Genomic DNA, 144,179 nt, shown 5'->3' with positions numbered 1-144,179 from the left:
CTAGGAGCTTGACTATGGTGGAATGCACGATGCAACAATGTTCCGTGTCAGATGGGCCAAGGACGTCGTAAGAGAAAATAAGTATTTCTCTACCATGCATGTCTATACCCGACGTGAAGGGCACTCCCGTGAATGTTAACATTATCGCCAAAATGAACCATGGGTACAGGCTAAGCATGTGACACAATGCTTCTTCATAAACGACCCGGCCAATCCCAGTCGTGTTGTCGTGAGGAGATCCAAAAGAAGCATCATCTGAATGGATGGAGTCGCCAACGAGGAATACTATGACCAACACGGCAACCCAATGAGGGAAGATGAGGATGACCATGAAGCTTACGTGAAAAGAAGAATCAATACTACATTACCTAAGAAAGATTGTACTCCATGGTTCTGGAAAAGTCACAAGGAGGGGCTCAATTATTCCGCAACGAACAAGAAAGGGAAGAAGCTCAATGTGAAACGTCGTGGACGCAACTGGGAAACCATCATTTATATATATGTATCTATTTTGTGTACGCACTTAAGTAACCATTATCGGTCAACTAATATGTTACTACCACATGCATGGTTCCGGTGATATTCGCGCATTGTGGCAGATGGAGACGTCGTCGTCGGGAGAAAAACAAAAAACAAAAGGGAGAAAGCAGTAGAAAAGAAAAAGAAAAGTAAACACAAAAGAAAAGGAAAATAATAAGAAAAACAAAAAATAGTGGTGGCGCTGGATTGGGGACCAGCGCTATAGCTAACTTAGCTATAGCACTGGATCCTAACCCAGCGCTACTGCTATTTGTATTTTAGAATTAAAAAAAATAAAAATTGGAATAGTTAGCAGTAGCACTTCTTTAGGATCCAGCGCTATAGCTAGGTTAGCTATAGAGCTTGTCTACAAATCAGTGCTACCGCTATGTTGAGTAATACCCTGCCGCGCGGGCTCAATATTTCAGCAAGTCTCCCCCCCTCTGTCACCGGCCATCGCCCCTGCGCCCGCCATCGACGCCCTCGACCTCGCTGCTGCCGACCGTCGCCCTTGCGCCTGCCCTCAACCAAGCCACTACCGTCCTCGACCTCGCCGCCGCCACCCTCTCCACTACCCTCGATCTTGCCGCCGCCCTCTCCCCCGCCTCGTATGCTTCTCCCTCTCCTCTCCCCTGCCCTCCTCTCTCTCTCTAATTTGAACCCTAGCCTAGCAATTTAGAATAGGGCAATTTAGCAAATTTAGTTTAGTGCAATTTAGCAATTTAGTTTAGGGAAATTTAATTTAGGGCACTTTAGTTTAGGGTATATAAAATACCTATAAATAAAAAATATTAGCAAATTGCACTAAACTAAAAAACAGTATCAAAAATTCATAAAAAACAGTAGTTAAAATTCATAAAAAATAGCAGCTAATTTGTTTTTTAGGTATATAAATTAGCTATAAAAACAGTAGCAAAAATTTATAAAAAACAATAGCTAATTAGGGCAGTAGGTACAAGTTTTTTTTGGCAAATGAGCAAATTTAGCTAATTATGGCAGTAGCTAAAATACTTATAAATAAAAAACAGTAGCAATTTTTTGTAGAAAATTAGGGTCGTAGCTAAAATACCTATAAATTAGGGCAGTAACTACACTAGGGCCAATTTATAAAAATCAGTAGCTAATTAGGGCAGTAGCTAAAATACCTATAAATAAAAAACAGTAGCAAATTAGTAAATTAGTTTAGTGCAAACTAGTAGAAAATTCTTGGCGTGCAATGTTTCGTCATTTCACTCTATGTACTTGCTTGACTGCTATATTTCGCAAACGATATATGTCATGGATGTTATATCATTTTGCAATGTTGGTTGTATGTCGAAAAATATCCGAGTGGCCTATGTTTTGCCGGTATGTTGATTCATTTCTGTTCCAGCAAATTTGAGGCGCTCCATATGTCCAGTTTTTAGCAAAGGTCATGCCACAAAATTTCCGTGATTTTTGGCATGACTTTTGCTAGAAACTAGGACATATGGAGTACCCGGAATTTCCCGGAAGGGGAATGAATCAACATTCCGACCAAATATAGGCCCCTTTTTTCTCTTCATTATATCTTTTACTTACAATTGTTGAATAGGAAACATGTCTACCGATGCCGAAGCCGGGGGTTCTGCTCGCCTCACAGTAGACCCCATTGAGGCAGTAAATCCCTATTTAGATTACCTGGATGAACACCAGATGGGGTTGCATGGGGGCGGCAGTGGCTCCAACCCTGACACCAGTGATGTCTACTACACAACCTTCTTCTTGTAGACATTGTTGGGCCTCCAAGTGTAGAGGTTTGTAGGATAGTAGCAAATTTCCCTCAAGTGGATGACCTAAGGTTTATCAATCCGTGGGAGGAATAGGATGAAGATGGTCTCCCTCAAGCAACCCTGCAACCAAATACAAAGAGTCTCTCGTGTCCCCAACACACCCAATACAATGGAAAATTGTATAGGTGCACTAGTTCGGCGAACAAATGGTGATAAAAGTGCAATATGGATGGTAGATATAGGTTTTTCTAATCTGAAAATATGAAAACAGGAAGGTAACTAATGATAAAAGTGAGGGAAAATGGTATTGCAATGCTACGAAACAAGGACTAGGGTTCATACTTTCACTAGTGCAAGTTCTCTCAACAATAATAACCTAATTGGATCATATAACTATCCCTCAACATGCAACAAAGAGTCACTCCAAAGTCACTAATAGCGGAGAACAAACGAAGAGATTATTGTAGGGTACGAAACCACTTCAAATTTATCCTTTCTGATCGACCTGTTCAAGAGTCCGTAGTAAAATAACACGAAGCTATTCTTTCCGTTCAATCTATCCTAGAGTTCGTACTAGAATAACACCTTAAGACACAAATCAACCAAAACCCAAATTTCACCTAGATACTCCAATGTCACTTCAAGTATCCATGGGTATGATTATACAATATGCATCACACAATCTCACATTCATCTATTCAACCAACACAAAGAACTTTAAATAGTGCCCCAAAGTTAAGACGAAAACGTGTGCCAACGCCTATGCATAAGTTCACGAGGTCATGGAACTCGCAAGTTGATCACCAAAACATACATCAAGTGGATGACATGATATCCCATTGTCACCACAGATAAGCACGTGCAAGACATACATCAAGTGTTCTCAAATCCTTAAAGACTAAATCCAATAAGATAACTTCAAAGGGAAAACTCAATTCATCACAAGAGAGTAGAGGGGGAGAAATATCATAAGATCCAACTATAATAGCAAAGCTCGTGATATATCAAGATCATGCCATCTCAAGAACACGAGAGAGAGAGAGAGAGATCAAACACATAGCTAATGGTACATACCCTCAGCCTCGAGGGTGAACTACTCCCTCCTCGTCATGGAGAGTGTCGGGATGATGAAGATGGCCATCGGAGAGGGATTCCCCCCTCCGGCAGGGTACCAGAATGGATCTAGATTGGTTTTCGGTGGCTACAGAGGCTTCTAGCGACGGAACTCCTGATCTAGGTTTCTTTCTGGAAGTTTTGGGTTATATAAGAGGTGTTGGAGTCGAGAACAAGGCAGGGGGTCCCTCGGGCTATGCACGAGGTTGGGAGGCACGCCCCCACCCTCGTTGGCAGTCTAGGACTTGTCTGGCCCAACTCTTTTACTCCGTGTCCTTCTTATGGTCCAAAAATAAGTTCCGTGAAGTTTCAGGTCAAATGGACTCTGTTTGGTTTTCCTTTTCTGTGAAACTCAAAAACAAGCTAAAACAGAAACTAGCAATGGGCTCTAGGTTAATAGGTTAGTCCCAAAAATCATATAAAATAGCATATAAATGTGTATAAAACATCCTAGATGGATAATATAATAGCATGGAACAATAAAAAATTATAGATACGTTGGAGATGTATCAAGCATCCCTAAGCTTACTTCTTGCTCGTCCTCGAGTAGATAAATCATAAAACAGATTTTTTGATGTGGAATGCTACCTAACATAATCATCAATACAATCTGCTTTATTGTGGCCAAAACACATCCATAAAATTATAGATATCTGGAATGCTACCCAACATAATCATCAATATAAAAACAGATCCATAAGATTCAAGACAAAAGTTTAATATTGACATAAAAATAATAATACTTCAAGCATACTAACAAAATAATCATGTCTTCTCAAAATAACATGGCCAGAGAAAGCTATCCCAACAAAATTATATAGTCTGGCTATGCTCTATCTTCATCACACAAAATATTTAAATCATGCACAACCCCGATGACAGGCCAAGCAATTGTTTCATACTTTTGATGTTCTCAAACTTTTTCAATCTTCGCGCAATACATGAGCGTGAGCCATGGACATAGCATTATAGGTGGAATAGAATGGTGGTTGTGGAGAAGACAAAAAGAAGAAGATAGTCTCACATCAACGAGGCGTATCAACAGGCTATGGAGATGCCCATCAATAGATATCAATGTGAGTGAGTAGGGATTGCCATGCAACAGATGCACTAGAGCTATAAGTGTATGAAAGCTCAAAAAGAAACTAAGTGGGTGTGCATCCAACTTGCTTGCTCACGAAGACCTAGGGCATTTTGAGGAAGCCCATCATTGGAATATGCAAGCCAAGTTCTATTATGAAAGATTCCCACTAGTATATGAAAGTGACAACATAGGAGACTCTCTATCATGAAGATCATGGTGCTACTTTGAAGCAGAAGTGTGGTAAAAGGATAGTAGCATTGCCCATTCTCTCTTTTTCTCTCATTTTTCTTGTTTTTTGTTTTTTTTTTGTTTTGGGGCCTTCTCTTTTTTATGTCCTCTTTTTTTCTTTTTTTCTTTTTCGTCTGGAGTCTCATCCCGACTTGTGGGGGAATCATAGTCTCCATCATCCTTTCCTCACTTGGGACAATGCTCTAATAATGATGATCATCACACTTTTATTTACTTACAACTCAAGAAGTGCAACTCGATACTTAGAACAAAATATAACTCTATGTGAATGCCTCCGGCAGCGTACCGGGATGTGCAATGAATCAAGAGTGACATATATGAAAGAATTATGAATGGTGGCTCTGCCACAAATACAATGTCAACTACATGATCATTCAAAGCAATATGACAATGATGGAGTGTGTCACAATAAATGGAACGGTGGAATGTTGCATGGCAATATATCTCGGAATGGCTATGGAATGCCATAAGAGGTAGTTATGGTGGCTGTTTTGAGGAAGGTAAATGGTGGGTTTATGGTACGGCGAAAGTTGCGCGGTACTACAGAGGATAGCAATGGTGGAAGGGTGAGAGTGCGTATAATCCATGGACTCAACATTAGTCATAAAGAACTCACATACTTATTGCAAAAATCTATTAGTTATGAAAACAAAGTACTACGTGCATGCTCATAGGGGGATAGATTGGTAGGAAAAGACCATCGCTCGTCCCCGACCGCCACTCATAAGGAAGACAATCAATAAATAAATCATGCTCCGACTTCATCACATAACGGTTCACTATACGTGCATGCTACGGGAATCACAAACTTTAACACAAGTATTTCTCAAATTCACAACTACTCAACTATCATAACTCTAATATCACCATCTTCATATCTCAAAACAATTATCAAGTATCAAACTTCTCATAGAATTCAATGCACTTTTATGAAAGTTTTTATTATATCACACTTGGATGCCTATCATATTAGGACTAGTTTCATAACCCAAGCAAACTACCATGTTTTTCTAAAGACTCACAAAATAATATGAGTGAATCATGAGAGTTCATCTATTTCTTCAAAATAAAACCACCGCAAGACTCTAAAAAGATATAAGTGAAGCACTAGAGCAAATGACAAACTACTCCGAAATATATAAGTGAAGATCAATGAGTAGTCGAATAATTATGCAACTATGTGAAGACTCTCTAACATTTAACAATTTCAGATCATGGTATTTTATTCAAACAGCAAGCAAAGCAAACTAAAATAAAATGACGCTCCAAGAAAAACACATATCATGTGGTGAATAAAAATATAGCTCCAAGTAAAGTTACGGATAGACGAAGACGAAAGAGGGGATGCCATCCGGGGCATCCCAAAGCTTAGGCTCTTGGTTGTGTTGGAAATATGAGCAATTTACCAAATGATTTTATTATCAGAAATACTAGATAAAGCACGACTAGTATAGCAGTGATAAAACAAGTCATGTAATTTGATAAAGAGAAGGTAAACAACATTTTCATATATGAACTGTAACTAAACACATCTAGAGCAGATAGTATAGCAAGTTGCATATATGAAACAAAGTCTAACATATTTAGGGAAAACAGTAGAACAAGGAGCTGAAGCAGGGTCTCTAACAGAAAGAGGAAGAACACGTACGGGACAGCAGCAGCAGAAGCGCTGGACTTGGGTTCGGTGTCCTCGCCTGCCATGTCGTCGAGGAGGTCGTGGATGTCGGGGAAGAAGTCGTCGGTGACCGGATCGTCCGTGATGAAGCAGCCAGTAGTCGCGCTGAGCGCTCCCCAAAAACCTTATCACCCATCTCCCGTAAAGGACTCAAAAGGTGCGGTTTCGGAGGCCCACTGTCCCGACGTGCGGTGCACGCCGCAAGCCGGGATGGGGAAGAACGTAGCAGCAGCGCAGTGCTTGGAACTTTGTGGCGAGAGGAAGAGGAGCTTCTGTTGTGTCTCTCTGGAGAGGAACGACCTCTCTTATATAGGCACAGGAGAAGGACGCGAAGAGGCTGCGGCGGGAGGTGAAGCAACGAAGGGAGACGAAGCGAACAGGCAGCGGCCGAAGAGGCGTGCCGTTCGAATTCAGTGTCCACTACAGAAAACGTTTCAACTCCCACGTGACCTTTCGTATACCCGTCGTGCGTGGAAAAAATTTAGACATCGACTCAGCTCATTCCCGCAACCCGCGGCGCGTCGTGACGAGGCGTGGCGTGGTGAGGCGGGCGGCGGAGGAGGAGCGTGTGTGGATGTCCCTCTTGTTCTCATGTTCATACATGTGGGGAAAGAACCTCCCTTATAAAGAGGTCCAACTCCCTCTAAACTAGCAATGTGGGACTAAACTTTTGTTCCACCTCTTGCCTTGCACGAATGGGCTGCATGGGCCTCTAGGATTTATTAGGAATTTCTGAAACTGCTATTGGGCTAGGCCCAAAATAGACAAAATTCCAGCAGGTTGTCCTTGAATATTACCTTGGGGTGCCTTGGTCATCCCCAATCTTAGGATCTTGCCGCTCCTTATTCCATAGTCCATTGAATCTTTACCCAAAACTTGAAAACTTCACAACACAAAACTCAACAGAAAACTTGTAAGCTCTGTTAGTATAAGAAAATAAATCACCACTTAGGTACTGTTGTGAACTCATTCTAAATTCATATTGGTGTAATATCTACTGTATTCCAGCTTCTCTATCGTTCATACCCTCTGAGACTACTCATAGATTGATCAAAATAAGCAAACAACACATAGAAAACAGAATCTGTCAAAAATAGAACAGTTTGTAGTAATCTGTATCAAACGTATACTTATGGAACTCATACAATTCTGAAATAAATTGGTGGACTTGAGGAATTTTTCTACTAATTATCTTCAAAAAGAATCAACCTAATCGCACTCTCCGGTAAAAATGGGAGCAAAACTCGTGAGCGCTAAAGTTTCTGTTTTTTACAGCAAGATCGCAAAGACTTCACCCAAGTCTTCCCAAAGCTCCTACTTGGCAAAAAAACTAATTAAAACATAAAACCACATCTAAACAGAGCCTAGATGAATTATTTATTACTAAAGAGGAGCAAAAATTAAAGAACAAAAATGAAGTTGGGTTGCCTCCCAACAAGCGCTATCGTTTAACGCCCCTAGCTAGGCATGATGATTTCAATGATGCTCACATAAAAGATTAGAATTGAAACATAAAGAGAGCATCATGAACAATATGACTAGCACATTTAAGTCTAAACCACTTCCTATGCATAGGTATTTTGTGAGCAAAAAACTTGTGGGAACAAGAATTAACTTGCATAGGAAGGTAAAACAAGGATAACTTCAAGATTTTCAACACATAGAGAGGAAACTCGATATTATTGCAACTTCTACAAGCATATATTGCTCTCTCATAATAATTTTCAGTGGCATCATGAATAAATTCAACAATATAACCATCACATAAAGAATTATTTTCATGATCTACAAGCATAGAAAATTTACTAGTCTCCACATAAGCAAGATTCTTCTGATTCAGAATAGTGGGAGTATCATATGAAACTCGAATATTATAAATTGTTTCCACATTAAAAGAGTAATGTTCAGAAAAAGGGTAATCATAATCATGACAAGTTTTAATATAATCATCACTACTTTTTATAGCATACGTATCATCACAATAATCATCATAAATAGGAGGCATGCTATCATCATAATAAGTTTGCTCATCAAAACTTGGGAGACTAAAAATATCATCTTCATTAAACATAGTATCCCCAAGCTTGGGACAAACATTAATTGCAGCAAATACATTCTCAAACATGTCCTTCTCATCAAACATAGCATCCCCAAGCTTGGGTATTTTCATATCATAAGCATAATCACTCTCATCATTAATAGTATGGATAGCACCAATAGTATAGCAATTATCATCATCACAATGAGTAATAGGAGCAACATCATTTGGGAGAGATACCTTTTTACCTTTGGTTATCCGTCTTTTCTTTTTCTTCTTCACATCATGTGTGGGTTTAATCCTCTTTTTGGAGCTCCTTATTAATGAGATTGGGTGAATAGAAGGCTCCTCCTCGTTACCTGATTCATCATAAGAAATAACAGGAGGATAATGGGAAGTCTCTTCCCTTTCATTAATATTCTTTTCATCTTCTAATTGTTTTCTTGACTTTATGTAATTGGCAATATAAGGATTCTCAATGCAATTCACCGCACAATACACATAAATTTCCTCTAGATCAAAATCAAGAACATTATCAAGGGCAAATTCTGGAATATCCTTAATTATACGTTTCATTTCTTCATAACCCAGAAGCAAACTAAGTTCATTATGATGTGCAAGGGAAATCAAGTCATCACAATTTTTGGACACGATTCGATCATGAAACAATTTGCATTGGATATTTAAGATCACGTTCATTGCAAAGTTCACAAGGATGGCAAAGAAATTTTAAATGTTCAGCACAAGCATCTAGCCTTTCTTGCAACCATTTACTTTCTAAATACTTATGCCTCTTGCAAAATCTATCTTCCCTATTTGGTGTGTGCTTGCAAGCTCTATGTATTCCACAAAAGTTGACATGCTTATAAGAGACATTCTCATCATGACTAATGCAATCATCATTAGTACTATGGATATTCAAAGAGTTCTTACTAATAACATTGCAATCATGCTCATCATTCAAAGATTTAGTGCCAAACATTCTAATGCATTCTTCTTCTAACACTTTGGCACAATTATCGGAATCCTTATTTTCATGAAAGATATTAAAAAGATGAAGCATATGAGGCACCCTAAATTCCATAATTTTTTTGTAGTTTTCTTTTATAAACTAAACAAGTGATAAAAAAAGAAATAAAAAGATTCGATTGCAAGATCTAAAGATATACCTTCAAGCGCTAACCTCCTCGGCAACGGCGCCAGAAAAGAGCTTGATGTCTACTACACAACCTTCTTCTTGTAGACGTTGTTGGGCCTCCAAGTGCAGAGGTTTGTAGGACAGTAGCAAATTTCCCTCAAGTGGATGACCTAAGGTTTATCAATCTGTGGGAGGCGTAGGATGAAGATGGTGTCTCTCAAGCAACCCTGCAACCAAATACAAAGAGTCTCTTGTGACCCCAACGCACCCAATACAATGGTAAATTATATAGGTGCACTAGTTCGGCAAAGGGATGTTGATAAAAGTGCAATATGGATGGTAGATATAGGTTTTTCTAATCTGAAAATATAAAAACAGCAAGGTAACTAATGATAAAAGCGAGCGAAAACGGTATTGTAATTCTAGGAAACAAGGCCTAGGGTTCATACTTTCACTAGTGCAAGTTCTTCACCAATAATAACATAATTGGTTCATATAACTATCCCTCAACATCCAACAAAGAGTCACTCCAAAGTAACTAATAGTGGAGAACAAACGAAGAGATTATTGTAGGGTATGAAACCACCTCAAAGTTATCCTTTCTGATCGATCTATTCAAGAGTCCGTAGTAAAATATCACGAAGCTATTCTTTCCGTTCAATCTATCCCAGAGTTCGTACTAGAATAACACCTTAAGACACAAATCAACCAAAACCCTAGTGTCACTTAGATACACCCATGTCACCTCAAGTATCCGTGGGTATGATTATACGATATGCATCACACAATCTCAGATTCATCTATTCAACCAACACAAAGAACTTCAAAGAGTGCCCCAAAGTTTCTACCGGAGAGTCAATACGAAAATGTGTGCCAAACCCTGTGCATAAGTTCACGAGGTCACGGAACTCGCAAGTTGATCACCAAAACATACACCAAGTGGATCACATGATATCCCATTGTCACCACCGATAAGCGCGTGCAAGACATACATCAAGTGTTGTCAAATCCTTAAAGACTTAATCCAATAAGATAACTTCAAAGGGAAAACTCAATTCATCACAAGAGAGTAGAGGGGGAGAAACATCATAATATCCAACTATAATAGCAAAGCTCACGATACATCAAGATCATGCCACCTTAAGAACTTGAGAGGCAAACCAACAAATAGCTACTGGTACATACCCTCAGCCCCAAGGGTGAACTACTCCCTCCTCGTCATGGAGAGCGTCGGGATAATGAAGATGGCCACCAGAGAGGGATTCCCCCCTCCGGCAGGGTGCCGGAATGGGTCTAGATTGGTTTTCGGTGGCTACGGAGGCTTCTGGTGGCGGAACTCTCGATCTAGGTTTCTTTCTGGAAGTTTTGGGTTATATAAGAGGTGTTGGAGTCGGGAACAAGGCAGGGGGTCCCCGGGCGGTCCACGAGGTAGCGAGGCGCGCCCAAGGGGGTGGGCACGCCCCCCACCCTCGTGGGCAGCCCGGGACTCTTCTGGCCCAACTCTTTTACTTCGTGTCCTTCTTCTCGTCCAAAAATAAGTTCTGTGAAGTTTCAGGTCAATTGGACTCCGTTCGGTTTTCCTTTTCTGCGAAACACAAAACCAAGGAAAAAACAGAAACTGGCACTGGCACTGGGATCTAGGTTAATAGATTAGTCCCAAAAATCATGTAAAATAGCATATAAATGCATATAAAACATCCTAGATGGATACTATAATAACATGGACAAATAAAAAATTATAGATACGTTGGAGACGTATCAATCAGCACTGGCACTAGCACCGACACCACCCCCGAGACCGGCGACGATGCTATCGTAGCTGATAAAGCACCGAAGAAGAACATGTCATGAAGACCAAACAAGCTCGGCATCGGACAAATTGGGGTCACGGAGATGCACCCCGAGAAGTTAGAGCCAACGGTGCCGGCAGAAGCGCGCTCATTTTGGGGCAATCAACTTGGATGCGTCCCCAGGGAAACCGCCAAAATCAACGACGAGAGGTTGAAGAACAAACCACATATGGAGCACATGCTCCTAAAGAGGTTGCACAATAGGTTCCTGTTCCCCGGGCGGGATGAAGGCAAATATAAAGAGTCGTGGGACGACGTCGCCATGACAAAGATAAACGACAAGGTGATGGTGACGTTCACCAACGACTTGTCCTCCTGTAAAGTTGGAGTGAAAAAGCGATTGCGAAGAATGAACCGCGGTCCAAGATTCATTCCAACAATCCATCACTAAAGGAAGAGGACTTTGAAAAATTCAAGGAGACTTGCGCTGAAGAAGAAGTTAAGGCAAGGTCGGAGAAAATGAAGGCGCTCCTGGCCAGGAACATGCCTCCCCACCGCCTCGGAAGCCGTGGTTACAAGGGGAAGAGGCACGCATGGGCTAAGGAGGATGCCGAACATGAAAGTCACAAAATCCCAGACACCTTGGCGGAGTTCACCAACCCGCTGGAGCATGACTGGAACAGGGCCTGGTACAAGTGGGAGAAAGTCAAAAAGATCATGTACACGGACCCGAACACGAGGGAGTTCATCAGACTTGTGGTAATTGTTATATTACCACATTATCATATTAGCTTCCAATCAATTCGACTACAAGTTTTGTCACATTAGTAAACCATCCACATTCCTTTTGCAGAAAGAGCAGCACCAAAAGGCAGCCAAAAGCAATGAGTCGTCACAGTCATTGGCGAGGCCCAAGTGGGACACCCCATTCAACGAGGCCCTGAACATACAGAAAAAGGTCCCGATGGACAAGTCGTTGTCCTATGGACGTGTGCACAGCGTCGGAGATGGTGCCTCGTGGAATACGTGCTACCGTGAGGAGCCAGAGGAAAGAAGGAAGAGACGGTTGGCCATCACTCAACAGACCATCGAGTAGAAGGTCGCACTTGCGGTCAATAAGACCAAAGGCGGGAGCAAAGAAGAGTTGGTCAGGCTAGTCAATGTAGCGGTTACTGACGCGGTGGTCATCTTGATTCTGGCAATTTTCGATTGGTCGAACAACAATCCAAATGCACGACCGGAGGACTTTCCCCTTCCCAGCTTTGCTGGGAGCAATTCGGCGAACACCACAGCACCAGCACCTACTCAAGCAACCGCAAAAGGTCCCGTTCTGGTATGCCCTACCTCCGTCTCTGGTATGCTCGGTCGGCCTTTGTCATTGGATGAGCTCGATGCCCTCACGGTAATAATGCGTCATACCCTTTTCACCTCATGTCTATAGTCTTCCGTTTCGGTTTCCTTTCGGATGTTTGACATCGCATCCATGTCTTCTTTGTAGGCCGACGTTACCCAGTGCACCCGACTGTACGACATCAAGGGCCAGAAGGTGGACGTGGGAAAGGCAACAATCGTGAAGCCGAAGGACCGCATGTTCCAAAACTGAGAGATGCCCGATGGCGTCTTCAAGGTTAACGTGGCCAGTGTCTTCTCGGGCTTCGGGGGTTTGCCTCCTCCGGTACCATTCGAAGACGACGAGACCACCCAGAGTATTGGCACATGCAAGAGCTGGTTCTTGCCTTGGCTGAAGTCTCTTCTTCATCTCGAGGCGCCAGTATCACACCAATGCCACCTTCTCAAGAAGGTATGAACACCACCCCACCTACCAAATTACCAGCACCTGTCGTGGCAGGTGATAGCGAACGACGTGAGGGAGATGCTCCATTAGAGCGAGATCATGTCGCCCCCGCTGTCGAAGAAGCAAATGTTGATGATGACAAGGAGGAGGAGGATGATGACCCAGACAAGTATTTCAATACCGCCTACGATGATGGAATATTGATGGCTCAGGATGATGAACACTCAGGCTATGAGCGTGGATATGATGACTTGATGCTGCCTGATTTGCCAGAGCCGGAACGTCCTAAGGCAGAATGAAAAAGTCTCTCTTTAAGCGATCCTAGTAGGAGACGCCTCCAGATGATGCCTCTATCCAACAACCCCCCGAGGCCCATCCACTATTAGCCCGACGACACTGGGATGGTGGTTGGGGAAGGTATGGTGGGCTCACTACCGCCACCCACCAATAAGCAAAGGAGGAGACGGGATAGGAATGGCCCTAAAGGCGCCAGAGCTGCTTCAAGTAGCCATCCGCCTCTGAAGCCCTGTGTGGTAGATAGAATACTTGTCGAAGGTGCAAAGCGTTTCCATGTCGTCGGCGAGTCGATCCTACCTGCCAAAGCGCTAGAGCACATACTGAACAATGATCTAAGGAGACTCCATGAAGATGTGCTGGCTAGAGAGAAAAGCCTTCTGATCATGGAAAAACCAGGATACCCGCTTTACAAGGCTCAGGTGCTGGGTGGGAAGTTGTGCGTCGAGACCTAGCCCGTGAATCAGCTCATCCTATGATTTGACTACATCTATGACATGTTCCACATGACCAAGAAGGATTTCTAGTTCATCTACATGTATGTGTTGTATCTCAACTACTTCATCAGGATCGAGAACATAAAATATATCTGCATCATGGACCCGTACTATATGCACGAGAGCTTCTTGGCAGTTTGCAAAGAGCATCGTGACTATGCGAGCAAGTACCTCAGCGAATTAATGATAGCTAATAAGGACAAAGAAGCGATTAACCTACCTTATCATCCCACGTAAGTCATCCGCGCATATCCTTTTGTAAGTGTTAATCATTCCTTTGCAAGCTTGGAGGCTAATTTGAGGTGTCCTTAATTTGCACAGTGGGGGCGGTGCCGTGCTCACCATTCTGTACCCGGAATACTCCCGTGCTATGTATTTGGACTCATCGAAGAACCTCAAGAAAAAGGATTAGACGAACGTAAAGAGTGTTCTTGATAGTGCCCTATTAAACTTCAGCCTGTCTGGTGGATATATCAAGGTGAAAAGGCACAGGAAGAACAGGCTAGTTTTCCGCCATAAGACTGACTTCTGCTGCATCCAGCAATCGCACACCTGTAAGGCTGATGCATTCTACCTCATGCATCACCAGCTCGAGTACAGAAGGGCTAATCAACGCCTTCGCATGTAGCTACTACCAAAGATGCCTTGATTGACAGCTGGGCCACAAGCATAGGAAAGACACTGGATCATCGAATCCGAGCTAAGTTTTATCACGTACAGTGTGAACTTGCCCGTGTAATGATGAACCTGGTCCTTGAACCAACGGGAATGTTCTACCATCCGCCAATCACGCGGGCTGAAGTCCGAGCACTGCTACTTGCTCAGCATCTGGACCTGAAGCCTTTCAAGAAGCTCGGGTGCTTCCTCCCTGACTAGGAAGATTGGACCACTGACATGGAGGACTGATTGTTGATGACAATGTGTCATTACTGTCTTTCTATCACAAAACTTTGAATTTATGCATGGCGAAACTATGTGATGTAATTAAACTGTGTGTGGTCCTGAACTAGCGTATATCTCTCTAGTTAATTAGTTTGTGTATGAGGAACTTCGTCATTTATATTTACTATTGGTTGCTTGTATTTTGCTAATTATGCCTCTTTGTTTTCTTAAGTACATTATGTTGCGTATTATCATTGAATTCATCAACTAACGATGCAGGTACAGAGATTAGAGATGGCAAAGGACTGCTATGTCGTGTTCATTGGGAGGGTTCTAGGAGTCTACGACCACTGTCTAGACACTCAGGCCTAGGTGGACAGGTGCCTGGGTGCTAGCCACAGAGGGTTTGACAGCAGATCCAAAGCGGAAATGAGTTACTTGAGGTGGACACTCCGACATGAGCGGGGGCGTCGGTGCCTCAAGTACTACATAGTCGTGCTCTTGCTCATGCTAATCGCTCTCCTCTTCTACATCATGGTTTAGATAGAGATGATGAAACTTGTGTGTGTGTGCCATGACCATACGGTTGCACTTGATGATGATGGTATGACGAGATAACTATATGTCTATGATATGATGAGAATATTGTATGTTTAGTATGATCTGATGAAACTATTGTATAGAGCCTATATAAATACAACAGAAATACGTAGAGGGGGTGTAAATCTGTGAAAGCAATAATATTAGCAGTTGCACTTGAAATCATATACTAGCACCGCTGGATTAGCAGCAGCGCTGGATTCTCACAATTGCTACTGATATTTATCAGTAGCGCTGGTCAAGGTAGCGCTACTGCTAACAATACTTACCAGTAGCGCTGCCCATACCAGCGCTACTGCTACAACTTAGCTGTAGCACGGTAGCAGTAGCGCTAGACCCAGCGCTACTGCTATGTATATTTCAAGCGCTACTACAAGGGTTTTCCCTAGTAGTGAGATAGTCCTTGGACATTATCAATGATGTGTATCGACAAGTACGTGACTTGTTTGTGGGACTATGCATTGTATGATGTTGTCCCAAAAGGCCCCTAGTCGAAAGGGTTGTGTGGATGCACAACCAACTACCTAGCATATGTCACAATGGATGGCTTGGTCTCACTAGCCATGGAGCATTAGATGCTAACCGAATAATATGGACACGGAAAGATCTGGTCAGATTCGACGTAGTCGGATCCGAGTCGAGATAAGGTCCGAGTCGAATAGACCCACCTATGAGATGCAGCCATATGTCATCTGAGAGTCTCTAGTACAACTAATGTAGGGTAGGAACCCTATGGGCAGATCTTTCACGATTGGAGCGGATCCCGTGGAGAACACAAAGAACGTGAGGAGGGAAACGAGGGAAAACATGAGGGAAACACAAGAGAAACACTAAGCCAACAAGAACAAGTTACACATGTGCTAGATCCTCGAATACATAGGGTTCACACGGTACACAATCAACCAAGGACGATACAAGGGTAACGGTGTTCTTCCCTAAAGAGCGGTCTTGAATCCAAAGGGATCTTCTCCGAAGAGGCAGCAGTCTCTCACGAGGAGTAGATCCGATGTGGATGAGCGAAGCTCTATCTCTCAAAATGAGCTAAACCAACGCTAAACCTGGAAAGTTGGACGAGGTGGAGTATATATAGTCTTAGTGCAAAAGATGGGGGCGAAGGGGTACATGGGCTGCGGCCCGACACAAAACGGTGCATAGGGTCGGACGTCTGGGAGTCATTGGTCGTCCGGAGGCTCGCGAGGGTCCGGACGTCCGGTGCCTGTCGGACGTCTGTAGATTCGGCTCGGGTGGCCTTCGGTCGGACGTTCGGTCGGGGTCGGTCGTCCGAGGAGCGTCGGTCGTCCGAGTGGCATCGGATGTCTGTCTGTTTTGGCTCAGGTGTGGTAGTGTCGGTCGTCCGGAGGAGGCCGGACGTCCGAAGCATGGAGGTCGTCGGACGTCCGGGGTTCGTCGGTCGTCCGGAGCCTGGAGACTTTGAGCAGTTTTTCTTCTTCGTTTCCGTCTTCACGTCCATCTTCCTCCTCTTCTTCTCCATGATACCTGAGAATGCACAAAGTGTCCGTATGAGGTAGTACCCATGTCTCATGTGCATCAAAGTGGAAATGTGAGAGGAGAGATGTCACCTTGGTTTCAAGGGCTCTTGCACGTGCTCGGGTCATGGGTCCAAGAGGGGTCGGTCCATGCGGATGGCCTTGGGATGCTCCGCATCATCTCCCCTCCCTTGGGGAAGATCCGTCCTCGGATCAAATTCTTCATCACCATGGAAGGGAGAGACATCTTTGACGTTGAAGAAGTCGCTCACGTTGTACTTGTCGCGTGGGAGGTCGATCTTGTAAGATTTGTCGTTGTATCATGCGAGCACCTTGAAGGGTCCATCCGCTCATGGTCTAAGCTTGGATTTGCATTCTTGTGGAAAGCGATCCTTGCGAAGGTGTAGCCACACGGGATCACCAATGTTGAAGACCATAGGTTGCTCGTTGAAGTTGAGCTTGGTCGCAAGGCGTTGAACTTGGCGCTCGATGGTGTTTCTTGTATCTTCATGCACCTTCTTGAGATGTGCACACGTGCACTTGCGTCCAAATTGATGCGCTCTTGGAGTGGTTGAGGGAGAATATCCAAAGGGGACAAAGGGTTGAACCCGTAGACGACCTCGAAGGGGGACTTGCCGGTTGTTGAGTGTCTTGCTCGGTTGTAGGCGAACTCGGCGATAGGTAGGCACTCCTCCCACTCCTTGATGTTCTTCTTGATGAGTACTCGAAGTAGAGCAGAGAGTGTGCGGTTGGTAACTTCTGTTTGGCTGTCGGTTTCTGGATGGTACGCCGTGGAGAAAAGTAGCTTGATTCCGAGCTTGGCGCATAGGGTCTTCCAAAAGTAGCTAAGGAACTTGATGTCGCGGTCCGAGACGATAGTCTTTGGCACTCCATGTAGATGCAATATTTCCCTACAAAAGAGATTAGCAACGTGTGAAGCATCGTCTATCTTGTTGCAAGGAATGAAATGTGCCATTTTTGAGAAACTGTCCACAGCGACAAATACCGAATCCTTCCCATTTCTAGTCCTAGGCAAACCAAGTACAAAGTCCATGCTAATGTCTTCCCATGGTTTGTATGAAATTGGTAGAGCCATATAAAGGCCATGGGATTGAGCTCTGGACTTAGCTTTGTGACATATATGGCATCGGTTGGCGAAGTGATTGATGTCGCAAAACATCTTTGGCCAAAAGTAGTTCTTCGAGAGCGTAGCAAACGTCTTGTCTCGTCCAAAGTGTCCCATTAAGCCTCCTGCATGAGATTCCTGCAAGAGCAACAAACAAAGAGAAGACACGGGGATGCAAAGTTTGTTGGCTCTCGTAAGGTATCCATCTTTGATGTAATAGCGTTCCCAAGAGGTGTGCGACAAACACATGGCATAAGGAGTAGCAAAAGTAGGATCGTGCTCATACAAGTCTTTGATATGCTCAAAACCAATGACATCCAATTCAAGTTGAGTAACAAGCATGCATATGCGAGAAAGTGCATCTGCCACAATGTTTTCTTTACCCTTAATGTGTGTGATGACGTAAGGAAAAGACTCAATAAATTCACTCCATTTAGCATGACACTTGTTCAACTTGGTTTGGCCCTTAAGATACTTGAGCGTTTCATGATCGGTATGAATGATAAACTCATGTGGGCGAAGATAGTGTTCCCATTCATGCAAAACACAGACGAAAGCATATAACTCTTTGTCATAGATGGGGTAATTGAGTTGCGCGCCGGAGAGTTTCTCACTAAAGTAAGCTATGGGGTGCTTCTCTTGCGTTAACACACCTCCTATGCCATTACCACTAACATCGCAATAAATCTCAAAGGGTTTGTCAAAGTTGGGTAATGCAAGCACGGGAGCATGAGTAGGCAAATTCTTAAGCTCATTGAAAGTGGTGTCTTTGGTTGGTCCCCAAACAAAAGGCGCGTTCTTCTTTCTGAAAGCATGCAAAGGCGAAGCAATGGTGCTAAAATCCTTCACAAAGCAACGATAGAAACCCGCAAGGCCAAGAAAACTACGCACTTGTTGCAAATTGGTTGGTTGTGGCCAAGTCTTAATAGCATGGATCTTGGACTCATCAACATGAACACCCTTAGAAGAAACAACAAAACCCAAGAAAACGAGCTTATCAACGCCAAAAAGGCATTTCTCCATATTAGCATAGAGTTGCTCTTTTCGAAGAGTTTGCAAAATGGTTCGAACATGGGTGACATGATCTCTAAGAGATTTGCTATAAACAAGCATATCATCAAAGTAGACCACAACAAATATGCCAATATAAGGGCGAAAGACATGATTCATAAGACGCATAAAAGTACCCGATGCTTCCGAGAGACCCATAGGCATGACTAGCCACTCATACAAGCCAAACTTGGTTTTGAAAGCGGTTTTCCATTCATCACCCTCTTGTATGCGGATTTGATAGTAACCACTCTTGGGATAAATTTTAGAAAAGATAGAGGCACCACTAAGTTCATCAAGCATATCGTCAAGGCGTGGAATGGGATACCTATATCGAACGGTGATGGCATTGATAGGTCTACAGTCAGAGCACATGCGAAAGCTACCGTCTCGTTTTGGGATGGAGGATTTTCCTACGCAGATCGTAGGAGTTTGTGATGGACTAAGTGGGACACCCCTGCAGGGTTTAATCTTTCTAGAAGTCGTGCCCGCAGTTATGTGGCAGATGGGAATTTTTAATATCCGGTTGTAGAGAACTTGACACCAGATCTAAATTAAAATACACCAATCACATGCATAACCGTGACCGTCTCTTTTCGAGTGAGGTTGAGAAGATAACATGGTGGGGTTATGTTTGATTTGTAAGTATTTTAGGATCACTCATTGATCATTACTAGTTTGTGACCGTTATGCGTAGTTGCTCTTCTTACTCTTGTACTTGTAAGTTAGCCACCATACAATACTTAGTGCTGCTGCAACCTCACCACTTAACCATTCCATACCCACTAAGCTTTGCTAGTCTTCATACCCATGATAATGAAATTGCTGAGTCCTCGTGGCTCATAGATTACTACAACAATAGCTCCAGGTACAGGTAATGCTATGTCATGACATGAGAGGGATGCTTGCTTTGTTTGGTGTTCCCCTTCTACTTCTTCTTCTTCGTCGATCTTGGGATAGGTTCCTGGTCGGCAGCCTGGGCTAGCAGGGTGGATGTCATTTGAGCCTTTTGTTTGTATTTTCATATGTAGTCAGATGTTGCTCTTTTGTATGAATGTGTTGATGTATTTGTGAGGCAACTTTATGCCTGTGTATGTATCCCCATTTGAGTTTTATATGGTACGATGTAATGATATCCACCTTGCAAAAGCGTCTTCAATATGCGGCTCTATCCTTGGTGGGACCTTCGAGTTCCTCGGGGATAGGATCGCATCTTGGGTGTGACAATGAGTCAGGGTTATGAATTGAATTTAAAGGACAATGACTTTTCATTTTATTTGAATGGTATGTTCTAGGGCTATGCACCCATTATTGATGGGCTTTTATATTAAATCTAGAGACAAAACCGGTCTATAACATGAATGTCAAGAGGCATAAGCCTAATGAGATAAATCCAATATACTTCTGGCATTGCCGGCTTGGACACATTAGTCTGAAACGCATGAAGAAGCTCCATGATGATGGACTCCTAACATTGTTCGACTTTGGGTCGTTCGAGGCGAATCATGCTTGCTTGACAAGATGACTAAGTCTCCTTTCGCAAAGAGTTGCGAGAGGGCGTCCGAGCTGTTGGAGCTTATACACAGTGATGTGTGTGGTCCAATGAACACAACTGCTAGAGGTGGCTATCAGTACTTCGTGACTTTTACTGACGACTTGAGTAGATATGGATATATCTATTTGATGAGGCACAAGTCGGAAACTTTTGAAAAGTTCAAAGAGTCTTAGAATGAGGTTGAGAATCATCTCCACAAAACTATAAAGTTTCTACAATCTGATCGTGGAGGTGAGTACATGAGCCAGGAGTTTGATAATCATCTGAAAAGCCGAGGTATAGTACCTCAGCTCACACCTCCGGGTACACCGTAGAGAAATGATGTGTCGGAATGGAGGAATCCTACCGTGTTAGACATGGTTCAATGTATGATGAGAAAATCGGATTTACCCTTGTCATTCTGGGGATACACTCTAGAAACTGCAGCTTTTACACTCAACAGAGTACCATCTAAATCCATAGAAAAGACACCACAATAGATGTGGACTGCCAAGAGTCCCAAGTTGTCTTTACTAAAGATTTGGGGTTGTGAAGCATTTGTCAAGCGAATTATGTCAGAGAATCTTACACCCAAGTCAGATAAGTAAATATTCGTGGGATATCCAAGGGAAAACTTGGGATATAGCTTCTACAACCGTGAAGAGAACAAAGTATTTGTTGCTCGGAATGGGGTCTTCCTTGAGAAAGAGTTTCTCGGGTGGGAAGCCAGTGGGAGGCAGGTGCAGGTCGAAGAAATTCAAAAACCTCTTGGGGACATCTTGGATGATGATGTGATCATACCAGAGTTTGTCAGGGAACCCGTAGTGGAAGCGGCACCGAAACCACGGAGGTCAAAAAGATTGCGCAGAGTGCATGATGTTTTGTTGCTTGAGATCAACGAGCCGGCCACGTATGCGGAAGCGATGGTGAGCCCAGATTCAGAGGCATGTCTAGATGCCATGAAATCCTAGTTAAAGTCCATGGATGAGAATCAAGTATGGGACTTGGTTGATCCGCCGCCTGGCGTAAGAGTCATTGGTTGCAAATGGGTCTCTAAGAGGAAAACCGATGTGGATGGAAATGTTCAGATCCACAAATCTCAGCTTGTCACTAAAGGTTATGGACCATTTCAAGGAATTGACTATGATGACACTTACTCGCTGGTAGCGATGCTGAAGTCAATAAGGATCATACTAGCTATAGGTGGATATTTCGATTACAAGATATGGCAGATGGATGTGAAAACAGCTTTCCATCAAGGAAATTTAACCGAGGACGTGTATATGATACAACCCGAGGGTTTTGATGATCCGACTAGTGCTAGTAAGGTATGAAATCTCAAGAGATCCATTTATGGATTAAAGCAAGCATCCGAGAGGTGGAATATTCATTTTGTTGAGGTCGTAACTGGTCTCGGTTTCATCAAAAGCGAAGAGGACGCTTGTTTACACAAGCAGTTGAGTGGGAGCTTACTAGTGTTTCTGACCCTGTATGTGGATGACATATTGCTGATCAAAAATGATGTTTGGATGCTGAGCTCGGTTAAGGAATCATTGAATGGCAAGTTTTTAATGAAGGACCTCGGCGAGGCAGTGTATATCTTAGGCATTAAGATCTATAGAGATAGATCGAGGAGGCTGCTCGTCTTGAGCCAGAGCACGTACATAGATAAAGTGTTGAAGAGGTTTGACATGAGTGAGCCCAAGAAAGGGTTCTTGCTTGTCTCACATGGTATAAGGCTGAGCGAGACTCATAGTCCTTCGACATCTGATGAGGAAGTAGGATGAGTCGGATTCCATATGCCTCGACAATCGGATCCATCATGTATGTCGTGATATGTACATGGCCTGATGTTTCTTTTGCAATAAGCCTAACAAGTAGATAGCAGGCCACTTGGAGAATCTGGAAGGAGAGAAATAACAAACACTTCAGAGGGATCCAGCCTACTCTTCGCTCGTGGATGACTAGATTTAAGGACGACTTGTCTTTGCTACAATATAGAGTCAAGGAGAAGCACAAAGACTTCATCTTCTCCTTGATAAACTCGCTTCCTCACTTGTAGCAGTTACCTTTATTCTCTCTTTCATACATATACACTCTAGTTATAGTCCAGTACCTTTTCTGGGGCTTCCCTACCTCTCCCCAACCCACAAAGTGGGATGGGTTGTAAATAATGTACTTGTAACTTGTTGAGAGTAATATATACAATAGTGGGAGCCTCTCCCACTGTTCCAAGGTTTCAAAAAAAGTAGATAGCGTGTCAAACCAGGTGAGAGTCACTGGGCGGCGGTAAAGACTATTCTAAAGTACCTGAATAGGACTAAAGAAATGTTCCTAGTTTATGGAGGTGAGGAACAGCTCGTCGTAAAGGGTTACGCTGATGCTAGTTTCCAAATCAATAGGGATGATTGTCGATCACAGTCTGGATTCATGTACGTCATGAACGGAGGAGCAGTGAGCTGGACGAGTTCCAAGCAAGATACGGTGGTCGATTCTGCCACAGAAGCCGAATACATTGTGGCTTGTCAAGCTGCAAAGGAAAGTGTTTGGATCCGAAATTGTCTGGATGATGCTGGTATTTTCCTAGCCTCGGTAAAACCATTGGACCTTTATTGTGATAATTCTGGTGCCATCGCACCGTTGGACCCAGATCAGAAATATCGCCTGATATGAAAGATCGTAAAGAATGGTGATGTAGAGTTATGCAAAATTCACACAGATGCAAAAGTTGCTGATCTGCTAACTAAGCCGCTTCCACAACCCAAGCATGAGGGGCACGTTAGAGCTATGGGCATACGGTGTCTATTGGATTGACTCTAATGCAAGTGGGAGACTATTGGAGATATGCCCTAGAGGCAATCATGTATGATCATATTTCCTGTGTGTTTATGAATAAATATAGTTCTTGGACATTATCAATTATGTATATCAGCAAGTACGTGACTTGCTTGTGGCACTATGTATTGTATGATGACTGTCGTAAAAGGTCCCTAGTCAAAAGGGTTGTGTGGACGCGCGGCCAACTAGATTAGCATATGAAATGGCGGATGGCTCGGTCTTTGATAACCCACAAGTATAGGGGATCAGTTTTAGCCTCTTTCGATAAGTAAGAGTGTCGAACCCAACGAGGTGCTGTAGGTAGAACAAATATTCCCTCAAGTTCTATCGACCACCGATACAACCTTATGCACGCTTAACGTTCGCTTGACCTAGAACAAGTATGAGAAGTGCTTTGTAGGTGTGATAGGATAGGATTGCAAGATAATAAAGAGCATGTAAATAGAAACTAGGGGCTGTTTAGATAAAGAAATAACTAAGTTAGTTTTAGTAGAGAGATTTTTGTCATGCAAGGAAGTTATTTGTCCCTAGGCAATCGATAACTAGACCGATAATCATTGTTGCAAGTTTATATGAGGGAGAGGCATAAGCTAACATACTATCTCTTCTTGGATCATAAGCACTTATGATTGGAACTCTAGCAAACATCAGTAACTACTAACGATAACCCAACCATATCATTAAAGTATCAAGTCCTCTTTACTCCCATACGCAAACAACCCCCTTACTCGGGTTTAAGCTTCTGTCACTCTAGCAACCCACCATAAGCGAATCATGAACATATTGCAAACCCTACAGCAGGGATCCCTCATTCTTGCGTGACACAGAGAGCACCATAGGACAGCACCGATAATAAACACACAACTCAAACCAATCACGATCATCAATTAACCCATAGGACAAAACGGATCTACTCGAACATCATAGGATAGCCATACATCATTGTGAAATAATATATAGCATTGAGCACCATGTTTAAGTAGAGATTACAGTGGGGAGAACAGGTGTTACACCACTGCATAGAGGGGGAGAGAGTTGGTGATGACGGCGGCGAGGTTGTTGGTGTAGATCGCCATCACGATGATGGCCCGGGCGGCATTTCGGCGCCACCGGGAGAGCGGGGAGAGAGCCCCCCCTCCTTCTTCTTCCTTGACCTTCCCCCTAGATGGGAAAAACGTTTCCCCTCTGGTCCATGGCTTCCATGGTGGCGGAGGGGCGGGAGCCCCTCCGAGATTGGGTCTCTCTCTCTCTGTTTCCTTCTGTTTCTGCACTCTCAGATTTTGGACATTCACCGTTTATTAAATTCCCAGAGATTCGTAACTCCGATTGGGCTGAAATTCTAACATGATTTTTATCCAGATAATAGCTTTCTTGTGCCAGCAGAAGGGCACTAACCTCCTTATGGAGTGATTGCAAGGGCCCAGGTACGCCCTACGCCCTGGGGTGCGCCCCTCACCCTAGCGGGCCCCTCGAGCATTGTCTCACGTTGATTCCACTTCTGAAAATTCACATATATTCCCAAAAAAATCTCTGTAAGTTTTTATCCCATTTGGACTCCGTTGATACAGATTTTCTACAAAACAAAAAACATGCAACAAACAGGAACTGGCACTGGGCGCTGGATCAATATGTTAGTCCAAGAAAATCATATAAATTGTTGCCAAAAGTATGTAAAACTTGTAGAATATTGGCATGGAACAATCAAAAATTATAGATACGATGGAGAGTATCAGTCTCACTAGACATGGAGCATAAGATGCTAAGTGGATAATATGGACACAGACAAAGGATCTGGTCGGATTCGACGTAGTCGGATTCGAGTCGAGATAAGGTCCGAGTCGGACAGACCCACCCATGAGACATAGCGATATGTCATATGTGAGTCTCTAGTACAACATACGTTCTATGTCCTAAGACCTAAGCTGGCGCATGTACTTGAGATGGTGACAGACCTACTTTGGGCCGACCAAATGCTACTCCGTGAGTGGGTAGTTACAAAGGTAGGTTTCAGGCTTGTCCAGACCCATGTTGCGGGACATGGTCGAGCAACATGGGATTTGTCCCTCCGATCAGGAGAGATATACTCTGGGCCCCTTGTGTGATCCGACCAAGATAAGCATGGCCATGCGACAAGGATTATGAGATAATCCGATTTGTGGTCGACACCACTGGAATGAGAAAGAGGCCAGGCTAGCACAAGAATGACAGACTCGCCTTGAGCCCGGGAACATATATCATGTGGCAAAGGGAATAGAAGTGTGACATGTTGTACAGGTTCGCCAAACCAGCTTCATTGGACGCTTGGAGTCGGCACACTTTGCTAGAGGCCTCTACCGTCTAGATGAGCCGGGTGTGATATGACTCACGACCAAGTGAACAAGAACCTAAGGGGTCACGCGCTGAAGGGAAAGAACCTGTGAGGCCCAATCTGACCCCACGAGTCAGGTGTAATCCTACACGGACTTGGATCTAGGCCAAACAGACTTTGGGCTTTAGGGTCCGTGCGAGGCCCAAGTGTTGAGCTTGCGATGGATGCCTATATATAGTGGGGGTGCGGCACACTCATTTGGTTGATCACTTCGGCTCTGTCACTTTGGTTTGCATGTGTTGCGAATAGGCACCTCCACTGGCCGCCGACTATGTGATCGGACCTAGCAGTCCGCTGCATGGTGTTCCCCCTGCACACGTAGATACTGTTAGAGGCGATGCACTTGCGCCGCTCTGGCGAAACCGTACGTGGGATCCAACGACCAGCTATCCAAGGGATATCAGACGAGTAGGAGATAATCCACGCGGATGCGTTGCCCCAACTCTTCTTCCGCTGCACAGAATTGCGCGTCTAGTGGTAACAATCTGTGATCCATCTCCCATAGCATGTTCTTGGTTGTTCTTCGCGTAATTTTAATTTGCAGTCGACGTGCCCTACCATAGATCCCAACACAATGATCCAAGATGATCAGTGATGGTAATTTGATATGGAATTTGGTATGCTACTACAGCTCTTCTTAAAAGCTATTTGTTTTTCTCTTTGCTTAAAATCTTTTTTATATGGCCACTATGCGAAATGCTCAAATCAAGATAGTAATTATGTATATGTGGGAACAATTTGATAACACAAGAGATGATACGATGATATATGCATGCAATGGAAGGTGCGGATCAATTATCACTAAAGTACACAAGTAACATTTCCTAGCAATACTCAAATGGCCAGTCTCGATAGGAAAGTAATGCAGAGATGGCTCGGGGTTAACAATGCAATGGCAAGGGAGAATGTACAACTATGTCATCGAGGTTACTGTCGGTGGGTTGTTGTTTGTAAGCACGGATGGATGTTTAAGTGGTCATTGCCGATGTCAAATCTGTGGCGATGATGAGTGGTGGTGTTCTTCATGCTGAGCCATTCATAATTAGCCGAAACATCTTAGGAAACAGAAAACCGTGAACTCAAAATCTCAATGTCAAATGTCAAATGGTGGTAGTGGAAAAGCGGTGGTGGTTTCGGAGTTGGCAATGCAGAATTGAATGTAGCCCATTATGCTTGTCGTAGTTGAAGTCATCGTCCCTAACTAGTCAAAACACCTTACGGAACATAACCCACAACTCAGACAAGCTCAAACAAAATTGCGTTAAGGTGATGGAAATGTATGGTGGGCAAGGTTATGCAAAAGTTATGGTGGTGCTTGATGAAGAAGTAACCGACCCTAAGTAACCGAAACACCTTAGGAGACTCTAATCACAACTCAATCAACCACAAATGTATATGAATCAAAATGGGTTAGGTTGCGGAAAGCTATGGTGGTAATACAGATGATATGGTGGAGGTCCTGGGCGAACATTCCAAAATGTCAAAATTTTGATTGAGTCAAATGGTGTTGGATACTATCTAGATGGATGAGGGTGTCAATAGCTATCCAACGAGCTAAAGAACGACAAAATCGGACTTCGGATGTGAAAGTTATGATCAAATTAGTGAAACACGGGAGGTTGACCCTATAGGGGTCGGATGTCTAGGAGGAAGCTCGGATATCCGGGGCTGTCAGTCCAGAAACCTGCGTGTTTTTGTGCTCCAGGAGCCGGTGTACGTTCGGGGACCCAGACGTCCGACCCATGAAGGCGGGTCTTGAGTCCCTCAAGATCTTCTCACATGCTCACATGGAGGTCTTGAACTCCATGGGAGTGGCCTCTCTCTCTCAAGAGGTGTAGAGGTAGGAGAAAATCTCAACTAAGATGAGCTATCATAATGCTAACCCTAGAATGGAGGTGGAGGGGAGTATATATAGGCAAGTCCACGAAGGTGTATGTGAGAGGGGGGATACAGGGGTCTCGGCACACGTCCATGCACGTAGGCAGGCGTCAAATGTCCGGCATGATGCCAGATGTCCGGCTATTTGCGGGAAGTCTGGGGCATGGGCTAGATGTCCGGCCTGGCAGTGGCCTTCACTGATGTACTTGTGGTGTTTGATTTCTGGGGGAGTGCCAGATATCCGGGCATTGTTGAGGCGCCAGATGTCCGGAGTTGCGTTGGATGTCCGGCCACTAAGGCCCTCAGTAGTTTGTTGGTGTGGCTCCTGGGCGGCTGCCCAGGCGCCGAATGTCTGGCCTCTGGCCCGGATTTCCGGCCACTGTTGCTTTAGCAGCTCCGTCTTCTTCCGTCGTCACTTCCATGGTTCCCTCATGGATGGTGTAGTTGTTCACTTGCGCTAGCACTCCTCCTTGTCGTCTTTTATGTTTCAACAATACCTATGTATACATACGAGTGGAGCGTCAAGTAGTATACCATCCTCAAAGGGTCAAGTGAACACGCATAAAGGAGATGATCCACCTTTGTGTATGTGAAGTAGATGCCGCACATGTCACTTGCCGAATGGACTCTTGATATGTTGGTATCCATAGGATACTCCGCATCAAAACTCCTATGACTAAGTGAAAGTTATAAAGCCGTTATAGTCAAATTGCCTAGTTCCTATTAGCATAGACCGCCTCCGGGTATCAAGACATTGATAAGGGTCAAAACTGCCTCAAGGAACACCCTTTGTATATTCTACATTGGGGTAGAAGATGTCAACTGGCCACTTTCAATTCAAAATGGTCAACCAAGAGGAATATTAAATAACAAACAACAATACCATATGAGGGAATTTTAAAGCCATACTCACTAAAACAAAATATATTTTTTATACATCGCACATACTTCGGCATTCCGAAGTGCTATCTAAAAAGACAAAGTGTCCTTTGGACACGTGGCCTTGGTAACCCGGGTGCCCTCTTCCACTTCAGCAAAGAACTGCTCCATGGTATGCACCTTCTCTTCGGGGTGCACAACAACGATCTCCATGTCGACCTTACAGAAATGCGTCTTCACACAAGCATACGCCCGTCGTGTTCCCTCCAGGCATGGAGATCACTCCCAGCATTCCACCTGCGGGGCGGCCACTTGTAGCCAAGCTAGGAGGCCGAAGTAGCTGATCGGCAGTGCTCCTGCGAGCCACAATTTGATGCAAATATCCTGGAGTGCCGGCTGTAGGATCTAGAGGTAGATGTGTCTAGAGGGGGGTGATTAGACACATAATGCTCAAGTTGCAATTTTTAAGCTTTTTCGGTTTAAGTGGAGTTTAGGCACAATTTCAACATACACAATACATATCAAGCAAGCATGCAAAGAGTATATGAGCAGCGGAATGTAAAGCATGCAACTTGCGAGAATGTAAAGAGAAGGGTTTGGAGAATTCAAAAGCAATTGGAGACACATATGTTTTTCCCGTGGTTCGGATAGGTGGTGCTATCCTACATCCACGTTGATGGAGACTTCAACCCACGAAGGGTAATGGTTGCGCAAGTCCACACAGGGCTCCACCCAAGGGTAACGGTTGCGCGAGTCCACACAGGGCTCCACCCACGAAGGGTCCACGAAGAAGCAACCACCCACAAAGGGTCCACGAAGAAGCAACCTTGTCTATCCCACCATGGCCATCGCCCACACAGGACTTGCCTCATTAGCGGTAGATCTTCACGAAGTAGGCGATCTCCTTGCCCTTACAAACTCCTTGGTTCAACTCCACAATCTTGTCGGAGGCTTCCAAGTGACACCTAGCCAATCTAGGAGACACCACTCTCCAAGAAGTAACAAATGGTGTGTAGGTAATGAACTCCTTGCTCTTGTGCTTCAAATGATAGTCTCCCCAACACTCAACTCTCTCTCATAGGATTTGGATTTGGTTGAAAGAGGATTTGAGTGGAAAGCAACTTGGGAAGGCTAGAGATCAAGATTCATATGGTAGGAATGGAATGTCTTGGTCTCAACACATGAGTAGGTGGTTCTCTCTCAGAACATATGAGTTGGAATGGTGTGTGTGCTCTGATGGCTCTCTCCTCGAATGAGAAGAAGGTGGAGGGGTATATATAGCCTCCACACAAAATCCAACCGTTACACAGTTTTCCAATCTCGGTGGGACCGAATCAATAAACTCGGTCGGACCGAAAATGTAAACCTAGTGACCGTTAGAGATTTCGGTGGGACCGATTGGATCAACTCGGTGGGACCGATGTGCTGGGGTTAGGGTAAATCCAAAACTCGGTTTGACCGATTACTCAAACTCGGTGGGACCGATTTGGGTAATAAGTGAAACTGAGATTTGGCCAAGCAAACTCGGTGGAACCGATTGCATATCTCGGTGGGACCGAGAATATTGCAATGGGTAACAGAGAGTTTGCAAGCCCATCTCGGTGAGACCGAGATCCCATCGGTGAGACCGAAATGATTAGGGTTTGGCAGTGGCTTATGACAATTGGAACTCGGTGGCGCTGGATAGGAAAAATCGGTAGGACCGAGTTTGGCTTAGGGTTTAGATCATATGTGGAAGTGGGAAAGTAGCTGAGGGTTTTGGAGCATATCACTAAGCACATGAAGCAAGAGGCTCATTAAGCAACACCTCATCCCTCCTTAATAGTATTGGCTTTTCCTAAAGACTCAATGTGATCTTGGATCACTAAAATATAAAATGAAGAGTCTTGACCTTTTGAGCTTGAGCCAATCCTTTGTCCTTAGCATTTTGAGGGTTCCACTTTCACATCCATGCCATGCCACTCCATTGTTGAACTTATCTGAAACATGCTAGATTGAAATGTTAGTCCAACAAGAGATATGTTGTCATCAATTATCAAAACCACCTAGGGAGCACTTGTGCTTTCAATCTCCCCCTTTTTGGTAATTGATGGCAACATACATCAAAGCTTTAGATAAAGATATAAAGAACAGCAAGTAAAGCTTTGGAAGGACATGTAACCTACATGTATGCACTCATGTAAATATGAAATAGAGAGGCATGTGAGAGCATAATCATGACAGAGTAGGCAAAGTGTTACATGTATCTTGGCCATATGCATCAGAGCAAAAGATTATCAAGGAAAATACCTTCATGCTCATGAGTCCTTCTTGCAAACAGTATGTACATAAGCAAGAACTCCTCATACTCATGATTTTGATGCATATACTTACCTTGTGGTCTTGAGTTGGCTTAGGATGGAATGAACCTGCACAAACAAGGTTAGATAACACAGGTACGTCCACTAGCTAGAGCAAACAAAAGAAACCATAAGAATACCAAGATTGGGATGACATGTAGAGAGTGAGTACAAGGTACCATATTGAATTCAACATGTCCCCAAGAATAAAGATATGCAATGAATTTGACTGATTTCTTTCCCTTAGGTGTCTTGCTCCCCCTGAATCTTACATGGGATATTGGGAGAAGATAGGAAACAGAAAATCAGAGCTGAAGGATATGAATAGAACTAAATTCAAATGAGTTCATATGAACATGTCTTTCCCCAAAAAAGACATGTGGCATCTCTCCTCTTGAACATCAAGCATCTGGGATCCTTGAGTATTCTCTCCCCCTTGGAGATTTCTTTCTCCCCCTTACTATATGGGATCCTTGAGTATTCTCTCCCCCTTAGGTGATAAGCTTTTGATGTGATCTCTCTCTCCCTGATGATAAGCTTTGATGTGATCTCTCTCTCCCCCTTTGACATCAATTTCCAAGAAGGTTGTAGAAGACAAGATTCAGTACAAAGCAGGGAATAAAACTGTGATGCTTGTAGAAGACAAGATTCATTGAGTGGAGCTAGATTAGAAGAAATACAGAATATGTGGCAAACTGTTTTTCCTGTTGCGAAATCGGTGGCACCGAGTGGCATGTTTCGGTAGTACCGAAGGGATTCGGTTGGATCGAAAATGGCTATTCGGTGAAACCGAGTTCATCAAAGAGAAAAACACTTGTCACCTCAGCTCACTAGTCAAGTAAGATCTCACAAAGATTTGTAATGAATTAGCTGAAAGATTTGCGAGGAATTTGATCCAGAAATATGCAGAACAAAAATCAAAAAGAAAAGGGTAAAAGGTTTCTAGATGAAGTTTTTTTTAATTGAAAAAGAAAGAAACAAATATGCAAGGGACAAATGCAATAACTCAGAAAGGAATACAAGAGAACTTCATCTAGAATTCGGCGGTGACATAGTCACCTATGTTAGAGTATATTGACTTAGCAGTCAAGTTAGAACACTTGATCATAGGTCATACTCATCGTTTAAGCTCAAAATGGGGTTACCATTTTTCGTTTAAGCATCTTGATGTATTCACATCTTGTTGAGTTGCTTTGACTCATGTCTTGGAGTAAAGCTTCTCTAAGATGGAATAACATACCTTGGGTGGTGATGTGGTTGTTGCTCATGTAGTTGAACTTGTGTGGGTGCTCAAGGTTGACGTAGTTCATCAAGAGTTGGGAGCACCACTTGGAGTTTGAGTTCATCTACCTACATGGGTTAGTTCTTGCAAGGAAGAGCACTTGTGTATCCAAAAATGACAATCATGAAGCTTAATCATAGAGTTTGTCAAAGGATATGTTTCATGGTTTTGTGCTTCCTTGTCTTCAACCACTATTGTGTAGAGTCTTGGTGATGTAGGGATGCACTCAGGATATGAGTGAGTCGCAATCTCATGGAATTAGATTCAACCAAGCACCTACATGGGTTAGACAACATGCAAGGTGCAAATATATCCAAGACATAAGATAGTTATCATAAGAGATATATCATGGATTAGTCATAAGCTCATGTCTTGCATGCATCCAATGGAGTTTCTACTCCAAGTTCGAAGCATCAATGATGTTCAATTCTCGTCTCAACCTGCAAAACACTTTCTCATCAAGTGGTTTAGTAAATATATCCGCTAATTGCTTGTCGGTGCGAACATGCTTAAGATTGATGTCACCCTTAGCAACATGATCTCGTATGAAAGGATGACGAACTTCAATATGCTTAGTCCGAGAATGTTGTACAGGATTATGACCAATTTTGATAGCACTTTCATTGTCACAAAGCAGTGGAACATGTTTCACATAAATCCCATAATCTTTAAGAGTTTGGGTCATCCAAAGTAATTGAGCGCAACATGAACCAGCGGCAATGTATTCCGCTTCGGCGGTGGATAGGGATACCGAGTTTTGTTTCTTGGAAGACCAAGATACAAGAGATCTCCCAAGAAATTGACAAATACCCGAAGTAGACTTTCTATCAACCTTGTCTCCGGCATAATCCGAGTCGGAATAGCCAAAAAGATCAACAGAAGACCTCTTAGGATACCAAATGCCAAAATTTGGTGTATGGATTAAATATCTCACTATCCTTTTCACAGCCTTAAGATGACAATCTTTAGGAGAAGCTTGATATCGTGCACACATGCACACACTTAGCATAATATCGGGACGTGAAGCACATAGGTATAACAATGAACCAATCATAGAGCGATAAACCTTTTGATCAAAAGGTTCACCATCTTTGGTCAAATCATTATGTCCAGTAGTAGGCATGGGTGTAGACATACCTTTGCATTCTTGCATATTGAACTTCTTGAATAAGTCCTTGGTGTACTTTGTTTGAGAGACAAATGTACCTTCCTTAGTTTGCTTGATTTGCAACCCAAGAAAGAATTTGAGTTCACTCATCATAGACATCTCAAACTTCTCTGACATTAGCTTTCCAAACTTTTCACTAAAGAGAGGGTTAGTTGAACCAAATATGATATCATCAACATAAATTTGGCATACAAATAGTTCTCCATTAACTCTTTTAGTAAAAAGAGTAGATCAATTTTACCAATTTCAAAAACACTTGTAGTAAGGAACTTGGTCAAGCATTTATACCATGCTCTAGGAGCTTGTTTAAGACCATAAAGAGCTTTGTGAAGTTTGTAAACATGATTTGGATTCTTAGGATTGACAAAGCCGGGAGGTTGTTTGACATAAAATTCCTCCTCTATTTCACCATTTAGAAAAGCACTTTTAATGTCCATTTGGTACAAGGTGATATTATGGTGATTAGCATAGGCAAGTAAGATGCGAATGGACTCAAGTCTAGCAATGGGAGCATACGTCTCACCATAGTCCATACCTTCGACTTGTGTGTACCCTTGGGCGACGAGACGTGCTTTGTTGAGAACCACTTGTCCATCTTCATCTTGCTTGTTGCGAAACACCCATTTGGTACCAATGATGTTGTGGTTGTCGTCGGGCTTCTCAACCAATGTCCAAACTTGGTTTCTCTCAAAATTATGTAGCTCTTCATGCATAGCGTTTATCCAAACCGGATCTTCCAATGCTTCTTCAACCTTCATTGGTTCAATGCTAGAGATGAATGAATAATTTTCACAAAAGTTAGCTAAACGAGTTTTTGAGCGAGTGATTCTCCCGGTTTGTATATCATTGAGGATTTGCTCGACGGGATGATCTTTGGCAATTCTTTCTCGAACTCGTGAGAGCTTTTGCTTGGGTATTTGTTGAACATCTTCATCATCTTGTTCTTCTTCTTGGCCTTCTTCATTGTTGACATCGTCGTTCTCTTGTCGTGGTGGAGAAAGAGGTTGTTGATGTTCGTCTTGACGTATTTCCTCGTTTTCTTCATCTTGATGTGTCCCACTTGTGGATGCTTTCGTGTCGATTCTTGGTTCACCTTGTCATGAAGTAGAAGCTTCCACTTGGACGGATGAAGTACTCTCCTTCACCTCCGTTGGACGAATTTTGCCAATGGACAAGTCTTGAATTGCTTCTGAAGAGTCTTTGTCTCCTACATCAATTGGCAATTGCTCTACTTGCGAGCCATTAGATTCATCAAACTTCACATCTACCGTCTCTTCAACCTTTCAGGTGAAATTGTTGTAGACACGGTAAGTGTGAGAGTTTGAGCCATAACCAAGTCGAAAACCTTCATGAGATTTAGGAGCAAACTTTGAATGACGATGCTTATCAAGAATGTAGCACTTTGAGCCGAATACTCGAAAGTATCCAACTTGAGGCTTGTTACCGGTGAGGAGCTCGTATGCCGTCTTGCCGAGTAGCTTGTGAAGATATAAGCGATTTGTTGCATGACAAGCTGTCTCAACCGCTTCTGCCCAAAAGTGCTTTGGCGTCTTGTATTCATCAAGCATCGTTCTTGCCATTTCGATGAGCGTCCGGTTCTTCCTTTCAACAACTCCATTTTGTTGAGGTGTGTACGTAGCCGAGAACTCGTGTGAAATCCCTTCTTCGTCAAGAAAGGTGTCCACATTTGCGTTCTTGAATTCCGTTCCGTTGTCACTCCGAACCTTCTTGATCTTCACATCAAACTGATTTTGGGCTTTCCTAGCGAAGTTTCTGAAGATTTTCTGGACCTGTGACTTGTCATTAAGAAAGAACACCCACGTGAATCTTGAAAAGTCATCAACTATAACTAGACCAAAAGAATTTCCACCGAGACTCTTGTAGGCGTTGGGACCAAAAAGATCCATGTGAAGTAGCTCGAGTGGCCTCCTTGTGGTCATGATGTTCTTCACGGGATGTCTTCCTCCAACCTGTTTACCTGCTTGACAAGCACTGCAAAGTCTATCCTTATCAAATATGACATCGTTAACTCCAAGGATATGATTTCCTTTAATAATCTTGTCAAGGTTTCTCATGCCAACGTGACCTAGTCGTCTATGCCACAACCAACCTTTTGAGGATTTAGCAACAAAGCAAGTTTTAGGTTGTGCCTTTTTAGAAAAATCGACAATGTAAAGATCACCTCTACGCATACCCGTAAAGACCATTTTATGATTATCTCGACGAAATACTTGGCAATCTACCTCAGTAAATAGGATATTCAAACCGAAATCAGCAAGTCTAGATACTGAAAGTAAGTTGTAGCCAAGAGATTCAACGAGCATGACATTTTGAATGGAACTATCATGTGAGATGGCCACCTTACCAAGGCCAACCACTTTACCCTTTGAATTATCACCAAAGGTGACATATTTTCGAGGGCCGTCATTTTCAGCAAGCTCACGAAACATCTCTTCATCTCCGGTCATATGATCAGTACATCCACTATCAAGAACCCATTCCTTTCCTGCTGATTCGTATCCCCGAAGATTTGCCATAAGACCAAAATGTCTCATTGCATCATCAAGATCGAAGTCACTATCATCCTCATCATAATATTCATGTTCATCATGATCTTGTGACTCATCATTTCCTAGAGAGGGTAATTCATTAGATAAATGATCAAAGTGGTTACTTTTATGAATTCTTATAGCTTTGAATATGATATCATTAATGATTCCAACATCTCCTTTAGCATGCTTAAGATTGGCAAGTTCAAGAAGACATTTACCAAAACTAGGATCACTAGAGTTCATCTTACTCAAGGCAATAGATTTATGGAGAATTTCATCCAAAGTTTTCAAGGAATGATTGGGAAACCGTTCCTCAAGAAATTTCCATATAGTATAGGCGCAATTTTGAGTAGGCAAACTAGCAATCAAATTTTTGGGCAATCCTCTAATGATGAGCTCAATAGTTCTAAGATTGTGAATCATGTCAATATCTTCATCTAGGGTAGGATGCAAGGGATCAATATGAGGTGCACAAGGGCTAGCAATGTACTTGTTCAAATGATATTGATTGAAGATTACAAGCATCTCATTTTTCCACTCATGAAAGTACTCTCCATCAAGAATAGGCACTCTATGCCTAAGACTCCCTAATGTAGACACATCCATCTTCCTCCAATGGTGATTAAACCAAGGCAATGGAGACCAAAGCTCTGATACCACTTGTAGGATCTAGAGGTAGATGTGTCTAGAGGGGGGTGATTAGACACATAATGCTCAAGTTGCAATTTTTAAGCCTTTTCGGTTTGAGTGGAGTTTAGGCACAATTTCAACACACACAATACATATCAAGCAAGCATGCAAAGAGTATATGAGCAGCGGAATGTAAAGCATGCAACTTGCGAGAATCTAAAGAGAAGGGTTTGGAGAATTCAAACGCAATTGGAGACACGGATGTTTTTCCCGTGGTTCGGATAGGTGGTGCTATCCTACATCCACGTTGATGGAGACTTCAACCCACGAAGGGTAACGGTTGCGCGAGTCCACACAGGGCTCCACCCAAGGGTAACAGTTGCACGAGTCCACACAGGGCTCCACCCACGAAGGGTCCACGAAGAAGCAACCACCCACAAAGGGTCCACGAAGAAGCAACCTTGTTTATCCCACCATGGCCATCGCCCACACAGGACTTGCCTCACTAGCGGTAGATCTTCACGAAGTAGGCGATCTCCTTGCCCTTACAAACTACTTGGTTCAACTCCACAATCTTGTCGGAGGCTCCCAAGTGACACCTAGCCAATCTAGGAGACACCACTCTCCAAGAAGTAACAAATGGTGTGTAGGTAATGAACTCCTTGCTCTTGTGCTTCAAATGATAGTCTCCCCAACACTCAACTCTCTCTCATAGGATTTGGATTTGGTTGAAAGAGGATTTGAGTGGAAAGCAACTTGGGAAGGCTAGAGATCAAGATTCATATGGTAGGAATGGAATGTCTTGGTCTCAACACATGAGTAGGTGGTTCTCTCTCAGAACATATGAGTTGGAATGGTGTGTGTGTTCTGATGGCTCTCTCCTCGAATGAGAAGAAGGTGGAGGGGTATATATAGCCTCCACACAAAATCCAACCGTTACACAGTTTTCCAATCTCGGTGGGACCGAATCAATAAACTCGGTCGGACCAAAAATGTAAACCTAGTGACCGTTAGAGATTTCGGTGGGACCGACTGGATCAACTCGGTGGGACCGATGTGCTGGGGTTAGGGTAAATCCAAAACTCGGTTTGACCGATTACTCAAACTCGGTGGGACCGATTTGGGTAATAAGTGAAACTGAGATTTGGCCAAGCAAACTCGGTGGAACCGATTGCATATCTCGGTGGGACCGAGAATATTGCAATGGGTAACAGAGAGTTTGCAAGCCCATCTCGGTGAGACCGAGATCCCATCGGTGAGACCGAAATGATTAGGGTTTGGCAGTGGCTTATGACAATTGGAACTCGGTGGCGCCGGATAGGAAAAATCGGTAGGACCGAGTTTGGCTTAGGGTTTAGATCATATGTGGAAGTGGGAAAGTAGCTGAGGGTTTTGGAGCATATCACTAAGCACATGAAGCAAGAGGCTCATTAAGCAACACCTCATCCCTCCTTAATAGTATTGGCTTTTCCTAAAGACTCAATGTGATCTTGGATCACTAAAATATAAAATGAAGAGTCTTGACCTTTTGAGCTTGAGCCAATCCTTTGTCCTTAGCATTTTGAGGGTTCCACTTTCACATCCATGCCATGCCACTCCATTGTTGAACTTATCTGAAACATGCTAGATTGAAATGTTAGTCCAACAAGAGATATGTTGTCATCAATTATCAAAACCACCTAGGGAGCACTTGTGCTTTCACCGGCCTTGCCATGCAGAAGAGCTCCGCTAGATATTTCTTTCGATGATTCAGCAAATGTGGCTGCAATGACTCCTGGACCTACTGCCAGAAGGCCCGCTCCGCCTCATGACCCTCCAGTTGGTCAAAGTGATGGACATTGTCTATTGCACTCTTCAGAAGATCCGTGAAGACCTCTATGGAGCGCCATAGCTGGATAAGCTCGACGAACCCATTGCTCCCAAACACACATTGAAGTAAATATAGCTTACACGCGGCTATCAGCTCCACTTGTTGGAGCACCTCGCAGTCAGCCCGAGCCTTGGTCTGGAGCTCGAAGCAAGCAAGACGGAGCTTCTTGAGCTCTTCCTTTGCCTTCTTCTCCTCGCCCTGAAGGGTATTGCATGCTTCAAACACGCCCTTCAGGGTCTCCTTGACCTCCAGGACTCACGACTGGTTCTTCTCTCTAGCCACCTTTTTAGTGGCTAGGTCGTTCTCCACCTTGGCGACAGCTGTCTGCTGCTGCTCGACCTCCTGTTGAGCCTTCAAAAGCTCATCCTTGAGCCCCTCAAGCTTGGCCAAGGCCGCTGTCATTTGAACAGTTTGACATTAGCTTCTACTTCAAAAAGCAATACACTATCCGTTTTTAAAAATATTCAAGGATATGAAGCACTGGTCGCTTACCTTGAGACTACTCGACCTACTTGTTCATCAGGTCCAGGTCCTTCTCGGACCTCTCGAGCTTCCCGCTCATATTCACAATATCCTCAGAGGCGGAGCTTGGAGCCAAGGTGGAAACTTGCACACAAGCACCTTGTACTAAGCCCCATGATCAATCCATTGATACTCCAAAGAAGAATCACGTCACATCAGGCAGAATCCTGGGGGCTACTCATTCTGCTCCTTCTAATAGTCTATCCCAACGCTAATTTCTTAAAACCATCTTTGGGCTCGGGGGCTACTCATTGGCTATGCCATCTAAAATACCGTGAGAAGATGTCTTCGGATAGATACATGGATTTCTAAAGTAAACATACACAGAGAAATTATTTTTCGCACAAGGGTAGAATAATACCTCGAAGCTCATGACGAGGCCCAGGAAGACCTCCCGCATTTCGGCCAACGTGGAACGGAAGCCCTGGAGCGCTGTGCCAACCAAGGTGCGGTCCTCTTCCTTGAGGGGGGATCCCATTAAGTTTGCCTCCATTTCTTCAGTCCACCCCACGCTAGCCCGTCATTGGGCGGAAGGTGGGGGTAAAACCTCATAGCCCAACACTAGAGTGCTAGGCACGAGGGTCTCCAGCTGTGGCGGTGCAGCCGGAGCAGACTTCGGCTAGGCTGATGATTGTCCCAAGCCCTCTTTTATGACCTCGGGGATCCCATTCCCTTGGCCTTGTGGGGCCGAGGTCTCAACCTCGGCCATGAGAGTCGACTCTTCGGCCCCCATCGTGTCAAGATGGGGGTTTGGAGTAGACAGTGCTTCCCCGGGCCCATCTTGAGCTAGGGGAGGAGTAGCGGTATCTGGCATCCCGCTAGTAGATGGTAACCCACTTGAGGAGTCGCTGGGGCACACCTTTGGCGTACTGTAGAAACATGCTCATGTAAGTTTTATCCTGCTGAAAGGATATGGTGCAAAACAAACATAAAAATCGTGGCGTACCCCCGGGGTGCCGATTCCTTCCTCCGCATAGCGAGGAGGCTCATCCTCTTACTGGTCGGATAGTATAATCTTCTCCGTCGACTTGTCGGCAGCCTCGACCGAGGTTCTCCTCAACCTCTTTTGGACCTTGGGCCGCGTTCCGGCCCCGGCGTCCTCCGATGCCGCCCTCTTCCTTTTAAGCGAAAGGTTCTCCTCTTCCTCATCCTCCCCAACATCATCCTCATGGGTGGAGGATGCGTGGGTCTCCTGGTTCTGAAGACCCTCCTTGCCCTTCCGAGGCTTCGACTCCTAGGGGATCACCACATGCTGCTTCTCAACTAGGATCGCCGTGAGGAGAGGGGCTCTCTCCCCCTCTGGCATTGGGTCCAAGTACAACAACCCTGGATGCCTAGTTGTACACATATGAAACGAGACGATTCATCAAAATCTGTCTCACTTGATGATAAAGGAAGAATATAAATGTGTGTGTCAAACGCTTACTAGGCGGGCATCGTAACCGACCTTGAAACCGAGGTCCTCCCCTTCCTTAGGGATCTCGTCCTTGGATAGCTTGAAGAACTGCTTCCACATGCCGGCCAAGGTGTTGCGGAAGAAGTTGAGGATGGGCCCCACTTCCTCGGGCTTGTGCTCCCGCATTGGGGAGGCCCGAAGTTGGAGCGGTAGGATGTGGCGGTGGAGCATGACATTTACTATGTCGGCTAGCTAGAGGTTCTTCTCATTAGACCACCATTTGATCTTCTCAATCAGTGCCTCCACCTCCTCTAGGTTCCCCTGGGTAATGTCCTTCTCCTTCCAGGACCTGAGCTTTTTCGGGGGCCTGCCGCAAAAAAGGCTGGGACTTCGGCCTGGCTGGCGGCGAGTGGCTCAATGATGTAAAACCACTCATGTTGCCATTCTTTGACCGTCTCAATGAAGGTGCCCTCAAACCAGTCGGCCTTCTGGTTCTTGCTGAAGATGGCCCCTCCGCACTCCACCAGATCGGAGCTGCTGGACTTCTTCGTCTTGATGTCAAAGATCTTCAGCCATAGGGCGAAGTGCGACTCAATGCTGAGGAAGGCCTCGTAGACGATGATGAAGGAGGCAAGGTGTAAGATGGAGTTTTGGGCCATGTGGTGGAAATCGAGCTCATAGTAGAGCATGCTACATCTCCAACGCATCTATAATATTTTATTGGTCCATGCTATTTTAGTATCAATCTTGGATGTTTTATATGCATTTACAAGCAATTAGATATCATTTTGGGACTAACCTATTAACTTAGTGCCCGGTGCTAGTTGTTGTTTTTGCCTGTTTTTTCTTTTTTCAGAATATGAGTACCAAACAAAGTCCAAATGCCAGAAAACTTTTTGGAGATTTTTTCTCGAAATAAGAGACCCTAGAAGCTTCGGGAGAGGGCCAGAAGATGATGCAGTGGCCCACGAGGCACCAGGGTGCACCCAATGGGGTGGGCACACCGTGGTGCCTCATGTGGCCCACAAGCTTCCGTTTGACCTTACTCCGCCTCTATAAATTCTCTAAAATCGGGAAACCAATAGAGATCCAACCAAACTACTTTTTCCGCCGCAAGTTTTCGTTCTCGCGAGATCCCATTTGGAGGCCTTTTTCGGCACTCTGCCGGAGGGGGGTCAATCACGGAGGGGCTCTACATCAACCTTCATGCCCTTCCGATGATGTGTGAGTAGTTTACCGCATACATGCGGGTCGATAGTTAGTAGATAGGTGGTTGTCTCTCTATTTTTGATCTTGAATACAATGTTCTCCTTGATGTTCTTGGAGTTCTATTCGATGTAATCACTTTTTGCGGTATGTTTGTTGGGATCTGATGAATTGTTCCTTTATGATCAGATTATCCATGAATATTATTTGAGTTTTGTCTGAACTCTCTTATGCATGATTATTATAGCTTTATATTTCTCTTCGATCTATTGATTTGGTTTGGCCAACTAAATTGATTTTTCTTGCAATGGGAGAGGTGCTTTGTGATGGGTTCGACTTGCGGTGTTCAATACCAGTGATAGAAAGGGACATGACACATATTTGTATCATTGCCATTAAGGATAAAAAGACGTGCTTTATTCATGCATGAGTTTACTTTGTCTACATCATGTCATCTTGCTTAAGGCGTTACTCCGTTCTTTATGAACTTAATACTCTAGATGCATGTTGGATAGCGGTCGATGTGTGGAGTAATTGTAGTAGATGAAGAATCATTTCGGTCTACTTGTCTCGGACATGATGCCTATATACATGATCATTGCCTTGGATATCGTCATGATTATTCACTTTTTTATCAGCTGCCCAACTGTAATTTGTTTACCCACCGTATGTTATTTTTCAAGAGAGAAGCCTCTAGTGAAAACTATGGCCCCGGGGTCTACTTTTATCATATTAAAATCCTAAAAATACCTTGATGCAATTTTATGTTATTTATTTTATTTTATATTTTGCTTTTATCTATCTATCAATCACTACACAATTTAATCTTGCAAGTAACCGCCGAGGGATTGACAACCCCTTGTTCGTGTTGGGTGCAAGGATTTCTTATTTATGTACTGGTGATGCTAACGAGGTGTTGCGTGGTTCTCCCACTGGATTGATGACCTTGATTCTTAACTGAGTGAAATACTTATTTCTACTGCACTGCATCATCCCCTCCTCTTCGGGGAAATCCCAACGCAACTCACAAGTAGCAGAACATTACCCTGCGCATGAATGGGTGCAGTGGGAACCCTAAACCTCTGACAAGGTGGGGGACAAATACTACCCGCTCTGCTGGGTTGTGAGCAGTTACTGGCTGGTTGCGTCGGGAGTGCGGGCGGCGACGTTGGCGGGGATGTATCCCGCACTGCGCATCTCCATGATAATGGCCTCTGTCATGATGCATCCACCCCCAATACCCTTGGATGGTGTCGGCCATGGCTAAATGAGGAAGATTGGATGCATTGAGGAGGAAGAAGGAAAGATTGGATCTGGGTGTTAGAACTCGAGATGGCAGCAGACGGGGGAAATGAGAGTGTGATTGTTGACGTTGTTGTCTTCTTACTCTTATAAGGTTGTTGAAAGGCCAAGAGACACCCTACTGCGCTGGTAAAAACGCCACTCCTCTATGAAAGATGTCGTTGTGCATATGGGGGGAAACAAAATCTTGATGATATCCCTAAGAAAACGGGCATGATCTCCACTTCGATGGGACGCGCGGTAAACAAACTGCCTTGGGCCACGATTTGGGGCATGCAGTAACTACCTGACCTGGCATGGGTTGTGCCACTTTGATAAAGTTGTGAGGCTAGGCGGCATTATTTGCACCTATGTGGTCGGCCTTCGAGGTTAAGTAACCCTACCTCCTTGGGCAAGGCATGATCTCGGCTAAGTCTTGTTTACAAGATAGAACTTCTTCGAAGTGTGGTTCGAGAATCTTAAAGTCACAAAGGGGAACTCGTCTATCAAGCCAAGGACTTTGGATCCAAGGTTATCTTCATCAAGGAAATCGTCCTCGACATAGAAGACCAGTTCAGGGGCTACTGAGGGTGTCGCTGGACTAGGGGGTGCTAACCTAGTCAGCCCATGCTCCTCGGGATGGGCCAGCGGGCCCTCATTCATCTCAAGGTGGACTTCGGAAGCTACACGGGGGGGCGTGATCAAGGTTGCGTCTGTCGAAGACTTGACATACACTCCAAGACTTCTCCTACGGCCTCCACGCCAACATACCGGCCTTGTAACCCTATATACCCTACCTAGCGTGTATATAAGCCAAAGGGGTTAGGCCGTACAGGGAATATCAACACAATCACGTTCACCTAGCCCTAGAGTTAGAACACATCGTACGATCTCGAGGTAGATCATCTCTGTATTCGATACATCACCATCAATATAAACAAGAGCAGGACATAGGGTTTTAAGTCTATCAAGAGAGCCCGAACCTGGGTAAATATCGTCTCCCTATTCCTGTTACCTTCGATCTGAGATCCATAGCTCGGGACACCCTACCCCGAGGTCTGCCTGATTTAACACCGACAGTCTCTCTCAAACAACCCTGCAATCAAGTACATGAAATCTCTTGTGTCCCCAAAACACCCAATGCAGTTGTCAATTGTATAGGTGCACTAGTTCCACGAAGAGCTGGTGATACAAGTGTAGTATGGATGGTAGAAATAGCTTTTCATAATCTGAATAAATAAAAATAGCAGGTAGCAAGTAGCAACCAGCAAGCAAAACTGTATATCAGTCCTTATAAATAAGGCCTAGGGTTCATCTTTCACTAGTGCAATCTCTTAACAGTGCTAACATAATTGAATCATATAACAATCCCTTAGTGTACGATAAAGAATCACTGCAAAGTTCCTATCAGAGAAAGTAGGATGAAAACGTGTATCAACCTCTCTGCCTAGATTGCCCCAATGTCATCAAGGGAATCTGCAAGTTGATTACCAAAACATATATCAAGTGACTCAATAGAATACCCCATTTTCACCATGGATACCCACATGAAAGACATACATCAAGTGATCTCTAGTCCAAATATTCAATCCAATGACAATGAAACCTGATGTCGCTTGAAACTACGTCGGTATTTCCCCAAAGAGGAAGGGATGATGCAGAACAACTACGGTATGTATTTCCCTTAGTTATGAAACCAAGGTATTAATCCAGTAGGAGAACCAACAACACTATGTAAATGGTACCTGCACACAAAGAACAAATACTTGCAACCCAATGCTTATGAGGGGTTCTCAATCCCTTCTAGGTAATGGCATTAGAAATTGGCAAGCTGATGGGAGACTTGACATGATCCTCCCCGGCAAAAATATAGATAATTTTGTGGTAGATTGGATAAATAGCTCTTTATAAAGCACGAAATAAAAGATGCAAATAAAAAGTGGAGCAAGGTATTTTTGGGTTTTTGGAATAATAGATCTAAATATAAAAGCAAAAAAATAGATCTCAGAGCAAATATGGTAAAGAATAGACGAGGGGGCTAGATTTCACTAGTGGCTTCTCTCGAGAAATAGCACACGGTGGGTAAACAAATTACTGTTTGGCAATTGATAGAAGATCAAATAATTTTGACGATATCCAAGGCAATAGTCAATATAAAGGCATGATACGTCTCCCACGTATCTATAATTTTTGATTGTTCCATGCTGTTATATTATCATTCTTGGATGTTTTATAATCATTTTATAGTCATTTTATATCAATTTTGTGTACTAACCTATTGACATAGTGCCAAGTGCTAGTTGCTAATTTTTTGCATGTTTTTTACATCGCAGGTAATAAATATCAAACGGAGTCCAAACGCAGTGAAAATTTTTGTGGATTTTTTTGAACTAGAAGACATCCAATGGGCCGGAGAAGCGCCTGGGGGTGCTCTGAGGGGAGCACAACCCACCATGGCATGCCTGGAGGCCCAGGCGCGCCCCGGTGGGTTGTGCCCACCTCAGGTGCCCCTCGGACCGCCTCTTTTCTCTATAAATACCCCAATATTCTAGAAACACTAGGGGAGTGGACGAAAATCAATTCCAGCTACCGCAGAGTCTAGAACCACCAGATCCAATCTAGACACAATCACGGAGGGGTTCACCACTTCCATTGGTGCCTCTCCGATGATGCGTGAGTAGTTCTTTGTAGACCTTTGGGTCCGTAGTTAGTAGCTAGATGGTTTCCTCTCTCTCGTTTGATTCTCAATACAATGGTCTCTTGGAGATCCATATGACGTAATTCTTTTAAGGTGTGTTTGTTGGGATCCAATGAACTTTGAGTTTATGATCAGATCTATCTCTTTGTAACCATGAAAGTTATTTTAGTTTCTTTGATCTCTTATATGCATGATTGCTTATAGCCTCGTATTTCTTCTTTGATATCTGGGTTTTGTTTGGCCAACTTGATCTATTTATCTTGCAATGGGAAGATGTGCTTTTTAGTGGGTTCGATCTTATGGTGCTTGATCCTAGTGACAGAAGGGGAACCGACATGTATGTATCATTGCTACTAAGGATAAGATGATGGGGTCTATTTCTACATAAATATACCTTGTCTACATCATGTCATCGTTCTTATTGCATTACTCCGTTTCTCCATGAACTGAATACACTAGATGGATGCTGGATAGTGGTCGATGTGTGGAGTAATAGTAGTAGATGCAGGCAGGAGTCAGTCTACTAATCTTGGACGTGATGCCTATATAATGATCATTGCCTGGATATCGTTATGATTATTTGAAGTTCTATCAATTTCCCAAGAGTAATTCGTTTACCCACCGTTTGCTATTTTTCTCGAGAGAAGCCACTAGTGAAATCTATGGCCCTCGGGTCTCTTTCTCATATTATCTGCCTGTCAGGACCCCGATTCCAAGTCACAACGATCTAGATGGTAACACCTCATATCACTTTGCGGCCTCACGCATGGTATTCCCACGGGTGTCGCCTTACCATGGCCCGGGACCGTTTGCACCTTTTGGCTCACGTATATGGTAGTGTCACTAGCATCCATATGACAGAGAACCCGGGCCGACATGGCTAGTCGTGAACCCAAAGCGGCACTAACCCATGGAGACAGGCATACATGAATCAACTTCGAGCATGTCGGTCAGCAGCGTGTGAATCTGGGCTGTAGCACTGGGCTAATAGGACTTCGGAAAACCGGGCTGTAGCAGGCTAGGCAGGACTCCGGATGTCACCGCGTGACATTTCCCCGAAGGGACAGACACAGGAACAAAGTGAAACACATGCCGGCCAGTCAAGTGTCCTGAGCAGTAGTGCTGGGCTAGCAGGACTTCGGTGAACCGGGACGTAGCGGACTACTATGGCTCATGGAAGCACTAGACTGCATTTCCCCATAAGAGAGGCTGCCAAGGATAAACAACTAGATTGTCGGATCCCACACATACCAAGCATTTCAATCATACACACAATATGCTCGATATGTGTAAATACAACATGGCATCACAACATAACTCTATGACTCAAGTATTTATTCATTAGGCTCCGAGGAGCGAGATATTACAAACATGGGTCTCATGACCCAACAATCATAGCATAGAAAAAAGCACATGCGGAAGCTTAACATGTCTGAGTACAGACATCTATAAATGAAAAAGGCTAAGAAGACTGACTATCTACCAGATCCTGCCGAGGGCACAAGATCGTAGCTGAGGTATCAAGCTAAACGTCGAAGTCCATGTGGAACTACTAGCGAGACTGAAGTCTCTCTGCAAACATAAATTAAGCAAACGTGAGTACAAATGTACCCAGCAAGACATACATCAGAACTAACTACATATGCATCGGTATCAACAAAGGGGTAGTGGAGTTTAACTGCAGCAAGCCAGCTTTGACTCAGTGGCTAACCTAAACTACGACTGCAAGCAACTCTTTGAGGTGGCGCACACAAGTCCACATATTCACCATATCAATACACCACTATGGATCCGCTCCCGTCTCCCTACGAGAAGGCCATCCATAGCACTCACGCTTATCTTGCGAGTTTTAGAGTATCAACTTCTAGTTATCTATGAACTATGCAAGGGGTCCAAGTTTCCATATCCGAGGAATCTGGCTATTCGAATAGATAATGATAACCCTGCAGGGGTGTACTTCTTCACACACGCTCCCACCACTTATCGTCGTTTACACGACATGTACTCGGCAACCTTCAAGCGGAAGCCCAACGAGGGTGTCGGCCACGACCTACCTAAACACTCAAGTCTCTAGTCCAGGTTTATCGCCTCTCCATGTTCCATCCACAGGGAGTCCGGCCGAGGTTTCCACGTACGGCCCGAACGATGTGAACAGGGTTCCCGAGACACCAAACGGGCGCCCGGTACACCGTGCCACTGTGTATCTACCGCATCATAGCCCACCCCTAGGGTCAGCGCTACGCACGGCCGCCAACACATAACCTACAAACACCAGAAACTAGTTGCAACTCCTGGACAGAGTACTAGGGTGATTAAGAAGCCGAGAGGGTTAATTAAGGATCCCAATGAGTGGTAGTAGCTGTTCATGGATCACAGACACAGAACTTGGTTCCTAAGAACGGTTTCAATGAGACAACCCACCATGTACTCCTACATGGCCTCTCACCGCTACCTTTACCAAATCGTGTTCACACACTTAGCTCACACACAGTAGGACATGTTCATCACCATTCTAATTCATTCCCGATGAATTAGACCCTACACAACTCTATGCAATAGCAGACATGACAAACAAGCATGAATGAGTAGGCACATTAGGGCTCAAACAACTCCTACTCATGCTAGTGGGTTTCATCTATTTACTGTGGCAATGACAGGTCATGCAGAGGAAAAGGGGTTCAACTACCGCAGCATGTAACAGTTGAATCGTTGTTGTCCTAATGCAGTAAAAGAGAGAAGGAGCGAGAGAGTGGGATGGTATCGGAATGAACCAGGGGGTTTTGCTTGCCTGGCACTTCTGAAGATGATATAGCTCTTCATCGGTGTCATCGAACACGTCGTCAAAACATACGCCTACCGAGGGGGGGACAATCACTGGCAACACAGGAAGAATACAATCAATGCAATGCACATTATGATGCATGATCATGACATCTCAATATGCTGTGATTTGAGCTAATGCAACTAAAACCAGATTAAATGAAGTTGGTTTGAACCAAAGATTCAAATTCAACTCCATATGAGATTATTTAAATGCCACTTATTTGATTTGACCTGATCAGCAGGCATAAGTTGTTCAAACATGCATGATAATGCCATAATTGGATTCTTTGGATTTTCCTGATAATTTTTCATATATAAATCTTTGCATTTGGAGTTATGGTTGATTTTCTATGATTTTTACAAGTTTAGGAAATTTTTTGGAATTCCTGAATTATTTTTAATCCAGAAAATCATTTCTGCATCAGCATGAAAGCGACATGATGTCACCAGGTCAACCGTGGCTGACTGGGGTCAAACCTGACCAGTGGGGTCCACTGGTCAGTCACACAGTGCTGTCTCGAGTCAACGACAGGTGGGACCGGTCAAAGGCCACGTCAGCAAAGTCAATGCTGACGTGTGGGTCCACTGGAATCAAAGTAAGTCCAATTAATTTCGTTAGTAGGTTAAATAAACCTGTGGGGTCCGGCTGTTATTGGCTCAGGTGCTAACCTAATTGGCAATTAGTGCCTAATGGCTGGATTAGGCCGGCGGTTACTCGTCGGCGTAAGCTGAGGCGGCGGCGTTCCCCGTCCGGCCAACTCCGGCGAAGGGAGCAAACGGGGTTGGGCGTGCTGGAACCGGAGCAAGGGTGCGCGTCGGTTGGTGGCCTCGGGCGATGCTAGGGTGGCCAGGAACATCGACGGTGTCGAGTTCCACGGCGGCGCAGCTGCAGCTTGCACGAGCGCGAGGGCTAGGGTGCATGAGCGGACGACCTGAGGCGCGCTACGGCTTCCTGAGAAAGCCCAGAGCACGACTGCGTGCTTGGATTGGCCAGGAAGGGTGGCTACTGATGGAGAGCTTCGCGACGGCAGTAGCAAGCTCCGGCCGAGGTGGAAACCACGACTGGGGGGAGAAAAGGACGGAGGGGAGAGGGGCGAAGGAAGAGGGGCTCACAGGGAACCCGTAGAGAAGCTCTTCGTGCTCGGGGATGGCTTGGATGGAGCGAATCGACGTCGGTGGTCTCGGACGTCCGAGGTTGAAGACGACGGTGGTGAGGATGATGCACGGCTCCCGGCGAAGCATGGCTCGGCATGGACGAAGAGGACGATGTGGCGGATCTCGCAGACGCAACGAGCAGTCGAGGGGAATGGGGTGGCTATGCGAACGGCGACGGTGAGCTTGCAGTGGCTTTGGCCATGGTGCGGAGCGGGCACGGGAGAGAATGACCAAGAGAGGGAGCGATCCCCACGGGCTTGGGGGTATCGTGGCGTCGTCCAGAGAGGGCCAGGGCAAAGCGGCAAGCAGGAGGTGGCCGATGATTGCGCGCGCGCGTCGGGCACGCGCTCATCCTCCTGGCAGAGGAGGAAGACGACAGGGGAGGAGGTGGTGGTGGGCTGGGCCCGTGAAGCTGGGCCGGCAACAGGTAGGTGGGCCGAGGTAAGTGCCAGGTTAGTCCTTCTCTCTCTCTCTCTCTCTCTCTCTCTCTCTCTCTCTCTCTTTTATTTAGTTTATGTTTTCTATTTTTCTGTAATTGTTTTGACTTAATTAAAAATGCTAAAGCACTTTGTAAAATGCTGCAATAATTTGTGGACACTCTATGGATTATTCTAGTGGCCCACATTTAATTTCAGCATTATTTGAGCATTTAAATTATTTATAGTGTTTAAATGCCCAAATTCAAATACTTTATGATTTAATTCAAAAATCTAGGAATGACCTATAAATATGTTCAACATTTTTGGCAGAGGTTTTCACCTTTATTAGAAATCATGAACATTTCCAAAGGGCATTCTGGGTCACTGAAAAATATTTTATTTGGACCTAGTTTGATTTGATCTGGTGCTAGGGTTTGAGCATCCCCATTTCATATTTAAATGAAATTTAACATGGTGCATGGATGCTTTAATGCAACTAATGGCAAGCAATTCTAGGGCTGTGACATTGCCTTTGCGATCTATTTAATTTGCCTTTTATTTTCAGATCTATTAAACCAAAAATACAAAAATACCTTGCTGCAATTTATTTTATTTGGCATTCGAGCTATCAATATTTACAACTCTCTCACATCCCTTTGCCAATTGCTGGCGCCGCTACCCGAAAGGGATTGGCAACCCCTTTCACACGTCGGGTTGTGAGTATTTGTTACTTGTGTGCAGGTGATGTTTATGTAGTGTTGCTTGGTTCTCCTACTAGTTCGATAAACTTGGTTTCATCACTGAGGGAAATACCTACCATTGATGTGCTGCATCATCCCTTCCTCTGTGGGGAAATACCGACGTTGCTTCAAGCCGCATAAAAAGGAATTTCTGGCGCCATTGCTAGGGAGGATCATCTACATCTACCATGTTCCTAATCACAAATCCCATCTCCCCGCAATTTACATTATTTGCCATTAGCCTCTCATTTTCCTCTCCTCCACTTCAAAAAAAATTGCCGTTTTTTGCCCCCTCTTTTTCGTTCTTCGTTTTCTTGTCGGATCTGTTTTTTGGTGCAATTTTGTTGTGTAGTAACCATTGCTCAAGAGAACACCTAGTTGCGTAGTCACTGTGCCAAGTTAGAGCACACACCTCGGGGGGGAATAGGAGTGGTCATTTGTCTCTGAATCCTCCTCTGAGGAGCTATCCATAACCAGCGAGATATGAGCTTTGTCAGATAGCATTATCTGCTCTGAAGACCTTGTTTTCACTCCAAATTTTTCCATCACCGTGTCAAATGGCTGATGCACACGAAGAGTAGTTGAATGTACTAACATTGTTGGCAAATGTAATACATAATGAAAAAGGATGGCGTGATATAATTCACATATAATATGATTGGCTAAATAGGATGGCATTGCAAAATTCACATATATGATGCCTGGCTGAACAAGATGGCATTGCATAATTCACATATACGATATAGAAACTAAATAGATGGCATTCACATAAAGCATGTCTAAACTAACAAGATGGCATATTTGATGTATAAAGTGAGCAATGCAAGGCACCATATGCATGATATGACCAACATCAGCATGCCAAGTTAGAGCGGAGACCTCAGGGGGTAAATAGGAGTGGTCTACTCCGTCCGAATCCCCCTCAGAACAGGTATCTTCCTCTTGATTACTATCTAAAATGCATGGACGGGGGCTGCCTTTGCGCGAACCATGGAGCGACGTCTGCATGAAATTTTATTGATATGCAAGGCTCGTCTCTTTTGCTCTACATGTTCAGTTCCATTGTGTACAATAACTGACATGCATAGGAATAAAACATAGTGAGATTATGTATGGAGTGCATGCAGAAATCCAGAGTGATGGTATAAACTTGTGGATACACCCAAAACCGATGATAGTAGGCAGATGATGGCTTCAGTTAAAAAATATAGATAATGGCGTCTTTAATGTTTGTTTCCCACCCAACATGAAACTCATAGTAGACACTAGAGATTAACCAGATAGTACACAGATATGATTGATTGCGGCCCCGATATGTACCCCACAACCATTTAAAAACTCAAGTTTGAGCATTAGTTTGGAGCTGACTCAGAGTCTAATCGATGAACAGGACGATAAAGTAGCATGTAATATTGAGCGATGCATAACGTAAGCAGACATGAAAGAGTGGGACCTCTCTTGCGGACCCATGTAAACCTCAAGGTCATCTGCTCAGTTGATGATGGTAATGCAGTTATCGTGGCTGCCGGTAGCAGGGAAGAAAATCTGAGGTGGCGAAAGATGGTCTGCAGGGTGGATCCCTGTTGTGGTGGACCCTTCTATCACTGGAGCAGCTGAGCTAGGGTGGATGACGGCGCGGCAGGAGCGGGACAAACCACACAAGGTTTTCTTTGACAACTACCTGTAAGAAAAGTAACTTTTTAAGGGCTCGTTTGAATTGGAGGATTCTAACAATGCAGGGGTAGGAAATACACAGTAATAGGATAGGAATGCATGTGCAAAATAGAGAATGTAAAACCACAGGATTTGTATCAACCTGGGTGTTTGGTTCACAGGAATCCAAAGAAGCATGGTCAAATTAAGTCAAACCACAAGAAATATACAGTTATAATGCTATTATACTACTATCACTTAGTCTTGTTCTTCATGAATAGGAATTTGAAAAGGAGGGCCAAGTGGATATTAAAATTCCTATAGTTTTTCTATGAAAGAGACACTAAAGGAACAAATCCTACAGTTTTCCTTTGCTCCATTCCTTTGAACCAAATGCATTAATAGTAGTCCCATAGGGAACTTTCCAATTCCTATGTTTTTCCTTCAATTTTCCTTTCAACCACTGGCAATTCTAGTAGGCAGGTATGAACATGCAAAAGCCTACACTCCAAAAAAAATTGTGCTACTTATACTACTTTGCACACAGGCCGCTGCCCTGCTAACTCAACTCCCAGGCCGATCTACACATGCACAGCTCAAACACGCAGAAATAAATAATGATGGCTTTCGAGAGAGTCCATCATGGATAGCTAAGTTGCCTACTACCTTAATCCTTGTTATATAGGAGAAACTAATCGTATTTCGCGTTAGTACGTGTGCTCAGTGGACAATATATGTAACATGTAGAGTAAAAAAGTAATGCAGCAAGTGTACAACCTCTTTGGCGAAGCCATGTCGATCTCAGCTTCATTGGGTTGGTTGCTAAGGATGTTGCAACTGATGTGGCAGTCGGAGGAGGGGAAGAAGATCTTAGGCGCCTGCAGATGGAGCCAAAGGTACTGCTTCGCTGTGATGGAGGGTTTCGTCGGTGGAGCAGCTCTGGTGAGGTGTACGACGGTGAGGCTGAAGTAGGACAAGAGAGACAATGTTAACCTAAACCGGTATTCTAATAGCATCTCCAATAGATGATGTAAAATACATAACCAAAAAGTGCTAGGTGTAAAATACATGAGCCTCTCATCTCTAAACTTAACTATCAAAACTGAATTTAATTGTTGAAACTGAATTTTACTATCAAAACTGAATTTTGCTTTCGAAACTGAATTTTACTGTCGAAACTGAACGCACTAGTAGCAGAAAAGCAGTGCACTAATAGTTTCAGCCGCTCGAGCACTAGTGGCAGAGTAGCAGTGATCTAAATAGGTAGCGGCTCTAGCAAGGTCTGTACTACTAGAGAGCAGCCGGGGTAGCGTAGCAACGCATGCGAGAGCCAGGGCAGCTAGTTGTGTAGCAGCATCTCGGATAGCAGCAACAGGATCTCGAGAGAGTCAGAGCTGTTGTTCGTGCAGCAGTAACGCGAGCAAGAGTAGACCTGCAGCACAAGGAAGATCAAGAGAAAGAGTAGCTGCGTGAGCAAGAGCCAGAGCAGACTAGGCAGGGGAGCGAGAGCAACAGCAAGAGCAGTAGCGCGGGCAAGAGCCAGACCAGACCTGGCAGGGGACCGAGAGGAAGACCAGAGCAGCAGCGCGAGCGAGAGCTGAAGTAGCAGCAGCAGAGCTAGCGAGAGCCGGAGCAGCAGCAGCTCTGACTGATGTGGACATCGCCATCAAGGGAGCGACACCATGGAGGAAGTGGCCAGCGACACCGCGGTAGATGGAGCCGCGCCATGGCAGCTCGGGACCGAGCGCCAGTATCACCATGAGATCGAAACAAGAAGAAAATGTAGCAATTAGTGTAGAACCTCATTGGTGGCACCGATTAGGCCTCAGCTTCATCCGAGGAATCGGTGATGGTGCTACTCTTCCGGTGGTGTAGATGAAGACGGTGATGTGGGAATGGCGGTGGTGTGAAAGACGAGGCAAACGTCGCGGCAGCTTCTTGGAGGTGGAGGATGGGGTAGCTGAACCGGCAAGACGACGAGATCGATGACAGATACTCATCCGGTGCGGTGGATGAGGGACGTCAAGCTGTTGCGATGGATGATGTCGTCGGGGAAGTGGCTTCGGATAGGTGGCGGACGAAGGAGGGTGTAGGGTTTCGTGGGTTATCGCGGCCTCGGTGTACGAATGGGGCGGAGGGGATGGGAGGGGAGAACCATGGCTTAGGGACGCGCTTGTCTGAAATGTGAGGTAAGTTATGAAAGTAGGCCCACTGATTTGAACTAGGTGGTTCTTTTGATTCAAGGGTATGACGGGAATTTCACATGTTAGGATTTCGCAGGAGGTGGGAGTTTTCGCACGTGTTGTAATTTTGGGATAGCTAGGCACGGGTTTGAGATGGATGGAATTTTAGGAGCACAATGAGACAAAGAGATATCTTAAAATTTCAGGATAACAAGGCGGGGTTGAAATTCTCGGACAAGCCTAACGTGTACTGTACCAAATCAATTCAAACTTCCCTTGACGAAAAAAACAAAAAGAAATCAATTCACACCACACAAAAGAGTCTAGTACCGTTTTACTGTATGAGTTACTAAAATGCCATTCAAAACTTTGAATCCATGTTATGTTCAATTAAAATATTTTTCTACGTGTATAATTCATGCAACCTGCTACTCAAATGAACATTTTAGTGCATTCCAAATGTATATAGTACTGCTTCAATATGAACTTTTAATTTGTTTCTCTATTTGAATAAGATCTACAATCATGATTGTTGTCAAGTTAAACAATTTGAATTCATTTCTCTATTTTAATAAGATCTACATTCATCATCATTGTCAAGTTAAACCATCGTTTATCTTCACAGCACACCACATGATTACTATCGAGTTAGATATGAACTATGTGTACTAAATGAACTCGAACTCGATTTTTTGAATCCACTTTATGCCGATTTCAAATAACAGTACATTTCAAGATCTAGCTAGATCTTCAAATAAAAGTACATGTCTCATATGTATAATGTGTTTATCACATAATGTATGGTGCCCCGCCCCCTACATCTACAAGTACTAGCTATGAGTTGCCAACACCGCACAATATCACAAACTCAAATAAAATGTGAGATTGTTTGATATATAGTATGGTTTAGATTGTTCGATATTTAGTTGTGAGCTGCAAACGCCACACATGAGCACAAATTTAAATAAAATGGGAGATTGTTCGATATATAGTATGGTTTAGATTGTTTGATATTTAGCTCTGAGTTGCAAACTGAAAGTGCAACTATCCCTGGGTGGTTTTGGTAATTATTAACAACATAAAACTCATTGAACTAACACTATTTCAAGATGATAATTTCAGAAAGTTCAATGATTGGCATGGCATGGATTAGGAATGTGGACCCCTCAAAATGCTAAGGACACACATTGGCTCAAGCTCAAGATTCTACATTTTCATTTTAGTGATCCAAGATAACATTGAGTCCATAGGAAAAGCCAATACTATTAACAGGGGATGAGGTGTTGTTTAATGGCTTGCTTGCTCAAAATGCTTAGTGATATGCTCCAAAAATCCTCAACCACTTTCTCATATCCACATATGTCCCAAACCCAAAGTCAAACTTGGTCCCACCAAAATTTTCTATCTGGCGCCACCGAGTTCACTTGAGATAGCCACTGCCAGAAACCCTAGTCATATCGGTCTCACCGATAGGGATCTCGGTCTCACCGAGATGGGATTACAAACTCTCTGTTTCCCTTCGTAACATTTAAGTTAAACCAAGATGAGCGACCGGTCCCACTGAGTTCGTAATGCAAACTCTCTGTTTCCCTTTCGTAACGTTTCGGTCTCACCGAAATGAGCGATTTGGTCCCACCGAGTTTGCCTGACCAACTCTCTGGTTAGCCTATTACCAAAATCAGTCCCACCAAGTTTGTGTAATTAGTCTCAACGAGATAACGCTATGCCCTAACCCTATAGAATCGGTTCCACCGAGTTGACATGTCGGTCCCACCGAAATGCCTAATGGTCACATTATGAACTGAATCAGTCTGACCGAGTTTTCTGATTTAGTCCCACCGAGTTTAGTAAATTGTGTGTAACATTTAGATTTCGTGTGGAGGCTATATATACCCCTCCACCCTTCCTTCATTAGTAAGGAGAGCCATCAGAACGTGCCTACACTTCAACATTCATTTTCTGAGAGAGAACCACCTACTCATGTGTTGAGACCAAGATATTCCATTCCAACCATATGAATCTTGATCTCTAGCCTTCCCCAAGTTGCTTTCCACTCAAATCATCTTTCCACCAAATCCAAATCAGTAAGAGAGATTTGAGTGTTGGGGAGACTATCATTTGAAGCACAAGCGCAAGGACTTCATCATCAACACACCATCTATTACCTTTTGGAGAGTGGTGTCTCCTAGATTGGTTAGGTGTCACTTGGGAGCCTCTGACAAGATTGTGGAGTTTATCCAAGGAGTTTGTACGGGCAAGGAGATCGCCTACTTCATGAAGATCTACCCTACTGAGGCAAGTCCTTCGTGGGCGATGGTCATGGTGGGATAGAAAAGGTTGCTTCTTCATGGACCCTTCGTGGGTGGAGCCCTCAGTGGACTCGTGCAACCGTTACCCTCCATGAGTTGAAGTCTCCATCAACGTGGATGTACAATAGCACTACCTATCAGAACCACGCCAAAAATCTCCGTGTCTACATTGCGTTTGCTCTCTCCAAACTCCTCCCTTTACCTTCATATGCAAATGTTTTACATTCCGCTGCTATACTCTTAGACTTGTAAGTGTAGGTTGATTGCTTGACTTGTGCTAAGTTGCTAAAATCTGCCAAGACATAAAATTGGGAAAAGGCTAGATTTTTATTTGGTCAAGCACTCTAATCACCCCCCCCCTCTAGACATACTTTCGGTCCTACAAGTGGTATCAGAGCTTTCGTCTCCATTTGCCTTGATTTCCATAGCTTTTGGTGATCATAGCCTTGGTTTCACAACCTAGGAGAGTATGGCGTCTAGCGAGGGAAATTACCACCATAGAGGTCCTTACGTTGATGGTACTAGTTTTGCTAGTTGGTAGCATAAGATGAAAATGCATATTGTTGGACATAACCCCGCCGTTTGGGCTATTGTGTGTATTGGCTTGCAAGGTGAATTCTTTGATGGGAGAGAACCGAACCATGAAGCTAGTGTGGAAGAGTTGGAGATGCTGCAATACAATGCTCAAGCTTGCGATATCCTCTTTAATGGATTGTGCCCCGAAGAATTTAACAAAATCAGCCGTCTTGAGAATGCAAAGGAAATTTGGGATACTTTGATTGATATGCACGATGGTACCGACTCCGTCAAGGAATCCAAATTGGATGTGCTCCAATGTCAACTTGACAAGTTCAAAATTAAGGATGGTGAAGGTGTCGCTGAAATGTACTCTAGGCTTGGTCTCATCACAAATGAGATTGCTGGCTTAGGAAGTGATGAGATGACCGATAGATTCATCATCAAGAAGTTCCTAAGAGCCTTGGATGGAAAGTATGATACCGTGTGCACATTGATCCAAATGATGCCCGACTACAAAGATCTCAAACCTACAGAAGTCATTGGAAGAATTGTTGCTCATGAGATGTCACTCAAGGATAAGGAAACGCTTCATAACAAGTCAAGTGGTGCTTACAAAGCCTCAGGAGATGCTCCTACATCATCAAGTGAGAAACAAGCATTCAATGAATAATTGAGCCTGATGGTGAAGAACTTCAACCAGTTCTACAAGAGTAGAAGCAAGGAAAGAAGTTCCAAGTCAAGGTGCTACAATGACAAAAGATCTTCGAGTCGTGAATGTAATTGCTACAATTGTGGAAGACCTGGACACTACTCCAATGAGTGTATGGCTCCCTACAAAAGAAGAGAAGATTCACCCAAAAGGAGAAGTAGAAGAGAAGAATCACCACCAAGAGAGAGAAGTGGTAGAGATGACCGTTATGAACGAAGAACATCACGGAGAAGCAAGAATTCAGAAAGGAAGGACAAATCATCAAGGAGCTACACAAAACGAAGACATCAAGCTCATGTTGGTGAATGGGTATTCGGCTCCGACTCTGACAATCACTCCGAGAGAACTTATCACTATGACTCCGAATTTACTCAAGATGAAGGTGTTGCCGGTCTAGCACTTGTGTCAACCAACTCTTACAACATATTTGACTCACCAAATGAAGGAATTGGAAGATGCTTCATGGCTAAAGGTCAAAAGGTATCACACCCGGAGTATGTTGATTTCAATAGTGATGAAGATGATTTGCTAGGTGATGATGATCTACTTGTTGACAACTCTAGTGATGAAAACTATGATGAACTTGCTACTAATCATGCTAATCAAGATAAAACGAATGATGATGATAAGAAGGAGATTGAGTGTCTAACTAAAGAACTAAACACTGTTAAGTTAGCTCATGAAACTACCTTGGAGAATCATTGAGAGGTTTTAAAGACTCATGAGAAGTTACGCTTTGAAAAGCTCAACCTTGAGAAAGAGCATGGGTTCTTAAAAGCAATCAATGATGATCTTTGCAAGAAAAGTTCTTCTTACATTGCCAAGCGTTTTCTCTTGTCTACTTACATGCCACATGTTAAATCTAGCAACAAGAATAAGAAAGATTCTTATTCTAGTAGTAACAACAATCATGTTAAATCCAATATTGTTGCTTCTAGTAGTTCTCTTGATTCCACTAAATTTTCTCTTAGCCAAGTTACACTTGAGCAAGAAAATAGCTTATTGAAGGGAATTATAGAAAAAAGGTGTCTACAAGAGTCTTGCCAGAAGTACGCAATTTGAGGAAATTGTACGCAAGAAAGGAAGGCACTGGAAGAATCAAGGTATTGGTTTTGAATGAAAGTTCAATGCCAATGGAGTTGAGTGGGAAGAAGATAAATACCCCAAGACAAAGTTTGTTCCTCATCAAGAGAAGTATGATCCTACTTCCTTCCGAGGGACACAAGCTCAAGATGATCTTCCACCACAAGACCACAAGACCACAAGCAAAAAGGCAAGGACAAGCTTCAAGAGGAGATTGATGCATTTGAAGAAGCTCCCAAGGCCTTGGTCAAGTGGGTTCCCAAAACTACATCAAGTTCTACTTCATCAAGTATGACTACAACTCCAAGGGTCCAATCAAGATGATGTGGATCCCAAAGAAGAAGAACTAGAGAGTTCTTGAGGGTGACTCCGCCAACATACTTCACTCATATCACTTTCGTGAGAACAAGTGTAAACAACTTCCACATCTTGCACTAGTTCAAAGATTCACAAACACTCTTGTTGGTAAGACAAGGGACAAGGTAACCTAATGCTTTCATGGACATCATCTTGTGTGTACATCACTCTATGTCTATGGATATCCTTGTTTGTTCCTTGTGGGACTAACCCGTGTAGGTATTGCAAGTGCAACTCACTCCAATGGATTGCTCCAAATGATCTACATCAACATTGCGCATCCATATCTGCAATATCTACATGAAGTCATTATCGACAAAACCCATGGTTAGTTCATCCCTTTTAGGGGGGATATCACATCTAGGGGGAGTTTACTCTAAAAATTGAGCTAAAGCAACTCTAAAGGTGTGAATACTACAATGCTTTATGTAAAAGTGGTAACCCCACATGTGCTTAAACGATGAGTATGACCTACAATCAAATGTTCTCATTTGACTCCGAAGTCAATATACTCATATATAGATGACCTAGTCATCGCCAATTTCTTGATAGATGCTAGAGTGTTTGTGCATGGTCTGCCACATATTTCATTTTCCATTTTATTGTGTGAGCATGTTGATGCATATTTTACTCATTCGAGGACATCCACTTGTTGTTTTGATTGATTGGCGTTTTCTCTTTTGCTAAGTGGATGGACAAGAATGCCTAAGAACCTCCTCTAGCTATCTATGATTTTCTCGTCTCAAACTCTATTCATGCTACATCACAAAGTTTGACCAAGTCAGATTCGAAGCACTCTGTGTGAGGAGCACTCGGAGTCCCCGATTCATCATAGACTTAAACTTCCAAAACCTCTCTGTGCATTTTGGTCTGACCGATCCATCCTTTTCGGTCACACCGAGTTCAATGAGTTGATCTAGGTTTTCAATCTCGTTGTAACAGATTTGAACTTTTAGGTCACACCGAGTTGCAGCAATCGCTTGCGATTCTACATCTCGGTGCCACTGAGTTGTTCTGCTCGGTCACACCGACAGGGTCGGGATATATATACTGACGGGTTGAATTTTGGAAACTTCTCCAAAACTCTTTGTCCCGCGTGTGTCCTGCTCTGCTGTCTCGGGTCTCTGGATCGTCTCCTTGTCGCTAGCGACCTCCTGCCGCTGATCTCCGTCGCCGCCAACAGTATTCTACCCCGCCGTTGTCGCTGTAGTGAATTCCCGCTGAACTAGGGTATGAGTTTGACTTTATGTGCTAATTCCCCATTCTGATTCTTAGCTCATTGCTTTGCCATGATTCGCACAAAGTAGGAAATCAATCTATCCAAAGAAAACTCCCTTTAAGTTAGGTTTCATTCGAAAGTTTAGGGTTAGGTCTCCGCCGAACTCATCTCGGACCGACCGAGTTGTAGAAATCGGTCTCACCGATTTGGCTTAGGCCATTGCACATGCGCTTTTCAGTCTGAACGAAAATTGCAAATCGGTGCGGCCGATTTCGATTCTCTATGAAACCCTAGCAATCTCGGAGCCACCGAACTGTGACTCGGTCTGACCGAGTGTCGGTGGGAATGACACCTATGGGATCACTGGGATCCCTTCTATGGTCAGCGGGTGTGGGGTCTTGAGAAGAGCAGGTTTAGGAGCAAGCACACGGATCGTTTACCCAGGTTTGGGCCGCGAGGATACGTACAACCATAGTCCTGCTTTGGTGGATGTATTGTGTGTTCTTGAGCTTTTTGAACTAGCTACGGTGGCTGTGCCATTCCAAAAAGCCAGATCCCTCTCCTAGTCGCCTCGGGCCTCCTTTTATAGGAAAAAGGTGTTGCCACAGTGGCACACAGGAGGTGGAAAGGCCTACAGTGCACGAGCTTATCGCACGGCATTATGGGACAAAGTGCATTAAATGCGCTACATAGGTGTCCATTAGCATTATCGGGGCTGTCGCCGCTCTGCCTCGCTTCGACACGCGCCCAGGCTAGTGATGCATGAAGCGCCATGTAGGCAGGCAAGCAGCTGAGGTGGTATGGTGGTAGGGCCTTCATGAAGATCTGCATGCCGCCACGCGGGTGCTTGCTGATTTGGCCTGGAAGCTGCATGTTGCCACCCAGGCGCCTGGCCAGTTGGTTGGGCTGGCAGCTCCATGCGAACGACGGTGGAGTCTTGGCTGGTGCGGGCCTGACAGTGGTCCTGCTGGTGTCTTCGGCAAGAGCCTTGCCGTGGGCCCGGCAAGGGTCTTGTCGTGATGTCGCAGTCGTCCCCGGCAAGACGCTTGCCGGGGGTCTTGTGGATTTCCCTGGCGAGGATCTCGTCGTCTTCTAATCCTCATATGATCTTTTGTGTTTATGATCTTGACAAAGATCTGTATGCCACCACAGAGGTGCCTCCCGAGCCCTGGTCCCAATTTAGTTGATTAGGTCGGAGCCTATGGGCTCAAGGGTGGCTCGCTCTACTGGTGTTGGGCAAGTTGCCCCGACAAGGCTCTTGTTGGGGCTGCGGGGGGCCGCCTCGGCAAGGATCTTGCTGAGGGAGTCCACCTCGCCCTCTTGCCCTCTTGTGCTTCTGGTCTTGGTGTCGCCTTGGTTGTCTTGTGCTTCGGCTTGTCTCCGGCTTCCCTCCTCTGCCCTGCTAAGCGTGGCCGCGGCGCGTGGCTCTGACTGCCAGTACACAAGTAAAGGGGTCAAAAGGAGACCCCTACTTTTGTACACCTACCGGGCCTGAGCCACACATAAGCGCGGCGCGTTGTTGGGTTAGGCCCAAAACGGCGCGTGGGTAGGTGGGGCGGATTTTACCGCAGTAACTTCTCGCGTTTCCCCACGACCCGCGTTGAACGCGCGACGTAGAGGGTCATGCGTGACGTGGGGTTCATGCGTGGGGTGGTTCAAGCTCAAGACTCTACATTTTCATTTCAGTGATCCAAGATCACAATGAGTCCATAGTGTTGGGGAACGTAGTAATTTCAAAAAATTACCTACACACATGCAAGATCATGGTGATGCATAGCAACGAGAGGGGAGAGTGTTGTCCATGTACCCTCGTAGACCGAAAGTGGAAGCGTTAGCACAACACGGTTGATGTAGTTGTACGTCTTCATGATCCAACCGATCAAGTACCGAACGCACGGCACCTCCGAGTTTAGCACATGTTCAGCCCGATGACGTCCCTCGAACTCCGATCCAGTCGAGTGTTAAGGGAGAGTTTCGTCAGCACGACGGCGTGGTGACGATGATGATCTACCGACACAGGGCTTCAACTTAAGCACCGCTACAGTATTATCGAGGTGGACTATGGTGGAGGGGGGCACCGCACATGGCTAAAATATCAAACGATCAATTGTTGTCTCTAGGGTGCCCCCCTGCCCCCGTATATAAAGGAGCAAGGGGGGTGGTGCGGCCGACCTAGAGGGGGCGTGCCAGGAGGAGTCCTACTCCTACCAGGAGTAGGACTCCCTCCCTTTTCCTTGTTGGACTAGGAGTGGAGGGGGAAAGAGGAGGGAGAGAGGAAGGGAAGGGGGGCGCCGCCCCCCTCTCCTTGTCCTATTCGGACTAGGGGGGAGGGGCGTGCGGCCCTGCCCTGTCCGCCTCTCCTCTTCTCCACAAGGCCCACTATGGCCCATTAAGCTCCCGGGGGGTTCCGGTAACCTCCCGGTACTCTGGTAAAATCCCGATTTCACCCGGAACACTTCCGATATCCAAACATAGGCTTCCAATATATCAATCTTCATGTCTCGACCATTTTGAGACTCCTCGTCATGTCTGTGATCTCATCTGGTACTCCGAACAACCTTCGGTACATCAAAACATATAAACTCATAATATAACTGTCATCGAAATGTTAAGCGTGCGGACCCTACGGGTTCGAGAACTATGTAGACATGACCGAGACACGTCTCCGGTCAATAACCAATAGCGGAACCTGGATGCTCATATTGGTTCCCACATATTCTACGAAGATCTTTATCAGTCAGACCGCATAACAACATACGTTGTTCCCTTTGTCATCGGTATGTTACTTGCCCGAGATTCGATCGTCGGTATCTCAATACCTAGTTCAATCTCGTTACCAGCAAGTCTCTTCACACATTCCGTAATACATCATCCCGCAACTAACTCATTAGTTGCAATGCTTTCTAGGCTTAAGTGATGTGCATTACCGAGAGGGCCCAGAGATACCTCTCCGACAATCGGAGTGACAAATCCTAATATCGAAATACGGCAACCCAAAAAGTACCTTCAGAGACACCTGTAGAGCACTTTATAATCACCCAGTTACGTTGTGACGTTTGGTAGCACACAAAGTGTTCCTCCGGTAAACGGGATTTGCATAATCTCATAGTCATAGGAACATGTATAAGTCATAAGAAAGCAATAGCAACATACTAAACGATCGAGTGCTAAGCTAACGGAATGGGTCTAGTCAATCACATCATTCTCCTAATGACGTGATCCCGTTAATCAAATGACAACCCATGTCAATGGCTAGGAAACTTAATCATCTTTGATTAACGAGCTAGTCAAGTAGAGGCATACTAGTGACACTTTGTTTGTCTATGTATTCACATATGTATTATGTTTTCGGTTAATACAATTTCTAGCATGAATAATAAATCTTTATCAGGATATAAGGAAATAAATAATAACTTTATTATTGCCTCTAGGGCATATTTCCTTCACATAGGAAAAGCCAATACTATTAAAAGGGGATGAGGTGTTGCTTAATGGCTTGCTTGCTCAAAATGCTTAGTGATATGCTCCAAAAACCATCAACCACTTTCTCATATCCACATATGTCCCAAACCAAAAGTCAAACTCGGCCCCGCCGAAATGTTCTATCTGGCGCCACCGAGTTCACTGGACATAGCCACTGCCAGAATCCCTAGTCATATCGGTCTCATCGATAGGGATCTTGGTCTCACTGAGATAGGATTGCAAACTCTTTGTTTCCCTTCGTAACGTTGCGGTTCAAACGAGATGAGCGATCGGTGCCACCGAGTTCGCAATGCAAACTCTTTGTTTCCCTTTCGTAACGTTTCGGTCTCACCGAAATGAGCGATTCGGTCCCACCGAGTTTGCCTGACCAACTCTCTGGTTAGCCTATTACCCAAATCGGTCCTGCCGAGTTTGTGTAATCGGTCTCACCGAGATTATGTTATGCCCTAGCCCTAATAGAATCGGTTCCATCGAGTTGACATGTCGGTCCCACCGAAATGCCTAGCAGTCACATTACGAATTGAATCGGTCTGACCGAGTTTTCTGATTCGGTCCCACCGAGTTTGGTAAATTGTGTGTGACGGTTAGATTTTGTGTGGAAGCTATATATACCCCTCCACCCTTCCTTCATTAGTAAGGAGAGCCATCAGAACATCCCTACACTTCAGCATTCATTTTTTGCGAGATAACCACCTACTCATGTGTTGAGACCAAGATATTCCATTCCAACCATATGAATCTTGATCTCTAGCCTTCCCCAAGTTGCTTTCCACTCAAATCATCTTTCCACCAAATCCAAATCAGTGAGAGAGAGTTGAGTGTTGGGGAGACTATCATTTGAAGCACGAGAGCAAGGAGTTCATCATCAACACACCACCTATTACGTTTTGAAGAGTGGTGTCTCCTAGATTGGTTAGGTGTCACTTGGGAGCCTCCGACAAGATTGTGGAGTTGAACCAAGGAGTTTGTACGGGCAAGGAGATCGCCTACTTCGTGAAGATCTACCCTAGTGAGGCAAGTCCTTGATGGGCGATGGCCATAGTGGGATAGACAAGGTTGCTTCTTCGTGGACCTTTCGTGGGTGGACCCCTCTGTGGACTCGCGCAACTGTTACCCTTCATGGGTTGAAGTCTCCATCAACGTGGATGTATGATAGTACCACCTATTGGAACCATGCCAAAAATCTCCGTGTCTACATTGTGTTTTCTCCCTCCAAACTCCTCCCTTTACCTTCATATGCAAATGTTTTACAGTCCGCTACTATACTCTTAGACTTGCAAGTGTAGGTTGATTGCTTGACTTGTGCTAAGTTACTAAAATCTGCCAAGACTTCAAATTGGGAAAAGGCTAGATTTTTATTTGTTCAATTAGTCTAATCACCCCCCTCTAGACATACTTTTGATCCTACACAAACACCACGCATTATGACATTATATTATAACATCTGCAAACCACACCACGCGTATCACCGCAATATTCATGCATGCATAGGTTTATAACACTATGATCTCTTATTCAAATATATGAATCCACTTTAATATCGAATTATGATCTTTGTTAGTCTCTTACACCCACACAATCACCTAACCTTTGTAGCTAGCACGAACTTTCTCTTGTGCGCGCACACACCCTCCTCGCCCTTCCCCTCCCTCAACATTCTATCCATCACGCACATTCCTTTTTTTCTTTAGGTCGTTCTCCCATGGTCTCCACAACTCCTTCTTTCCGACACACAACGATAGATAAACCTCTCTATAGCGATGTCTGCCTACCACATACACACACACTTTCCATCTCCTCCTTTCTCTGTCCATGCCTCGTATCACTCATACGGTCCCACACACATGTAATTTCTTGATCGTCTTTTCATTGATCTCACAATCGCACACTCCTCTCGCCTATCTAGTAGGCCTCTCGCACCACCTCCTAGCTCCATCCCTCTCTCTCTATCCATCTCTCTGGGCCTTATTTGCCTCTAACAAATGGATGTACAATGATCGATCTCCCACTATACATATAGCTAGCTAGGTCATTTATAACTCGTTTTCCCCACGCGCCAATCGATCTACCTCATTAACACTAGTGCAGAACCGGGCAATAGCACCGGTTCGTAAGGGCCTTTAGTGCCGGTTCGGTAACCGGCACTAAATTGTAGGCACTAAAGCCCCCCCCCCCCCTTAGTACCGGTTCAGCATGAACCGGTGTTAAAGGGCAACCACGTGGCACGAGCCAGCTCCGTGGGCGCGTAGGACATTAGTACCGGTTGGTAACACCAACCGGTACTAAATGTTTGGGTGTGTTTTGGTTTTATTTTTTATTTTTACTTTAATTTTGTGTTTTCAATTTAATTTAGTGATTGTTTTACATTATAATGAGTTGTTAAATCATTAGGTGATTAGTTTGACTGGATGCGTGTGGATCCTAGCTAAGTCATCAAGTATATGTCATATCCATATTATATATACTTGATCACCTACTTAAATGATCGAGGTAATATGGATATGGCATATACTTGATCACTTAGCTAGAATCCATCCAGTTGAAACTAATATGCAATTTCTTTCATAAATGATATAATAACTCATCATCATCATCATATTAATTAATATAAAAACTCTTGCATCATATATATCATCACCAACGGTTTTCATAGCAAAGATATCATCGAGTTCAACATGGTAATGATATTATAAGCGTTCATAACACCACAAAAGAAAATCACTCTTTGAGATTAAGTTCAGGACAAAGAACACGGACATGAGAGGACAAGTACTAAGAGCATGAACTAGCTAATTAATCACTCCTGCTGCTCTCTCTCAGGTAAAATAGCATAGAACATGTATAGCTTTGCTGATTCATCATATTGGAGCATGCAAATGAACCTGTCTCCTAATCGTGGGTTGCGCTTCTGATTGCTGCCCCCTAGTACTTCTTTGTGATCGTTCACAATTTTTCTCCAGTCTTTTACTATTAAGCATTCCTCGCTATTAGAAATCCTGAATGCACTAAAGTGCATTGTAGGATATCTTGGTCGTAAGCTAACAACATTCATGGTACCTTTAGTCTCGATCCAATCAGGCACAACATTCATCGGGAGTCCCTGTTGAAGAACATCGTATAGTAACATACTTAGCAATGAAGTTTAGCTTAAAAAAATAATGTATGCAAAAGATGCACTGAGGAGAAATAGTAGAAATCTTACCATCTTTCCTAAATATATGTGACCGTAGTTCAGTACGAACACTATTGGTCGCACGTTTTGAGTACTAACATTTCTAAGTGCAGGAAATAAATTTGTCTTGACAGCATCAAGATCCTCAAGCCATGAAACATAATGACTTGTCTCCTCGCAGTTTAGTTCAGCCCCGGGACAGTGGACGGTCCTGTCTACCAAGCGTCGGACATGTTTGCTTGATTGGAAGTAAGCTGTCAATATAAATTGAGATCTATTAATTATTCAACTAGTTCAAATAATCTCATATCGAAGACATAAATATGGTTGAGAAACTCACATAATGGTAGAACTGGAGGCGTCTGCACATCGACCCAGATGTCTCTATTACCTTCAATATCATCTTCCGAACGAATATCAAAGGTGATAACCATATCAGGCTCAAATGCATAAGCCTTGCATAGTGCTTGCCAAGTTTTGCATTCAAAATAGGTGTATGTGTCTGCATTGTATAATTTGATGTTGAAGGTATAACCATGCTCGGTCTTCAAGTAAACTATTTTTACCTCCATAGTTTCATTAGGACTGAAACCTATCTTATCCAAGACAAAAATTCTTGCATGGCAGGGGATACGCTAGTAGAATAGTGAAAAATTAAAATTAAAAGGTGAAGCAAATGAAGCATAAGTCATGCTTAATTATGAAAAAAGACTTGTCGTTGTGACTTACTGTATCCACTTCGAAGTTCTCATCCAGCTTGATGCTGAAGCGTCTATCATCAACTAGAAAATTTCTGCCGCACAGGCCGCGCTGGTCTTCGCAGTATTCGCACATAATGAAATCGTGTTCGTCGTCAGACGACATTCCTATGTTCATAGGTGAAACATTAAACACTTATTGGTTCTATTAATTCAAGTAATTCTGTTAATTCAACTAATTAATTGAACTAATTTAACTAAGCACTTACAAAGAATATACCTAATTAATTGAACTAATTCAACTAACTAGTTCAACTAATTAATTCAACTAAACTAGTTCTATTAATTTTCTTACTAAAAATAAGGTAGCTAGTTCTATATAATAAAATGTTAATTAGATAATGAAATCTCATATAACTAAATTAAATATATATCTAACATATAATTTATATCTAATATCTAACATATGTTCATATATAGGTGAAACATTAAACACTTACTAGTTCTATTAATTCAACTAAATAAACTAGTTCTATGAATTCAACTAAGCATTTACTAAAAATAAACTAGTTCTATTAATTTCTTACTAAAATAAAGTAGGTAGTTCTATATAGTAATATTTTGATTAGATCATCAAATCTCATATACCTAAATTTTCTTACTAAAAATAAACTTGTTATATTAATTTTCATACTAAAAATAAACTAGTTATAGTAATTCAACTAGTTCAAATCTCATATATATACCTAATTAATATCTAGCTTTACTAATTCAACTAGTTCAACTTGTTCTAATTCATGTAAAATATATTTTACATTAATATTTAACATCTTTTCCATATAATTCATCTAACATTAACATTTAACATTATTATCTATGTAATTTATCTAACATTAATATAAACAACAGAAAATAGAAAATAAGTAAAAACAATGTGTGTGTGTGTGAGTGTGTGCATGTGTGTGTGTGCATGTGTGTGTGTGTGGTGTGTGTGTGTGTGTCTGTGTGTGTATGTGTGTGTGTGTGTGTATGAGCGGGAGGCGGCGGGCGACGACGGGGACGGGCGCAGCGGGGGCGAGAGGCGGCGGCGTGACGGGCGCGGCGCGCGGGGGCGACGGCGGTGACGGCGACGACGGGTGGCGGGGGCGACGGCGGTGACGAGGACGACGGGTGGCGTGGGCGACGGCGGTGACGGCGACGACGGGTGGTGGGGGCGGCGAGGGCGGCGCGCGATGGGCGACGGGCGCGACGAAGAAGTTGGATCGAGAAGAAGTATTGGTGGTCGATGAAACTGATTTTTTTGTAAGTTCCATATATATAGGAGGGGTCTTTAGTATCGGTTGGAGCCACCAACCGGTACTAAAGGCCAATTTTCGCCAGGCCAAGGGGCGGGAAACGACCCCTTTAGTACCCGTTCGTGCCACGAACCGATACTAAAGACCCCCAGCTTTAGTACCGGTTGGAGCCACTAACCGGTACTAATGGTTGTGCGCTGCCACCGGCGGTGCACAAATGCTTAGTCCCACCTCGCCAAGCGAAGGGCAGCCGCACTGGTTTATAAACCCAGCCGTGGCTGCTCCTTCGAGCTTCTCTATATAGCAGGCTTCTGGGCCTAACTAGGGCGCGCTGCCCTGTGAGTCTGCTGGCCCTTCTGGGCCTGCATTTGCACACCCTAGGTCTGGCAGGCCCACTAGGCAGCGCGCCAACAAATATTTTATATAGTTTTTCCTTTTCTATATTATTTATTTTCTTCTATTTATTTTTGAGTAATTTTTAATATAGTTTTTTCTTTTCTGCATTATTTATTTTCTTCTATTTATTTTTGAGTAATTTTTTTGTATAGTTTTTTTTTCTTTTTTGCATTATTTCTTTTCTTCTATTTCCAGTTTGTACACGAAGTGCGTCCAGTTTTTGCCGTGACCCTCTCTACTCTTTCGCACATGCTATGCGGGTGAAATGATGATACCATGCCAAGTTTCAACATTTTCAGAAGTCATTTTGTAGTGATTTTCAATTTCACGGTCATTTAGCTCTCTAAACAATTAGGTAAATGACCGAAAAACAACAAATGATGTCAGAACATGTTAGGAATTGATGACGTCGCTTTGAATGCTGCATACTGAACACAAAAGAAGTCCGGAGTTCAAATAAGTTTAAAAAACATTGAAGTGCCCGTGTAACAGATGAGTTCTCGTCCGAAACCCTGATAGTCCGAAAGAGTTTGTCCAGTTTGTACACGAAGTGTGTCCAGTTTTTGCCGTGACCCTCTCTACTCTTTCCCACATTCTATGAGGGTGAAATGATGATACCATGCCAAGTTTCAACATTTTCAGAAGTCATTTTGTAGTGATTTTCAATTTCACGGTCATTTAGCTCTCTAAGCAATTAGGTAAATGACCGAAAAACAACAAATGATGTCAGAACATGTTGGAAAGTGATGACGTCGCTTTGAAGGCTGCATACTGAACACAAAAGAAGTTCGGAGTTCAAATAAGTTTAAAAAACATTGAAGTGCCCGTGTAACAGATGAGTTCTCGTCCGAAACCCTGATACTCCGAAAGAGTTTGTCCAGTTTGTACACGAAGTGCGTCAAGTTTTTTCCGTGACCCTCTCTACTCTTTTGCAAATGCTATGCGGGTGAAATGATGATACCATGCCAAGTTTCAACATTTTCAGAAGTCATTTTGTAGTGATTTTAAATTTCACGGTCATTTAGCTCTCTAAACAATTAGGTAAATGACCGAAAAACAACAAATGATGTCAGAACATGTTGGAAATTGATGACGTCGCTTTGAATGCTGCATACTGAACACAAAAGAAGTTCGGAGTTCAAATAAGTTTAAAAAACATTGAAGTGCCCGTGTAACAGATGAGTTCTCGTCCGAAACCCTGATACTCCGAAAGAGTTTGTCCAGTTTGTACACGAAGTGCGTCCAGTTTTTGCCGTGACCCTCTCTACTCTTTCGCACATGCTATGCGGGTGAAATAATGATACCATGCCAAGTTTCAACATTTTTAGAATTCATTTTGTAGTGATTTTCAATTTCACGGTCATTTAGCTCTCTAAACAATTAGGTAAATGGCCGAAAAACAACAAATGATGTCAGAACATGTTGGAAATTGATGACGTCGCTTTGAATGCTGCATACTGAACACAAAAGAAGTCCGGAGTTCAAATAAGTTATTAAAATAAAAAAGAGGTGCAATGCTGGTTAATTTGCTTCAAGCCATTCGGAATAGTGTAGACTGCACTGCACATAGCTCAGTGCAATCTATGCTATTCTGCAAGGCTTGAAGCTAATCAACATGCAGGTGAGCATTGCAACTCTTCGTCATTGTTTGTGCACTCACGGCTTATAAACCGCTCATACTACCTCTCTCTTGGCGAGGTGGGACTAAAAATCAGCTCACTAAGAAACTCTAGTACCGGTTCAGGGCATGAACCGGTACTAAAGGTCTTCATGGGGGCCCCAGCCTGACCATAGCCTGACACAGCCTCATTAGTACCAGTTCGTGGCATGAACCGGTACTAAAGGTTGCCCACGAACCGGTACTAATGATGCCCGCCGCCTAGCCGTTGGAACCGGCACTAATGGTCACATTAGTGCCGGCTCAAATTCAAACCGGCACTAATGTGCTTCACATTTGACCCTTTTTCTACTAGTCTAATTATGTCCCTCACTTCCTCTGACACATAACAATTGGTCTACCGATCTAGTTAGGTCTACTTACCAAACACATGGCCCCCCTTCATCATCCATGCATGCCTCCCGACACATCTATCATGCACACGCACACACAAAAACACATCCCACTCTTCATGGTATTGAAGTACCCTCAGTTTGTTTAGTAGGCCCCTCCCACCATCTCCAAGAAGCAACTCCACCACCCCTCCAGCACTCTACCTCTCTCTCTCTGTGTGTGTCCCAACCTATTTCCCGTCCTTCACTTATGTATGGATGTCGACCGATCTCCCTCAAGACGTAGCTAGGTCTTTCCTTCTCAACACATATACGAATCGATCTACCTCTCTAGTTAGGTCTCTCCCCCATCACACACACACCAATACATCGAGCTCTCTAGTCATGTCTCCCTGCCACACACAAACTTGCATCTGCCCTCTGACGTTCTGGTAGATCAGTCGCCCTATATATTTTACGTGCACACACGCAATTTTGATGGCTCTCTTCATCGATCTCGCACCCACACACTTGATCCTCTCTTCGACTCTATCGATATCTATGACCCCTTCCTCTCTTCTCGTGGATCGCCCCCTCTATATATGATATAGATAGGCCTCTATTTCACACATTGCATGTGTCACATTTTTGTTTGAGATACCATCGACACATAACCTCTAACCTTTGGTACTGGCACTAACTTTCTCTCATGCATGCACACGCCCTCCTCTCCCCCCTCCCTCAGTATTCTATCCATTGCGCACATTCATTTTTTTCTTTAGGTCGTTCTCCCACGGTCTCCACAACTCCTTCTTTCTGACACACAGAGATCAGTAAACCTCTCTAGCGATGTCTGTGTACCACATACATACACACACGCACACACACAACAATAAACCTTCTCGCACCACCTCCTAGCTCCATCCCTCTCTCTCTATCCATTTCTCTAGGCCTTATTTGCCTCTAACAAATGGATGTACACCGACCGATCTCCCACTATACATATAGCTAGCTAGGTCGTTAATAACTCATTTTCCCCACGTGGCGATCAATCTACCTCATTAGTTATGTCCATCCCTTCCTCCGACACACAACAATTGATCTACCAATCTAGTTAGATCTGCTTACCAAACACATATGATCCCCTTCATCATCCATGCATCCCTCCCGACACATCTATCACGCACACACACATAGAAACACATCCCCTCTCTTCTTGATATTGCAGTTGTACCCTCAGTTTGTGTAGTAGGCATGTCCCACCATCTCCGAGAAGCAACTCCACCACCCCTCCGGCACTCTACCTCTCTCTCTCTCTCTTTGTGTGTGTGTGTCCCAACCTATTTCTCATCCTTCACTTGTGTATGGATGTTGACCAATCTCCCTTAATGCATCTCTCATTCTCAAGACATATACGAGTTGATCTACCACTCTAGTTATGTCTCTACCTCCCCCCTGCCCCCAACACACAATGATACATCGAGCGATCTAGTCATGTCTCCCTGCCACACACAAACTTGCCCTCTGCCCACTGACGTTATGGTAGGTCAGTCACCCTATATCTTTGACATGCACACACACAATTTTGATGGCTCTCTTCATCGATCTCGCACCCACATACTTGATCCTCTCTTCGACTATCGATATCTATGACCCCTCCCTCTCTTCTCGTGGATCGCCCCCTCTATATATGATATAGATAGGCCTCTATTTCGCAGACATTGCATGTGTCACATTTTTGTTTGGGATATCATTGACACATAACCTTTAACCTTTGTGGCTAGCACTAACTTTCTCCCGTGCATGCACACGCCCTCCTCGCCCCCCTCCCTCAGCATTCTATCCATTGCGCACATTCATTTTTTTTCTTTAGGTCATTCTCCCACGATCTCCACAACTCCTTCTTTCTGACACACACCGATCGATAAACCTCTCTAGCGATGTCTGCGTACCACACACAAACATACAGTTTGCATCTGCTCCTTTCTCTGTCCTTGCCTCATGTCTCATACGGTCCCACACACGTGTAAACCCTCGCCCCTCTTTTCACCGATCTCACAAATCGCACACTCCTCCCCTTATCTAGTAGGCCTCTCGCACCACCTCCTAGCTCCATCCCTCTCTCTCTATCCATTTCTCCGGGCCTTATTTGCCTCTAACAAATGGATGTACACCGACTGATCTCCCACTATACATATTATTAGCTAGGTCGTTTATAACTCATTTTCCCCACGCGCCGATCAATCTACCTCATTAGATATGTCTATCCCTTCCTCCGACACACAACAATTGAACTACCGATCTAGTTTGATCTACTTACCAAACACATATGATCCCCTTCATCATCCATGCATGCCTCCCGACGCATCTATCACACACACACATAGAAACACATCCCCTCTCTTCTTGATATTGCAGTTGTACCCTCAGTTTGTCTAGTAGGCCTCTCCCACCATCTACGAGAAGCAACTCCACCACCCCTTCGGCACTCTAGATCCCTCTCTCTCCCCCCCCTCTCTATGCGTGTGTGTCCCAAACTATTTCTCGTCCTTCACTTATGTATGGATGTCGACCAATATCCCTCAAGGCATAGCTAGGTCTCTCCTTATCAAGACATATACGAGTTGATCTACCTCTCTAGTTATGTCTCTGCCTCCCCCTCGCCCCCCCTACACGCACAATGATACATCGAGCGATCTAGTCATGTCACCCTGCCACACATAAACTTGCCCTCTGCCCTCTGACTTTATGGTAGGTCAGTCACCCTATATCTTTGACGTGCACACACACAATTTTGATGGCTCTCTTCATCGATCTCGCACCCACACACTTGATCCTCTCTTCGACTATCGATATCTATGACCCGTCCCTCTCTTCTCATGGATAGCCCCCTCTATATATGATATAGATAGGCCTCTATTTCATAGACATTGCATGTGTCACATTTTTGTTTGAGATATCATTGACACATATTCTCACAAATACATTCACGGAATCACCCCCCATAAGAAAAAACACTCATGAACGCAGATGCCATCTCTCTATGTGTGTATCTCTCTCACACAAACCCACGTAGGTGGGGGATGTGCACGAAGAGAATAGATGCACGCACGGCGCATGTACTTCCGTCTCTTTCCCAACCACACTCGCGTGACGGTGGAGCTCATTTCTATACAAAAACGCAGCCCACATGGTAATTTGACACATGTACTGGTTGTCCACTAGATGGAGGATCGTGTACCACGGGTGAACAAAGAAATTGCGACTTGACGCATTATTTAAAAAATAGGCAAACCATGTGGGGCCTAACTTAGAGGCAAGGCTCTATACACTGGAGATGCTATGTACTACTTTTGATGTGTCTAATCAACTCGCAGAATGAGGAGAAGCTTGCTTACTACGCGTACGCCCGCTCCCTTGCCCACGCGTGTGGTGGCTCGCGGGACGAGGAGAAGCTTGCTTACTACGCCTACGCCCGTGTAACAACCCGGGACTGACGCTCCAGGCGCCTTCCATATATTTCGTGATCGTCGTGTGTTTTATTTGTTTATTGCATTGCATCATGTCATCATGCAACCTTTTTTTAAACTCAACTAAATAAATTGTATGGGTCTGTGATCAATTTAAACTGAGGGAACTCACCTGGTGCCCATGCAGCCGCCTCCCACGGCACCCTCATCCGCGGGCAGCCGCCTAAGCCCCGCCATCTCAACCTCGCCGACGCCTACCTCTGCTCTGGCCACCACTACTTCGCATTGCTGCTGCCATCTCTGGAATCGCCGAGGCCACCACAAGCCCGCCCTCGGCCCCATCTCCACGGGTTTGATCCACCACATGCCATCGTCCTTCTTCAGCTTCGTCTCTACCAGTGTCGACTCCCCTACTAGTGACCAGCTCCATGCCCGAGCAAGCACGCTCCCAATCCCAATGCCCAACGCTGGCCAAGTCTGGGTATGTTGTCCCTGCATGCTAAGACTACCTCCTCAAGTTCGCCAAGTACCTCTACATGCGGACTCGCCAAGTACCTGTCCCATTCTGCGCCTTGCTGCTGCTGCAAGCCATGAGCTCGCCGGCTAGCGTAGGCACTCCATGGTCGAGACCACCTCCTGCAGTTTCTCCTCCACATCGCCTCTGCGACCTCCCCTGCTGCTTCCCGTCCAAGCACAACACCCCTTCCGCCATCTCTTGTCGCAACCAGCTGCCCCGCCCCAAACACCCATGTCTGCAAGTTGCTGCCTTCAGATGCGGTTGGTTTCTTTCGGCGATTTGGACATTATCTCTGTTTTGCTGCCAACTACCTGCTTGACCATCGAACCAGGACAGCAAGAGCCCAAGTCCAGGACCCCCTCAAGTTCGATACAGGGAATACACCCGAGTACCCCTTCGGATCGCCAAGTTCAACCACCACGTGTACCACTACCGTCGCAAGAATCGAGACCGAAAAGTCCAAAGACCCCAAGTACCACAACGATTGATGAATAGTACCACTACCTCCTCTACCGTTGACCCCATGGACATCAAGTTCCTCGTCGTGACCCCGATCATCTACGAAGTGCGTACGACTATGAAACGTGAACCACTAGTTCCACTACCATTGTCGTGTATGACTACTTCCCACGATGACCCATGAACAACTATGTTCCATCGAACCCGAACCGTCTCAAACGCACGCTTCAAATGTATAACCGCCGAGACGGTCGGATAACGGGTTCTAGCAAACTCTTGAGGTTCGAACATTGGGGTGCGCACGAAGATCTCTCTCCCCCTAGCTCACGCTCTCGCCATGATCTCAAAGCCTAGCTTGTCGAACCCGAGGAACAAGGGACACAAGAGTTTATACTGGTTCGGGCCACCATTGTGGTGTAATACCCTACTCTAGTGTGGTTTGGTGGATTGCCTTGTAGGATGAGGATGAACTAGTACAAGGGATCAAAAGCCTCCTGAGGAGAGGTGTTCTTGAGCTCGGTGAGCTTGTATGGTGGTCTTGGTGGAATGGATCCAGTCCAAGATGAGATGCCTCCCTACGACGGTGGCTAGTCCTATATATAGAGGCCCGGGTCCTCTCCCCAAATATTAGGTGGGAAGGGGTCCCACAACGACCAATTTGAAGGGGGACAACTAGTACAAGTTATCCTGACCTTCACTTGCCAAAGGCTCTGGTGGTGACGTTGTCGTGGGCTCCGCGGTGACCTCCATCCTGCCGTCCTGCTGGTCTTGTTCTCGTTGCACCGATATGGAAAAGTTTGCCTGATGAATAGGGACTCCTCGCATGCGCTTTCCCCTTTAGCACCAAAGAGGCAACGAGTACTCTGCGCCCGCTAGCGCCCGCCTGGCCTTGGTCATCATGGCTCACGTCACACGCTCCTCGTGAGGTTCCCCTTGCATAGATACCTCCGCTCCTCGGGAGCCAGCCTAGGGAGGCTACCCCGGAGGAGGTATTGGTGTCATCCGCGTCGCGAGGCTTGGCCCCTCGCGAGGGTCTTGAGTGGTTGCTGGTGAAGATCGGCCATACCATGCCGCTGGTGGAGCCATGCCTTGGGCCGCAGGCAGGCAAGTGTGGGTACCCCCATTCCCAGGACACCGAGAGTAGCTCCCAGACCCAAGGTGCGCTTGTACTTGTCTTCGTGGCGAAGCCAAGGGTTAAGTGCGGAGCGCCGCGGGCCCCAATAGCCTGCGGCCTTGATTGATGCGTGGCGATTCACCGGCCGTGGGCGTCTCCGCTTCCCCATGCTGCCTCGGCAACTGCCCATATGATGAAAGGCTGGCGCGTGCTGCATTGCCCTCATTGCTTCCCTTCATCTTGCTCCAGATCCCATTTCTTGCTCCTCTCGCCCAAAGAGACCTCCTACCTACTTGGGATTCTCCCTAAGATCGCATCTGATGGCGCCCGACAAGGCCAAGGCTTCGCGCGCCACACCCGCCTAGTACGAGCCAGCCTTGAGCGTGCCCACCGTCTTAGAGGAGAATCTCGCCGCCGCGTGCCGGATCACGGTGGGTGACGATGACGACGGAAGAGTAGCGGTGCTACGGGCCGGCTCCGCCAAGCCTGAGACTCCGTGTAGCACCTTTCGTCCCTTCTTCTTGAACAGCATGTTCGCGAGGCTGGTTCCTCCCTTTTGCGATTTCTTCTACGCCGTGCTCAGCCACTACAGCCTCCATGCTCTTCACCTCCATCCCAACTCCGTTCTCCTCCTTTCAATTTTTTCCTTCTACTGCGAGGCATTTGTGGGGGTGATGCCATCCATGGCGTTGCTGTGCCATTTCTTCTACCTTCAGATCAAGGACGGCCACTGCTCGGGATGCGCCAATTTTGTCACAGCCAATGGAACCAACGCAATCTCGAAGGCGGGGAAGAAGGCTGAGGGCTTCAGGAATAAATGGGTCCTTATGGATGCCAAGTGCTCCTACCCCCGGCTGTCGCTGCCGACCGGGATGCCTTCTTCTGATGAGAGCTGGCTCAGCGCGAAGATCTCCGATCACCGGTCGAAGCATGTGCTAGAGAAGATGGATGCTGACCTGAAGCCCGACGATCCAAGGGCGCAGAAGCTGACGGGGGCCATGATACTCAACGAGTTTCTGGTGCAGCACCTGGCCCCGTTTCATGCGCATTCTCGCCCCCTTTGGATGGTCGAGGACGAGGGGGACGATCTTCGCCTACACCTTGACTCTCTGTCCGATGAGAAGCTGGACGCTGCCCTATGACTCCTGGTCGGGGAAGACCAGGGATTCCCGCCAGACTCACATCTTCCGCGGTACCGCCGTGCTGACGGGGCAGAGATCGCCACCGCCATGCCCGTCTTCAATGAATACAGGCTTGTGCCTCCGGCGCCCTCCGAGGTCCTGGTGGCGATGACTCTGGTGGTTGTGTCTTCCGGTGACTCTGTTGGGGAGGAGGAGCAGGACTCGGAGGCTACCCGAGAGGGGGCAGGGCAGACTTCCCCTCTGCGCAAGGCCGGCCTCCTTCGCGCCTTGCCTGACGACGACGACACTGACAACCATCTAGTGAAGGAGGTCCTGCCATCCGCTGGGGTGTCCACAATGTCTCGGGTCCTGACAGAGAGCCGGTCGGCGCTGATATCCCGACGCGACGCTCCTGATATCCGCGCGTCAGCACCCCAGGCTGTGAAGCCTATGGTTTTCACGATCCTGAAGAGGCCGATGGACTAAGCCGCCGTAGATTAGTAAGTGCCTCATCCTGATTTCGTTCTTGCTCTTGCTGCTGCTTCTGAAGCCCTTCCTTGCTTCGACAGGCCAACGTAGGCCTCAAAGAAGAAGAAAGAAGGGGCGCCCATGCCTTCTGTGACCCAGTAGCCTGCCGTGTCCGCACCTGCTCCTATGTGGAAGGGTGGTGACGGCGCCCATGCCTCTCCAGCTCGGTCCTCCTCCTAAGGCCTGGTGGACCGGCCTCAGGAGAAGGAGATCTCCACTACCAAGCTGGCCCCAGAGGTACCTACCCCATCTTGCCCGCCGATGTTTCAATGGCTCAGGAGCCCTTGGTTCCTTCTTCCGCTGCTGCCAGCGCGCAAGTCTCAACGATAACGCTGCCTCATCCTCCCTTTATGCCGCTCGCCCTTGATCCTTCCAACACACCTGATGTTCTGGGGAGTCTCTTTCCGTGCTGACCCGGCTGCAGGATGATCTTCAAGGCACCGACCGTCACTTGGTGGCAAGGCGCCTGGAGCGTATCTCGAGTTGCTTGCACTCTGACATGTCTGTCAGGGCTGCGTTGGGCCAGGCCGTGGCAGCTTCCGAGGAGGACAAGGGAGCCGGTGACCAAGTTGCGGCCGCCCGTGAGGTGGCGCTCAAGGACACCGAGGCTGCCCAGGAGCGCTGCTGGTCGATGGATGCCGAGATGGAGACCATGCAGAACGAGCGCGCGGCCGAGGCCCGCGGTCGCAGGGGAGAGGAGGAGAAGATGAAGGCCCGAGAAGACACCGTCACCAGTCGTGATGCCGAGCTGGAGCAGTCGGCGAGGGCAAAGGCTGTAGAACGCAGCCGCCTGGAGGAGCTGGAGAAGAAGGTGGCGGCGGAGAAGGCCCAGATGGAGGCCAAGGCGAAGGTTCTTGCCGAGGACCGCATGGCCTTCAAATCTCTTGAGAGGTCCTGTGCGGTGCTGCAGGGTTTCTATGATAAGGGCTTGGAGAAGCCGCTGGCGACCGATGTCGAAGGCCCTACCCAGATGCTCCCTCATCTTGTCATGGCGCTCTAGGGTTTTACCAACGGAATCGGTCCCCTGGTGGAGGGGGAAGCCCGCGCACTCTCCTCATCTGCCCTGACGTGCGTCTTCAGCCATTTCTATCTTTGTGACCCCGGCGTTGACCTCGGCGAGCTGCTCGAGCCCGTGGAGGAGGAGCACTGTGCAGCTGCTGCTGCAGCCGTGGAGGGCCAGGTGGAGGCCCTGCTGAAGAAGTTTCTCACCATCGATCCTGCACCTCCAACCAATAGTGCCGCCAATCTTGCGACCAACGGTGACGTTGCCGACGGGAAGGCGCTTCCTCATGACGGTGCCCAAGGCTGAAGACAAGGCTTGCTGGTGAAGGACGGTGCTCCTTCTCATTTTATTTTTCTGCGAAGTTCCCTGTGATATGAGATATGCCTCGTGGAGGCATTAAAACTCTGCTTGATGTTTAAAGGACAATATTATGTGTAATAATTTATTTAGGCTCCGTGATTTCCTTCCCATTTGCTTGATGTTCTACGTCGGCAGGGCCCGACCACACGCATACCTTAGCCGCCTTTGGGCCATCTAGATCACCAAGACGGGACCAAGGGGTGAGGGGCTACGTGGCCAGTTAGGCTCCTAAGTCATGATGCTCACGAGTCCCCCTTGACGTGCAAACAGCCTGCGGGAAGGTAATGCAAAAATAGTCCTTAGGGTTCTAAGTCGATAGGGCCCGACCCCGCGCATACCTCAGCCGCCGTTGGGCCATTCGGATCACCAAGACGGGACCAAGGGGTGAGGGGCTACGTGGCCAGTTAGGCTCCTGAGTCGCGATGCTCAGGAGTCCCCCTTGACGCTCAAACAAACCTTCATACTTTCCCTCGCCGAGGTCCCGCTCGGGAGGGATCCATGACGACCAGGTCCGAGTGACCTAGCAGGGCGGCATACTTTAGGCAAGGCCTGAGAACAGCCCCGTGCCCAGCCCCCTCGCACGACTCTCCCAAGGGGGGAGCGTTGTGGTGAGGCTGGACACTGAGTCGGGTGGCTCCCTGAGGTTGGTATCGCCATGGGGCCGCCCTCAGTTGTTTATCAACAGCGCGGAGCGTAGCGCTTCCGCACTTGCATGGGTATAGCCGCTCCTTGACTGTGTCGACTGCCAGTGCGGAGCATGGTGCTTCCACTGGTGCGTGGGTCAGGGCTCCCTCTGAGTGGAGCCCCCGGGGCATGTACAGATCCGCCCTGACACGTGGCTTGCATGGCAGGGCTAGACAAGGTGTGTTTGGGCACCCGTGAGCCAGCGCGGGACTCATGAGGCCCTACCTCAAGGCCAGATGCGCCTGGTCTTGGTTCTTGATAGCTTCAGCGGTCCTGCAAGATGGTTAGGCAACCTGTGTCGGACGAATTTCCTGAGGTGGTCACATGAGAAGGCCAGACACCTACGACCCCAGGAGGTGATGTGAACGGGGCCGGCCCGCTAGACAGAGCTCAGTCATTGGGATTATCGATGCTTCAGGGACGGACCCTAGCACAGACACCGTGCCTAGCCTACTCATGCAAGGGATCCTAAAGAAAGACACCCGACGCACGTCTCACGTGCTAACGAGGGCGGTCGCTGGTGGGGTATCGAAGTATGAGATAAGCAGGTGATAGTCATAAAATGACTCAAGAAAAGAGGCAGGTTAGCTTAGGTGATAGTCATAGATGCGAGAATGATACATGCCACAGGGACGGACCCATGCGACCTAGGGATGATGCAACCCGAGGGGCACCCCGATCAAAGTAAGCTAGAGATGCAAAAGGATACATGTCGCGGGGACAGGCCCGTGTGACTTGGGGATGATGCTGCCCGAGGGGCACCCCCAACTGAATGAACTGGAAAGAGTCACATGTTACCGCAATTAGAGTGGTGTTGGAGTAGCTGAAGGTGCGCGCTGAAGGAGTCATTCCTCATGAGCCGCTAGGGCCCTGAGCCTCAGGAGGCTCTGGGGGCTCGGGTGTTTCCTTGAGGACCGTCGCCATCTTCGCCAGGACAACGTGATGCCTGGCCTCCAAAGCCTCCAGGATGCTCTGCAGATGGCGCTTGAAGGTGACAGCCATGCTCAGTAAGCTGAATGGCATACAAACGTAGCTGTGAGCTAGACCCTCGCACCGACCAACGCATGAAGGGCAGAAGCGCTCCTGAGATGCAGCCCTATTGAGCCCTGGAATGTCGAAGCAGACGCGCAGCCCGCCATCCTTGCTAGGATGGGGAGCTATGGCGGGTGGTCGGCGGCGGTCACCACATATGTCCCTTGCCTCTTGAAGGTCCTGGGTCCCCTTGATGATGAACTCCTGAGCACGGGGCGCTCCTCACCCAGCGCCCTCCTGAGGGAAACGTGTGGCGAAGCACGCCTCCACATGGTGCCCGAGCGCCTCCCTCGTGATGTTGGCTAGGTCTGAGGCCCTCCATAAGAGAGCCCCTAAGCCTTGCCCGAGGAGGGCGCCGGGTACGCCTTCCTATGCGAGGGAATGAGGCGCCCCAGCTACGGGCGCGGATCCTAAGGTGGTGCCGCTGGAGACACCGCTCTCCTGAGGCCCTGGGTGGAGTAGCTTCTTCTTCTTCTTCTTGGGGATGGCCTCAGGAGGGTACAGGGTGCCTCCGTTGTCGTGGTCTTCGAATGTTGCAGCTTGGTAGGCACGCTCGAGGGAGCACACCGCATCTCCTTCACAGGGGACCGTGATGACGCCACCACTCGCTGGCTTCTTAAGGATGTTGTAACCATGGTGGGTCACTTCGATAAACTTTGCCAATGGTGGATACCCAAGGATGGCATTGTACGGCAGACGGATGTGGACTAGTAGAAGTGGATGAGCTCGGCGCGGTAGTTGTTACGTTGGCCGAAGGTGACAGCTCGGTGGACCTGCCCTATCAGGGTGGTGGAGCCATCGGACACTCCTGAGAAAGGCTTGGTAGGTTATAGCTAATCGTATGTCACTTGGAGGCTATCGAATGTCTCAACGGACAGGACATTGAGCCCTGCGCTATCGTCAATGAGGGTCTTGGTTACTTGGACGTTGCTGATGACGAGTGAACGAAGCATCGGAAGGACACCGGTGGTCGCCGTGCACTTGAGTTGGTTCACCGAGCTGAAGGTGATGGCACACTCGGACCACCTGAGCAGGCGCGTGGCCTCGAGCCTGGGAAGGGTCGTGTTCACCTCACGAGCAAACTTCTTGAAGATGTGCTGGGAAGCTGGGGCCTGACCACCGCCCAAGATGCAAGCGTGCGCTGGGAAGCTGGGGCCTGACCACCGCCCAAGATGCAAGCGATAGTGCGTGGCTCCTGGAAGACCCCAGCCCCTCGTCCTGATGGTAGTCATCGTTCCACCTTGGTGGTGGCGGCAGCGGAGGGAGGCGAGCATTGCCTTGAGGACGGTCCTCACGAGGCTGGTCCCTCCAGGTTCCCTCGCGAGGCTGTTCCTACCAATGGTACTCACGAGGACGGTCATGCCACTCCTGACGTGGGCCGCGGTCATCCCAGCGTCCCCCACTTCATCCTCCGCCTTGGCCGTAGCCCCGGTCGTTACGCTCAGGGCGTCGACCGAAGCGTCCACCTCGAATGGCCCTGAGCTCTTGGCAATCGTTGGTGTTGTGGTTGTGTACGTTGTGGAAGGCGCAGAATGGACGGCTACTCTTAGCCGACTCGGGGTGGTCCCGGTTGCGCTTCGTGTCCGGCTCCGCCGCGAGCACGGCTACTCCCTTGCGCTTCACGTCCTTGTCCTTGGCTTTCTTCTCTTATGGGTCGGCAGTAGGGAGCTCGAGGAGGGAGAGGCACCCCTCCTCAGATCATGCGCACTTGGTCACCCTGTTAAACATCTCTAGGGCCGTGCACAGCTCCTCGTGGATGGTGAGCTCCTCCTTCATCTTGACGTCGCAGACACCATCAGAGAATGCTGAAATGATGGCCTCGTCCGTCACCTTGGGAATCTTGAGGCGAACGCTGTTGAAGCGCTGGATGTACTTCTGCATGGTCTCTCCTAGCTGCTGCTTGATGCGGCGTAGGTCACCCGCGGCCGGTGGGCGGTCGCGGGTGCCTTGGAAGTTGGCGTCGAAGCGGTCATGCATCTCACCCCAGGAGGAGATTGACCTTGGGGAAAATTCAAGAGTCATGAGCGAGCACCATCTTTGAGAGCCATCGGAAACCAGTTCGCCATGACTTTCTTGTCACCGTTGGCCGCCTCAATGCTCATCTCGTAGAGCTGCAAGAACTCTACAGGTTCGGGGGTGCCATCATAGCGCGGAGGAAAGTATGGCTTGAACTTGCCTGGCCAGACTATGTTGCGAAGATCTGGAGCGAAGCCACATCAGCCTGCTATGGCCACTGAGGACCGTCGCAGGGGCAGAGCTTGATCTTGATGCATATGCACTGCCGCCGCAGGTGGCACGCGGTCTTGACATGGTGGCGCCGGGAGTGCAGGAGCATTTTCCTGCGGTCGGGGAACTTCTTGGCAACTTCCGCCTTCGCATGCGGGCACCCGGCGCGGCGGGTTGCGCCGAGGGGCCGCGCGTCTTGGCTCCAGGACACCGTCTTTGTGTGGAGGTGGTGGTGGCGCTCCATGAGCTATGTCGCCCGCAGCTGGGGGAGGGCGAGGCAGCGAGAGAGATGGTGCAGGGGAGCCGCCAGCGGCGCTGACGAGCTCGGTGATGTGGTCCAGCCAGTCCTCGTAGAGGTCGTCGACCGGGCGGTAGCGCAGGAGCTCGCGTGCTATGAGCAACGCGGCCTGCGCGTCTGTGGGCGCGTGACGAGCGTGGGACGATGAGCCGGCTGGAGTCAGCAACGGGGTGGCGGTGTGGCCGTCCCGCCGCATAGAGGGGTGCAGCGATGATGCTTGCTGCTCGTTTCCCGCCGGGCCTGTGGTGGCATTGGAGGCGGGTGATGGAGAACAACGGGGAGGCCCGCCGATAGGAGCTATCTGAGTGACACGGGCGGCGAGGGCGGCTCGGCGCTCAGCGCGAGCTCGGGGTGCGTCCGCTATGGACGCGGTGGAGCAGCGTAGTGTGGATCGACGGAAGAAAATCTTCAGCGCACCCCTACCTGGCGGGCCAAATGTCGGATTACGGGTTCCGACAAACCCTTGAGGTTCGAAAACTATGGTTCGCACGAAGATCTCTCTCCCCCTAGCTCACGCTCTCGCCACGATCTCAAAGCCTAGCTCGCCGAACCCGAGGAACCAGGGACACAAGAGTATATACTGGTTCGGGCCGCCGTTGTGGTGTAATACCCTACTCCAGTGTGGTGAGGTGGATTGCCTTGTAGGCTGAGGATGAACTAGTCCAAGGGATGAATAGCCTCCTGAGGAGAGGTGTTCTTAAGCTCGGTGAGCTTGTATGGTGGTCTTTGTGGAATGGATCCAGTCCAAGACGAGATGCCTCCCTACGGTGGTGGCTAGTCCTATATATAGACGCCCGGGTCCTCTCCCCAAATATTAGGCCGGAAGGGATCCCACAACGACCAATTTGAAGGGGGGCAACTATACAAGATATCCTGACAAAAGGTGGTCTTTGCGTGCCAAAGGCTCTGGTGGTGACACCGTCGTGGGCTCCGCGGTGGCCTCCGTCCTGCCATCCTGCTCGTCTTAGTCTCGTTGCACCGATATGGAAACCTTTGCCTGATGCCTCGGGACTCCTCGCATGTACTTGTCCCTTTAGCACCAAAGAGGCAACGAGTACTCTGCGCTCGCTGGCGCCCCCTTGGCCTTGGTCGTCATGGCTCACGTCACGCGCTCCTTGCGAGGTGCCCCTTGCATAGATAGCTCCGCTCCTCGGGAGCCAGCCTAGGGAGGCCGCCCCGTAGGAGGTCTTGGTGTCGTCCGCCTCGCTAGGCTTGGCCCCTTGCGAGGGTCTTGAGTGGTTGCTGGTGAAGAAGGGCCGTACCAAGCCGCTGGTGGAGCCATGCCCTGGGCCGCAGGCAGGCAAGTCTGGGTACCCCCGTTCCCAGGATGCCGACAGAGGCGACCGTCTGTGAACGAATGCATGTGTGTTGTATGACATGAACCCTATGTTTGCACCGAGTAGGAGTCGTTGCACGTTCCTCCTTGTTTTCCATGCCGTCGAACCATGGGAACCTGGTAACTGGGATCACCCCACCATGTCTAGCATGTTCCGCACATTCGCACACTTACTCTTTTGCACCGGTATCTCAGTGAGTTGTCGGATCATCGGAATGTTGTCGTGGCACCATTTCCGTTGTCGTTGCCGTGGCACCCCTTTCATTCCGCCATGGTGACCAAATGTTTCATAACATGCTCATGCCAGTCTTTTCATAAAATTGCATAAAACTTTAATATGTCATCCGCATCATGATAACAACATTTAAAATGTTTAAAAGTGTTGTTTGCATTAAATTGCCAAATGACATGTGGTGATTCACCGGAATTGTTGTTCGTTATTTCCGGCCTCATTTAAACTTGCCTAAATAGTTAGTTTACTCATGCTTCACCTCTTGCCATGTTAAACAACATGTAATCTTGTCTTGTTTGTAAACAAGAGTGAAATAAATAAATGACTGTGGTGTTTCCTCAATATGCATGTTGTTGCTTAATTTGTAGTGTTGTTTGTTGCACTTTTCCATGCCATGAATCATTAAACTGGACATGCATCATACTTGGTTGTGCATCATGTCATGTTTTTGCTTCTGTGTTTACCATGTTGTTTGCTTCTTTCCGGTTGTGCTTCTTCACGATAGTTCTCATTCCGTTGCGATCATGACGATTTGTTCCACTACGCCCGTTCGTCTTCTTCATGGATTCAGTCTTCTTCCTAGCGGGATTTCAGGCAAGATGAACGTCACCTTGGATACCATTACTATCTTTGCCTTGCTAGTTGACTCGATGATATCGCTAAGTCGCTCTACCTACCACTTGTTTATCAAGCCTCCCAAATTTCCATGATAAGCCTCTAACCTTTTTCACCATCCCAGCAAACTATTTTGTGGCTATGTTACCGCTTTGCTCAGCCCCTCTTATAGCGTTGCTAGTTGCAGGTGTAGTTGTAGGTTGTTCCATGTTGGGACATGGATATCATGGATATCATGGGATATCACAATATCTCTTATTTAATTATTGCACATATATGTAACACTCCGGATGTAACTTGCCATATTTGTAACTCCGACTCTTGTCATTTTCGGCTTTATGTTATGAGATTCCCTTCGTGGTTGGGTTTTTGTCTTTTGTTTTGCATTTTGTTCAAGTCATGCATTTCATATCATGTCATCATGTGCATCGCATTTGCATTCGTGTTCGTCTCATGCATCCGAGCTTTTTCCCCATTGTTCTTTTCGCAATCCGACACTCCCACATGCACCCGGTGCACCCCTCTTGTCTCTTTCGTGAGAGGTATAAAAAAACATTCTTGGAATGGGTCGAGATTTGTCAAGTGGCCTTGGTACATCACCGGTAGACCGCCTGTCAAATTTTGTTCCATTTTGAGGTCGCTTGATGCCCCAACGGTTAACAGGGTAACCGCATAAGCCTCTTTTGTGTTGCAGCCCAACAACCCTCCAAAACAGCCCAATAACCCATCTAAACCACCTCCATGTTCTCCATCGTTGGATCACGATCGTGTGGGCGAAAACCGCACCTCATTTGGACACTCCTATCTCTATCCACCTATAAATATGTGCATCCCCTCCAAAATCCTGGTCCAAACCCTAAAAATTCATCCCCCGCCGCCACCGGACATGTCCGCCCCTCGCCGAACAAAATCGCCGCCGCACACGCGCCAATCGGAGGGTGCCACGTGGCTCCCGGATCCGCCACACCGCTCGGCCTGCGGGGCCCACCGCCGCCGCCCGAATGTCCGCTCCCCCCTGCCGCCGCGCTCCGCCGCGACCTTTGCCGGTGCGCCTCGCCGCCTCCCGCCAATGGACACCACCCGTCGCCGCCGCGGCACGCCGGCGCTGCCCGACCCGCCGTCCTCTCCGCGCCGCGCCGTCTCCTCCGCCCAGCGCCTCCTCCCGGCCAGATCCGGCGACACGGGTCCGGCCACCGTCTCCTCAAGCTTCGGCCGGCACCTCCATCAACTCCAGTGACAACTCCGACCATCCTTGAAATCCGTGAAATCCTAGATCTGGATCTGGGCGAGGTGATTTTCACTAAGTCCCCGGTTCCCCTGTAATTTTCATGCGCTGTTCAACATGTCATATCTCGGTGACCGTGGCGCCAAATCATTCATATGTTATGTCGAAATGTTCGTCTGGTTGAGCTCTTCATGTTAGAAGCATTTCCATGCATGTTACTGTCCATTATGATGCCATTTTCATTACTGCAAGAGTGCTATAAAATGTTAACCGCTGGTACTTATCAGATCATGGTGTTTTGTCATTTTTGTTGCATTTGATGTGTTCACTCTATGAGCATGAGGTCTACATATGTTTTGAGCTACATCATGCCATCTTTACAGAGGTGCAATTCTTGGATTTTTTTTGATCTATGTGGTGACTAGCACAAGCATGCAAACTATGAGGTCTACATATGTTTTGAGCTACATCATGCCATCCTTTTCCTGCTGTTATTTTGATGCCATGTTGTAACGCCCTGGACACACCCGCCGGTGGTCGTTACTCCTGGAGGGATCTAGACTGGCCCCACAGATCAATACTAGTCTTTTCTGCGCACTTTGTCCTCACTCATGCGCACCCGGGAGCAACTTCCCAGTCGGTCACCCATCCTGACACTACTCCAAGCTGAGCATGCTTAACTTTGGATTGGGCTCCCGGAAAATAAGGAATTCCTTATTGATATGAGTAGTCTATCATCCCTAATAAGCCAGGCCATCACATACACCCCCACTCAGAGGAACAGACATCCTCGTCGGGCCACAGGAACGTTCCCTCTTGGCACAACCGTCTGTGCATCTAGTCCGGTACATGTGCCATGTCGTGTGCCACGACGGGTCACAAACGTCATGAACAACATGACCGCGCACCTGTCCGCAACCATCCGTGTAACCGCGAGGGTCGGCTCTGATACCAACTTGTAACGCCCTAGACACACCCGCTGGTGGTCGTTACTCCTAGAGGGATCTAGACTGGCCCCACAGATCAATACTAGTCTTTTCTGCGCACTTTGTCCTCACCCATGCGCACCCGGGAGCAACTTCCCGGTCGGTCACCCATCCTGACACTACTCCAAGCTGAGCACGCTTAACTTTGGAGTTCTGCCCGAATGGGCTCCCGGAAAAGAAGGAATTCCTTATTGATATGAGTAGTCTATCATCCCTAATAAGCCAGGCCATCTCACATGTAAACTTCATACTACCATGAGATCCATGCTCATTTTAAGATACTTCAGTAAGGATGTATTTAACTTGTTGTTATGCTCTATCCATTCATGCCCCTGGTTGAAATTATGGAGTGCTCTAGCATGTCATTTACTTGCTCTCCTTTGCTATATATTATTCCTAGCAGATTGTTAACATGTTAATCAATATTGCCATGGTTGTTCCTAGTCATCCATGCATCCTATTAACTTGCTCTTGCCATGGTTAGCTTCATGAATACGTCATCGTGCTATTGGAATGCTTATGTTGTCATTTAATGCATTGTTGTGAGTGGCATCAGCTCGCAAATTTGCTATCATGAATCTATTTATACCATGCTCTGTTTTTCTTCTAAGTCTGAAACTGTTAATAAAACTTGCTATGTTTACATGGGTGCCATCGTATCTTCTGCGCCTTTGTGACTGATGTTCATTAAGGGACTTTTTTCTATGCATTTAGTAGAATCTTGCCATGCCTTTATTTGCTATGATATGTTCCTGTAGCACGATCTTTGCGTGCTCTAAACATTGCTTCCTGATGTTGTTTATGCCATGTTAGTATTTTCACTAAGTCTGTGAAGCTGATATCTTTTGCACTTTTGCCATGCTCATTTGAACCTGTTCTATTGTGATTTAGCCGCAGCTCAGTGTTCATGTTTTGCCAAGCATCTCTTGCAAATCACTTCCATATGCTTTTTTGCTATGTTGGAGTGCAGTAGCTTAGTTTCTCGTTGCATTTGATGTGGCATCATGCTGTTAATCGCATGTTTGCGTCATTCTTGTGTTGCTTGCCATTTGCAAACCGTGCATCCATTTCTGGTGATCTTTATACCAATTTCAACCGAAATCACCTCACCTTTCCAGCAGCATACTTGGTTTGCCAAGTTGATGCCTTGATCATTCTTTCCCTTCCGGAGCACGCATATGCATTGCACGTCATATCTTGCATATCATGCCATGTCTTGCATCATGTTGTTTGTGCATTGCACCGTGATTGATTGTTGTTCCATTGCTTGTATTTCTTGCTTTGGGTAGAGCCGGGAGACGAGTATGTGAACGAGGAACCTGTCGAGTACGCTAATGAGGATCAAGCTTTCGACAACTCTGAGAACATTGTAGGCAAGATGACCATACCCTCGATATCACTTCTATCTTTGCTTTGCTAGTTGTTCGCTCTATCACTATGTCGCCCTACGTACCACTTGTTTATCATGCCTCCCATATTGCCATGTCAAGCCTCTAACCCACCTTCCTAGCAAACCATTGTTTGGCTATGTTACCGCTTTTGCTCAGCACCTCTTATAGCGTTGCTAGTTGCAGGTGAAGTTCAAGTTTGTTCCATGTTGGAACATGGATATGTTGGTATATCACAATATCTCTTATTTAATTTTAATGCATCTACATACTTGGTAAAGGGTGGAAGGCTTGGCCTTTTGCCTGGTGTTTTGTCCCACTCTTGTCGCCCTAGTTTCGGTCATACCGGTGTTATATTCCTTGATTTTGAGTTCCTTATGTGGTTGGGGTTATGGGACCCCCTTGACAGTTTGCTTTGAATAAAACTCCTCCAGCAAGGCCCAACTTTGGTTTTAACATTTGCCACCTAAGCCTTTTCCCTTGGTTTTCCACGAGCCCGAGGGTCATCTTTATTAACCCCCCACCCCACCCCGGGCCACTACTCCTCTGAGCGTTGGTCCAAACTAGAGCCCTTTGCAGCGCCACCTCGGGGAAACTTGAGGGCTGGTTTTAGTTGTGCATATCCTATCAAGATTTGTCGGCACAGTCGAGTGGTCTTGCTGGTCTTGCTTTACCATTGTTGAAATGTCTTGTAACCGGGATTCCGAGACTGATCGGGTTTTTTCGGGAGAAGGAATATCTTTCGTTGACAACGAGAGATCGTGATGGGATAAGTTGGGACACCCCTGCAGGGTATAAACTTTCGAGAGCAATGCCCGCGGTTATGTGGCAGATGGGAATTTTTTAGTATCCTCTTTTAGAGAACTTGACACTTGACTTACTTAAAATACATCAACCGCGTGTGTAGCCGTGATGGTCTCTTTTCGGCGGAGTCCGGGAAGTGAACACGGTCTTGTGTTATGCTTGAACGTAAGTAGTTTCAGGATCACTTCTTGATCACTTCTAGCTTCTCGACCATGGCGTTGCTTCTCTTCTCGCTCTTATTTGCGTATGTTAGCCACCATATATGCTTAGTGCTTGCTGCAGCTCCACCTCACTACCTTCTCCTACCCATAAGCTTAAATAGTCTTGATCTTGCGGGTGTGAGATTGCTGAGTCCTCGTGACTCACGGATACTTCCAAACAGTTGCAGGTGCTGAGGATACTAGTGCAGGTGATGCTACTGAACTCAAGTGGGAGTTCGACGAGGATCTGGGTCGTTACTATGTTTCGTTTCCTCATGATCAGTAGTGGAGCTCAGTTGGGACGATCGGGGATCTAGCATTTGGGGTTTATCTTCCTTTTTATTCGGATTTGGCCGTAGTCGGTCTTTGAGTGTATTTGGATGATGTATGAATTATTTATGTATTCTGTGAAGTGGCGATTGTAAGCCAACTCTTTATCCCTTTCTTATTCAGTTCATGGGATTGTGCGAAGATTACCCCTCTTGTGAGAAAACTACCATGCGACTATGCCTCTAAGTCGTGCCCCGACACATGGGAGATATAGCCACATTGTGGGTGTTACAATATATACTTGGTAATGGGTGGAAGTCTCGGCCTTTTGCCTGGTGTTTTGTTCCACTCATGCCACCATAGTTTTTGTCATTCCGGTGTTATGTTCCTTGATTTTGAGTCCCTAACACGATCAGGGTTTATGGGGCCCTCTTGACAGTTCACTTTGAATAAAACTCTTCCAGCAAGGCGCAACGTTGGTTTTACCATTTTCTTAATAACAACTAATACTTGCATAGGGACCGGCTAGCACCCAAGGACTCTTAATCAACCCCCGGGCCAGTGCTCCTCCTGAGTGTTGGTCCAAACCTGCCAACCACCGGTGATCGCCAGGGGCAACTATGGATCTGGCCTACCGGAAGTTTGGACAATCCGATCGTGGCCTGAGACGAGATACGCGCGGCTACTATCATGGTGTCGGCACATCGGGAGGTCTTGCTGGACTTGTTTTACCATTGTCGAAATGTCTTGTGCACCAGGATTCCGAGTCTGAACGGAGGGTCTCGAGATGGAGGATTGTCTCCGCGGATTGTGAGCTTGTCATGGGCATGTAGGGTTTAAACTTTCAGAGTCATGCCCATGATTATGTGGTAGATGGGAGTTTTTAATATCCGGTTGTAGAGAATTTGTCACCAGATTCGAATTAAAATAGACCAACCGCGTGCGCAACCGTGACTATCTCTTTTCGGGTGCATTTGAGAAGAGAACACAGTTGGGTTATGTTTGAACGTAAGTAGTTTAGGATCACTTCTTTATCATTACTAGTTTGCGATCGTTTGCGTAGTTTCTCATCTTACTCTTATACCCGTAAGATAGCCACCATACAATGCTTAGTCGCTTGCTGCAACCTCACCACTAGTCCATTCCATACCCATTAAGCTTTGCTAGTCTTGATACCCATGGTAATGGGATTGCTGAGTCCTTTTGGCTCACATTTTACTACAACAACAGCTGCAGGTACAGGTAAGCCGAAGCCTTGACGCGAGAGCGATGCTTGCTTGTTTTGGAGTTCTTTTGCTTCTTCTTCGATCAAGGGATAGGTTCTGGGTCGGGGAGCCTGGGATTAACAGGGTGGATGTCGTTCTTCTTTTTCGTTTGATTTCATCCGTAATCGGATCCTGCTATTCTGTATGATGATTTCTATGTATTGATGAACTATTGTATTCATGTTGTAGCTTGTGGCGAGTGTAAGCCTTTGTCTTGTATCCTCATCTATTCAGTACACGGTATGTTGTGATGATGTCCACCTTGTTATGTGCTCGAAATGCGATTGTGCCCCGATCATGAATTCATCATGTGATTGGGATAGAATCGCATCTTGGGCGCTACAAGTTGGTATCAGAGTGTTACCGATCCTTAGGAGCCCCCTTGATTGATCGAACCGCTGCCATTTTTGACTATAGAAAAAACTATTTTGAGTCTAGTTATATCAGAGAGTAGGAATTCTTTTTACTCCTTATCCCCTTTGTCGCTCTGGTGAGGACACCTGAGGTAGATGTTTTGACTTTACTCTTCTCTTTTTCACTCAATTTTTTTTAGGATCACGTGGGTATTGTTGGATCGTTGCGATATCATTGTGATGGGAATTCTGTCTTGGTGCCTCCTAACATTTAGGGGTTGTGGAAGTGTCCCGGGGAGTTGAGCTCCAAGGTGTTTTTGTAACAGGTCTTATCGTTTCAGTTCTGGAATACCAGAGGTCGCCGACATCGAAAACACTTCTATACTCTTTGTGGTGAGAGTAGTTTGACGACACCCAGTACTAGGGAGAGCGATCAGATGTATTGCCACATCTAGTATATCGAATGTTTTTGAAGGTCTGAGGTACACGATTTCGGAAGGTTTCTTGGTTATGTGTTGAAGGATGGATACAGTTGGAGCGTAAGGCTTGTTAGTTTGTGATATATTTGTGCCTCCCTGTATCCCCAACACCAGATTGCATAACCGGAATGTTTCGGGAGTTCATAGGTGGGAATTCAAGTAGTTACCTAGGTTTATCCTTCCAACAAATGCATGATGGGTTATGTATTTGTTTCCGGCTACTTTTGCAAGCCAAATCCTTTGCTTTGTTTTGAGTTGTGGTATTTGAGTTGCTTCAATGTAAAGTGTTGAATCCATACCTTTCCTAAGCGGTGTTCTCATATTTCTATGTAAATAGTAATCCTTCTTGATCATCGAGGTTGTCATGTTAATTCTTTTCTGACCGGTGTACTTGTCTTCAAGTGGATCTGATCATTTCAAAATTCGCGAGATCAATTCTAAGTTTTCTCAACGGTGTTTGTTTCATCCATCCCAAGTTGTCTTTGTTTTTCGGGCCCTGATGAAGACATGTACCTAGGGTAGGGACACGGACTTGACCAAAGAGTCTTACCCTAGGACACCCCTAGGAGAAGCCACCTTTTCCTCTACTCGAAGGTATCCCACTCGACGGGTTCAAGACACTCGACCAAGAAGCTATCACTCGACCATGAAGCTAGCCACTCGACCGAAGTCACTCCGCAGGCAAACGGTCGGGCATTAAGTAGTCTTTATGGTCATTATAGCACTTTACTAGGGGCGTTACCAGTAACGCCCAACCTTAAATGTACCTTAAACCCTGCATTACTGAGGGCAGGAGAGGGCCGGCGAACTCTATATAAGCCACCCCCCTCCTCAGTATGAAGGGTTCGCACCCCTGTATCCATACACGCATAATCCAGTCGACCGCCTCCGGGCTCCGAGACGTAGGGCTATTACTTCCTCTGAGAAGGGCCTGAACTCGTAAACCTCGCGTGTAACAACTTCCCAATAGCTAAGATCTAACCTCTCCATATTCACCCCCCTACATCACTGTCAGAGTTAGAACCACGACAGTTGGCGCCCACCTTGGGGCCGCAGTCCTAGCGCCTGATTGGAGAAGTTGCGGTTTTTCCGATCCCTTTGATCATGGTTTCGTGCGGAGTTTTGGTGGAGGGCCGCGAGATCCGTCTCGGCGCGCTCACGTTCATCGCTGACGACTCCGCCTGGCTTCAGGAGGCGCCACTCGACATCGACGCGCTCCCCGTCCGCAGTGCGACGCATTTCCGCGCATGCGTTCGTGGCATCCTCCTGCGGCAACCGTCGACCCAATATCGGTCGGCCCCCATATCGTCTTCCCGCTCTGTCTCCCACCGGCGCAAGCGCTCCAGTCGGTCGAGACTTCAGAGGTGGGTGAGACATGCCGTGGCTCGCCAGTCGGCCACCCCACAAGTCACGGCGATCGAGCCCGACGAATCCCTCTGCGGCATGTTCGACCTGTCGACTGGCTCCGCGGAGACCGCATCCGAGTGCGACAGCAGCGACCCAGCGGCTGAGGTTCTGGCGGTTGATGGGACGCACAGTCCTCCTGGTTTCCCTCGCGCTGGTGGAGGCACGGGTGGGGGCGACCCGTCGCATCCCCACGATGAGTACCTCCCCGAACCTCTCACCTCACTACAGCGAGAGGAGCTTCGCCGTCGGAACATGGACGCGCTCCACACTCCTATTGTCGGAGAAACCCCCGAGGCCCGGGCCTTGGAGGACGCGCGCTTGGCTAACCTGGCCGAGCGCACTCGACTGGAGAATCTCCAGCAGATACTCAACGAGCAAGCGCGTCAGCGGGCTCCCGAGTCCAGTCGACGTCAGCAAGCTCCCGAGTCCAGTCGGCGTCAGCTTTTCCCATCGCCGCAGGTATACTGAACCCCTGTTCAGAATTTGGCCGCTACGGCCCGTATAGCAGAATCAATTCAGCCCTCCCAGTCGGAGGCGGGCAGAGGCTTGTTGCAGATCAGAGCACTGCTCCGGGCGGCGGGAAACCAGAATCTGCTGTCTCTCAGTCGCGGAACAGGATCCACAGTCGATCCATCGCGACGGGTACAGTCGAGTCGGCTCACAGCCCGAGATCGCCCCCAAGGCGTGAGGGACGTGGTGACCGGCATGATCAGTACAGGAGGAATGAGCAGTATGATCAACGATTCGACCGTGATGATCGACGTCGAGTGCCAACCCCTCCCCCGAGGAGTGGGTCATATGCGCCTCGACGGCAAGATGATAGACGCCCTCATAGTGTCGGGCAGAGGATTCCAGTCGACCCCAGGGACCCAGGCTTTGACGCAAGATCTATCCTCGTTCAAGGCTTGGTCGACAGGAACAAGGCTCATCGGGAAGGCCAGAACAGAGATGCGCCCGCCAGCAGCACAGCACGTGTTTCAGGGCCAGAGTGTTTCAGTTGAGCCATCAGGGCTGCAGTGATTCCTCCCAACTTCAGGCTGGCGACTGGGGTCAGCAAGTTCACCGGTGAATCTAAGCCTGACACTTGGCTCGAATATTACCGAGTGGCTGTACAGATTGGCGGCGGCAACGATGAGGTGGCCATGAAGCATTTGCCTCTCATGTTAGAGGGCTCAGCCAGAGCATGGCTGAATCAGTTGGCACCCAGCAGCATCTACACCTGGGAGGACCTCTCCCGAGTGTTTGTCACAACCTTTGAAGGAACCTGCAAGCGACCTGCGGGCCTTATAGAGTTGAGGTCCTGCGTACATAAGCCGAATGAAACACTGAGGGATTACATCCAGAGGTGGATCACGCTGCATCACACAGTAGAGAATGTGCCAGACCATCAAGCAGTTTGTGCCTTCAAGGAAGGCGTTAAATATAGAGAGTTGAATTTGAAGTTCGGTCGAACTGGAGAGATGTCTCTGAATCGGATAATGGAGATTGCCACCAAGTACGCTAATGGTGAAGACGAAGATCGACTTCGAAGCGGCAAGCTCAAGGCAGTCGCCCAAGAAACCGGAGGAAACTCCAGGCGGAAACAGAAGCGGAAGGCCGAGTCGGCCGCTCCTGGGGAGGCCCTGGCCGTAGCCCAGGGAAACTTCAAGGGAAAACCCAAAGGCCCCTGGAAGCCCAAGAAAGTCAAGGATCAAGATGGAAATGATGTTCTGGATCTGCCATGTCACATCCACACAAAGAAAGATGAAGAGGGTAATTTCATTTACCCGAAGCATACCACTCGACAGTGTCGACTCCTGATCTAGCAGTTTCAGGGCAAACAGCCCAAAGACAAGGAAAAAGAGTCAGATAGAGTTGAGGACAAGGGAGACAGTGACGATGGATACCCCCAAGTCAATTCCACCCTAATGATTTTTGCCGATGTCGAGAGCAAAAGTCGACTGAAAGTCATTAACCGCGAGGTGAACATGGTTGCCCCAGCAACGCCCAGTTACCTGAAGTGGTCTCAGACTGCCATCACATTCGACCAGTCCGATCACCCGACGCACATTGCCACCCCTGGGAGGCAAGCTTTGGTGGTCGACCCAATCGTTGAAGGCACTCGAATGACCAAAGTCCTGATGGATGGCAGCAGTGGCTTGAACATACTATATGCTGAAACTTTGAAAGGAATGGGCATTCCAATGTCCAGACTGAGTACCAGTAACATGAGCTTCCACGGAGTCATTCCTGGCAAGAAAGCCGAATCAGTCGGCCAGATAGCTCTTGATGTGGTTTTAGGTGATTCAAAGAATTACCGCAAGGAAAAGTTGACATTCGAAGTTGTGGACTTCCAAAGTGCTTATCATGCCATTTTGGGCAGGCCAGCTTACACGCGCTTCATGGCTCGACCATGTTACGTGTACCTCAAACTGAAGATGCCTGGCCCTAAAGGGGTAATCACTGTTACACGCAATCGGAAGAAGGCAGAAGAGTGCTTTCAGAAAGGCTCAAAGATTGCAGATGCTCAGATGGCAGTGGTCGAGCTGCAAGAGTACCAAAAGACTGCCGATCCGAGTGAATTGCTACGGGCCAAGAAGCCTGCTTCAGAGTCAGCTTTTCAGTCGTCCGGTGAAACAAAGATAGATCACATTCACCCGACCGACCCCGACGCTGCTCCGACTCATATCTCGACGACGCTCGACTCCAAATAGGGAGAAGCGCTCATCCAGTTCCTCCGTGAGAACTGGGACGTCTTCACATGGAAGCCTTCTGACATGCCTGGAGTTCCCAGGGGGCTGGCTGAGCACCGTTTGCAAGTCGACCCGAAGTTCAAGCCTGTGAAAGAACATCTTCGATGGTCCGCCGTCCAGAAGAGGAAGGCCATTGGTGAGGAGGTGGCTCGGCTCTTAGCAGCGGAGTTCATCCGAGAGATTTACCACTCTGAGTGGCTCGCCAATGTCGTCATGGTCCCCAAGAAGGACAAGTCACTTCGCATGTGCATTGATTTCAAACATATCAATCGGGCCTGCCCGAAATATCATTTCCCTCTCCCCGCATCGACCAGATAGTGGACTCGACCGCGGGATGTGAGCGTTTGTCTTTTCTAGATGCTTATTCAGGGTACCATCAGATCCGTCTGTATGGACCTGACGAGATCAAAACGGCTTTCATCACCCCATTTGGGTGCTTCTGTTATGTTACCATGCCCTTCGGCCTCAAGAACGCTGGAGCCACGTTCATGAGGATGATTCAGAAGTGTTTGCTCACTCAGATTAGTCGGAACGTAGAAGCGTACATGGATGATATTGTGGTTAAGTCACGAAAAGGTTCCGACCTACTGACTAACCTTGCTGAAACCTTTGCTAACCTCACGAGATATGATATCAAGCTCAATCCATCAAAATGCACATTCGGAGTTCCAGGTGGAAAGTTACTCGGTTTTCTCGTTTCCGAACAAGGAATCGACGCTAACCCCGAGAAAGTTGGCACCATACTCCGGATGAAGCGCCCCGTGCGTATACACGATGTCCATAAGCTTACAGGTTGCTTGGCCGCTCTAAGTCGATTCATTTCTCGACTCGGTGAGAAAGCGTTGCCTCTTTACCGACTGATGAAGAAGTCTGACAAGTTCGAGTGGACTCCAGAAGCTGACGCAGCGTTTGCAGAGCTCAAAGCTCTGCTCTCCACCCAGCCGGTGCTTGCTGCCCCAATCAGCAAAGAGCCTCTGCTGCTGTACATTGCGGCCACGGGACAAGTTGTCAGTACAGTACTCACGGTCGAGCGGGAAGAAGAAGGAAAGGCCTTCAGAGTTTAGTGCCCAGTCTATTATCTGTCTGAAGTTTTGACCCCTTCGAAACAAAGATACCCTCACTACCAGAAGCTTGTATATGGGATTTACATGACCACGAAGAAGGTTGCACATTACTTCTCTGACCACTCCATTACAGTCGTCAGCGACGCCCCACTGTTAGAGATTCTTCATAACAGAGATGCAACTGGTCGAGTGGCCAAGTGGGCGATTGAACACCTTCCCTTAGATATCAAGTTTGAAGCAAAGAAGGCTATTAAGTCCCAAGCAATCGCAGATTTCATCGCCAAGTGGATTGAACAGCAGCTTCCGACTCAAGTTCACTCAGAGCACTGGACCATGTTCTTCGATGGATCTAAGATGCTGAATGGTTCCGGTGCTGGGGTAGTTCTAGTCTCCCCCCGAGGAGATAAGCTCAGATACGTTCTCCAGATTCACTTCGATTCCTCCAACAATGAAGCAGAGTATGAAGCACTTCTGTATGGGTTGCGCATGGCCATTTCACTCGGCGTCCGTCGCCTCATGGTCTATGGCGACTCAGATTTGGTAGTTAATCAGGTGATGAAGGAGTGGGACGTCAGAAGTCCGGCTATGACTGGTTATTGCAATGTAGTGAGAAAGCTAGAAAAGAAATTCGAGGGGTTAGAACTTCATCACATCCCCCGACTGAAAAATCAAGCGGCTGATGATCTGGCAAAGATAGGCTCCAAGAGAGAAGCCATTCCAGCAATGTGTTTTTGGAGCACATCCGCTCGCCGTCAGTCCAGGAGGATCCTTTCACAGAAGAAGCCCCACAACCGAAAAGTGCCACAGATCCGACTGAAGTCGAAGTTCCTGCTGTGGTCGACCTAATCATGGAAGTCTTGGCAATCACTCCCGACTGGACGATACCGTACATCGTGTATATCCTAAGGAAAGAGCTCCCAGAGGACGATGAAGAGGCTCGACAGATCGTCCGCCGATCCAAGGCCTTCACAGTCATAAAGGGGCAGTTGTATAGAGAAAGCGCGACTGGAATTGGTCAGAAGAGCATAACACCAGAAGAAGGTCGGATAATCCTTGATGATATCCACTCGGGGACCTGTGGCCACCATGCGTCCTCTCGGACCATTGTGGCTAAAGCATACCGAGCGGGATTCTACTGGCCTAGAGCAAATGAGATGGCAAAAGAGATAGTCGACAAGTGTGGAGGGTGCCAGTTCTACTCCAACATGTCACACAAGCCTGCATCAGCCCTAAAGACCATTCCACTCATCTGGCCCTTTGCTGTTTGGGGTCTAGACATGGTTGGTCCACTGAGAACAGGCAGAAGTGGTTTCACTCATGTGCTTGTGGCAGTCGACAAGTTTACCAAATGGATTGAAGCTAAGCCTATCAAGAATCTTGATGCTTGCACTGCTATCAGTTTCGTCAGAGGGCTAACATTCAGATATGGAGTACCGCATAGCATCATCACTGACAATGGGTCAAACTTCGATTCGGACAAGTTCAGAGCTTTTTGCGCCTCTCAAGGCACTCGAGTCGACTACGCATCGGTCGCCCATCCCCAGTCGAATGGACAAGCCGAAAGAGCAAATGGTCTGATTCTCAAAGGACTAAAGCCTCGATTGATGCGTGATCTCAAGCACGCGGCAGGTGCTTGGGTCGACGAGCTTCCGTCAGTTCTGTGGGGATTGAGGACCACCCCTAACCGGTCGACTGGAAGAACTCCATTCTTTCTGCTTTACGGAGCCGAAGCGGTTCTGCCAAGTGATCTTCTTCACAACGCGCCCCGAGTCAAGCTTTACACCGAAGATGAAGCAGAACAGGCCCGGCAAGACGCAGTCGACCTCCTAGAAGAAGAGAGGGAGATGGCCATAATCAGATCGACCATTTATCAGCAAGACTTGTGTCGATTCCACGCCCGGAATGTGAAGAGTCGAGCCTTCCAAGAAGGAGATTTGGTCCTCCGAGTGGATCAACAAAAACCACACAAGCTTGCTCCTTCTTGGGAAGGCCCCTTCATCATCACCAGAGTCCTCCACAATGGAGCGTATCACCTCTACAATGTTAATCGCCAGATCGACGAGCCACGAGCTCGGAATGCGGAACTACTCCGCCCCTTTTACACTTGAGCTCTCCCTTGGACGAGATGTAATAAGAAAAGTTCCTGCAGTTCGTTTTTATCAAAGGCAAGAGTGTTCCATTAATTGTTGTCACTTTTGTTTACATATGAAATCCCCCAGTGGGTGACTTAGCTGCGAATCCGTTTCGCCTAAGTTTGAAAAAATCCTACCGAGTGGAAAGCAAACCTCCCACTCGGGGGCTTAGCTGCAGCCCAGCACTCGCCTAAGTTCTCTCACTTAGAGACTTAGCTGCAGTCCGGCACTCGCTTATGTTTGAAAAAATCCTACCGAGTGGAGAGCGATCCTCCCACTCGGGGGCTTAGCTGCAGTCCAGCACTCGCCTAAGTTCTCTCACTTAGAGACTTAGCTGCAGTCCGGCACTCGCCTAAGTTTGAAAAAATCCTACCGAGTGGAGAGCGATCCTCCCACTCGGGGGCTTAGCTGCAGTCCAGCACTCTCCTAAGTTCTCTCACTTAGAGACTTAGCTGCAGTCCGGCCCTCGCCTAAGTTTGAAAAAATCCTACCGAGTGGAGAGCGATCCTCCCACTCGGGGGCTTAGCTGCAGTCCAGCACTCGCCTAAGTTCTCTCACTTAGAGACTTAGCTGCAGCCCGGCACTCGCCAAAGTTTGAAAAAATCCTACCGAGTGGAGAGCGATCCTCCCACTCGGGGGCTTAGCTGCAGTCCAGCACTCGCCTAAGTTCTCTCACTTAGAGACTTAGCTGCAGTCCGGCACTCGCCTAAGTTTGAAAAAATCCTACCGAGTGGAGAGCGATCCTCCCACTCGGGGGCTTAGCTGCAGTCCATCACTCGCCTAAGTTCTCTCACTTAGAGACTTAGCTGCAGTCTGGCACTCGCCTAAGTTTGAAAAAATCCTACCGAGTGGAGAGCGATCCTCCCACTCGGGGGCTTAGCTGCAGTCCAGCACTCGCCTAAGTTCTCTCACTTAGAGACTTAGCTGCAGTCCGGCACTCGCCTAAGTTTTAAAAAATCCTACCGACTGGAGAGTGATCCTCCCACTCGGGGGCTTAGCTGCAGTCCGGCACTCGCCTAAGTTCTCTCACTTAGAGACTTAGCTGCAGTCCGGCACTCGCCTAAGTTTGAAAAAATCCTACCGAGTGGAGAGCGATCCTCCCACTCGGGGGCTTAGCTGCAGCCCAGCACTCGCCTAAGTTTGAAAAAATCCTACCGAGTGGAGAGCGATCCTCCCACTCGGGGGCTTAGCTGCAGCCCAGTGCTCGCCTAAGTATTAAAAAAATCCTACCGAGTGGAGGGCGATCCTCCCACTCGGGGGCTTAGCTGCATCCCAGTGCTCGCCTAAGTATTGAAAAAATCCTACCGAGTGGCGAGCAAACCCCCCACTCGGGGGCTTTGCTGCAGCCCAGTGCTCGCCTAAGTGTTTAAAAATCCTACCGAGTGGAGAGCAAACCTCCCACTCGGGGGCTTAGCTGCAGCCAAGTGCTCGCCTAAGTACAAGACTCGACCCAATCCGCGAGTCGACTGCTAACTCCCCCTTCGGAATTGTGCCGCAAATACAAGGTCATTCCGAGTGAAGATCAAGTCCCACTCGACGGATCAAACCATGAAGATGCCCAACGAGAAATCAATTTCGGATAAAGCCTAAAAGGTCCCAGACCTCAAAGTACTCGAGCCCGACACTCAGCAAAGTTTAACTGTTACAAGTCCACTCGGCATCCCGAGGCAAATTTAAGGCAAAGTTTAACGGTTACAAATCCACTCGGCATTCCGAGGTAAATTTAATGTTTTTCACTCCTCAGGAGGAGGACTGGAAGGGGCGACGAACTCATCCAAGTCGATCCCATCGGCAATACGGGTGGCAACAGCGATGAAGGTCTCCATGAAGTCTTGAAAGCTGTGCTTCCTGGTATTTGCAACTTGGATGGCCGCCAGCTTTTCTTCTCGCGCCTCCTTGCAATGGACGCGTTCCAGAGACAGAGCGACATCAGCACCGAATCTAGCAGAAGATTTCTTCCATTCCGCCACTCGACCTGGGACTTCGTTAAGTCGAGCCATCAGAGACTCGAGGTCGTTCTGAAGCGTCGTCCCAGGCCAGAGTGATGTGTCGATCCGCGACATTGCAACTTTCAGCCGAGCCAGATATTCAACGACGCTGGTAACACGAGACTCCAGTCGGAGCACGTTCATGGCAGCCTCGTCCTTCATGAGAGAATTGGCGGGATCCAAGCCTAGCTCCACTCGACCGGTTTCCTCTTTGAAGTTCTGGCAGAATTCTGCGAACACGATTCAAGAATAAGACAGTGGCCGTACGCGGGCTCGGCAACTACAACAAAGTCAGGTTGGAATAATTACCTTCGAGCATGACGAACAGCTTCTTGGCGAGCCCTTCGAGATAAGCCTCCAGATCTTTCGCCTTCCCCGCCAGCTCGCCCGCCTTGTCGTGCAGAGCCATCTTCTCCTTCTTCAGTCGTCTGGCATCTCGATTAGCTGTCTCAAGAGCAGCTTTCAGTCTGGAGTTCTCCTCTTCAAGAGTCCCGACCGAAGCCAGCTTCTCTTCTGCGAGCTTCGTTTTGCTCGAGGCCTCCTTCAGCGCCTCTGCAAGGTCTTGATCCTTCTTCTTCAGAGCTTCCTCCAGTTTATCTGTGGCACGTAGAGTGGAACCAACATCAAGAATGGACAGGAAAGAAAAGCCACCTGTTAAGAATGGAGAACCTCACCAGCCATACCTTTTGCCTCTTCTTGCGCCTTCTTCAAATTCTCCTGAGCAAGCTGCAAGTTAAGGTTGAGCTGGATCTGCTGATTCTCCAACTCAGTATAGCGAGCTACAAGTTCGCAAGATTTCTGCAAAAAGAAAAATCAGTCGACAGACGTCCAAGATAAGTTGCTTCCGAGTAACTCAGAGACAATGATGACGTTTCTAAGACCACAGCCGAATCAAAAACATTCGACAGTAGTCTCGGGGACTACACCCAGTGGGTGCACTCAGCGTGCCCCCACTGGTTTGACAAAAAAAAAGAGAGTTCCACTCGACCTGGCTTGACCAAACCGAGTGAAGAAATACAGCTACAGCAACACAATGTAAAGACTACAGTCGACTGCCAGCAGTCCACTATAGTCTCGGGGACTACACCCCGTGGGTGCACTTAGCGTGCCCCCACTTGTCCAAGGATTGGCAGACACACCCAGTGGGTGTACAGATACAAAGATCTTTGGAAAAGAGACTCTCCAAACAGCATATCATGACAGACCAAGTGTTGAGTCGACTGACCTGGACGTTGCTCTGAAGAGCTGAACTCGCGTCATAGGCTGCTTGGCTGGCCTCCCGAGCCATCTTCACTTGCTCCATCATGATCCCCGCCTGGCGTATAGCCTCCTTTGCAGCAGCCGCTTGGTCCTCAGGGACGGGGTATGTGGCAAAAAGCGAAGACGGATCCGCAGTCGACGACGAGGGTCGCGCACTCGCCAGAGGAACGGCGAAGGTCACTGAAGCCCGAGTGGCGTCACCACCATCCCGAGCCTCGGCCTCGGGCGCCGGAGCGGATTGGTGGGGGGTCTTGTCAGTCGACGCCCTCTTGTGCCTCCTCACTCTCAACGGTTCGTTGTCTTCATCGTCCGGGAGGTCAATAACATGAGGAGGAGCTACAAGGAAAACATTCAATCGACCAGAGTCGCAATAAAGGTTCAGTCGACTCAAAGGCAGGACGTCAGCAATCGTACCAGGGTTGGAGGTAACAGCGTCCTCCATCTCTTGGTCGTCGTTCCTGGCGGAGACCTCAGAAGTAGCACCGCTGCAAATCTCGAAAGTCAATCAGTTAGCTCAGTGAATCGACCAAGGATCCGTCCACGGCCGACAAAGGAAAGCAAGTCTTATTATTACCCGGAAATGGTAGGAACAGGTATCTTCATCTTGGGCAGAGCCTTGGGCGGCTTGGATGGCATCGCTCGTGGATGCCTGGGAGCCCTCCCAGTCGGCGGAGGAGAAGAAGTCCGAGGGCGTTTCGACGACTGCCCAACAGGAGCAGTCGCCTTGCCACGTTCCCGCGCGGGATCGTGGCTGAGCTTGGATCGCCCCTCCGGACGGGGGGGGGGGGGGTTCAACCTCCTCCTCCTCCCCTTCGCTGGAGAAGATGTCGTCGCCTCCCTCTCCCTCACCGTCGGACTCCCACTCGCCTTGGTCGTCCCCGCTCTCGCCTCCGCTCGCCTCCCCTTCCTCAGTCGACCCCTGTGCCCCGTTGGGCGTCGAGTACATCTCGGTGGTCGCCTGGAAAACAATAGACAAGACGAAAGTCAATCGACTTATTCAAAAAAGACCAATACAGAAGACAAGATATCAGTCGGGAGCACAAAGACATACCTGGTCCACCTCATACGAGTTGTCGAGTGGGGTTACCCTCCTGGCTCCTCGGGGGTTGTCTTTGTTCCCCGTGATGCTCGACAACCACCCCTCCACCATATCGTCGGTGACCTCCTCCGGGTGGACCCGAGTGGTGTCGTCAAGACCCGAATACAGCCACATCGGGTGGTCGCGGGCCTGGAGCGGTTGGATGCGCCTTTGAAGAAAGACCTCCAGCAGGTCCATACCGGTCACGCCCTCGCGGACAAGCTCAACCACTCGACCTGCCAGCACCTTGACTTGGGCCTTTTCCTCCGGCACGACTTTCAGAGAGGCAGGCTTCTCGGCTCAGTCGAGGGAAAAAGGAGGAAGACCAGTCGACTGTCCGGGGGTCGCCTCATCCTTGCAGTAGAACTAGGTCGACTGCCAGCCACGGACCGACTCCGGGAAGGTGATAGATGGAAAACAACTCTTCCCCCTCGTCTGGATCGCCAGGCCCCCGCACAGCGGGATCACCTGCGTCCTCTCGTCACTCGACTTAGCCTTCTTGACCGATTGAGAACGGCAGGTAAAGATGTGTTTGAAGAGTCCCCAATGGGGTCGACAACCCAAGAAAGCCTCACACATGGAGATGAAAGCAGCAAGGTGGACAATGGAGTTGGGAGTGAAGTGGTGGAGCTGCGCTCCGAAGAAATTCAGGAAACTCCGGAAGAAAGGATGGGGCGGCAGAGAAAACCCTCGGTCGATGTGGGTGGCTAGGAGCACGCACTCACCGTCGCGGGGTTGAGGTTCGATCTCTCCCCTCGGAAGACGCGCAGCTTCGTGGGGAATGAGTCCCCCCTCGACCATGTCGTCGAGATCCTCTTGCCGGAGCACCGACGGCATCCAGTCGCCCTGGATCCAACCTTTGGGCAGAGCGGTCCTAGAGGAAGATCCGCCCCGAGCTGACCTCTTCCCTTTCCCCGCTGCCGCCGCCTTCTTCGAGCGCTCCAGAGCGGAGGTCCTGCTCTTCGTCATCGTCGCCGGCGAAGTCTCGCACGGGCCTGCTGCGCTGGGGCGGGAACGGAGGTGGCGGAAGGACTTGCGAAGGGAGAGAGGCGGAAGAAAGGAGGAGAAGAGAGCGCACTGCTTGGAAACCCCGAGCCGGCAATTTATAAGGTACCGCTTCCGAGTGGCTGACTGGTAGGCCCAGGCTATCCAGTCAAATCCCGCATCAGACGCGCGCGCAGTACGTGGCGAAAAAGGCGACGCGGGGATCGAGGAGCTTCCGCTTTATCGCTTCCGATTACTGCGGCTGCTCCCGTCCCGCGCGCTTCCCAAAATCCAAATCCCGCGACATCCGCGGGCCACAAAAACGACTTGTCAAAACAGAAGACCCCGATCGCGCCGGCGCTCGGTATGTTACAAACAAAGAAATTAACTCGACGAAAGGCCTGGAATGGATCAAGGCGACTGAAAAAGGTTGGCAACGTCATCCGTGACGATTGACCCAAAACAAGGCGCTCACGTAGCCCGAAGAACCAGTCGGAAAGATCTCCAACTCTTTCCCCACTCTAACCTCGATCCATTCGGGGGCTAATGATGAAGACATGTACCTAGGGTAGGGACACGGACCTGACCAAAGAGTCTTACCCTAGGACACCCCTAGGAGAAGCCACCTTTTCCTCTAATCGAAGGTATCCCACTCGACGGGTTCAAGACACTCGACCAATAAGCTATCACTCGACCATGAAGCTAGCCACTCGACCGAAATCACTCCGCAGGCAAACGGTCGGGCATTAAGCAGTCTTTATGGTCATTATAGCACTTTACTAGGGGCGTTACCAGTAACACCCAACCTTAAATGTACCTTAAACCCTGCATTACTGAGGGCAGGAGAGGGCCAGCGAACTCTATATAAGCCACCCCCTCCTCAGTATGAAGGGTTCGCACCCCTGTATCCATACACGCATAATCCAGTCGACCGCCTCCGGGCTCCGAGACGTAGGGCTATTACTTCCTCTGAGAAGGGTCTGAACTCGTAAACCTCGCGTGTAACAACTTCCCAATAGCTAAGATCTAGCCTCTCCATATTCACCCCCCTACATCACTGTCAGAGTTAGAACCACGACAGGCCCTCCCACCCTTTTTCTTGAATGATTCAGATTTCTTAATCATGTATCATTTTATTTGTGAGAAGTATCTTCATCCTTTTCTTTGAATGTTCTTATCTGGTGATTCTCAGGAAGATGCTAAGGAAGCTTCAAGTTTATCATTCTTCATTCTCGTATTCTTTTCCGGTGGATTCAATTCAAGTTATAGGTGTTGATCTTATCCCCTTCCTCGTTTCAAGTGCTTTCTTATGCTGGTGTATCTCTTAATCATTCACCTCTCGCTTTCCATTTGTTCTGGAGAGCTGAAGATATCTCGAAATATTCGTGCTTCTATTCAAGATCCGTTCAAGCTATCTCGAGGTTGTTATCTCATTCAAGCCATTTAATTCAACCGGTGCAATCTCTTTCAAGCAACCATTTCAACGGTGTATCTTTGAGTGGGCTCTAACCCACAGGTCTTTTCCCAGGATCTTACTTGACTCTTTTGAATGTTCTGGAGTTACTCTCAAATTCTTTTTCAAAATTTGGCTTAAGAATGATGAATTATCATCAGGCATATTCCTTCTCCAAGATCGCTTTCAAAACATTTTCATCATTGGTTCAACATTTCTATTCTTCATTGTTTCGGAGTGTCTCATCAATTGTCATGGTGGTTCTCATCATCATTCTCAACATTTGAAGACCGAAGAAGAATTATTTCTTCTAAATTTTGTTTGTTCTCTTGAAGATTCGTGATTCTAGCTTTGTGCCATCCTCGCAATTGTTTTCATAGTGAGAATTCTTTTCACCCGTCCAAAGAACTTCATGACTTTCTTTCCATTCTTGATTTTCCGGAGCCCATCATTTTAGAATTATTCATTCTCAGCTTTCAGCTCTCGTTCTCCAAATCTTACCAGTGCATCATTCAAGTATTCTCTAGTCAGCTTGACATCTCTTCATTTTCTTGCATCTAAATTACCTCGAGTATATTCGTTCATTTTCAATTCTTACGGTGGTTCATTCAAGATTTCTCTTCCTTTGTTATCGTATTAATTCATTCGTTGTTTCCAAACCCCAGCGATGGCTCCATCAAGACCTTCTCAAGTTTGCGCTATATCTATCCTTAATCCTTCAAGAAGAATAAGTGGCATGCCAATTCTGTTGCTTGTTATCACTTTAAGTTGATGAACGGTAAGCATGACATAATTCTTATCATCGAGGTGATTTAATTCCTTATCACGGAGGCTCGTCAAAATTCCCAGATCAAGTGTTTCATCCTTTTCTTTCCAGAGTCTCAAGCTCTCAATTATATCGTCGCGAGCTCCATCTAAATCATTATAAGGCTTCACCTTGTGTTTTCAACTTCTCTTTCTTTTTATCATCCTTTTATTACCGGAGTTCTTCATGGAGGCTCTACATGGTGGTTCGTCAAGGATTCCTTTCATTCTTCAATTGTTTTTCAAGATTTCTCTCGAAGTTATGATCCGCCAAGCTATACTCAAAATTAAACATGGTGCTCAACACATGTTTTGTTTTGAGGAGTTCAAGCATTCTTCATCTTGCATTCCGAAGTGAAATTCTATCTTATCTTTTGATGTGGTGTTATGTCATTCTTGATAATTTTCCTTCGTGTTTCATGATTCACAAGTTGTCAAGAATGAGATATTTTAAAACCATCAATTTTCTCTTTGTTCAAGAGATCTTTTCATCCCATCAATCTCTTCGTTGGAGTTGTCTTGGTAAAGATTTCACCTAAAGCCTTTCCATAAGGGTTTTTGCTATTTATGGTGATTATCCATGACCCAAGTTATCTATGCAGCCTTTCGGGAAAGAGGTTTTTCATCTCTTCGTTCATCTCAAGCAAGCAATTGTTTTCGTTAGAGGCAGAATTTCACCTCAAGTTTTGAGATGTTTTCATAAGCCCACAAGCATCTTATTGTTTTCGTTGTTGATTTTTTCAACAACTCCATTAAAGCCTTCTTCGTAAGGATGTTTTTTCAAATTCATTTGTGGAAGGAGTTGCCATTTTCTTCTCCATTATTTTCTTTCCATCAATCCAGCTTCTACTCTTTCGTTCCAGAGGCATGGTGATGTTGCTCTCTTTGACCATCGTCTCGTTGTGTCAAGATCATGATCTTTTCCTTGCTTATCCATTTAACCAGAGTGTTGTGTCATCTCTTCAAGTTCTTTTCATCTTATCAAGTTTTGCTCCTCTTGTCAATCGGAGTGCTGCCGAAATTGTTCTTTCTCGTTCCTTGTATATCTCGTTCCAAGCGGTGTGGTGGCATATTCTTATTGGTTCATTGAGCTTGTGTTCCATGTTTCAACCTACAAGGTTCTCGTCATGTTCCTTGTTCCTCTTTTCTGACAAAGTGTTTTCAACTTTGTTCATCTCCGTTGTACTCTTTCCTTGAAATTGTTTAACCTCTCAAGGTTCATTGGTTTCACCCTTTTCTCAAGAAGCAACTTAGTTTTACCTCTTCCTTCTTCTGTTTCTCTCCAGTGCCATCCCTAGATCTCGGGGCAAGATCTCTTGTAAGTGGAGGAGAGTTGTAATGACCCAAGACTAACGCTCCAGACGCCTTCCATATATTTCGTTATTGCCGTGTGTTTTATTTGCTTGTTGCATTGCATCATGTCATCATGCAACCTTTTTTAAAACTTAACTAAATAAATTGTATGGTCTTTGATCCATTTAAACTGAGGGAACTCACACTGTGAACTTCTCTTTAAAACATATATCCTCCCAATATTATTAGCGAGCCATAAAATTATATTCCATTAATTTGGAATTTACCACAACACACGTGCATGTTAAATCCCTTGGCCTTTCCTTCCTGAAGTTTTGACTCTCTAACCTTGCCTATAATTCTTTTCCTGTTTATTGAGGCTCTTCCTAAACTCTCAACATTTTTGGGCACTTCGAATTCCTCGTCCTTGTTCAAACCATTTTAATTAAATTCAAATGAATTTGAATTTAAATCTTGCAATCATGCTCACTTCTATTTTTCCTGGATCAAGCTCATTTTTCTGAGTCCGGGGAAATTATCTGCAAGCTCAAATTCTTTCCCTAACCCCCTCTTCCTTTTTCTTCTCTCTAATGCTTTTTTCTTAAAGAAAATAAGAGGGAGAGAGAAGAGAGTCCAGCCCACTTGGGCCTCCTGCATCCGCAGCCACCAGAGGCTCATTCACCCCCATCTTAACCCTAGTCGATCCCTCGATCCACCCTCGTTAACCCTACACGACTCCCTGATCTATCGCCCCTCTCCCCCTTCATCCGCCTCCTACACCGCCACACTCACACAGAGATAGAGAGGAGCACAGCCAACTCGCCCCGCTCGAAGCCCCTCTCCATCGGTCGTCGCCATGACCTGGTCCCCGCGCAGCCGCCTCCCATGGCACCCTCATCCGCGTGCAGGCGTCTAAGCCCCGCCGCCATCTCGACCTCCCCGACACCTAGCTCTGCTCCGGCCGCCACACCTTCGCATGGATTCTACCATCTTCGGAATCACCAACGCCACCGCAAGCCCGCCCTCGGCCCCATCTCCACGGGCGCGATCCACCACCAGCCGTCGTCCTTCTTCAGCTCTGTCTCCACCATTGCCGACTCCCTTGCTGGTGACCAGCTCCATGCCCCAGCGAGCACGCTACCAATCACGACACGCCAAGACTACCTCCTCAAGTTCGCCAAGTACCTCTACGTGCGGACTCGCCAAGTACCCGTCCTGTTCTGCGCCTTGCTGCTACTATAGGCCATGAGCTCGCTGGCTAGCGCAGGGACGCCATGGTCGAGACCACCTCCTACAATTTCTCCTCCACATCGCCATGCGACCTCCCCTGCTGCTCCCCGTCCAAGCAGAACACCCCTGCCGCCATCTCTTGTCGCGACCAGCTGCCCCGCCCCGAACATCCATGTCTACAAGCTGCTGCCTTCAGATGCGGTTGGTTTGTTTCGGCCATTTAGACATCGTCTCTGTTTTGCTGCCAAGTACCTGCTTGACCACCGAACCAGTACGCCAAGATTCCAAATCCAAGATCCCCTCAAGTTTGACTACAGGGAATACCACCAAGTACCCTTTGAATCGCCAAGTTCGACTACAACGTTTACCACTACCGTCGCGAGAATCAAGACCGACAAGTCGAAGACCTCAAGTACCACAACGACTGATGAATAGTACAACTACCTCCTCTACCGTCGATCCCGTGGACATCAAGTTACTCGCCGTGACCCTAATCATCTACGGAGTGCGTACGACTATGAAACATGAACCACTACTTCCACTACCGTTGTCGTTTACAACAACTTCCCACGACGACCCATGAACAACTACGTTCCATTGAACCCGAACCGTCTCAAACGCATGCTTCAAAGGTATAATCGCTGAGACGACCGTCCGTGAACGAATGCATGTGTGTTGTATGAGATGAACCCTATGTTTGCACCTAGTAGGAGCCATTGCACGTTCCTCCTTATTTGCCATGCCATCGACTCGTGGGAACCCGGTAACCGGGATCACCCCACCATCTCTAGCATGTTCAGCACATCCGCACACTTACTCTTTTGCAACGGTATCTCAATGAGTTGTAGGATCATCGGAATGTTGCCATGGCACCATTTCCGTTGTCGTTGCCGTGGCACCCCTTTCGTTCCGCCGTGTTGACCAAATGTTTCATAACATGCTCATGTCAACATTTTCGTAAAATTGCATAAAACTTTAATATGTCATCCGCATCATGATAACAACATTTAAAATGTTTAAAAGTGTTGTTTGCATTAAATTGCCAAATGACATGTGGGGATTCATCAAAATTGTTGTTTTTTATTTCCGGCCTCATTTGAACTTGCCTAAATGGTTAGTTTACTCATGCTTCACCTCTTGCCATGTTAACCAACATTTAATCTTGTTTTATTCATAAGAAGAGCGAACTAAATAAATGAATGTGGTGTTTCTTCAATATGCAACTTGTTGCATATTGAGCTCCACTTAATTTGTAGTGTTGTTTGTTGCACTTTGTCGTGCGATGAATCATTAAACCTGACATGCATTATACTTGGTGTGCCTTGTAACACCCTCGATGCGGCTATAGCTCCCACGTGTCGAGGCACGACTTAGAGACATAACCGCATTGAAAGCAATGTCGCAAGTCAGGCAATCATTACAACATCCCATGTAATACACAATAAAAGGGGGAGATAACATAGTTGGCTTACACTCGCCACGTCACATCAGAGTACATAAATAACATTCATCAAACAAACACTCATGGCCCGACTACGGCGCCAAAATGGAAAAGAACCCAACATGCAACAAGGCCCTGAATCGAACCCCAACTGGGCACCACTACTGATCATCGGGAAAAGAAACATAATAACGCTGAGAGTCCTCGTCGAACTCCCACTTGAGCTCGTACTCGTCACCTGGAGCGGAATCACCTGGACCTGCATCTGGAATTATAGTATTTGTGAGCCACAAGGACTCAGCAATCTCGCACCCACGCGATCAAGACTATTTAAGCTTATAGGACAGGATAAGGCAAGTATGTGTGGAGCTGCAGCAAGCGACTAGCATATATGGTGGCTATCTTATTCGCAAAGGAGAGCGAGAAGAGGAGGCAAAGCGCGAGCGAGAAACTAGAAGGAACAACCTGCGCAAGCATTACTCCAACACCGTGTCCACTTCCCGGACTCCGCCGAGAAGAGGCCATCACAGCAACACACGCAGTTGATTCGTTTTAATTAATTAAGGTTTAAGTTATCTACAACCGGACATTAACAAATTCCCATCTGCCCATAACCGGGGGCACGGCTTTCGAAAGTTCAATCCCTGCAGGGGAGTCCCAACTTAGCCCATGACAAGCTCTCACGGTCAATGAAGGAAAAGACTTCCTCCCAAGACGTTCCGATCAGACTCGGTATCTCGGTAACTCAAGACACTTCGACAGGTTAAAACATGACCAGCAACACCGCCCGAATGTGCCGACAAATCCCGATAGGAGCTGCACATATCTCTTTCTCAGGGCACACTCAGATTGTCCTAGGTACGGGTAGGCCAGCCCAGAGTTGCCCCTGGTGGCCACCGGTAGCTGACAGGTGGACCAACACTCAGAGGAGCACTGGCCCGGGGGGGGGGGGGTTAAAATAAGATGACCCTTGAGTCTGCAGAACCCAAGGGAAAGAAAAGGCTAGGTGGCAAATGGTAAAACCAAGGTTGGGCATTGCTGGAAAAGCTTTAATCAAGACGAAATATCAAGGGGTTCCCATTATAACCCAACCGCGTAAGGAACGCAAAATCTGGGAACATAACACCGATATGACGGAAACTAGGGCGGCAAGAGTGGAACAAAACACTAGGCGAGAGGCCGAGCCTTCCACCCTTTACCAAGTATATAGATGCATTAAGATAACATAGCAATATAATGATATCCCAACAAGTAAATAAATGTTCCAACAAGGAACGGCTCCAATCTTCACCTGCAACTAGCAACGCTATAAGAGGGGCTGAGCAAAGCGGTAACATAGCCAATCAACGGTTTGCTAGGACAATGGTAGGTTAGAGGTTCAACCATGGCAATTGGAAGGCTGACAAGCAAAAGGTAGGCATCGTAGCAGTGGCATAGCAAGAGCGAGCAAACTAGCATAGCAAAGATAGTAGTGATTTCGAGGGTATGATCATCTTGCCTGCACAGTTGTCAGAGTTGACTGGATCCTCACAAGCAAACTCAACGGGCTCCTCGGTAGCGAACTCGTCTCCCGGCTCTACCCAACAAGACAAACAAGCAACAAGGATACAATCAACCACGTGCAAGACCAAGCAATATGATGAAATGATGACATGCTATGCGGGATGCGATGCGGGATGCAAAATGCAAGATATGACAGGAAATGCATGAACCTGGCCTCAAATTGGAATTCCAAGGGTGCCACTGGATAGAGGGGATGAAATCGCTTGAAAACGATATAAAGATCATTGGAATCGGAGTTACGGTTTGGAAATGGCAAGTGTTTTAAGATAGGACACCGGTCTGCGATTTACAGCAAGCAGGCATCTAAATGCAACGAAATAAACATGCTACAGCCACCAAACATGAAAACAAAATACATGGCAGTGATGTACACAAGATGGTTAACAAAACACTAGCACTGAGCCATAGGCAAATTCATCCATTAAGAGGTTCAAACAAGCATGGCAAAAATAAATATGCAAAACAGATTCCAGACTTGGTGAAATTAACACTAGCCTGAAATTTCAGATCACGATGCTCTCTTTGGAGCAGCAAAACAACATGATAAATAACCTGAACATCACAAGTAAGAACATGGCATGGAGCTACTCAGCAAGCTTAACAAAACACCCAAAGTGACCTGGGGTCAAAAGGGTTCACAAAATACTCTACCGAGCTCACGAACATAGCTCGAACACAATCAGTTTTCAGACTTAGTGAAAACTGAGACATGCAGAAATTTAACTCACGAAGGCATGTAAACGAGCTCGATGCACTCACCATGGTGCAAGTCATAGCAAGGCAAGCATATAACCAGGAAGAAGGCACAATATGCTAGCTACACATGGCAAGAACAAAGGCATAGCATGCATGGAACACTAACGGTAGCATCGGCAAAATCGCAAACAAGTTGACGATCTGCCCAGATTAACAACGAAGCAAAAGTTGAGCTCGATTGAATGAACCTAGAGCCCTCCAAATATGCAAACAAAGACATGGATGGATAGAGCATAACATAAATATCAAAACTCCCTTACTGATCATCCTCAAAAGAGGCACAGATCACCAGGAAACAAGCTGGACATATAGCATCATGAACTAAAATATCCCAGACTTTGTGAAAATCACAAAGTCCCTGAAATCAGCAATCTCAGGTACCTCTCTTCGCAAGATTGCACAAGATAACACACACACCCTAAAAATGCATGGGTGGCACCTCTGGAAAGAAGACAAAATGCTTAACAATTCATCCCAAAGGGGCACAGGCATATCATGCACGGATTAAACATGGCAAAAATGACAAAAGTCTATGATGAACTAACGGATCTGCAATTTAACTCACGAAGCCTCCTACTAACAGCATTTTGGGAATCAAGATGACCTCAAATGCAAATGATGCAATGGAATGAAGTGATGTACATGTCGAGGCGAAGATTTTGATATATCATATGCCCAAAACGGAGCTACGGTTGCGGAGATACAAGCAGTCAAAGTATGCATAAAAATCTGGGAGTTAGGGTTTCGGGGGAGAGGGGGTCAACCCAGATCCAGATCCAGCGCACGGAAACCGAGGCACCGCCCGAGTTACTGTAGCAGCCGGAGGAGCTCGCCAGAGCCAGAGCTTGGGGAGGAGGCCGGCGAGGCGGGGCGAGGCCGGGGCGGCGGCGGTCGGCGGCGGCGGCGGCGTCCCGCGGCGGCGTGGCGAGGAGGCGGCGGGGCCGGCGGTGCGGGGGCGAGGAGAGGCGGCGGCGGCTGGCGCCGATGCGGGCGGCGGCGGGGCGGCGATGCGGCCTCGGGCTCCGCGCCGGGGCTGTCGGTGGCGGCGGCGGAGGTGCCACGTGGCGGGCGCGGGTAGGCTGGCGGCGGCGGGCGGACGTTGTCCGGTCGGATCCGGACACGTCCGTCGGTGGGGGGGGGGGGGTTTGATCTGTTTTTTTTGGAGGAGGACGGGGAGGAAGACGAGATCCGAAAAAGGGGGGCCTTTAAATAGGCATAAGTTGAGCTAGGAGAGTCCAAATGAGGTGCGGTTTTCGCCCACGCGATCGTGATCGAACGATCTAGGACATGGAGAAGAGTTTGGTGGGTTTTGGGCCAAATTTGGGAGGGTGTTGGGCTGCAACACACACGAGGCCTTTTCGGTCCCTCGGTTAACCGTTGGAGTATCAAACGAAGTCCAAATGGTACGAAACTTGACAGGCCGTCTATCGGTAGTAAACTAAGGCCGCTTGGCAAGACTCGGTCCAATCCGGAAATGTTTAATCCCCACACATGAAAGAAAGGTAGAAATGACCACCGGAGGAGAATGAAGCGCCGGAATGCAAAACGGACAACGGGGAAAAAGCTCGGATGCAAGAGACGAACACGTATGCCAAAGAAATGCGCATGATGACATGATATGCAATGCATGACACGCAAGCAAAGACAACGCAACAACAGCGAATAACTGAACGACAACTGGCACATCGGTCTCGGGGCGTTACAACACTCCACCACTACGAGAGGATCTCGTCCCGAGATCTAGAATGGCACCGGAGGGAAAAACGGAGGAGAAAGAGAAGGGGAAAACTAAGTTGCTCCTTGACAAACGAGTGAAACCAAGAACCTTGCAAGGTTAAGCCATTTCGAGAAAAGAACACAACGAAGATGAACGAAGTTGAAAACACTCCGTTAGAAAAGAGGGACAAAGAACATTGCGAAAAACCTTGAGGTTGAAGGGAAGATATATATAGAAAAACACTCCGGTTAAGGAAGGGGATCAAGGAAGACCAAATTTGGGCAGCACTCCGGTTGAAAAGAGAGGAATTGAATAAGAACTTGATAAGGAGATAGAACTTGAAAAGAGGGCACGACACTCCGGTTAAATGAATAGGCACGAAAAGAACATGGTCTTGACAAACAAGATGATGAGTTGAAGAGAGCAACATCACAAAGCCTCCGGAACAAAAGTAAGAATGGAGTGGGAAGAACGAAGGGAAACAAGATCTCGAGGGAGCACGCTTACCACAAATGCTAGAATGGAGTTGTTGGAAAGCCAACAACGAAAATAATAAGCTTGATATGGTCTTATGGAATACAACTCAAATTATCAGGTGACAACCTGCCACTCACGGGAAAAGAATTGGATTGGAATGAACAAGGAGACGAGAAACTTATTTCACCGGGAGGATAGATGAAGAACTAGGGTCGTTTAAAAGCACCATAAATAGTGACAATCCTTAGGGAAGGCTTAAGGTGAAATATAACCCAAGATAACCCCAAAGACGAGATTGATGGATTTGAAATATCTCATTCATGACAACATGTGAATCAAGAAACATGAATTCAAATTATCAAGAATGACATAATACCACCTCCAATGATACGTTAGAAAGAAATGCACTCCGGATAGGAAGATGATGAAAGCTTGAGTTTCTTAGAAAAGAATCTCGATGACAAAGTTGGAGAAGGAGTTATATCCTTGATGCACCATCATTTAGAGCCTCCATGAAGAACTCCGATAACAAAAGGATGATCAAACGAAAAGAAAGAGAAGTTGAAAATACAAGGTGAATCCTTGCAATGATTTAGATGGATCTTCGTGATGAAATAAATTGAGAGCGCTTGGAACTCCGAAAAAGAAAAGATGAAACAATTGAAACCAAGAATTTTGATGAACCTCCGGAATAAGGAATTAATCATTTGGATGGAACAAGAATAAGAATTATGTTATGCGTATCCTTCAACAATTTAATTGCTGACAAGCAACGGATTTGGCATACTACTTATCCTCGTAGAAAGATTAAGATAGCTATAGCGCAAATTTAAGAAGGTTTTCAACGAACCACCGGTAGGATTGGAACAACAAATGAATTGATATGATGAACAAGGAAGAGCGATCTTGAAAGAACCACCGTAAGAATTAAGATGAACGAAGAAAAGATAAAGGAACAACGGGAAGAATAAGCAAATGAATGAAGAAGCTTGAGAGAAATTTAGATACATGAGAACGAAGAGATCACGAGCCGATTAAAGATCACTTGAACGAAGCACCGGTAAGATCGGAGAATGAAAACTGCAAACTGAGAATGAATAAACCTGACTTGATGGACTCCGGATAACAAACTGAGAAGACTCTTGAATTTCTCCTGATGGGTGGAAAAGATTCTCACAATCGAAAACAATTATGAGAGGATGGCAACAAGTTAGCACCATGAATCTTGAAGAGAATAGAGCAAGATTAAAGAGAAACTCTTCTTCGGTCTTCAAAATATGAGAATGACGATGAGAAACACCATCAAGAATCGTTTAGGCACTCCGGAAGAATCAAAACGAAGAGGTTGAACCAACGATGAAAATAATTCGATAGATCTTGGAGAAAAGCATTTGATTGATGATAAATCATTCTTACGTTAAATTTAAAATGAATTTAGGATAGCTCTAGGAAAATAAGAAGAGTCAGGTAAGATCCTGGGAAAAGACCTATGGGTTAGGGCCCACTCAAAAGAAACACCATAGAACGATTTAAAAAGGAGGTTGCACCGGTTGAATTAAAAGGCTTGAATGATATAACATTTCTCGAAAAAGGTTGAACGGATCTTGAATGACAAGACGAGCCCATTGAGATATCTTGAGCACTCCGGAACAAATGAATAACGAGCGGTGAAAGAATATTAGGTGAACCGTTATGAGAAGGTATTTGAAAACGAGGAGAAGATATGATCAATAACGCTTGAATTTAAACCACCGGAGAAGAAAAATGAGTGAAGGTTGACGAACTTGAAGCTCCGTTAGAATCTTACTGATAATCACCAGATAAGAATATTGATAGAAAAGAATGGAGAGACTTCACATCAATAATATGGATACTCGATTAAGAGATCTGAATCCTTGGAGAAAAACAAAGGGAGGGAGGGTGGGAAAAACAAAGACAATTTAGAGACGGATGAAACAAACACCGTTAAGAAGAACTGATACTTGATCTTGCGGTTGTTGAAATGATCGGATCCACTTGAAGAGAAGTACACCGGTTGAGAAGAAATTGAAATGACAACTCGATTATCAAGAAGGATAAGTATTCGCATAGGAGTATGAGAATACCGCTTAGGAAAAAGGTATGGAATCAACATTTGACTTCGAAGCAACTCGAATACCACAACTCAAAACAAAAACAAAGGGTTGGCTTGCAGAATAAGCCGGAACAAACATATGATAGAGATTTCGTCCGAAGTTTTCGTGGTGGGGCCTACACGGGCTCGATCGTACAGCACCATCATGTACAAGGCAGTGCACATGACATACGAAGCGTCCCCGAGTCGGCATAGCCAAGGCCTCTTTAAGACACAACGAGACCACTGTAAAACCGACCGTCAATAGGCGGACCACTAGACGTCGAACCCCAATTTCATATCATATCTCTGTCGGAAAGATATCCTAAGAGCTACTTGAATTCCCACCTATGAAATTCCCGAAATTTTCCCGGTTATGCAATCAGGTGTTGGGGATACAGGGGAGCATAATATCTCACTCAAGCTAGCAATCCTACATCCAGCTGTATCCATCCTTCAACACATAACCAAGAAACCTTCGGAAACCATCTATCTCAACCTTCGAAAAGCATCCGTTATACAAGTTATGGCGATACTCCCGAACTCCCGCCCCAGTACTCGGTGGCGTCGAGGTTATCTCACCAACGAACTGCATAAAGGAGATTTTCGATGTCGCGCACAAATCTCAAGTATACCAGAATTGCAATGATAAAATTGTGACGACAACACCTCGGAGCTCAACTCCCCGGGACACTGCCACAACCCCTAAAGACAGGAGGCACCAAGAACAATGTTCTCGTCACAAAACCATCGGAACAAAACCAAGATACTCGTGTGATCCTAAAAATTTTTTTAGTGAAATTTGAGAAGAGAAGAGTCAAAACTCTACGTCAGGATGCCTTATCAGAGTGATGAGGAGACTGGGAAGTAAAAACAATTCCTAAGCTCTCCGATATATAATTCCTAAGGACTCAAAACATTTTTCTAGACACAACTCGGCTTCTAAAAACGATCAAGCAATGGGGCTCCTAAGGTCGGGGAAGGCTCTGATACCAACTTGTAACACCCTCGATGCGGCTATAGCTCCCACGTGTCGAGGAACGACTTAGAGACATAACCGCATTGAAAGCAATGTCGCAAGTCAGGCAATCATTACAACATCCCATGTAATACACAATAAAAGGGGGAGATAACATAGTTGGCTTACACTCGCCACGTCACATCAGAGTACATAAATAACATTCATCAAACAAACACTCATGGCCCGACTACGGCGCCAAAATGGAAAAGAACCCAACATGCGACAAGGCCCTGAATCGAACCCCAACTGGGCACCACTACTGATCATCGGGAAAAGAAACATAATAACGCTGAGAGTCCTCGTCGAACTCCCACTTGAGCTCGTACTCGTCACCTGGAGCGGAATCACCTGGATCTGCATCTGGAATTATAGTATTTGTGAGCCACAAGGACTCAGCAATCTCGCACCCACGTGATCAAGACTATTTAAGCCTATAGGACAGGATAAGGCAAGTATGTGTGGAGCTGCAGCAAGCGACTAGCATATATGGTGGCTAACTTATTCGCAAAGGAGAGCGAGAAGTGGAGGCAAAGCGCGAGCGAGAAACTAGAAGGAACAACCTGCGCAAGCATTACTCCAACACCGTGTCCACTTCCCGGACTCCGCCGAGAAGAGGCCATCATGGCAACACACGCAGTTGATTCGTTTTAATTAATTAAGGTTTAAGTTATCTACAACCGGACATTAACAAATTACCATCTGCCGATAACCGCGGGCACGGCTTTCGAAAGTTGAATCCCTGCAGGGGAGTCCCAACTTAGCCCATGACAAGCTCTCACGGTCAACGAAGGAAAAGACCTCCTCCCAAGACGTTCCGATCAGACTCGGTATCTCGGTAACTCAAGACACTTCGACAGGTTAAAACAAGACCAGCAACACCACCCGAATGTGCCGACAAATCCCGATAGGAGCTGCACATATCTCTTTCTCAGGGCACACTCAGATTGTCCTAGGTACGGGTAGGCCAGCCCAGAGTTGCCCCTGGTGGCCACCGGTAGCTGACAGGTGGACCAACACTCAGAGGAGCACTGGCCCGGGGGGGGGGGGGTTAAAATAAGATGACCCTTGAGTCTGCAGAACCCAAGGGAAAGAAAAGGCTAGGTGGCAAATGGTAAAACCAAGGTTGGGCATTGCTGGAAAAGCTTTAATCAAGACGAAATATCAAGGGGTTCCCATTATAACCCAACCGCGTAAGGAACGCAAAATCCGGGAACATAACACCGATATGACGGAAAATAGGGCGGCAAGAGTGGAACAATACACTAGGCGAGAGGCCGAGCCTTCCACCCTTTACCAAGTATATAGATGCATTAAGATAACATAGCAATATAATGATATCCCAACAAGTAAATAAATGTTCCAACAAGGAACGGCTCCAATCTTCACCTGCAACTAGCAACGCTATAAGAGGGGCTGAGCAAAGCGGTAACATAGCCAATCAACGGTTTGCTAGGACAATGGTAGGTTAGAGGTTCAACCATGGCAATTGGGAGGCTGACAAGCAAAAGGTAGGCATCGTAGCAGTGGCATAGCAAGAGCGAGCAAACTAGCATAGCAAAGATAGTAGTGATTTCGAGGGTATGATCATCTTGCCTGCACAGTTGTCAGAGTTGACTGGATCCTCACAAGCAAACTCAACGGGCTCCTCGGTAGCGAACTCGTCTCCTGGCTCAACCCAACAAGACAAACAAGCAACAAGGATACAATCAACCACGTGCAAGACCAAGCAATATGATGAAATGATGACATGCTATGCGGGATGCGATGCGGGATGCAAAATGCAAGATATGACAGGAAATGATGAACCTGGCCTCAACTTGGAATTCCAAGGGTGCCACTGGATAGAGGGGATGAAATCGCTTGAAAACGATATAAAGATCATTGGAATCGGAGTTACGGTTTGGAAATGGCAAGCGTTTTAAGATAGGACACCGGTCTGCGATTTACAGCAAGTAGGCATCTAAATGCAACGAAATAGACATGCTACAGCCACCAAACATGAAAACAAAATACATGCCAGTGATGTACACAAGATGGTTAACAAAACACTAGCAGTGAGCCATAGGCAAATTCATCCATTAAGAGGTTCACGATGCTCTCTTTGGAGCAGCAAAACAACATGATAAATAACCTGAACATGACAAGTAAGAACATGGCATGGAGCTACTCAACAAGCTTAACAAAACACCCAAAGTGAACTGGGGTCAAAAGGGTTCACAAAATACTCTACCGAGCTCACGAACATAGCTCGAACACAATCAGTTTTCAGACTTAGTGAAAACTGAGACATGCAGAAATTTAACTCACGAAGGCATGTAAACGAGCTCGATGCACTCACCATGTTGCAAGTCATAGCAAGGCAAGCATATAACCAGCAAGAAGGCACAATATTCTAGCTACACATGGCAAGAACAAAGGCATAGCATGCATGGAACACTAATGGTAGCATCGGCAAAATCGCAAACAACTTGAGGATCTGCCCAGATTAACAACGAAGCAAAAGTTGAGCTCGATTAAGTCAACCTAGAGCACTCCACATATGCAAACAAAGACATGGATGGATAGATAATAACATAAATATCAAAACTCCCTTAATAATCATCCTCAAAAGAGGCACGGATCACCAGGAAACAAGCTGGACATATAGCATCATGAACTAAAATATCCCAGACTTAGTGAAAATCACTGTCCCTGAAATCAGCAATCTCAGGTACCTCTCTTCGCAAGCTTGCACAAGACAACACACACATCCTAAAAATGCATGGGTGGCACCTCTGGAAAGAAGACAAAATGCTTAACAATTCATCCCAAAGGGGCACAGGCATATTATGCACGGATTAAACATGGAAAAAATGACAAAAGTCTATGATGAACTAACGGATCTGCAATTTAACTCACGAAGCCTCCTACTAACAGCATTTTGGGAATCAAGATGACCTCAAATGCAAATGATGCAATGGAATGAAATGATGTACATGTCGAGGCGAAGATTTTGATATATCATATGCCCAAAACGGAGCTACGGTTGTGGAGATACAAGCAGTCAAAGAATGCATAAAAATCTGGGATTTAGGGTTTCGGGGGAGAGGGGGTCAACCCAGATCCAGATCCAGCGCACGGAAACCGAGGCACCGCCCGAGTTACTGTAGCAGCCGGAGGAGCTCGCTGGAGCCGGAGCTTGGGGAGGAGGCCGGCGAGGCGGGGCGAGGCCGGGGCGGCGGCGGTCGGCGGCGCCGGCGGCGGCGGCGTCCCGCGGCGGCGCGGCGAGGAGGCGGCGGGGCCGGCGGTGTGGGGGCGAGGAGAGGCGGCAGCGGCCGGCGCCGATGCGGGCGGCGGCGGGGCGGCGATGCGGCCTCGGGCTCCGCGCCGGGGCTGTCGGTGGCGGTGGCGGAGGTGCCACGTGGCGGGCGCGGGTAGGCTGGCGGCGGCGGGCGGACGTTGTCCGGTCGGATCCGGACACGTCCGTCGGTGGGGGGGGGGTTTTGATCTGTTTTTTTTTGGAGGAGGACGGGGAGGAAGACGAGATCCGAAAAAGGGGGGCCTTTAAATAGGCATAAGTGGAGCTAGGAGAGTCCAAAGGAGGTGCGGTTTTCGCCCACGCGATCGTGATTGAATGATCTAGGACATGGAGAAGAGTTTGGTGGGTTTTGGGCCAAATTTGGGAGGGTGTTGGGCTGCAACACACACGAGGCCTTTTCGGTCCCTCGGTTAACCGTTGGAGTATCAAATGAAGTCCAAATGGTACGAAACTTGACAGGCGGTCTATCGATAGTAAACCAAGGCCGCTTGGCAAGACTCGGTCCAATCCGGAAATGTTTAATCCCCACACATGAAAGAAAGTTAGAAATGACCACCGGAGGAGAACGAAGCGCCGGAATGCAAAACGGACAACGGGGAAAAAGCTCGGATGCAAGAGACGAACACGTATGCAAAAGAAATGCGCATGATGACATGATATGCAATGCATGACACGCAAGCAAAGACAACGCAACAACAGTGAATAACTGAATGACAACTAGCACATCGGTCTCGGGGCGTTACATGCCTCATGTCATGTTTATGCTTGTGTGTTTACGATGGTGTTTGCTTCTTTCTGGTTGTGCTTCTTCTCGATAGTTCTTATTTCGTTGCAATCGTGAGGATTCGTTCGACTACACCCGTTCGTCTTCTTCATGGATTCGGACTACTTCCTAGCGAGATTTCATGCAAGATGACCGTCACCTTGGATACCATTACTATCTATGTCTTGCTAGTTGACTCAATGCTATTTCTATGTCGCGCTACCTACCACTTGTTTATCAAGCCTCCCAAATTGCCATGATAAGCCTCTTACCTTTTTCACCATCCCACCAAACCATTGTTCAACCCCTCTTATAGCATTGCTAGTTGCAGGTGCAGTTGCAGGTTGTTTCATGTTGGGACATGGATATCATAGGATATCACAATATCTCTTATTTAATTAATGCACATATATGCATGGTAATGGGTGGAAGGCTCGGCCTTTTGCTTAGTGTTTTGTGCCACTCATGCCGCCCAAGTTTCCGTCATACCAGTGTTTTGTTCCTTGATTTTGCATCTCTAACACGATTAGGGTCTATGAGCCCCTCTTGATAGTTCGCTTTGAATAAAACTCTTCCACCAAGGCCCAACTTTGGTTTTACCATTTTCCTAAGAACAACAAAACTTGCCTAGGGACCGGCTAGCACCTGAGGACTCTTAATCAGCCCCCGAGCCAGTGCTCCTCATGAGTGTTGGTCCAAACCTGTCACTAAAAGTGCGTTATATCGACTAGAGGGGGGTGAATAGGCGATTTTTATGAAAGTCTTCAAAACGTGGAAGTTATGAAGAAAAACGATAGAAATAAACCTATTACCCTGCAGCGGAAGGTAGACTACACTAGGCAAGCCATAGTCAAGTATTCAATAGAGTCAAAGCACAATGACTAATAGCAGCAATGTAGTAAGGATCAGGTAGGAAGATATAGTGAAGCCACACAGAACACGCAGTCACTCAGTGAAGACAAAAGATAGTGCGAACATACAATGACTTCACAATGAGTAACAGTAAGTAAAGGGAAGGGAAGATGAAACCAGTGACTCGCTGAAGACAATGATTTGTTGGACCAGTTCCAGTTGCTGTGACAACTGTACGTCTGGTTAGGGCGGCTAGGTATTTAAACCTTAGGACACACAGTCCCGGACACCCAGTCCTGAACACGCAGCTCAGGACACCTAGTCCTCACCGTATTCCCCTTGAGCTAAGGTCACACAGACCTCGCGCAATCACTCTGGTAAGTCTTCAAGGTAGACTCCCAAACCTTCACAGACTTCGTTCACCGGCAATCCACAATGTCTCTTGGATGCTCAGAACGCGACGCCTAACCGGCTGGAGGATGCACAGTCCTCAAGTGTAATAAGTCTTCAGATCACACAGACAAGAAGACTTAAGTGATGCCTAATTCTCTTTGGCTCTGGGTGGTTAGGGCTTTATCCTCGCAAGGAATTCTCTCTCAAAGGCTTCGAGGTGGGTTGCTCTCAAACGACAAAAGCCGTACTCTGAATCTGAGCAGCCAACCGTTTATGGTTGTAGGGGTGGGCTATTTATAGCCACTTGGCAACCCGACCTGATTTGTCTGAAATGACCCTGGGTCACTAAGGAACTGACACGTGTTCCAATGGTCAGATTTCAAACTCACACGGCAACTTTACTTGGGTTATAAGCAAAGCTGACTTGTCCGGCTCTGGACAAGATTCGCTCTCATAGTCTTCACTCGAAGACATAGGTTTTTTTTAAGCATCACTTCAGTCATTCTGACTGGTTCTCTTGGACCCCACTTAACAGTACGGTGGTTCCTATGACTCAACACAGAAGAAAGAGAACTACGAAAGATCTAAGTCTTCGAGCTCCATAGGCTTCATGTGGTGTCTTCTCTTGTCATAGTCTTCAATGTGAATATCTTCATATACCACCTTTGACTTCAATGTCTTCATACATTTTTAGGGGTCATCTCTGGTAGGAAAACCGAATCAATGAGGGACTTCTACCTGTTTTATCCTGCAATTCTCACAAACACATTAGTCCCTCAACTAGGTTTGTCGTCAATACTCCAAAACCAACTAGGGGTGGCACTAGATGCACTTACAATCTCCCCCTTTTTGGTGATTGATGACAAACTAGTTGATGTTTTCAACGGGGAATATAATCTGTGAAATTGTAAAGGATAAGGAATTGTCTTCATAAGTTGCAAGGGCTCCCCCTGAAGATGTGCATATAAGTAATTTGCTTTTGGAATGCAAATGCACATGGCAGGTTGTACTTGTGGAGATCCACTTCAACTTATGATGACAATCCACTATGCATGTGAAAGTATATGAAGATAATGACATGCATAATGGAAAATGGACGTCTGCAGAATGATGTAAGTGCGGAATTTATCATCGCACATGCGGAATTTATCATCGCAACACAAGGTGGCAGATAAGTAGCAGACGACCATCGAGTTTAAGTGTTACAACTCAAAGAACCTAATGTAGCAAAACGACAGTTGTAAGCACGAAGCAAAATATAAAGCACCCGCCCATATGGACCCGCTTGAAGACTATCAACCTCATATGCTTCTCCCCCTTTTGTCAGTAAGGACCAAAAAGGTTTGAAGACATACAACATCTACTCGTTCCCATGAGGAGTAGGTGAAGCAGCAGGGTCGTTGGTGGTGTTTGGCGGTGCTGAAGAGCTTGGAGCAGAGTCGAAGCGTGCTGAAGGAGGTGGCGGTGAAGTAGCATCGTCTTCATCCTCGATCACTCTGGCATTCACAGTTGTAGCAGAGGAAGAGAACTTAGAGTCTTCAAGGGATGGAGTTCGTCGCAACACAGCCCTTCGAGGATGTGTAGAGTCAAACTTGAATCGCTCAGTGAAGCCATCCTCTTGAAGATCATCTTCAGAACACATCAGCGTTAGCCCTTTCCATGTGCGGCGAGAGGTTTCATGGGCAACAAAAGCATTCTTGGTGGCAAGATTGCGAATGCGATTAACATCCACCAAGAGGCTTTGCATCTGACGCTTCAGCCATTCATGATGCCTATCCTGTTTCTGATGAAGACCCACAAGAAGCTCTCGGTCGTTGAGAACACGAGTGCGCTTCTTGGGTCGTGGAGCAGTTGTACTGTCAGTGGCTTCAGTGAGAGCAGGATGCGGTGCACGTGTAGTGCCAGCCAAAGGATACACACGAGTTACGGCTTCCACGCCTTCAACGTTCTGAGTGAAACTTTGATGCTCTGCATTCTGAAGACTGAGAGGTTCCTTGGCAGGCTCAGGATAGATGGCTTCAATAGACATATCCACATCAGGCAAAAAGATCCGATGGTTGCGGGCCGAGGGCTGATATGAAATAGCGGAGTGAAGTTTGATCAGCTGCATCACCCAAGGGGCGTAGAACTTCAAACCAAACAGATCAGAGCCAGATGCAGCAAGTTGGCGAATGAAGAAATCCTATGTATTGAAGCATTTTCCATGAAGAATGTAGAAGACTAAAGTCTTCATTGCACCTTCCAGCTTGGCATGGGGAGAATGTCCTTTGATTGGCCAGAGAGTTCGCCTTATGATGTGATAAATGGTTCTTGGCAGATACTCAAGGTCTTCAACGAAGAACTCCGTGGGATAAGCAGCATCTTTGGTCAATGGCTTCATCATACTGAGCATCTGACTCATATTAGGTTCAGTCTTCTGAAAGATGCTCTCAATAGCTTCACTATGAAGCTGACAGCCATGCTCATAGAGATCGCCAGGAGTGGGCAAACCAGTGAGCTCAATGATGTCAAAGGCTTTGGCTTCGTGATGAACGTTTCCTGTCATCCACTCCAGGACCCAAGTCTTCGGATCTCTGCTATACCCACGGATATGAAGTGTGGCATAGAATTGGAGCAGCAACTCTTCATTCCAATGCTCTTGGTCAGTGACGAACGACAGCAATCCAACTTCTTTGAAGCAGTCTAGAGCTTCTTCCAGACAGGGCAGAACAGCTATAGCTTCAATGTCAAGACGCTTGTGGGGGAAGATGCGACCTTGATTGTATAGAATGCAGGAGTAATAGCTTCGTTGCGGATAACTCCAGAACCGATCAGATGATATTCTTTCCCTTGAGTAGGGGTTCCTGGAGCTATTGAAGAATGTGTTGTCTGCTCTGAAGCCATTGATATTGAAGGATCCAGGTGCTGATGCAGGACCTGGGAACCTGGGCAATCTTGGGATTGACTTCTGCACCTGAGGCCTGTGCTCAACATGATAGTCGAACTGGGGATCGGCAGCAGACGCAGGAACAGAAGTGGCGGGATCAGTGGCTTCACTGTCTTCTGGTGCTTTTGTTGGTGAGGGCTCCACATTAGCTTCAGCCATGACAGCGTCCGTGGTTTCAGTGGTGTTGGTGGTGGCAGCCTCAAGATGTTCAACCTCCACTTGATGAGCTGGAGGGTCGGTCACAGTCATGTTCTCCTTGAGAACAGCTTCATGGTGAGACGGGGGTGTAGCAGTGCTTGGTGTTTCTTCTTCATCGGCTGATGCAGCCGGAATGTCTTTAGCAGAGACTTGAGGCCTTGGACCTTTGCGAAGCCTGCACAATGCGGGTGACGCCTATGGAGTTGTAGTTGGCTGGGCCTCAAAGTCTTCTTCCTCTTATGGGCGATCAGCCCATGAAGCATCCTGAGCGATTGGCGTCAGAGGACGACCAATGCTGATGAGTTCGCTGTTCTCGAGCTGAGGAAGGACTGCACCATCTTCTACATGGTCATGTTGACCAATGTCTTCAGCAGCGATGTGATCAGCTGCTGGAAAGTCTTCAGCTTCATGAGCCTCTGTGAAAGCAGGCTCATGGATTGTCAGTTGGCGTTCAGCGTCAGGACGAACCATGGAAATGGGTTCAACTATCAAAGGCTCTGTGGGAGCAGCCCGATCTTTCTTGGTCTTCCTCTTCTTCTTGGAGGGGGCAATAGGAGAGGCTTCAGGATGTTTCCTCTTCCTGGCTTCAACCTCAGCAGTCCTCGTCTTCTTGAGCTCTGAAGCGGTTGACCGGCTTTTTGGCTTCGAGCCAGTCATTCTAGTTGGGAAGACAATGGGATCTGCTTCCTGCCTTGGTGCGTCAGGTTCAGCCGTAGCTGGCTTCTTCATCTTCTTTGCTGCCATCCTGGGGTCGATGCCAGGACGCCCAAGGGCCTTGCGCTTCTCAGCCTCATTGTAGGCCTGCACACATTTGTCAGCCAGAACCGTCATGCGCTCACGAGAACCTTGAGCTTCTGCACGTTTCTTGAGAAAGGCTTCCTTGAGCTCGTGCAGCATAATCTTGAAGTTCTTCACTTCTTGCACGCTGAGCTTGGCCATATGCTTCTTGAACTGAGCCTTTTCATAGTCAATCTTTTGCTTCAGTTCAATAATGCGCTGGGCGATAGCTAACTCTGAAGCAATGGCTCCATGGAAGGCGACACTGAGGCCAATGGGTAGCTGCAGATCTTCGAAGCTGATGTTTGGCGTGTCAAACCACTCATCAATGAAGTTGTGGATGATTGTCACATCAAAGAGAGGCAGATCATTGAAGATTTCTACTTCTTCTTTGCTCTTGATGAGTTGCTTAAGAGCGTCATCTGCAAGATCTTCATCACTTGACAGATCAATGGCATCATTGCGTAGAATGGCAGCAGCTGTGAGCTCTTGGCCGGTGTGTGGCAGAGGCATCTTGACCTTCTGGGGCTTGGAGATGCGTGATAAATCTTCGGACTGCACACTGTCTTCAGGAGGTGCAGTTGCCAGTGGCTTCGCCCGTGAGATTTTTGGTGAAGGGGCATGCTTTGAAGCTTTAGGCATCTTCCACTTCTTTGGCTTCGGCACTGCAGGCGCTTCATCTGATTCAGCGTTAGCTGCAGGCTCATTCACTGCAGTCCCTTGAACCAAGATATGGGTGATGAGGCCTTCAAGGTTGTAGAAAGGACCGACGACATTGGGTTCTGCATCTCGTGTGCCATCAGCCCTTGGAGCTGAGGGACCAGGGTTGAAGTCTAGTCCCAATGACTTCTTGTTCTGCTTCGCTGAGTTCTAGGCAAACTGAAAGTTGCGCTTGAACAGAATGTCGTCACGACACCATAGTAGTGACAATGGGTGTGCATCAACAGGCTGTGGCTCACGGACCATGCAGGGATAGAAGCCTTGTTCAATGGCTTCATCTCTGGACCTGGGTTGAAGATTTCTGTATAGGATGTCTCCCCATGGTTGCTTGATGGCATTCTTCTTAGTATATTCCTTGGTCACAAACCTGTACTTGAACCACTGTTCTGCCCAATATCGTCGAATCCATTGGATTCGTGTCTTGCACCGATTGTAATCCTCTTCAGGATCTGTCTTGTACAGTTCTGAGAGGTCATCTGGCAGATCTCTAGATGTTTCTCCACGATGCTTTCTGCCACCCTTCCTTACTGATTTCTCTGCAGCCATGAACTTTAAACTGAATGGCTTCAACACGTTCAAAGGCTTCAAAGGCTTTCGCTTGCTGGACAAACAGGAACTGGCTTCGGGAGAATTTATATGATGCTGTAAGAATTCTGCAAATGAATGCAGACTATGAGAACCACGGGATTCTCCCACGGACATGTACTTGTGACAGCATTAAGGTGCGAGGGAAGGGGAAGAGGTCATATGCATTCTCAGAAGATTTTGAATATAAATCAGTTTAGAAGACATTGACCTCATCATGCGAAGACATTCACTCATAGATAAGGAGTTGGTTCCAGATTTGTACGAATCCAGAGATCAGTACAAGTGAGGAATCTAACTACTTTGTGAAGCATAAGTGAATATACTAGGCATGTTATGAGATGCAGTATGAGAGAGATCTAGCTTGTGTGAATAGGAACTGCTTGTGGTATAAAGTGACAAGCCATAGGATCAATGGTGCCGTAAAAAGGAAGTTTTATTTGCCACACTAAGAACTGCTAGATGGAGTGGAAGATGAGGCCGAGCAGTTCGATCTTCCGTTCCCTAACTTGACGACGGAGGACACCTACGGCGACGGCGGAGAGGACGATGTCCGCGGTCGGCGTGGAGACAGCGTCGGAGAGGTTGCGGCAGCGAAGCGCTTCGTCGCCGGTGTCGTCGAGGGCTAGCGGTGGCGCTAGGGTTCGTGCGAGAGTGGAAGAAGAGATAATGACTGCCGTGAAGTATGTATTTATAGGTACACGGGCGGCACTGCGTTATTACACAGGTGCCCCTGGCGATTCGCATCTGAGGAACACATGGCCATCGTGCAGAATTTTGGGGGTTTGTTCCACGTCCCACGCACGTCTGGATTGTCGGGTGGTCGTTCCTACTTCTCCGGGTTTCATGTGGAGGAATGAGCATTGAAAGTGGACTTAAGGTTTCTCTTTGTATCTTCTGCTGACAAGGACACAGAGAAGACATTCGAGAGTTTCAATATAATGCATATGATTTGGAGAGATAGAGTTTGAGATAGATAGCATAGAGAGGTTAGGGTCCGATCACATTCACTTAGTTCAAAAGATTCAACAAGAAGACATAGCTATAAGTGAATGCTGTAGAGGACAGAACACTAGTATTTATATATAATCAACATAGTGAAGATAATCATGAAGACATGTTGAGATTGAAGCCAAACCAAATGTGAAGACATAGCAAGGTAACGCCATGAGTGAAACACTTTAAAATAGAACATTTGGTGGTGGCGTTACCCACCATATAGGAAGTATTAGACCCAGACACAGCGCACAATTATCGTGGCGCTCTGAAGTCAAATTCCACATTAATGTATTCACACTTAGAATGTATGTCTTCATTGATTGAAGATATACTTTACTTCGTGTGTTACACATCTAAGTCATCAATATGCATAAGGGTTAGGATGTGTGCCTGATCACAAGACATTTGAGGATTCCAGGATATTTAGCTCACACCGTAACTTGCAAAATCTCTTCTCATCCAAGGGCTTGGTGAAGATATCTGCCAATTGCTCTTCAGTGTTGACGTGTATGATATCAATATCTTCCTTCACAACATGATCTCTGAGAAAGTGATGATGAATTTCAATGTGCTTTGTCTTCGAGTGTTGAACTGGGTTGTTGGCAATCTTGATGGCGCTTTCATTGTCGCAGTAGAGTGGCACTTGCTTCAGATGAATGCCATAGTCTTTGAGCGTTTGCTTCATCCACAGAAGCTGAGCGCAGCAAGATCCAGCAGCAATGTATTCAGATTCAGCAGTGGAGAGAGATACACAGTTCTGCTTCTTTGAAGACCAACATACAAGTGATCGTCCCAGAAAGTGACATGTGCCTGATGTAGACTTGCGATCAACTTTGCCACCAGCATAATCAGCATCCGAGAATCCAACCAGATCAAACTCTGAGCCCTTTGGATACCATAATCCTAGAGTTAGGGTGTGAGCCAAATATCGAAGAATTCGCTTCACAGCTAAGTGATGCGACTCCTTTGGTGCCGCTTGAAATCGAGCACACATGCAAACACTAAGCATAATATATGACCTAGATGCACATAGATAAAGTAAAGAACCAATCATGGAGCGGTATACCTTTTGATCGAACTCTTTACCATTGTCGTCAGGACCCAGATGATGCTTGGCTGGCATTGGCGTCGTGAAGCCTTTGCAGTCTTTCATACCGAACTTCTTCAGGCAATCTTTGAGATACTTCTCTTGAGATATGAAGATGCCGTTGCGTTGCTGTCGTATTTGAATACCGAGAAAGAACTTCAGCTCTCACATCATAGACATTTGATATTGCTCTTGCATCATATATCCAAACTCTTCACTGTACTTCTCATTGGTGCAGCCGAAGATAATGTCATCCACATATATTTGGCACACAAACAGTTCACCATCATATGTCTTCGTGAAGAGAGTGGGGTCAAGAGAACCAGCTATGAAGCCTTTGCTCTTCAGGAAGTATTTGAGTGTGTCATACCAGGCCCGAGGGGCTTGTTTGAGGCCATACAGTGCCTTGTTGAGCTTGTATACCATGTCAGGATGTTTTGGATCTTCAAAGCCAGGAGGTTGTGCAACATACACTTCTTCTTCAATCTTGCCATTGAGGAAGGCGCTCTTCACATCCATTTGATAAAGAAGTATGTTGTGATGATTTGCATAGGCCAGCAGTATGCATATGGCTTCAAGTCTAGCCACAGGAGCAAATGTTTCATCGAAGTCAATGCCTTCCACTTGAGTATATCCTTGAGCAACGAGACGAGCTTTCTTTCTGACAACTTGACCATGCTCATCTTGCTTGTTGCAGTATATCCATTTGGTGCCTATTATGTTGTGCTTCCGAGGATCGGGACGCTTGACCAGTTCCCATACATTATTCAGCTCAAACTGTTGAAGCTCGTCTTGCATAGCTTGAATCCATTCAGGTTCCATGAAGACTTCTTCAACTTTCTTGGGTTCTGTTATTGAGATGAATGCGAAGTGCCCACAGAAATTTGCTAGCTGAGTTGCCCTTGAATGAGTGAGTGGACCGGGTGTATTGATGCTATCAATTATTCTTTCAATCTGCACTTCATTGGCAACGCGAGGATGTACAGGGCGAAGATTTTGCTCTTGCTGATCATTGTCGTTGTTAGAAGGAATGTCTTCAAGCTGAGCATTGTCTTCATGTTGATCAGGTGCTGAGATGATAAGTTCTTCTTCAGGATGAGCTTCAGAAGGTACAATTTCTCCAATTCCCATTAGCTTTATTGATTCACTGGATGGAACTTCATCTAGCACATTTGGCAGTTGCTCTCTTTGTGAACCGTTGGTCTCATCGAACCACACATTCATTGTTTCAACCACTTTGTAATGAAAGAGATTGAAGACTCTGTAGGAGTGCGAATCCTTTCCATATCCAAGCATAAAACCCTCATGTGCCTTTGGTGCAAACTTTGAGGTGTGATGTGGGTCCTTGATCCAGCACCTGGCGCCAAATACTCTGAAGTAACTGACATTTGGCTTCTTGCCAGTAAGGAGCTCATAAGATGTCTTGTTCAGAAGCTTGTGAAGATAAACACGATTGATTGTATGGCATGCAGTATCAATGGCTTCAGGCCAGAATTTTCTTGGAGTCTTGTATTCATCTAGCATCGTTCTAGCCATCTCAATGAGTGTTCTGTTCTTGCGTTCGGCGACTCCATTCTGCTGTGGCATGTACGGGGCTGAGAATTCATGTGTGATGCCCAAGGTATCAAGATATGTATCAAGGCCAGTGTTCTTGAATTTAGTGCCATTGTCACTTCTGATATGCTTTACCTTGGCGCCATAGTTGTTCATTGCTCGATTGGCAAAGCGTCTGAAGACATCCTGCACTTCAGTCTTGTAAAGGATTATGTGCACCCAAGTATATCTAGAATAATCATCAACAATGACAAAGCCATAGCGACAAGCAGTAGTAGTAAGAGTTGAGTAATGAGTGGGACCAAAAAGATCCATGTGAAGCAGTTCGAAGGGTCGAGTAGTGGTCATGATTGTCTTCGAGGGATGTATGGCCCTCGTCATCTTTCCTGCCTCACAGGCACCGCATAAGTGATCTTTCTTGAACTTGATGCCCTCGATGCCTATGACATGCTTGTTCTTTGCCAGGGTGTGGAGGTTCCTCATGCCAGCATGCCCAAGCCTCCGATGCCAGAGCCAGCATTCTGAAGCTTTTGCTAGAAGACATACGACAAGCTGTGGTCCTGCTGAGAAATCTACCACGTACAAATCATCTTTTCGATACCCTTCAAATACTAGAGACTTGTCAGATTCCATTAGAACAAGGCAACGATATTTTCCATATATTACGATCATGTTTAAATTGCAAAGCATTGAGACAGACATTAAGTTGAAGCCAAGGGATTCAACAAGCATGACTTTATCCATGTGTTGATCCCTTGAGATTGCAACTCTACCTAGACCCAATACCTTACTTTTACCAGTGTTAGCAAATGTGATGTGGCTCTTGTCGGATGGACGTAAGGTTGAGTCCATAAGAAGGCTTCTTTTGCCAGTCATGTGATTTGTACACCCACTATCAATAATCCATTCTGAAGACGCTGGTGTCGTACCCTACAATGCAGTTAGGGGGATAGGCTTCACGAAGAGCATTGTGAAGCAAAAACATTTGACGAACCAGTGGGTTATGAAAGCTTAGATCCAGATTAGGACTAATAGGGAGAGTAGCAAGCGATTCAGGAACGAAGTACATAGTAAGACCATTCGGGCATTTGATCTTGCACCCTACAAGATGTTTAAGGTCCCCAGCAATAGCGTCAGACGATTTTGGTTTTCTGCTGGAGACCTTTCCCTGCAAAAGAGAGTTAAGCTTTCTTAGCCACCCACATCTTCAAGGGTGGCTTAGAAGCAATAAGTCTAAGTGCAGCATCTGAGAACTTTGGCTTTGGAGCCCTAGCAAACACTCTTGCAGGCGGACAATAGTACTCATAAGAATAAGCAGAATAGTTCTTGGTCTTATGAACATGGCAGTTTGATGAACCGCTCTCATATTCATATGCCTGAGTATGGTTTCCCTGCAAAACATTTGCGTTAGTGCGACTCAGGTGAGTCCTCTGTCTGTATGAAGCCTTTGGACCTTATGAAGCCTTTGGTCTGAGGTTTGTCTTCTTCACGTGAGGTGTCATGATGACATTCACAGGAAGATTCTCCAGACACCTTTTCGGAACCCAGATCTTCATCATAGGCGGTCCATTCCTGCAGTTAGTACCAATGTACCTGGCAAACACTTCACCATTCTGATTCTTAAACAGTTTATAATTTGCATCAAGGGATTCATCAATGATAATGGGGTTAGCACAAGTGAAGCCAGATAGATTGGATGGATCTGCAGAAGGTTCCTTTGCAGCAACCCACGTGGTTTTGGGGTACTGCTCAGGTTTCCAGTAAGAGCCATAAGCATTCATTTTCCTTACGAACCCAACACCCTCTTTCCTCGGGTTTCGATTCAGAATCTGCTTTTTGAGGACATCACATAGTGTCTAATGCCCTTTAAGACTTTTGAACATCCCTGTTTCAATCAATGTCTTTGTAACACCCTCGATGCGACTATATCTCCCACGTGTCGAGGCACGACTTAGAGGCATAATCGCATTGAAGGCATATGTCGCAAGTTAGGCAATCTTCACAACATCCCATGTAATATAAATCATAAAGGGGAGATAACATAGTTGGCTTACACTCGCCACGTCAATCAAGTACATAAATAACATTACATCATCCAAACACTCATGGCCCGACTACGGCGCCAAAATAAAAGATAACCCAACATGTGACACGGTCCCGATCACCCCCAACTGGGCACCACTACTGATCATCAGGAAAGGAAACATAGTAACGTTGAGAGTCCTCGTCGAACTCCCACTTGAGCTCAAGCGCGTCTCCTGGAGCAGAATCATCAGGCCCTGCATCTGGTGTGTAATAGTAATCTGTGAGCCACAGGGACTCAGCAATCTCGCACCCTCGCGATCAAGACTATTTAAGCTTATAGGTAAGGCAAGGTAAAAATATGTGGAGCTGCAGCAAGCGACTAGCAAGTATGGTGGCTATCCTGTTCGCAAAAGAGAGCGAGAAGAGGAGGCAAAGCGCGAGCGAGAAACTAGAGAGCAACCTGCGCAAACATTACTCCAACACCGTGTCCACTTCCTGGACTCCGCCGAGAAGAGGCCATCACGGTAACACACTCAGTTGATTCATTTTAATTAAGTTAAGGTTCAAGTTATCTACAACCGGACATCAACAAATTCCCATCTACCCATAACCGCGGGCACGGCTTTCGAAAGTTCAAATCCCTGCAGGGGAGTCCCAACTTAGCCCATGACAAGCTCTCATGGTCAACGAAGGAATAGACCTCCTCCCAAGATGTTCCGATCAGACTCGGTATCTCGGTTCTTCAAGACACTTCGACAGGTTAAAACAAAACCAGCAACACCGCCCGAATGTGCCGACAAATCCCGATAGGAGCTGCACATGGATCTGAGATTCGGGGACTTAGAAGAAAATTGAACCTCCGGATCTAGGGTTTGACCCGGCACGCAAAACGAGGCAGTTCCGGCAAGCACTGTAGCTCCGGCGAGCTCGGTTCGTCGGCGGGGAGATGAGGGAGAGGCGAGGCCGGAGCTTGGACGTCGAGGAGGAGGGAGGAGGGCGACCGGGCGGTGGTGGCGATGATGGTGGCCGGCGTTGGCGGGGTTCGCCGAGGCGGAACGTCGGCCGGATCTTGCGTCGGCGAGGTGGTGCGGCGCCGGCGAATGGCGGACGCGGCGGCCGGAGCCGAGGAGGGAGCGACGCGGCGCGGGAACTTCGGGCACGTGCGACGACGCGCCTTCGGGCCGGGGAGGGCCCGCGATGGGCCGCGGCGGGCCGGCGGAGGAGGCGGCGAAGTGGGGCGTCGGGTCGCCACGTGGCACGCCCGGAGTGGCTGGCACGGGAAGCGGACAATGTCTGTCGGCGGGATTTCGTCCGGCGGCGGCGGCGAGGGAATTTTTAGGGTTTGGGAGAGAGGAGATCCGCGAATTTCGGGAGGGGACTTTAAATAGAGGTAGAGGGAGCTAGGAGACTCCAAATGAGGTGCGGTTTTCGGCCACGCAATCGTTATCAAACGCTCTAGATGATGAAGAGGGTTTTGGTGGGTTTTGGGCCAACTTGGAGGGGTGTTGGGCTGCAACACACACGAGGCCTTTTCGGTCCCTCGGTTAACCGTTGGAGTATCAAACGAAGTCCAAATGATACAAAACTGGACAGGCGGTCTACCAGTAGTAAACCAAGGCCGCTTGGCAAGTCTCGGTCCAATCCGGAAATGTTTAATCCCCACACACGAAAGAAAGCTAGAAATGACCACCGGAGGAGAACGAAGCGTCGGAATGCAAAACGGACAACGGGGAAAATGCTCGAATGCATGAGACGAACACATATGCAAATGCAATGCACATGATGACATGATATGAGATGCATGAAAACGATAACAACACACGGAGACAAAGACCCGAACCCGAGAAAATAAAATAACTTAACGCCAAAAACGGCAAGAGTTGGAGTACAAATTGGGAAAGTTACATCCGGGGTGTTACAACACTCCACCACTACAAAAGGATCTCGTCCCGAGATCTAGGACTGAAAGAATGCCGGGTACTCAGAACGGAGGTGATCCTCGCGTTCCCAGGTAGCTTCACGGTTGGAATGGTGTGACCACTTGACTTTGAGAAATTTGATTGACTTGTTGTGAGTCTTGCGTTCAGTCTCTTCAAGAATAGCAACTGGGTGCTCACGATAAGAGAGATCTTCTTGGAGCTCAATGTCCTCGAAGTTGACGGTGCAGTCAGGCGTCTTGAAGCACTTTCGAAGCTGAGAGACATGGAACACGTCATGAACATTTGCAAAGTTTGAAGGAAGCTCGAGTTGATAGGCGAGGTCGCCTCTCTTGCTGACAATCTTGAAAGGTCCCACGTATCTGGGGGCAAGCTTCCCTTTGATACCGAAGCGACGAGTACCTTTCATAGGAGAGACGCGGAGGTAAACATGATCTCCGATCTCGAAAGCCAAATCACGGTGCTTACTATCATAGTAGCTCTTCTGGTGGGATTGGGCTGCTTTGAGGTTATCACGAATGACTTTGCACATTTCCTCTGCCTCTGTGATTAAGTCATTACCCAAAAGCTGACATTCACCGGTTTCAGACCAGTTGAGAGGGGTACGACACTTCCTGCCATACAGAATTTCAAATGGGGCCTTGCCCGAACTTGCTTGAAAACTGTTGTTGTAGGAGAATTCAGCATAAGGAAGACAATCCTCCCACTTCATGCCGAAGGAGATCACACAAGCCCTGAGCATATCTTCGAGAATCTGGTTGACACGCTCGACTTGACTGCTAGTTTGAGGATGGAAAGCTGTGCTGAAGCGGATGTTGGTGCCCATTGCCTTCTGAAAAGAATCCCAAAACTTTGAGGTAAAGATGCTGCTACGGTCTGAAGAGATCACTTGTGGAATACCGTGCAGAGAGACAAAATGAGAGGTATAGAGTTCCGCCAATTGAGCTGCAGTGATTGACTCTTTGATAGGCAGAAAGTGAGCCACTTTAGTGAGTTTGTCGATGACAACAAATATAGCATCATTGCCACACTTGGACTTTGGAAACCCAGTCACGAAGTCCATTTCAATGTGGTCAAACTTCCATTCTAGAATGGCAAGAGGTTGGAGGAGACTAGCTGGCCTTTGGTGTTCTGCCTTCACTCTTCTGCAGACATCACATTCTTTCACGAATTGAGCAATCTCGCGCTTCATTCGAGTCCACCAATAAGCCTGCTTAAGGTCCTGATACATCTTCGTGCTCCCAGGGTGGATGGAGAGGAGAGAATTGTGAGCCTCGTTCATGATCACTTTACGAAGTTCACCTTTGGGTACAACAATACGATTCTCGAAGAAGAGAGTATCCTTGTCATCAAGGCGGTAGCACTTGTACTTAGGTTGACTCTTGACACTCCCAATCTTCACGTTTTTCACCATAGCATCAAGAAGCTGGGCTTGGCGAATCTGGTCTTCCAAGGTAGGAGAGACTTGAAGGTTGGCGAGAAAACCTTGAGGAACAACTTGCAGATTAAGTTTGCGGAAAGCTTCACAAAGCTCGGGTTGATAAGGCTTGAGAATCAGACTGTTGCAGTAAGCTTTCCTGCTCAATGCGTCAACAATCACATTGGCCTTGCCTGGAGTATACTCGATACTCCGATTATACTCTTGAATCATTTCGACCCATCGAGTTTGCCTGAGGTTGAGATTAGGCTGAGTGAAGATGTACTTGAGACTCTTGTGATCAGTGAAAATGTCCGCTTTTCTTCCCAATAAGAGATGTCTCCAAGTCAAAAGAGCATGCACAACTGCCGCCAAGTCAAGATCATGAGTGGGGTAGTTCTTCTCATTAGGCTTCAACTGGCGAGAGGTATAAGCAACAACTTTCTTCTTTTGCATCAATACTGCGCTAAGACCTTGGAGAGAGGCATCACAAAAGACCTCGTACGGCTTGGAGAAGATTAGAGAGAGATTAGAGAGAGGATTAGAGAGAGGCTTCGCAATCTTAGAAAAGTTTTCAATGAATCTTCGGCAATAGCTTGCGAGACCGAGGAAGCTATGGAGTTGCTTCACGTTCTGAGGAGGTTCCCAATTCACAATTGCAGACACCTTCTCAGGATTCACGACAATGCCCTTGGCAGAGATGATATGACCAAGATAAAGAACCTCATCGAGTCAAAATTCGCACTTGGAGAACTTGGCGTAGAACTGATGTTCCCTGAGCTTGTCGAGTACCAAACGCAAGTGCTTGGCATGATCTTCCTTGTTCTTCGAGAAAACCAGAATGTCGTCGAGATAGACCAAAACGAAGTCATTGGTGTAGGCGTTGAAGATGAAGTTCATCATGCGAGAGAACGTCGGAGGAGCATTGATGAGGCCAAAAGACATGACAGTGTATTCATATGAACCATAGCTTGTCCTGAAAGCCGTCTTGGGAATATCTTGCTCACGGATACGAATCTGATGGTAACCCATACGGAGATCAATCTTGGAGAATACTTGGGCACCTTTGAGTTGTTCGAATAGCTCATTGATGTTGGGAAGTGGGTATTTATTCTTGATGGTCTTCTTGTTCAATGGACGGTAATCAACACAAAGTCGGTCCGTTCCATCCTTCTTCTTCACAAAAAGAACACCACAACCCCACAGAGAAGAACTAGGCCGGATGAGACCCATTTTCTCTTGGATATCGAGTTGCTTCTTCAGCTCCTTCAACTCTTTAGGTCCGAGCTTGTAAGGACGCTTGCAAACAGGTTCCGTGCCGGGCTCAAGATCAATAACGAATTCAACTGGCCGGTGCAGAGGCATTCCTGGAAGCTCTTCTGGAAAGACGTCTTGATATTCGCAAACGACTGGAATTTGCGAGATGGCATCGAGTTCACCCTTCTCATTGAGAGAAAACAGACGGATGGTATCATCACGAGCGGCAAAGACAATTACATCCTCAGACGAATGAGTCAACTGAATCTGCCTGGCTGCACAATCAAGCTGAGCCTTGTGCTTAGAAAGCCAATCCATTCCGAGAATAAGATCAATATCCGAGTCACCAAGAACCATAGGAGAAGACAGAAACTTGTAGTCACCCAAAGTGATAGTAACATCCGGAGCAATGGAGTTAGCATGCATGCGCCTACCGGGAGATACAACTGCTAATGGACTAGGCAAAATTTGCAAAGCCAAATCATGCTTAGATGAAAACGGTCTCGAGATGAAACAATGCGATGCACCCGTGTCAAAAAGAACTTTAGCTAGAATATCATTAATAGGAAGGTTATCCATGATGACATCTGATGAGTCCTCTGCCAGAGCTGCATTCATCAAGTTGACCTTGGCGGACTTGGAGTTATGCTTGACCACAGTTGTACTTGCCGATCTGACAGGAGGAGGAGGAGGAAGTCGCCTCTGGTTGAAACACTTGTTGGCATAGTGACCCTTCTGTTGGCACTTGTTGCACGTGACCTCTAAAAGCGGATGGTGATACGGAGCACTCGATCTTGGAGTTTGAGACGAAGTCTTGTTCTGAAAGCCAGGGTTGGGTGGGTGGGAAGAACCACTGCCACCTTTGCTCTTCTGCTGATACGGCTGACGGAACGGAGGAGGAGGAAGCCAATACTTCTGCTGCTTGGCCACTTGAGTAGAGGAAGAAGGAGTAACATCTCTGACGCACTTCTTGGAAGCATCACACCTCAACTGAGCAGCCTCTTGCTTCAATGCCATGTTGTAGAACTCATCATATCTCAAGGGCTCAAAGAGAACAAGAGCTAGCTGAATTTCTTCTCTGAGACCACCCCTGAACTGGTATATCATGCTCTTCTCATCAGGTACGTCCTGCTTGGCAAAGCGGGTGAGCTTCTGAAACAACTTGTTGTAGTCATAGACAGACAAAGAGCCTTGCTTCAGGTTGCGGAATTCCTCACGCTTGCTTTCAACCACACTCTGAGGGATATGATGAGCTCGGAAATCTTGACGGAATTCATCCCAGGTAATAACACCTCCACCTCTGGAGTCCTTGTACTGCTAGAACCATTCTGCAGCTTGATCTTTGAGTTGGAAGGAAGTGAACTTGACAAAGTCCTCAGGCCTGACGTTACTGCACTTGAAATGCTTGCACGGATCCACAAGCCAATCATCAGCATCGGTTGCCTCAACACAATTGTTGAAAGTCTTTGGCCCGTTAGCAAGGAACTGGTTGAGTGTAGAAAAGTGATTCTGATTGTTGCCTTGATTCCCTTGGTTGCCTTGATTGCGCTCTTGAACAATTTGCATGATCAACTGTGTGTTTGCATTGGTTGCGGCCATCACAGCTTTCCATGCCTCTGGAGGAGGTGGAGGTGGTGGCGGATCAGGATTCAGAGTCGTGCGCGTTGGAGGAGCCATCCTGAAGAGGTTGACATCCATTAGCACATTGATAGACAAATATTGAAGCTGAATCCAACGGAATGAAAATTGCAACATATAGTCTTCACATCCGAACAAAATGAATGAATGCATTCCTCTTGAAATTGTCACATATCCATAAATTGAGAAGCCACTTAGAATTAAGGTACAGAAATAAATCAACAAGGTACGGATCAAGAATGAATAATCAGTAAGAAATCCCAATCTCAAACCAATATCCGTGGAAGAAGAACTAGAGCTACAAGAATTCCCACCTATGAAACTCCCAAACCTTTCCGGTTATGCAATCAGGTGTTGGGGATACAGGGGAAGCATAATATCTCACCCAAACTAGCAAATCCTACATCCAGTTGTATCCATCCTTCAACACATAACCAAGAAACCTTCGGAAACCATCTACCTCAACCTTCGAAAAGCATCCGTTATACAAGTTATGGCGATACTCCCAAACTCCCGCCCCAGTACTGGGTGGCGTCAAGGTTATCTCACCAACGAACTGCATAAAACAGATTTTCGATGTCGACGTTCTAAACTCAGGTATTCCAGAACTGCAACGATAAAATTATGATGACAACACCTCAGAGCTCAACTCCCCGGGACACTTCCACTAAACCCCTGACAGGAGGCACCAAGACAATATTCTCATCATAAAACCATCGGAACGATTCCAAGATACTCGCGTGATCCTAAAAAAAATTTTAGTGAAATTTTGGGAAGAGAAGAGTCAAAACTCTACGTCAGGATGCCTTACCAGAGCGATGAGGAGACTGGGAAGTAAAAAGAATTCCTAAACTCTTCGATATATAATTCCTAAATGACTCAAAACATTTTTTCTAGACACAACTCGGCCGCTAAAAATGATCAAGCAATGGGGCTCCTAAGGTCGGGGAAGGCTCTGATACCAACTTTTAACACCCTCGATGCGACTATATCTCCCACGTGTTGAGGCACCACTTAGAGGCATAATCGCATTGAAGGCATATGTCGCAATTTAGGCAATCTTCACAACATCCCATGTAATATAAATCATAAAGGGGAAAATAACATAGTTGGCTTACACTCGCCACGTCAATCAAGTACATAAATAACATTACATCAACCAAACACTCATGGCCCGACTACGGCGCCAAAATAAAAGAGAACCCAACATGCGACACGGTCCCAATCACCCCAACTGGGCACCACTACTGATCATCAGGAAAGGAAACATAGTAACGTTGAGAGTCCTCGTCGAACTCCCACTTGAGCTCAAGCGCGTCACCTGGAGCGGAATCATCAGGCCCTGCATCTGGTGTAATAGTAATCTGTGAGCCACAGGGACTCAGCAATCTCGCACCCTCGCGATCAAGACTATTTAAGCTTATAGGTAAGGCAAGGTAAGTATAAGTGGAGCTGCAGCAAGCGACTAGCAAAAATGGTGGATAATCTATACGCAAAAGAGAGCGAGAAGAGGAGGCAAAGCGCGAGCGAGAAACTAGAGAGCA

Source organism: Triticum urartu, chromosome 6A (genome assembly GCF_056163025.1).
Source record: "Triticum urartu cultivar PI428250 chromosome 6A, HENAU_Tu73, whole genome shotgun sequence".
NCBI classification, from domain to species: domain Eukaryota; kingdom Viridiplantae; phylum Streptophyta; class Magnoliopsida; order Poales; family Poaceae; genus Triticum; species Triticum urartu.
This window is presented reverse-complemented; position numbering follows the sequence as displayed.